Source organism: Notamacropus eugenii, chromosome 6, assembly GCF_028372415.1.
Source record: "Notamacropus eugenii isolate mMacEug1 chromosome 6, mMacEug1.pri_v2, whole genome shotgun sequence".
Taxonomy (NCBI): Eukaryota; Metazoa; Chordata; class Mammalia; order Diprotodontia; family Macropodidae; genus Notamacropus; species Notamacropus eugenii.
Window position 1 is genome coordinate 135,641,669 of NC_092877.1, and position 144,179 is coordinate 135,785,847.

The following is a 144,179-nucleotide window of genomic DNA, read 5'->3' on the forward strand; positions in this document are numbered from 1 at the left end:
TGATGTTTATAGATGATTGGAATACAAATCTCCCTGACTCCAAACCCAAAGTTCTTTGTGCTACCAGGACTCCATGCTGGTGGTTCTCCTTTTCAGTGATGCTCAAAGTGGATGAGACAGTTTTTCAGGCTTTGTCTTTTATTTCCTTAAGACATTTTATAACATTTTTGGTTTTTTTCTTGCTTTCTTAATAGGTAAGAAAGAGAGGGAGAAGATAGAGGGAGAGAATTCAGAACGGGAAATAAAAATGAATTTTTTGAAGTTATTAAAGGCTAAAATTTGCCAAAGATATTCAAAAGAATGTGTCCCAAGCTCTTAAAATTACTCCACATTAGTTGTGCGGTCCACAGCTAATGTAGAACAATTTTCCTAATTATTATTGCAAGCATTTTAGGAGTAATTCTAAGAAATTTAGAAATGTCACTTTTAGAATCTGGACAATTTTAGGAATATTAAGCATAGCTTCCTGTGACTACTTTGGAATGACATTCATATGCCTAAATTCTAGTGTATTGATGGCTTTTTTTTTTAAATCAGTTACTTTATTTTGAATTAGATAGATGTCCCCTATCCTAAATTCTGTGAATCTGCTCTTTGAGGTGTACCTCACAAATGAGCTCCTTATTTTATCACTTTTTTTACCAGCACCTAATAATTCATTGCACATAACAGATGTCTAATAAATGTTTATGGATCCAAATTTTAGAACAGATTTCACACACTTAACGGTTGCCCTAAAAGTGGAAGACCAGGCCCCAAAAGGTCATGATTTCCTCGTAACTGAAGGTCTTCAAACAGACTTGGATAATCGCTTGTCATGGATGTTGTGCAGATACCATGCTTGGAAGTTCCCTTCCAGCTCTGAGATTCTGTGATTCAAATATGTAGATTCTTTCCCTCCAATTCAGTTAAATAAATAACCTTCGCACCTTCCTTAATGTTAAGGGGAATGTGCTAGGTTCTTGGTGTGACTGGCAAAGTATGATCACACAGAAATTCTCAGCCATCTTCTGATGTAAACAGACATAAGACTACCATCTAAGAAAACCTTCTTGAAAATGATTAATTAAAGATGCTGGAATGGATGACAGGAAATGAACTCCAAGCAGAGAGTATGTTAGGTTCTCATCTAAATTTGAATCTAATGGGCTCACTGTTGAGTTATGATTTGAACAGTAGGATTTTGTATTAATGATCTAATACTAATTTTCTGTATATTTTTCCTGGCATTTATCAACGTAGTTCATAGAACAGGGCTCCAGTTTCCGTACAAGTCATGTATTTTGATATAAGCTTTACTTTTAATGTGAATATACTGAAAAGAACACAAAATCCTACATGAAGGAGCAGTGATTTTTTTTTTAGCACGCAGAACTACTCATGTATAAATTGTTTTCCCACCCAGGCAATCAGACATAACTAAAGTCCAAGGGAATTGCTGGGAGACACACAGATCAGGTGACTTTACCCAGGTTCAATAAGTAATAGGTATTAAAAGTAGGATTTTAATTCTGATATTCCTTTTCCCAAGTTCAGCCCTCTCTAAGCTGTGACATCCCAGAACCACAGATCATGAAAAGTGGTTTGAAATGATTTGTATACCTTAACTTCATACATTAGAAATATAAACCCTTAAAAAAAACGAACCCTTGAGGGGCGAGGTGACTTGGTCACAGTCAGTTGGTGGCAGAGACTATCAACTTAGGAGGCCTCTGTAAGTGACTTGTCTGGCCTCAAGGAAAGACACTATTCTCTAAAACATAGGTAACACTAATCAGCATAAACTTAGCTTTAATGTAAAAAGTCTAAGTTCAGATCAAGATATTTTAGCATACAAGCTATACTGTTCGCCACAACTTTTGATCTCTGTGTACTCCTGATCAAGTTACCCATATTTGATAGTTAGGCATTTATTTTAGCTACTGTAACCCACTCACTATATGTAAAATCCCTTGGAATCTGGCTTTCATCCCCTCCACTGAACTAGACCTAGAAAGGCCAAATCCATCTTTATTTTCCTTCATCCTTCTTCTGCACTTGATCACCATGTTGATGAATTCAGTTTAGGGTATTTTGAGCTTGAGATGCCAAAAGGAAATTCAAGTGAAAATGTTTAGCAGATGATTGAAAATATGCTATATAAAAATCTGGGGTGGAGATAACAGACTTGAATCATCTAAATTGGGGTTACAGGAGGGGGAAAACTATGGAAGTGAAAGAAGTTGAAATGAAAAAGCATAAAGGTAACTAAGAGATAGGGTGGAACCTTTGTAAATGGTTATGTAGTGTGGAGAGAAGTCACTAAATACAGGAGGAAAAGTCAAATAGGAGAGCCAGTGGTATTGAGGCTGAAGCCGAGAGAGGAGCTACAAGGTGCTACTCCAAGGTCAACTACAGTTCAAAGAGAGTGGAAACTCAGAAGAGGCCATGGTATTTAACAGACTGAGAGGCATAGTGTCTAGAGCAGGCCTGCACAACCTGCCCCCTCTGAAAAATGTAAAGGATCACTCTACATTTTTCCCCGGCTTCCAGAAATCCTTTGGCGGGCCGCAGGTTGTGGAGGTGGTAATCCTGTTGCCTTGGACAATATATCTAAAGTTGTGTCCTCAGTTCAGGGTGGGTGTCTTTTTGGGGACTCTGGCAAATAGCAGCTTATTTAATTTAAGTGACATTCAAAATGAAGAGGACTGGAAACCATTATCATTTGAAGGAACTGGCTTTTTTTTTCTGGGGAAGACATACCTATTTTAAATGTCAAAAAGACTGTATTATTAAGGGGACTTGTTCTCTTTGAGCCCAGAGAGCAAAACTAGGAGAGGTAGAGGACGTACAAAGAGGAAGATGTCACCTGAGGAAGAACTTCCTAAAAATTGGAACTATCCAAAAGCACAATAGACTGCCTTTCAGAGGTGGTAAGTTTTTCAAGTGGAAGTTTGTTAGAAATGCGGCAGGGACCTCTATTAGGTCCCTCTTCCAGTTCTTAAATCTTGTGATTCTTGGCATACTCCTTTCATGATTTTACCCTTGTTTTCCTACTTCGGATGACATGCTTTCTTCTTCCACCCCAGATTAGAGATACTTAGAGACTCGGTCAGCCTTTAGTTTTCTGTTTTTCTCTCATTCTACAAACTCCCTCAGAGCCGGTTCATTCTTCAGAATCTCTGCAGCTACCCTCTCATCAAAACTATTTGTCCCAAATATCCAACAGCCTATACTTAGCTATCTATTTTGATGCCTCATTTTCATCTCATGCACAAAATGCCTAAAACCAAACTCCTAAAGATCAGTTTCTACTCCCAACTTGCCTATAATTAAAGTTTAAAACCTTGAAAGAAACTGTTCTTATTTCTCCCTCTTCCCTTAACCAGTTACCTTGTCTGGTTGAGTTTAACTTTTTTCCATTCTAAGCCATTATTATTTCCATTCTAAGCTGGATTACCCCCACACTTTGTTACACCTATTCCTCACATGTACCCCATCCATTTGGGTGAGGAGACATCATCAGATTAACCTTCTTAAAACATGTCATGTCAAAGAACTGCTCAGAAAACCTTCAGGTCATTTTTTACCCTGCCTAACCAACTGATTTACCAAATACCTTCTGCAATAAAAATTAAAACTTACACACAGTGCTTTATAGTTACAAAATTCCTTTAATATAGTCATATTTGATCTACAACCACTTTGTGAGAAAACAGATCCAGGAAGGCTAAACTTTGTCTGAAGTCACACAGCTTCTAAGTGATTTTGATTCTAGGCCTCTCTCCAATGTGTTTTGGCACCACCTAACAGCATTTACCCATCTGGGCTCATCTTAACCATCCCAAGTGTATTTCTACTCCCCCACAGTCACTCTCCTGCAGTCAGACTGAGCTTCTCCTAGTGCTTTGAACACATTATGCTAATTCCTGCCTCTGTGATTCCATCTTTTCTGTTAACTGCCTTTTGTGGGGGACTACTTTCCCTTCTTCTGTGCCTTAGCTCATGACTGTCCCAATGCCTAGAGTGCTGCCTCTCCCCACAGTCCTCTGAGGAACCTGCCTTGCGTCATCAGTAATGGCCTTTCCCCCTTTTAACCTAACATCGTATTTTGCTTACTCATTTCTTAGGTCTTATTTTCTATAATGTCACATGTCATCCCATTACTTTACTAGTCCTTGTACCTTGAAGTGTTATCTTACACATTAAGTCTTTAGTTAATGTTTCTTTTTAAATATCACCGATCTCATCTCCCTTCTTATCTAGGTAAATCCTCCCTCAAAGGCTTGAGCCCTATTCTCCTTCCAGCCTTCACAGTATTCCCCATCTCTATATATGTACCATGGTGGGCACCAGAGGCACTGAAATACTGATATGCTGAAAGGATTTTATTCACTTTAGGGTATTTTATTTCTACCATATGCAGATGACCTTATTTCAATTCTATCATTTAATTGGTTCCAGTTGGAACCTAATCTTAACATTTACCCCTCCTAAGTGCTAACAATTCCCATTTGTAAAATGCAGTTTGTATTGAGAGTACAATAGTGACAGTGGTTCTGCTGAACTGTGTTCTAACAAAGTAACCAACATCTCCCCAGAGACTGACGTTGGCCTGGAAGGCCTCTCTTAAGCTTGCCGATCTTTAGGCTTGTTTTATGTCTCACTTATAATAAGTAACCTACTGGAGACAATGTTGAAGATGGGAAAACAGCCAATGGTAGTAACTAACTCTAATGTCTGCTTAGCCTTACCACTTCTTCAGAATTTTACATCTCTGTAATTCTTTTTCTTTAGATAGATACAATTCCTACATAAAATCTGATGAAATCCCATTTTGCAAAGTGATCATCCAAACTTAACCCACAACAAAAAACAGGAAGGCCCACATGAGCTTCCTTGAAGGCTTAGCACTTCATTCTTTATTTTCTATGCCAATGTGGCATTTTCATGCTGAAGCTGCACTCTTCTAATATCATTAGTCTTTTTTGAAAACACTGGAATTGAAATCAGAAGCTTGAATTATGACACTGTGTTAAAGCCTAATTGTAGATAACAATCCCTACCCTGCCTAACTCACTCGTTATCATGAAGGTCAAATGAGATAATGTAGGTAAAAACCATGCCATACACTGGAAAGCACCACACGTGTGTAAGATATTTATACAAAGAAATAGCGCTAGCAACAGCTTATTAAATAAACCTGTGAGTCCTTTCTTCCCTCTTAACTCCCAGAAACGAACCTTGTATCTTTTGATAGTCACATCCCTGCTATCCTTGCTTAAATGACAACGAATTGTAAAGGCAGATAGATTTTTAGTTTAACTCATTCTAACAGTATGAAGCAGTTTTTGAGCAAATGCATAATTAGGAAAAATGCAAAACATTTCTGTATTAGCATATCAGCACATATAACCACTTTTAAATAGATTCGGGACTAGTCACATGTTCTGGTTTGTTGTTTTTTTTTTTTTTAAACTTAATATGATGAGTTGTTTTTAAATCACTGGAATTTAAACTTCATTAACATTAAGATCATAAAGCAATGGAATGGCAAAAGCATAGGTGATACCTGCTGGATTCATAACTAATAGAAATGGAGGCCACATTTCTAGGAAGACCAAGGACTTCTACTGCAGATGGCAAAGAATCAACTTTTTCTTAAACCAGCTTCTATTATCTGCTAATTAAAGTTTTTTTAAACAATGTACATTATAAGGCAGATGCCACAGTCACCATAATTACTTTGTTTCCATTACCCTAAACATCGAAAATATCGCCAGAGACCAAACAAAGCACAAAATAAATTTCATTTCTATATTTCAGTAAAACCTACGTGAATACACTTTGAAACAAGAGTACAACAAAATATAATATACTTCAAATGTTGAATATACAAACTATTATAGTTCAATTTTGAACACTGGTACTTTCCCTCCTTTAAGTTGAACTAAAAAAAAGAAAAGAAAAGAAAAGAAAGAAATACAGGTTTAAAACTACCTGACAAAAATTCATGCTGAGCGTGAACTTTCTAGTGAAAGAGTAGAGCTGAGACTGAAATGTCTGCACAGATGCCAAGGCTGGGTGAGCGGCACAGGCATGGGTCAGCAAGGCCAAAGCCAGCTGCTACTATGTCCACAATTAAGAAAGCGACAGACTTAAAACTACCATACAAAATATGTTACATGGAAAGTCTATAACAATACTGTGCTAGGTACAAGATTTTTAAAATTTTTCTTTTAATAAAAAAAGCTTTACACAAACAAGCCGTTAGCTTATTTCAAGAAAGGAAAAACTGAAAATCAGTCTAAGGCTTTTGTTTTAAATCAGCTTAAGCTATATGATACAAAAATTCCACTAGGTCTCTCTTTCTCCGTTGTTCTCTTTCAGAAGCTTTTGGATCCATTCTCCAATTCACATTCTAAAATACCGATATTAGCAGAGTCTTCACATAGCACCAGTTAAGTGAGTACTGTGTTCACACAGTAATAATTGCTGGTATGCATCAAAAAATGCATCAAAATTTGCAATTTGTAACAATGAGACCATCCTTCCCTCTCCCCCCACCCCTCACCTAAAGGATCACCTCTTACAGAACTGTTTTAGTGTTCCAAGTCTTAGTGTAACTTGATAATGTAGTGAACTGCTTGGTCCCTTTTTCAATCCCTTTTCATATTCATGTCACTGTAAGAGGCAGTTTTCTGTCAGCATCTCAATGTGTAGTACGTGTCCCACTTAAACATGGGATAAAGGTCATTTATTTCCAGTAAGTCTCTGATTGCATTAAAAAAGTTGTAAAGTCTCTGTAAATGTTCTTGATGCTGCCCCATCCCCTGTCCATGTCTCATCAGCCAGGCAGTCAGGAGCTGCCTCACTCCTCACTTCTCACAAGCCACCGTGCCTTCTGGTCTCACGGTGAGTGGAAGAGCAATGGCGGAGGGAGCACTGACCACCACCACGTGGGTCACAGCCTTGCCTCCATCGGCTGGCTTCTCTTCCTGTACCAGCTGCAAAGTCTTCACTTCAGGCTCCTGCTTTACCACCACAGCATCCGACTTAACCTCGGGCCCTTTTATCACCGCACTGATGACTCGGGGCGGTGTGTGACCAGATGCCTGCTGTGCAGGCACTGAGAGTCTCATGACAGGTGTCCCATGGGCTATGGACACTGGGGTGAGTGCTCTTACAGCCAGTGGGGTCCCAACTATGTTAATGCTTCCTGATCCAGTCAGACTTGACTTTGTCTGCAACTGACATTGTGCAAGTTGCGTAGCTGGGATGGTGATGATTTTGGCAGGCTGCATTGTGATTTTGTCTCCATTTTCAGCAGATGCTGGCATCACTGTAGGGATTGTCTGAATTACCACCTTTGGAGTGGTTGCTGTTGTGGGGCTGGTGCTGGTTATTAACGATGAGCCTGCATTGACTGACTGAACTGCCACTGTTGAAATTTTCTGTCCCAAAGAAGTCATGACAACAGGCACTTGCATTGCCACACGAACTGTCCTATTGAACAACCAAAAAACTTGTTAATAAGTCTCAAGACGGGAGAAAAACTGGCAAAAGTAAGTGCACATGTAAAAAAGCTAGTGCCCTCAAATCCCGTAAGTTTATTTTCTAGTCAATCCTACAGTCTGAAATAAAATAACTCTGGTTTCTCTTACTTACCTTGTGAACACTGTAACTATAGAGCACCCACTAAATATCAAACATGAGAAACACAAAGTAGGCTAAAATTATAATAGTTAAGTATATAAATCATGTTAGCTGGGAAATATGTTCAAAGTAAAACCACATTTTTAAAAAGTATTTTTCAAAGTCAAAGCACTGGGAACTTAAGAACACTTAAAAAAATCCTGACATTTTTACCGTTTGAGATGAGAGAAATAAGATGATCACAGCACTTACCTTGGGGCAGTTGTCGCGGAAACAGAAGTGGTGGAAGGAGATCTTGAAGAAGCCTCGTGCCCAGGGGAGGTGATGTTCACAACTCTGGCTCCAGCTTTCTCTGCTCTGGTGCAGTTTAAAGGAGAGGAGTTCTTTCCACGTACAGAAGCTGCTGCTTTCAGGAGGTTTTCAGCAGTTAACGAAACACGTTCCAATGATTTTTCATCAGTAGTTGCTGTTAAGTCTTCATTACAAGCATCACCTTTGTCATCATCTATGACAACTATATTTTTTGGCATCTCTTTGAATTGATACACAAGCCTCTGCCCTTCTACCTTTGCAAGAATCCCCCTTTGGTAGTAGTATCTGTAAGAATAAAATACCAAGAGACAGTTTTGTTACGTATTTTATATATGTATTTCAAAATTGACACTTTAGTGTTAACACATACACAATACAGACATTATAGCCAACTATGTTCACATTTCATGCTCTTAATACCAGTAATTACATTATAACACCAAGCGCTCCTCTATCAGGAAAGTAAGTGCTTTCATTTGGGTCCTTTCAAACTCCCCTTTTTTCAGGCTGAGCACTGTGTCTCTGTGATTTCCCCCTCCCCTCCAACTCTACATATCATCTTGAATATGTAGAAAAGGCCCAGGAAAACAAAGGGGGTGGGGCCAAGGAAGGTATCAATTGGCAGAGAAATGATTTCCTAACTCCTTGGACTCCCCACCCCACAATACCCCCCCATAATTGGGAAAACTAAAAAATGTGTGGTTGTACATTCTTTAACTTATATAAATTACAATTAAAATGTTTCAGATAAGGTGTCCATTTACTGCTGGCCTTTACTTCCCCAAAATTACTTTTAAAATATGCAACTGCATACTTTTGAGGTATTCAAATAGAAGATTTTTATTTAAAAATTATCTACACTATCCGATTGTTACAATTCCTATATAATGAGGAAAAGTACAGTACAGCTCTCAAATGCAAAAACAAGATGAATTTCTGCCTCCAGGGATGCTGCCACTTTCACAAGAGAAAGAAGGATTCAGTGCCTTCTTTGCTTGTGAACTTTGTTGAGTTTTGATCTAGTAGCTGGTAGGTAGGTTCCTGTCCTCCTACCCAGGCCTCAAAGGACTGGGAATGGAGTGGGTACTGGCAGTAGCATTCATTAATTCCTGCAGAGATCAGAAACAAGGAGCTTACTGCCCTGCTTGCTCAAAAGGCTCAGGACAACGAGAGAATAAGAACAAATCTAAAGGTCTTAAGAGTTGGAAAGAATTTGTTACTTGACTCCTTTTAGCCCTGCAGCTGAAATTCACAAAAGATGATGAAAGTGTTTCAAACAAGAGTAAATTCACTACTTGGTTGTAGTGATCATATTTTCACTAACTATGTACATACCTCTTCAATCTCATAACCCCTTAGCAGTGAAATATGAAATACAGGGTTGTTTCAAGTGAACTCAGAAGAGCATTTCTAAGATGCACACACCTCCCTGTTCATAAGCAGTATTTCTGTTCTCCCTGGTGCCCTTCTTATCCCAACTGGACCCCAACAAAACAGTCAGACCAGCTAATAAGCAGATGAAAGGAAACATTTCTATACTTCAAGTTGTTCTCCAAAAAAAAAAAAAATCACCATTGTTTTTGAAAGAAATGGACATTTTCAAATACTACGTTCTGGACAAAATGTCCAGAAAAAATTTAAAAGTAAATTCAGTTAGCAATTCAACACGTCACTGTTTAAAAATGTAATATGGAAAACTTCTGTGGACAACAAATAAAGTTACAGATAATAAATGGTGATCCTAAACCAACAAACGAACCTTCCAAACACACATACAAATAACATTACTGGTATTAACAGGAGACACCTGCATGAAAAGTGAGCATGCTTTCCAAAATGAGTTAACATTTGTTTGATATTGTTGACTTAAACTCACCAAATACTGCGATAATCTTTATTTTAAAAAGGAAAAAGAGAATACTGCTTGTTTTTTCATTTCTGCTTTGTAGTTCAAAGGGTATACTTGTATAGTTTTGTTTAGTTTTTTACCTCAGAGCCCTTCCCATAGTTTCATAGTTCATGTCTGGTTTGTTCTTGTGCTTTCCCCAGAGCTTGGATACAGCCTTGGAATCCACAAGCTTGAATATCCCCTTTTCTCTCTGCGTCCACTTAATATATCGAGGACAGGTGTTTTTGTCCTGAAGGAGATCTAGAAGGAACTCCCACAAGTATGTCGTGTTACCTTTAAAAACAAACATAGAAGCATTTTAGGCATACATACACGTAGTATATCATAATGGTAACTCACTGGGTCAAATAATACGCAACATTATTACTTAATTTAAGCAATGAAAAAGGAACATGTAAAATTCAATTATGAAATATTTGTTTATACTGCCTCATTAGAGCCTATATTACAGATACTGGCAATTTAACTAGTTAAAAGTTTAATTTCTAGAAAACCTTTAGGGAAGCAGATCAGCAATATATGGAAGTTCTCGTTTCAGCAAGTTGCCTGAGACCCTAAAAAGTTAAATCATCACAGAGCTAGTTAGAGTAAGGAACTCAACTCAGGACTTTTTTTACTTCAAGGCTGACCCTACTACAACATACTGCCTCTAGAATTCACAAAACTGTACATAGTCAAGTCCATTAGCTGTACAAAGGTAGTCTTACCACAACTCCCAACACAATGGCGGTGTACCTATAACGGCTCGCTTAAATGTGGGGCTCAAGTAGAAAAAACCCTGCCACACCTGGAGTCAGGTGACCTGCGTTCAAATCTTGGTTCTGCTACTTACTTCCAGGATTACCTTGGGCAAATTACTTAAACTATCAGGGAGATCTAGTTTCCCCATCTGTAGAATGAGATTGGACTGGATTGCTACAGTCTTGTACAACTAAATTTCATGGTCCTATGAAAGCCAAAGTCCAAATTATTCTCATTCAAACTTCCACCCTTCAGTTTGGTAGAAATAAGCAAGCATGTAATGAAATTATAAAAATCTTAGCTCATCAAAAACTGGATATATACTTTCAATGTCCAACACGGATAATAAGAGCAAGCCTACCTCTCATGAAACAAATTTCTCATACATTCCTTTTTAAAATTTTTATCAATTCCTTCTGGACAGTTAACTACCAATCAATTCACAGAAGGCAAACAGGCAAACAGCACCCTATCAAAAAGCTGCTTCAAAGAACACTTTAAATCTGCCAGGAGAGTAGGGTTATATAGTTCCTGAAAGGCTACCAGGTTATGCCAACAATTCAATTACTATGATACTAAAATAAAAAGCAGATGGTACCTACAAATTCTTTCAAAAGACAGAAGACAAATTACAGTATTTCATGGAATTCTAAGAACTTGAAGAAGGCAAAGATTCCTCATCTAAGCCCTGTCACTTTGTGGATGGATAAGCTAAGAGGGGCAGGATCTGCCTCAGGTCACACACTCAGTAAGTAATGGGCTGACTAAAAGCCAGAACTCCTGGCTCTTCCCCTTGTACGTCATGGGGACTAAAAAACATCTGTGGAATTGTATCATTCCACCTCTTCCACCCTTCATTTCCTCTTCTATGAGATGGGGTGGTTTGGAAGGAAGAATCAGAGATACTAAGAAATAATATGAGATACTTAAGATCAACAAATGTTCAGTAAGTGGCTAGTCATTAATTCATACACAAAGTAAGTGATTGGCATATGCAAGGCTGAAGTGCTATAATAAGAAACAGGAGAAACAACTCCCTTACCCCAAGAAAAGTTAGGAACACAAGAGGAGAAAAAACAAACATGTGGAACAGAAATAATGACACAGAAAACTGACAAAGGAGTAAATACAAGACTCCAGCAGCCTGGGGGAGGCTCCATGCAGGAGATTCACCACAAGACTGAAGCTGCCAGCACAAAAGGCAAAAGTACAGAGCAAGGAATGCTTGAAGGACAAGGATTTCCAAGCTGTCAGTCACAGATGTAAAAATAATTAATTTTTGATATGTGTAAAAAAGAAACTATATTTGCTAGTGTTCTCCGATTCCTTTCTATAATTTGACAGCAATTTATAGTCCTTCAGGCTTGCAATGGGCTCAAACAAGGTCCACGTGGGGTCTATGTTCATTGTTTGCCCTAGAATTCTATCATATTGCTTGAAACGGCTTAATGGATGTTTAGTTTAGACACCTTGTTATAATGGCATGTGCTATAACAGGACTGACTTGTATGCACTATAAAAAAGGTTATAATTTCTACAAGTTATTTGTTTTGAGTATAATAGAAATAATTCAAAGATGGGCTGATAATCAACTGACTTTAGAAAGCCAAGTACAATTCTAATCTAGCATTATCCAAATTAAAACATTTGGTTAGGCCTGCTGGGCATTACAAAGGGAGTCACCTTATACATCAAGGCCTATATGCAAACAGGTCCACTCATAAGGTGAAACCGGTCCACCTGAAGTTGGCAGGCAGGAGCTTCCTAGTGTAGAGAAATCTAGTATGGGAGGCTTAGAGACAAATTATGAGGTTAAACTTCAATTCTGAAAACAACTGAGATTTAAAAGTCTATGTAATTTTGTCTTTCAACTAAATGACATTTAAAAATAAATTTTGTTATTAAGTCAACACTAAATTTTAACTCAAGGTTCAGAAAATTAACTTATTTTAAAGCTCTGCAATCAAGACGCACCTGCCAATCTGCAAACAGAACTATATATAATTCTAAAAAGCAAAGTTTCCATTTGAAATTTTCTCCCTGCTGCTGGGGAGGCTGAGGCTGGTAGACTGCTTGAGATCTGGAGTTAAGCTATATTGCAAAAAGCCAAAAGCCAAAGTAGGTGTCCAATCTAAGTCCAGAACCAATATCCTAAACTCTTGAGAACAGGGAGTCACCAGGCTGCACTAAGAAGGGGTGAATGGGACCCTATCAGGAAGGAACCAGGTTCAAGTTCTCATGCCAGACAGCAAGAAGACCAGGGCTGCAAGTGCTCTGGAAGAACCAGTCTCCCCTCCAAAACAATTTTCCCTAACTCTATTTGAATGTCTATCCTTTCAAAAATCTTCCCAATAATAATGTATAAAAGAAATTCACTTCAGTGCTATTCCTTCATGATGCTGATTTTGGTGAAATGGGATGAAATGACTTCAGGCAGGCAGGGAAATAAAAGGAAAGATAAAACTCTTTAGATGAGCCTCAAACTTGATTGTTGGTTTCTAAATAATTGAGTTTGTTGCAACCATTACTGAAGGAAATAACTTATTTAACTAAATGCCCAGATTTCTCAAAATGATTACATATTGTCTCTCATTTCCACTCAAATATTTCCAAATTAAAAATTTTTAAATACAATATTCCTTAACTTAAGTAATCTGCTGATTTCAAGGGTAAATAAAATGAGTTACTTCAGTAAATACTGCCCCCCAAAATGAAAAGAATACAAATTACACCCATTTACTAAATGTTCTGAAAATAGCGATGCTGACAATTTGTAAAATGCACTTTAGTTTTTGTTTAACAATGATTTGTGTATGAGCAATGATGTAAAGGACATCAATCAGTCAAATGTAAAAGGGGAAAAAGCAGTGGGCCAATTACACAAAAAGTGTAAGATGAAGGACAGACAGCCTAAGTAGACTCTAGGAAATGAGGAAAGCCCTGGAGGATGGCGGGTGCATACTATACCGCATATTTATGGAACACTACAAACAAGAATCACGTAAAAGAAGAAGCTGTGGATAGGTTGCAATCTGTACCAGTAGACAGTTACTTACACCAGTAAGATTACAAATCAATAGGAGGAATGAAATCTACTCTGGAAATCTCTAAATCATTCATGTGAGAAAACCAATGTTGCAACAGTGCTTATGATTTAATACTTTACCACATGCTTTCCTCTGACCTTGAAGAGACTATTCCAGGCAAGAGAACAGTCTAAGAATAAGGTCAGTATTATCTCAGGTACCTTTTAATTGAGATGTCTCCTGGAATATTTAAACTGGCCTAAATAATATTCTCTAAGTAAAATTTTACATACTGAGAAAAACAAGCCTTTAATTAACATGCTACTTTAAAAACAGTAGCTGCAATACAGTCTACAAGAAACTGCAAAGAAAAAGATTCCACTGGCATCAATGTATTAATACTTTTATTCAAAAAGATGCAATGTATACGTCTGCAGTCAAAACACACACACACACATACCACACACACACACACACACACACACACACACACACACACATGTACACACGTTACCTTTGCCTTCTCTGGGTTTTTTCTTGATGCCTAACTCAGGTGACCCGTTGGAAATAGCTGGTTGTTGGGTCTTTGGTTTACGGCCAACTGTAAAACCAAAATTTTAAATAAAATTGTATGGTGAAAATAGGGAATACAGCCAGTGGACACATAGCTACTTGACTTCTAACACTTTTATTCATAGAAGAGGGACGTTAATTTGCTGATTATTGTATTAAAGAGTTTTGAGGGCTATAACACTGTATTTTTAAAGCAATTTTAGATTACCACAATTTGGTAATAATCATTATTAGGCAATTATTGCTACAGTGAGTCTCTTTACTAACTTCTATTTGAATAGCAATGAACAAGAACCCAACTGCTACTCAAAAAATACTTAACTGCAAAGTTTTTGACTTTTTTTTGTCATACAGGTTTGTATAAATCAGTTTTTACCTACCCATCTCAGAATATATGATCTAATGAAAGCCTCAAAGTGAGATCAAAGAGATTGTTGTTTTAAAAATTTTTAAATGCTAAACTTCTACATGCATTTCTTTTCTGACCTGAAAAGTAAACTCTATTTTTTGAGCTAACTCTTAATTACGGATATGAATTGTCCCATTACAAATTTCATAAAGCCATAAATTTAAAGTTGAAAGAGACCTTCAAGAACATGTTCTCCTTTAACAGAGAGAACCAGAAAGGTGAAGTGATTTGCCAGGGTTACAAAGGTCTGTAAGGGACAGGGGTAAGACCTGGGTATGGAGTCTAGATGTGGTACTCTTTCCAGCCTCTCCTCCTGATATTCTTAGTCTTCCACTTGGGTAGTGGATCCTTTTGGAAGTTAACACTTGTACAAATGGGCTGGATTCCTTCAGCTCTGATCAGCTATTTACTAAAGATGGTCTGACTGAAACCTCCCTGAATGTATATGTAGTAGAGTCATCACAGGTACACTGAAGTAGCTAAATCCTGTTATAGGCAATACAACTTTTAAAAATACAGTAAGGTTTATGTTTTAACAAACTGTCTAGAGACCTGCAGTTTTGTTTAAAGCAGTTAAAAGGAATTAAAATTCTGGAGAACAACGGAATGGGTAAAGCCATGAGGTGTACAAGCAAAGGCTGCACAACCTCCATCAGGGACAAAAACTCCCACGTACAAAGTGGAGACAGGTATGTTCTACCGGGCGGGATATCTGGAATATCGAGACCCGAATTCAGACCCCAGCTTCTCTGAGCTCCAGGGGGCCGGACTCCCCAGATTTCTAAGGTTCTCTGTTTTCTCCAGAGCCCCATCCTGGTAACTGAAGTGAAATTATGTTGCAATGAACTCACAGAAATGTATCTTTCATTGTAGTGGGACTGTTACAGTTATTATACTGCTCTCTGTAACTGTTTCATGTCTACAAATAAGAAAAGCAATTTTCAAAAATTTTTCATCATTACAACAAAATCCTATCCCAAAAGAACAATGCAGAGCTTCTGTGTAGTCAATTATCGATGGATTTGGCATCTGTTTTAAAAAATATTTTAGTCCAAGTAGAAAAGATCTCAAAGATCCTCATTAAAGCAGCATTACAATAATTAGATAACTCACGGCCAAACTTGTACAACACATAACATATGGATGACAAATCTTCCTCTCAACTCCTGGTTGACATTCTCACCCGCTCTGATTTCCTTAAACCTTTTGTTGACATCGCTGTCTTTTTTTATTCTACCATACAATCTGAAAGGAATTAGTTTAAACTAATCTGCCTGAAGGCATAGACAGTGCAGCCTACCGGATAGAAAGCTGGCCTAAAACCAAGAAGACTTGAATTCAAGTCCTACTTCTTTTATACATCCTGACTGTGTGACCCTGGGCCAAAGTCACCTCAAACCCTCCATTTTCCAAGAAACCAAGCTGTGGAAGTCTGCTGCACTGCATTGGGAGACAGAGCTCCTCATTCAAGAGTTCCCTATACCCATCAAATCACTGGGATTTCCTATCCCAGAAAAGGTTTAAGTCTGAAAGTAAACAAACTGCCTAGTTTATACCTGTCTCAGAAATATTCCCATCTAGCTGCAGCACAGAACAAGGAGCCAGATGAAAACAGATGAGGAAGGTGAAGAGGTCCCTTCTTGAGTCAAGGTCATTGTCACAGTACACTGTTTTTTCTGAAGTACACTCTGACTTCCTAGATCTGACAAATCCATCTTAGCCTAAGTAGCATCATGACCCCTGTTTTACAGCTCACGGGTCAAGTGAACCTTCTTGTAAATTATCCAGCATAATTCGAACCCAGGTCCTCCTGCCTTGGAACCCAGCATCTGGCCTTTCGCCCTGGCCCCCCTGCCAACCTGAAGGCTGCAGCTTGCTCTTACCCTCCCAGCTCTAAAGGGGAAGCTTGCTTCTGAGACCATGAGTTTTGAGGATTTCCTCCTTGTCTGGCCCTTATACCGTCAGCTTCCAGCCTGGTCAGTGCAGCCTCCCTTGGTCCTGGCTCCTTTCCCTCTGCAGCCAGTATGCTTTCCTAGGGTAATCAAGAACACATGGACTCCCCATCCCACCCCCACCACCACACCCTGATGCAGTAAGCCATCTAGGAGAGGCTAACCCTCTCCTTTTAAAAATGAAGAAACTGAGGCCCAGGGATGTTTACTTTCACCCAAACTTCCCTATAGGGAAAAAGCATCAAAAGTGAGACCTGAACCCAGCTCCTGGCTCCAGAATCATGCTAATCTTAATCTCTTCTATTCATGTGTAATTTTTGTTTCCTCAATCCACTTCAATAGCAAGGGGCATATCAAATAATGTGTTTTTATAACCCTATAATGACTAGTGTTTTTTAGATTTCACCTGTACAGTTAAACAATTCTGGTAAATATTCAGTAGGGAACTTGGCATACTTACATACACATACACATACACACACACACACACACACACACACACATACACACACAAGATGTTTCTTCAAATTACTTGGAAAAATTGATTTCTTATTAATTTACACTTGTTTGTGTTATTCTTACACTTAACAAGATTAACTTTTTAAATACAGGAATTTCTAGTCTGTTGGATTCAAGCATAAATCCATTCCCCTAATAGAAAGGTTTGCTCAGAAGCAAAAGAAAAAAATTGCTACATTTATTACTCTTTCACTAACCTTTCCTTCATCTAATCCTCAACCTAGATTCTCTAAAAGCTACAAGTATTTTCACAATAATAAGGGTTCAAGTAATGGGGAAAGTTAGTATAAAACTGGCAATGTCCTATATAATCTATTTGTAAAAATAAGTGTTTCTAAATCAGATGATGCCTAAGTGAATGTATTTTCACTTTTTACATTTATTCATTTTTTTAAAAGAGAAATTAATGTTTTTCTTTATATCACAGTAGTTTCAGAATTTAACAGCCCACTCCCAAAACTGAACAAGGAAAACCAAGTGCACAAACCAAGTGATGTAGCACGACCAAGTCCTGACAGGGTAGACAACATTCTATCCCTGTCCTGGCCAACCTGTGATGAGAAGAGAGATGTATGTTTCATTCACTCTTTACAAGGTACTGAAGGTACTCTCCAATGAATCTGACTAACTTCACTTAAAATGCATAGTGGTCAATATGTCTTTCACAGATTTGTGATTTGGTTACTAGAGGAAGAACTCTTTCCACTAAAACAGATCACAATCCATGCATAACCTGAAGCTCAGGGCTTCAGAAGGGGGATCTGAACCCAGGTACTCCTAGGTCTGTGTCTAGCATTCTGGGTACTGTATATACCACACTACCTTCCTCCTGGCTACCAAAGTAAAAGCCTGTAAACAACACACAGTCAGACCCCTCAAATACCACACGCACAGCTCTGCCCCCACCTGTCTGTTGTTCATGACTGACAAGATTCAGCTCCATAAAACAAAGCATAAGATAAAGAATGACTGAAACGAAACACCTGTCAAATGCACTTATTTTCAAGACTACAGTGTACTCAGTTTTTATTTCAAATTCGGTTTCAAATCCTTCAATCTGAAGAAAAAAATAAACACCTATTCCACAAAAATCTCCGTTACCTTTCTTCTTTTTCATTGGCTCATGGCTATCTGGAGAGGTTGGGACAGGAGAGATATCCATCGGTTCCGACTCCTCCGTGGACACTTCAACTACAGTTTCTGTGATAACATCTGGTCTCATAGCAGCATGGATAAACTCTGGAGTAGATACACAAGGAGGAACAAAGACTTCCACTACAAAAAAAAAGTTGAAAAAATTATATTTTTATCCCCCTCCCAATAAGTTTTATGACATAGAACAATTAAAAATTTGGAAGAGATATTAATTATGATTCAACTTGACTTCAACTTTAATGAGGCTTAAGAAATAAAAGACCAGCTGTCGAGTAAAGTTCTTGCCACTAAGAAATAAGAAATACAGGTAAAGGGGTATAGAAAGTTATCTGGCCCTACAGGACAAAAGAGAAGACGGAGACAAGGGCAGAGAGGGATGATAGAAGAGAGAGCAGATTGGGCATAGGGGCAATTAGAATGCTTGGTGTTTGGGGGGGGAGGGGATAAAAGGGGAGAAAATTTGTAACCCAAAATTTTGTTAAAATGAATGTTAAATGTTAAATAAATAAATTAATAATAATAAAAAAAAAGAAAGAAATGAAAGACCAGGCCATCTTTCATTCCCCTAGAATATCTATGGTTTTAACTCTATAAAAAGTACAAAAGTAAAATAAGATAATTATGAATTGGGAGGCATAATCTTGTATCAGAGAAACTGTCAGTGAGACTTTGTATTGTTTCTCTGATCTAAGAAATATAACTTTTGATCACTTTCAAAAATATATAATGTAAAGTTACATACTTCAAATTTCATACAAACAGTAAACCTACATTTTTGTCTCTAATACAGAGAATATTCTCATGCAAAACGTAAAGAATTATGATCCTTAAAATTACCTTTCATACTTCAATCAAACTATATACCTTTCCCAAATAGGAGCTGTTCTTAGAAATTACTACAAACTTTCATAAATGTCAGCTCTAGGAGACCTGGGCCATATTTGAGAAGATGAAAGACTTAAGTAAAACCATCATATATGTCCCGCTGCAACATTTTTTCTATAGGTGAAATAAAAACAAAAGTAAAGAACAGCAAAAAGTAATCATGCAACCCAGGAGACGTCCAGGCAAAGATAAAGGCAGTCCTAGTTCTACAAAGACTACCTGATAATAGAGGAATTTGCTTATAAGCCTATAAACTCTCTGGACAGCTAGGTGGCACAGTGGATAGAATGCCAAGCCTGCAGTCACTCATCTTTCTGAGTTCAAATCTTGGTTTCAGACACTTACTAGCTGTGTGACCCTGTCACTTTACCCTGAGGCAGTTTCTTCATCTATAAAATGAGCTAGAGAAAATGGCAAACCATTCTAGTTTTTTTTCCAAGAAAACCCTAATTGAGGTCTTGAAGAGTCAGATGTAATTGAAAGACAACTATAAATTCAAATTATGGTGTTTTTGTTTGTTTAAAAAACACTAGTTTGTGAAGCTACCTCCTTCTTATTAATCACCCCTCTGACTCACTGCCTATCCAATGACTCGAGAGAAAGGGAGGGGATTAAGTCCCCAATCACCATATTCTGAAGAGCTCTATGCAGCTCTATGTTCTATCTTCTAAAGAAAAATAAGACCATAATATAAATAGTACCTCTAAAACTTATACATTCGGCATATTTTTTTAAACCTACAATTTTTTTTTTTAAACTTAAAGATCTTCTATATCTCATTGATTAAATAAACATTTAAAGGTTTGGCATAAATGTATGTATAACTATATGTAAGTCAATATTTTTGATCAACTAATCCTACATGTTGATTAGTGACTATAATAATCCATTCATACTTTTTCTTTTTACAACCAATTTTCTTGAAGACTAAAACAACTTCTATAATACAGTTAACACAAGAGTTCATCCCAATGGCAGTTCACATACCAGGACTTGCCGCATCCCTCAAGCAGGTTGGAGACTCCATATGAAGCAAGGCTTCAGCAGCTTCAATTGTCTTGTCCGTGCAGTGTGCATTACTACCGTGAACTGAGGCTTCAACTAGGGAAAAAAGTCAAATGTACACCATTTAAAGTCACTTCAAGTACATATTTATCTCAAAATAAAAGGAACTCACTCCAGATGAACAGTTTTAAACATCATTAAAATGATTAGCATACGTAGATTAATCTTGAGTACAGTCTTTAGAAGTTTCAAAGCAATGAGGAATAGCTAGTATCTAAGCTTCCTTAAATGGATGTTAATTTAAAAAAAAAAAAAAAGATTTTTCTGAGGACTACCCAAAGTTGAAATTGAAATTTGAAATTGAACTCTGAAACTTTGAAATTTGAACTCTTATGTCAATTTTAAGCCAAAACTAACTAAGGAAAAATAAGTATGGTTACAGATTAACAATTCGATGAAGTAAAAAAGCACTCCTATCAATATGCTATCCAATACCATATCTAACAAAACCCTGGATCCCAAGCAGGTCCCTAACTCTAATTCCATTCAAAATAATTCAGCAGTTCTCTTAACCAGTAGAACAAATCCAAATTTCACTGTCTATATGTGATGGTGCCAATGATCCACCCTTGTGGGCCCACGTAAATGACAAGTGATTCTACTCTACAAGAAGGGTTGATTCGCTCATGGTTTGGAGGCATCCTGTCAACAACACTGCACAGATGATAGAAAGAGCAATCCTAGGATCAGAAATGTTCTACCTCATTGCCATTTTCATCTAGAGTGACCATTCCCTTCCTCCCAACAGACTTTTCTGCGCTCCTCAGAGAGCAATTCCCTTTATTCCCCTTAAGACATCCCTTCTACTTTGTGGGAAAATGGGTGAATAAGTTCTTCATAATTTACATTAAGATAAAACTTTTCATAAACTGACAGGTCCTTAATCATAAACATAACACAATTTTCAATTAATACAGTAAAAAGTTTTATAGGCCATGTTTGTTACTAGATACAGGAAAGTCAACTTTTACCAACTCCTATCCCATTTTTACAAAATAATATTGGGGGCGGGGGAACAGGTTCCAAAGTGCTGAAAATATGTGCCTTTGTATTATAAAAACAATTTCTACCCAATCTTTAAGGTAAAACAAAACCACTTTAGTAGAACTACGATTCTAAATGCTCCTAACTAGCCCCTCTACCTTCTTCTCACCAGCCTCCAATTTTTTGGACAACATTTTAAAATTCAGTGACCCCATAACCACCTGTTGCACATCATCTACACTCTTACCAAGGTAGCTGTGCCTCTGCAGTTGCTCTTTCCATTTATGGAAATCTGCTCAAAGCTCAATCGTTCCAGAGAGGCAGCCAACATCTGAGTAAATCTATCTTTAGGTGACCCTGCTTACTCTATCTGCGGCTTCACTAAATTAAAAAGGATTCAATTAGTACTTCTATCTGAAGTTCAAAAAGCCTACTGACAATTAAAATAAAATCTTTAGGCTGGAGATCACCTAAAAGAATATACTCACAGACCTATTCAACATCACATTTCAATGCTATTTAGGAGGGGAAATTCTATACTCTAGATTAATTACAAACATAAATTGAATCACAAAAAACTCGATCTAAGTAATAAAACTAGTAATTTTATCAAAGTATAACTTTCACTTATTCAATATTCTTACTAGCAATTTCACACTTTTTGTTTAAAAAAAAAAAGCCATAACAGTAAATTCCTTATGCAATTGTTTTATTAGGATATATCCTAGAGTGCCCAAAATATACATTTTGAAATGGGAATCTAACACTTTTAATACAAACAATTATCTAGAAACAAAATTCTAGCAATTTTTAAATAATTACACGTGAATCCTATTTTATAAAGTCAAAAAGGGAGAGGATTTTGGTATAAGAACATCTGCCCCCCAAACCACACATTATTATTATGTCCTTGATACTTTTTAACAGGATCAAGGTTAATACGCAAAACCAAAGTTTACTTAAACTCACAAGTTCCTTCAGACCCTGGAATATCCCTTTAAAATTTATTTTCTACTTCTCACTGAGAAACTGCTAAAACCCAGGCAGGCAAAAGTCGGGCTAAACAGAAAACTTTGTTCCAACAACCAAAGTATGTATTATTCCAAATGAAACATTTTGTTCTCAAGATCAAACATTATCCCCTAGTCAAAAATAATGTGAACCTGACTGGCACTTGAATACATATACATTATAAAGACAGGAAATGTTAAACAATGTTTACATATTAACACTCATTTTTCATTCCATTGTGGTGATTCCATCATTAAAATAAGCAAAATATTTACTTTAAGTAAACCAGGTTATGTTCAAAACTTGAAATACTCAAGTAACAATGTGTATAAATGCAAACAATATAAGAAATGCCAGACATATTTAGAAACTCAAGAAATCCCATTCATCCCCATATCAACAGTTTATGTCACTACTGCTGAACATGATCAAACACAGGATGCAAGGTATGTACTCAATCTGTTTCAAAGCAGTTTACAGAAATATGCCTCTTCATAAAATCAGACACTACCCACACTGCCATTTATCAGCACTCCATAACATAACTCAGAATAATCACTATGAAATTACAAATTACAAATATTCCTTCAAGGGCAACAAAAACGTTTCAAAGTCAAAGAATAATTGTGTAAGAGGGCTATACAATAAAGTCCAAATCAACATGCGTGTAAGAAGTAGCCACGATCAAGATGATGCATGAAGGAAAAAGGAGACGGCCAGCATCATATTGAAAATATGAAATTGAAAAGGAGCTGGAAGATTATACTGGCATTCACAAAATATTAAAAGATCCAGAGAACAGCCTCATCCTTTATGGATAATTTATAGAAAGACAAAGCTAAGAACCATACAGGACAAGAAAGGAAAGGTTGACATTTGCAATGGTAGAAACCCGCATCAACAAAAATACTAAGAAATATTTAATAACTACTTCAGATTCTCTCCACCTCAAGTTCTGAATCATAAATTTAGTGTTGGAAGAGAGCTTGAGTTCGTTTAATCTAACTCCCTTCATTTTACAACTAAGAAACCTGAAGCTCAGAGACACTGAGTCATACAGAATATAAGTGGAAGAGCCAGGATCTGAACTCAAGGTCATTTGACTCTCCATCACTTGTATCTACAAAAATATGCTTTGCTTTGAAAACAGTCTGTGATTTCTGAATGGCTTTTTAATCTCTGTTACAAGGGATAGCTCATGCTTAAGGGAAGCAGAGGTACACATACACATATATATGGAAATAAATGTGACGTCTAAGGCAAGGCATCAATAAATGAGATTAAAAAATTTTAAAACCTACCTACTAGTTCAAATTGGACATCTAGATAATTTATTGATCACCAAAGAAACAAAAACTTAATGTTCGCTCTAACAAGATGTATTAATTTCTGATATTTATCAACTATAGCATTTTATCCCTATCAAGAGTTCAATAAAATGTTATTATTGATTACGTTTGAACTTATAACTTTGATTTTAATGGTGTGCTACATTTTTCACAAAATATTAGTTTAAAAAATCACATTTTATCTTGCTCCTTAAAACTTGATTTATTGGTTACTATTTTTAGAGACGTGTCTGAACTATTATAGAAAGGAAAAATAAACACCCCCCCAAAAAAACCTATGATTCCTCTGGCACAGGTAACTTCCAATACAGGAAAATCCCTCTACCAATGTAGACTGGCTTCTGCTCAGAGTTAAAGGGTAAAGGTTAGAATGCAGGCTACACTTTTTTTCAGTCTCCCTGGCTGGTATTGCTACTGCTGATACACCAAAGGACAAAAAACACAAGGGACACAACAGGGAACAGGTTTAAGGAAACATCAGAAATGGGAAAGTTTTGATAACAAAAACATTGCTTGTGTCCCCATGCACTGTCTGGTGCATGCCTCTTCCACTTCTTCCTAGTCCAACAGTGTTATATGGTAGATTATTCTGAGCTCTCTCTCACTCAACAGCTGTCAGAAAACACCAAACTTGGTCATTCAGCCTGACAAGAGGCATACCTCAGCTTTTGGGAAGAGAATCCCAGCAAGGATCTAGTTCATAACAATGTTTGTAGTGCAAAACTAAAAGTTAGTAGCATGTTTAATTAGAGGGCAATGGAAAGAGTGAAAAAAAACCCATTTCATTAATTACTGTGCCTCTCACCAGCAAGAGGATAAACTAACATTACAAGGTCATCCCTCAACTGCAGTCCCTTATTTACAATAGCTTATCCTTTAATGCCCTGGAGCAACTATCTAGCAACTCTAATACTAGAGTGAAAAATAATACCAAATATTAAATGCCATAGTAAATTTTCATTTTCAAAATTAGCTTTTGCTCAGTGTAAAAACTGAGTAATTTTTTCTCTATAATATTTTAAGCCCTTTTCAAGATTATGATTTTACTACGTTTGAAACAGAGTAACTCAACTAAAATTCAGTGTGGAAGAATCTAAATGACAATCATTTGGGAGATGAAACACCAGATCTGAGATCAAAGGACTCTGAATCACAGCTCTGCTTGCTCACCTGCTACCTTGGGCAAGTGTGATTTAAGCAAGTCCTTTAACGTCTAGGTGATGGCTCAGTAAAATGAGAGTTAGATCTGATTATCACTGAGGCACCCCTTTTTTTTTTTTTTTTTTAGTATCAATCCTAGAGGAATTTTTTTGTGCTTTTTCTTAAACCAGACCAGTGCTTTTATCACAGACTTCAGATAGCTCCAGGCAAAGAACTTCCTCAACCAAAGCTTCAACAGTTTATAGTTTTAGAGTTGCCTGGGGGCAATGAGAGGTTAAACTCAGGGTTACACAGCTGATAAGTGTCAGAGATGGAACTTAAACTCTCATCTTCCTGACTGAGGCCAGTTATCTATCCACTTTGACACGCTTGCTGATCTAAGGAATTACAGTATCCAATTTTCAAAAAAAGAAACAAAATTTTGCAACAAGATACAAGTTTTCCATAAATATCCATTTGCAGCTTTCCCAATGTTTGAGCTGAAACACAGGCTAAGTGAAATTTATGTAATTATCCAGATAATTTAGACACTTCTCCCCACCCCAAAAAAACTTGCTATTAAGAAAAAAAAGGACTTTTAATCCAAGCTAGTCTGACTGACTAATCTACCTTAACTTGAGTTACATTACTACTGCTTTCCTCTTTATTTCAGTAGATACATGACTACTGAAAAGCAAATGATTGAATACACTCATAAATTAACGTCAAAAGATCAATGACATATCCTCTCCTGTTTTATGCTAACATTTTTTAACCATATCCTACAAATTTGTCTAATTTTTCAACTTACTCTCTCCACTAGACCACACTGGTAACAGTCTAAACAAGAAAGTAAAGCATCTTTTACAGTACAGAGTAAAAGTCAAGAGTTATGAAAACTAAGATTTGATTCCCACCTAAACCACTTGCTAGCTATATGACCATGGACAACCTGAGCCTCAGTTTCTTCATCTGTAAAATGGAAATAACAAACTATCTGAGACAGGAGTTGTTTTGAGGAATACACTTTGATAAGTTTAAAGTACTAGATATGTGTTAATTACTGAATTAGTAAAACACATTTACTGATTGTTAAATTATTAAAAATAGCAATAAAGTCTAGCTAGATTAAGAGCTCAGTATTATAAGAAAAGGGTTTAGATTTTCCATGTTCTAAACCCAAATGCCCCAAATTAAAATACTTATTACAATAAAAATGATACAGGTGTCTTGGCACACCATGGTAGTTTTGGTCCTCCTCCAGGAAGCTTTTTTAGTAAACACCACTCTGAGCCACACTAATACAATTCCTATTCCATCCAATCCCCTCATCTACTCAGGCCATTACAATATTTGTCTGAACAGCTTTTAAAAATCATGTCTAAGTTCATCTCCCTTTTTGTACTGCCAAAATCCTCAAAGGCATAGATATAAAATGGAATACATGATTACTTTTTTTTCACATTCTGTCCATTTTCTAAGGAATTACAATAGGATCTGGACCTGTGATTTTACTGGTATAGGAATCTTAAGTGAGGAAACTCCCTCTACAAATGCAGGTCAGAACCTTGTTTCTCTATTTGACAAGCAAACAAAATTAAACTGAGTCTCAGGATCATAAGATATATTAATGATTAAAACAAGAATTGAGAATTATGGTCTTGAATCTGAGGTGGGCCACCTTTCCAAATTTTAATTTATTCAATTTATGTAATTAACTTTGAACAAATTAGTAAACCTGTCTCAAGTTTCTTCCTAAAATAGGAAACATAAAGTGACCTAACTCACTCAGATTACAAGAAGCAATCATTATGGAAATAACTGAGAAATTTCATATAATCCTTTTCTTTGCAAAACGTTACAATCTTGAGAAGCAATTATAATTATAATGCTATTTCCTAATACACTGGGTCAAATACAATAGAACTAGAAAACAACTTCACCTCCTTCTTCGTTTTCAAAATTAGACTTAATGCTCAGCATTTCCTACCACCCCTCCTCCGATTCCAAACAAAATAGAGACATGCCAGATTTAACCACCTGTTTCATTTCCCAAAGCTTATGAAACAACTTTTTACTGACTTAAGAAACTCAAACGTTTATGACAACTTTGCCTTCTTACCTTTCCAATCTATACCAGTTTCTCAAGAGTCTACAGTGAAACTTAACTTCAAGAAACTATTACTGGAATTAAAAAGATTTCACATGCAAGAAGAGCGATAACATATCCTCATATTAAAGTTTAAAATAAATATTACACCAGCATCAGGAACATAAAGTTGACACACATACACACCTACCACACTAAAGATTAAAAACCATGTGGTTGGTAGACTAAAGAGAAAAAAACTTAGTTATCAATGTGTCCTGACATTTACTAAGACACTTCCCCTATGAAGTTAGAATTTTTTTCTACGATGATAATTTTACTTAACCTACTTCAAAGGTTATATCATTGCTTATAAACATTACTCACCTGTCCAGATTTGTTTTTAAAAAAAATTTATGCTTCCAAGCCCTTTGAAAAGTGTCATAAATCTTACTAGCATTTTATTTCAGAGGATCAGACTCAATTAAGGAATCTTAGGTTTATTCAGTCCAACTTCCTCGTTTTGCCAAAGAAACTGAGGCAAAGAGAAGTGACATGCCCAAGGTCACACGCGTTGGAGCGTGTGTGAAGGGGGTGAAGGCCTCCAAACCACTACTATTTCGTCAGGCTAAGGTTAAAATCCACAAACTTACACTTACTCAGGAATCTAGAGGAACACAAAGAACTTAGTTATGTGCTTAAATTGAACACTAAACTTTATTTCCTTGAACTATTAACACCAGGAAGAGACCAGGAGCAGGGCATCAGTCCTACCACTGCTGTGTCAATTTCTAATCATCCTCTTATAATCAACCGAGACACTTAATAGGATTGAGAACAGGGACGAGCGCTGTGCTGTCCCGGTGCCGCAGCCCCAGAACACGCAAAGCACACGGGTTCCGCTCACGAACGCGGAGCCCAAAGGCCGGTGTGGGCGTTATTGAAGCTTTCGATGGAACCCCAGTCCGTGCCCTTCCGCTGCAGCAGCGGTGCAGCACATCCCCCACCCTCGCGGCCACTTCCGTGTTTACACTCCTCTTCCCTCCAATTCCATGCGTACATTGTCAGCTTTACTCCCGCCCAACCTCCATTGGCCCAGCGCAGGCCACAAGGCCCGCCCCCAGAAATCAACGTTCTTATTTGGAACATCCCCGAGAAGGGATTGGAACGGAAGCCTTGTCAATCTCGCCGATTCTGTCCTCTCCGCTGCGCTTCCGCTATGGTGGGAGGTTTGGGGGGGAGGGGAAAGGGGGCGACACCGTGCTGAGACTTCCCCAGGGCCGAGCCTGCCTCCTGCCCGCCCGCCAACCCTGCTGGTGCCCGCTACTCATAAAAAACCAGGCAAATCGTGCTTTCTGTGCATCCCCGCCCCACCGCTCAAACCATCCCACCACCTCCCGCCCCACAAACAGCCCCCCGCTCCCGCGAGGGGAGGGGGCTGCGTTAGGCTGCCTCCCGTCCTTCAGCGAGCAGGGCTGGGCTCCGAGGCACGGGCCCGGGCAGGGGCAGCCCCCTCGGCTGACTCCCAGGCGCCGTGACCCTTTGCGGGACCGTTACTCCTCAAAGTGCACCAGGTGCGAGGGGGCGGGGAGCGCTTTTGGCGGGTCCCCGCGGCCGCTCCGCCGCTTCTCTCCGGGAGTCACGGGGAGAGCACGGGGGGGCGAGTCCCGGCGCCCCCTCCCCGGGCGGCCCCGGCCTCTCCGGCCAGACAGCGTGGCAGGGCAGCGGAGACAACAGCCGCGCTCGCTCCCCGCTCCCTCGCCCACTTCCTGGTTCCTCAGCCGCTGGGGCGCAGCGCAAACTCTCCCGCCCGGGAGTCGCCAACTTGAGCGCGGCGCACGTTCTCCGGCCCCGGCTGCCGGCGCCCGGCCCGGGAGGCGGCGCCGCTGCCGTCGGGGGCAGCCCCGGGGCCCCGGCCCCGAGGAGCGGGCAGGTTCTTCCCCAAGGCGATCACTTCCTGATTCGTCGCCTCCATTACTTCATTCAGTGCTCCCTCTCCAGCCCGGCCTCCCAGCGCCTCCCGCCGCTCCCTGCACCGGTCGCCGCCGCCGCTTCGAGCCGCCTCCCGCCCCTTCACACGCCGCCGCCGCCTGCACCCGTGCACAGGAACACGAGTTGCCCGGTCCTTACCGGCCCGGATGAGCAGATCCAGCTGGTTGGTGGGCCCCTCATGCAGAGAAGTCGCCATGTTTATCCCGGGGCTGGAGCTGCTGCTGCTTCACATTGACTTAACGCTGGGAGCAGCGGCGGCGGCGGGGGAGGAGGCGGAACCACAGGCAGAGGCGCACACGCACACACACTTGCAGACACACACACACAGCCACACCGAGGGATCCTTGCGCGTCCTCCCGACAGGAAGCCGCCGAACCGGCCCAGCTCCCAGGCGTCCGCCGGCCGAGAAAGCCCAGCAGCTAACGGTAGGGGCTGCAGCGGCGGCTCGACTGGCAACGCGATCCTTCCGCCCTGCAGCCCAGACAGGAAGTCCCCGACATTCGCGCACGGCCGCTCCGCCACCCGCGGCCGGGGGAGGAGACTCTGACACCTGAGGCTAAGGAATCTCGGCCGGGCCTGCCCCGCTCGGAGCAGGCACCAGAACTGCCTCCAACGGCCCGGGCTCCAGCTCGGGCTCCCTCGGCCGGGCCGTCGCGGCGCCGGCTGGCGGCGTCCGTCCCTCCTTCAGGTGATGGAGGTGCCCGTTTGAAGGAGGGACCCAAGATGGTCACGTACGGAAAATTATGTCCCCGCAACTTTTCGGGGAAGGAAGAAGCGCTTCGACTAGTTTCAAAAAACTCCTTTCCTCTTCCGAAAAACTGTCGAGAACTTCATACCGAGTAAACAACTAAAGTGACCGATCTGTCATACGTGAAGCCGTTCGCAAATCTGTCTAAACATATGACCCTTATCATTAATAACTGGCTAGAAACAATCTGTGAATGGTGTCGCATTTAGCCTCTCTATTCTCTCATTAAGGACAAAAGATCACCAGAAGTACTAACGTAAGCACTAGATAAGCACACAATTCCTTGCTGCTAAATCAGTGTGTAAGATCAGGAAACCAAGACAATTTAGAGCAGAAAAAATATTAACCTCCCAAGTTACAACGTTCTTTCTTTGATACCAGGTTTTGAAAATGTGACAATAGTAGCTGACGTAAAAATTTTTCAAGTTTACAATGCCTTTTCCTTACAAAATCCTATTAAGTAAATGAGAGGGGTAAACTGTCTGAATAGAGAACCTGGCAATTAGCAATTTAACATGATCAATATGTAAAAGAAAATGGGTTGGTTTTTAATAAGTTTGGCCAAACTCTTCATTTAGTTCAATTTTTTTAAAACCTGAATTATCTGACAACACATACAGCCTATAAAAAGTTAAGTTCAGGTGTTTACCTAGTGCAATGCCAATTTATTACAATAGGTTTCATTGCATCATGAAGATCTCAACTGCCTTGAAATACACACTTAGGGTCAACACGGGGTTAGATTGAATTGAGCATTTCTGTTCTTTATTTCTCTTCACACGTACTCATATCTAAATGTACTTGTGTTTGCTATAGATGTCATACCGCTAAATCTGATCCTGCTTGTCCCAAGGTACATCTACCAAATCTAGAACAAAAACTACATTAACAGCACTGTTTTCACTTCTGTTCAATCAGTATTTTAAAAGCACTGATTGATAAAGACAGTGATTGGTAATTTTATCAGTTTAAACTGTTAGGGGAAGAGAGGACAAATACCAACAATATCTTCTGGTTTTAGATAATTTCATATAGTTTGTTTATAAATGAAAATAGTGATACTAGTCAACTCTACATTTGTTCTCAGGTTTAAGCAAGCTCAAATAGAGAGACTTCTAGGAAAGTGTTAGTTTGAGATTGGTCCACAACATATAACTTTTATCAAGTCATTTGTTTCTTGCTATATAAATGAATACGATGTACAAATAGTGGAATGAGTCAGTCCCTGTATCTTATGGTAGCTGGGGGGGCTGAGGCTTAATCACTCTTTCACAGTGCTTAGCACAGACCTGCAGGAAATTATGCCCTTAATAAAGGTTTAAAGATAATCCACTCAATCTTCACTTCTATTAGGATTGTCAGAGAGGGAATATATGATTAACTCTGTGACTGTCAGAGAAAAGTGACCAAAACAATGAATTGGAGATGATCTCTTATTTGTACATTTAAAGTCCATGCAAAAATCCCACATGCTTTCTTGCCATTATATCCTATTCAGTAATTTTTAGAGATTAATGAATATTGAGAAGTGGTTGAAATTATCGGATTATCTTTACAATTCTTCCAGCTCCAAGATTTTACACACAAAAGCAAAAGTTAATTACCTTGGTAATACTTAAGAATTTCCTGTTTTAATTTTCAATCTTAATTACTATATTTACATAAACTTCCATTTGTGCTAATACAATTGCAGTGAAGTTTTCACATCAAAGCTGTTTTCATCTGCCCGAAGATAGTAACAGTGTCTTGTTGATCTGTTACAATGAAGCAGATTATTAAAAATGCTTTCTTCCTTAAGTCTGTCCATGTAACTTGTCAACTTTTCCTAAAGACTTGAATGTTACACGTTGAACAAAGAAAAATTCTTCAGAGATTTTGACACTTGTTTTTCCATCAAACAGAAACTGCCCTTCTGCTTGTTTTATCTTTCAATCTGTGAGCTATGTTGTTTTACTCTGGCATGACATAAGCTCATAAAATGAGTATCCATCAATTGGAGAATGATTGAACAAACTGCTATATAAATATACTGTAATATTACTGTGTTTTAATCAACAAATATGAGGATTTTATGAGTTCTGCGACTAAAGAAAGAAGAACAAAGAAAATACTCATGACTAAAACGCTAAAAGTTAACAATAAAAAGTATCTGAAATCTGAAGAACTGTAATGAACAATCTTTGTCAGGCACAAATGCTATGGAACATTAACAGACTATATTCCTCCTATGAACAGGGAGAAATTAAAGATATGAAAACTGTAGCTGTGAAATGCAATATACTATCAGAAAGGGTTGCTCTGTTCTTTGCCTTCACTTAATGTTTGTTTTTGTTGTTACAGGGAAGAATTTAGAAGACAATGGGAAATGACTATTATAAAAACAGAAAGACAAAAATGAGTTTTTCCTTAAAAAAAAAAAGTTTGTAATGTACTGAAGGCAAGGATTATTTCCTTTCTGACATCTTAAATATAAAGAGGTTCTCAATAAAGGTTTTTTTTGAATGAATGATATCCAGTAGGCTGAACTTGGGACAACCCAAAAAATTTAATCAAGTATCCAAAGGAAATTACAAATAAAGTGATTTCACCTGAAACGTAGTTCCAACGCACTAACTCCCTGTTATGAAAGTCCTGTGAATTTCATCTTAGAAGATTAATTATTTTATTTAGTTTTTTCTGCCTCCTAGGGCAGAAATCTGGAAGATTTCTCCATCCAGGCAGGGATATCTGTTGGCCAACTTGTTCTTGAGCACGTTTCTTTTTTCTGACTTTTGGTAGCACAAAATACTGATGCTGCCATTTTGACAACCATTTATGGATTACTGTATCAATTATTATGATTTTTGTCTGAGATGTTAGTCTTCAGAATTATTTACAAATAGAATTTATTAAGTGCTCGTGTACACAAAACTGGCTAAACTAATCTGTCCACATTGGTTGCTACATGCTATTCAAAAAGCTGTATGTAAACACAAATTCAAAGACCTGAGTTATTTATTCTGTCGGTGTTATTGTCCTAAAATGCTTAGAATATGTCACCCAATTCATATCTTAGATATAGTAAACATTTTCTCCATTTCTTTCAAGTTTTGTATTAAGTAACACATGGCTTAGTGCTTGAGAGGCTCTACCTCTTATGATGAAGGTTTCCAGACTAAGTCAATTTTTAATTAAAATATAATGGGAATTCAAGTCAAATTCAAATCAGTGAACTCCCAGCATATTCTTCCACAGTATCGGAATTTTATTATATTCCAACACACAGACTGTTGTCTAGGCTTAGAAATGTTTATTATAAAAAGTTTTTACCATAAATTAATTTGTCAAATTTAATTGGGGAAAAGGTCTAGCTTGGCCCTCAGCTATTATCAACTTAAAAATCAAATCAATTTAGATATTTTTTTCTAATGGTTAGAAATTTATCACCAATGTTAAATATAAATCACCATCAACTCACTAAAGTTTTTATATATTCAAATTGAAAGATTCTTACCAGCTCACCTTCCAAAAATTCTCAAAAGAATCCTCCTATCTCTAACCTTAGAAAGAACTATGTTCCTAAAAGGAGCTTCAAAAGAATGCCTGGTGGTTGAAGCATATACAGACCACATTTAGGATTAAGATAAATATTTTGAAATGTTCTATAAAGTGTCCCAGATCTGGAAACATAAGGCAGCTTTATCAAACTAAAAGAGGAAAACATCAGAATTGAAGTTTATTTGGGATTTGATTGATACTTAAATTCTGACATTCTAAACATGTCAAGATGTCAAAGTTTTCTTGATATTAGTGACTGACATCACTTAACTCATCTTTCATGGTATTTGGTTCAGAAAGGATGTGAACAAATCCTCCATTATCTCCTTCCTCCTTGCCTCCAAAGGAAAAAAAACATAGGCTGTTACACTGACAGTCACAAAAACTGAATGTACTCTATGATCCAGTGATAATGACCTCTTTACTATTTCTTACATAAGACATTCTACCTTCCAACTCAATGCATTTTCAAAGGCTGTTCTCCACATCTGAAATTCTCTCTCTCTCTCTCCTGGGCTCCACCTCCTGGTTTCCTTAAGTCTCAAGTAAAATTCTACCTTCTACAAAAAGTCTTTTCCATTTTCCAGTCTTCCATAATGTCAGTGTCTTCCCTCTGAAACTATTTCCATTTTATTCTGTATATACAATGCTTGTATACAGTTGTTTGTGTGTTGTTTCCCCATTAGACTGAGAGATCGTTAAGGGCAGGGACTAGTTTGGGGCCATTTTTTGGTAGCCTCAGCACTCAGCACATTGCCAGGAAAACAGTATTTAATAAATGTTTGGTGACTTATTGACTTGGATAAGCCAGAATGGTAAATAATTATTTATATGATTTACACTTAAATTTGTAATGTATTTTAGTATTTAAATATATAAATTTGCATAATTTTCTGAGAATCCACCATACTTCCAAGAAAAATAATGATACTGCAAAAGGAAGTCCTGATCCGGAGGTGAGCTTATGCAACCTTTTCCATCTTGCAAAAATGATGAAGCCCTCTTTACTAACAATGGTTATGGGATAGACAGTATAACTTCCTAAAGATAAGCTGCCCTATTTTTTTAATATTTGTAGTTTGTACTACTCTGGCAGCAAAAGCAACTACACATTTTGTCATTCAAAGCCTTTTTCTTGGTAGCTATCAGAGAGGAAAAGACTTGGAAATGTTCTGATAAACTGAAAGGATGAAAGAATAAACAAGGGTAGTAATGTTAAACAGTGGAAGCAGAAATACCACTGTTACTACTATGTCATCTCTTATCCCACAGGTTATTCTAAGATGAGAATTTTGTTCTCCAATCAAATGCTAGATGTTCAATACCTTTCAGTCTCAACCTGTTGCCTATTCCCTGTCAAGGAAAGTTCACTGCCTAGAAATAAAGACTCTCCCAAATCTGCCCCCACACTATCTTCCCTTCCAGCCTCTCTCCATTCTCAAACCATTTACTACCTTCCATATGCATTGGGGAAGCTGGACAGCTCAGTGGCTAGACCACTGGGCCTTGAATGAGGAAGACCTGAGTTCAGACTTACTAGCTGTGTGACCCGAGGCAAGTCATTTCACCCTGTTTGTCTTAATCCAAACCCCCATGGACAGTAGGGTCATGAAAAGTCAGACACGACTGAACATATACATTCTTCTCACCTTAACCCATCATTCATACTGTTTCCTGTGTTTGAAATGTGTTTCATCTGTTAGATTCCTGCCCATCCTTGAACACCCAGCTCCAATGCCACCATCTCTAGGAAGCTTACTTCATAACCCTAGATTAGAATGATCTTTCCACTCTCAGATATTTACTCATATCTTCTCTCATGCACTTGGCATATAGTATTCTATTACTATTATTTGTGAATGCAGCTTATTTCCCTACTAGGCTTACATGTAAGCTCCATACGGGTAGGTACTATCTTTCTTAAATTTTGAAGGTTACCTACTATTGACCACAATTCTAGACACTCAGTAAGTGCTTTAACAAATGTTTGCTAAATTCAATTCATATAAAATGCTCACATTACTAGTTGGCTCTTTGGAATTGGAGAAAAGGAAAAGACCACAGGCAAAAACAAAAAACAAAACTTATGGAGCAAAGTGAAATCACTACCACCAAAACCAAATGTGTCTTCAACCAATTTCTCTTTCCACACTGACCTAAGTCTTCAGGTTCCAATTTAATAATGCCACAGGTACCATCAATTAATAATTAATAATTAATAATAAATAATCCAAATGGAATATATATATGAATCAAGAAAACAAAACAAACAAACAAAAAGAATTACTTGTACAAAGAAGCAGACTGTGGTACATTAATGAAATTGAGTATTATATCATCATGACAACTACGATTAAATCCATATAAAGTAATCCAAAATTACAATTCGCCATACATTTATTAAGTACTGTATAGGTAGGACCTAAGAGATACAAAGATATAAAAAAAAAAACTCTCTGCCTTCAAGGAGTATACATTATTTCCACAGAAATCTAAGTGCAAACTAACATGAGAAGGGAGAAACACTACAACCATGGAATCAGGAAAAGCTTCCAAAAGGAAGTGACCCTTGAGTTAAGCCTTTAAGTTAAATGAAGGAATCTAAGGGACAGGGAGGGATAAAGGAATGCATTCCATACATAAGGTACAGTCTTTAAATGAGAAAGAAATGGGAAATGGAATGCCAAGTTTGTTAGTTTGACAGAATGCAGAGTATATGAAGAAGAAAGAATTGGAGTGTATGATGTGAAATAATTCCAGAAAGGTAACTGGAATCAGACTGGGCAAAACTTCAAAAGCTAAGACGAAGTGTTAGCTGGAAGGAAGCTCCAGAGACTCACAGTGAGATCTGTGTTTTATAACCATTGTTTTAGAAGAGGGATTGGATAAGAAAGAAGAGAGACCAATTGGAAAGCTAAGGCAATAATTCAGTCATAGTAATAAGGGCCTAAACTAGGGTTGTGGCCACTTAGATGAAGGGGACAGATAAGAAAGATGTAACAGTTAAAACAAGACTTGACAAATAACTGACTATGAGAATGGGAGAGAAGACTGAAGAGTCAAGGATAACTCTAAGGTTGCAAACCTAGGTAAGTGGAAAAACTGTGGGTGCCCTCAACAGAAACAGGGAAGTTTGGAAGAGAGGTGAGTTCAGGGGAAGGATAGTAAGTTCTTATTCCAACACACTGAGATTGACATGCCTACAGGACATTTTAAGAGAAGATTCCAGAATGAAATTTAAGAGAAAGATTAGGTATAGTTATATAGAGCTGTAAGTAATCTGCATGAAAATGATCACTGCACCTATGAGAGCTAATGAGGTTACAAAGAGAGAAAACATATATGCCCATATACATGTGAAACGTGACATACATTATATTGTACACATGTGTGCATCATGTATATAAGGGCTCAACAAAAAAGTAAAATATATGTGCTGGGAATATATACTCTACATACACTGATTACAACTATGTAAAAAAAAATTTAATTATAAGAGCAGAAAGGGTTCAATTCAACAAAAGTGCTGCATTTGATACATAGATTTGCTTCATTTTTGTTATCTTTTTTAAAGTTTTTATAATTTAAAATTTTTAATTTTTTTAATTTTTAAAATTTGTATAATTTGCATAATTGCATAATTTATCATAGGGGCAGCTAGATGGCATAACAGATACAGTCAGGAAGACCCAAGTTCAAATTGGACCTCATACCCTTACAAGCTGGGTAAACCCTGAGCAAATCACTTTGCCTTGTTTGCCTCATCTATAAAAATGAGCTGGAGAAGGAAATGGCAAACAAGTCTTTGCCAAGAAAACCTCAAAACGAGTCACAAAGAGTCAGATGCGACTGAAAATAACAATACCATCACCACTTGACTGCCCAGGTAATCTAGGTAATTCAGGGAAATACACAGCTCTTCATCCCTAATATCTTTTCAATCTAATTTTCTCCATTTCTTTGACACAGCTTTAAATTTTTTTTTTTTTCAAACCAATAACTATTTATTAAAATAGGAACTCAGATTTTCCTCACAATCTGAAATAACCCCTACTTCCATGCATGAGATATCCCTTTCTTCTTTATAGTGCTTGATACTTGGACAGTACAAATAAGGCAAAGTAAAATACAGAGTCTTATTGGTTGATAAACCTATATCTTGACCTTCCAGGAGAACTTTCAGTTCATGTATATGATCAATGACCATTAGAGGATGTCCAGAAAATGGGCAGAGTTGATGGTCATTCATTAGCCCCATGTTGGGCATTTGAGAGCTGTAGGCAGCTCTGACAATTCGCAGACAAGGTCACTCATTAGTCAAGTGCTCGTGGGCCTGTTGGTCAAGTATCCTTAGACCCACTGCCCCACAAAGGGACACAGCTTTAAATTTAAGATAACAAAATAATGCAAAGAATTCAGGTTCAGAAAGTCATCTAAAAATATTTTTCCATAATTGTATTAAAGTCACCGTTTTTCTTATAGATAGTAAATTTCTCAGAGTACTCCTTCATAAACTATGAACGGCACAAATTTTTTGTCCTAAAAATATACCCTATCAATGAAAATTCTGTGGATTATATATTGCACATGCTACCACTAACTACTCAGATAACAATATTAACATTAATACACATAATTATTATGCTAATGCTTTATAAGCACCATGGTTTTGTTTACTTAAGAAATTAAAAGAAAGCACATCCTTATTTTCCACCCAGGGAATATGGGAATTCTACAAAAATAGCAAAGCTAATTGGATCCTAAGACAAAAACCCTACCTTAAAAAAGCCTAGCGAAAGGAAGGAAGGTGTGTTTTCCCCTTCTCTGCAACGTTGCGTCGTTTAATCTTCTGATGCTATGATTTTCATATACAGAGAAAGCACACTAGCTCTGTTCCCTAGCTAAAACAGGTTTGTTCTAAGAGAAAAATGACACCTAATTTCTTTTATCAGCTTGAAAAAAGGAACTCACAAATTCAAAGGCATATCAACTATTATTATATTTCGAGGACGTGTGGTTTCATGCTGTGAGCAGGCTCTGAAGGTCACAACTGATGGTAGAAACACCAGTCTTCATAAGTGCTGATGAACATGTAAAATTTGTGCCTAAGAGTGTATGAACGTGTGTGTGAGTGTGTATGTGCGCACATGTGCACTCGCATGTATTTTGAATTGACACCAAATAGACAAGGAGTTGGGCTCAGAATAAAAGGAAGAGAATAGAATGGACTGGCTCTGAAAACTGCCAATCAGGTCTTCCTCCTCCTCTTCCTCTGGCTCCACCAGCTGTTAGCAGGTAAAATTTCATCTTATCCTGAGAGGTATGGGATGGCCCTCAAATTCCTTGCCATCTTCTAAGCATGCTTTCTTGTCTCAGCCAATCATCATGTTCTCTCTCTCACTTCAGGTCCCCAAGCTCTGAGAGGTGACTTTCACCTGGTCAGGCCCAGGCTTTCACACACTTTGCTGCATTTCCTCACCATGATGGAGATGTATAATACATACATATATATATATACACACACATATATATGTATATATGTATGGGTGTTTGTGTGTTATGTGTATAATTATGTATACATATAGATTTACCCCAGTGTCTTCTTTCAATTATCTCTAATTTATCATACATATTCTCTAATTTATCACATATATACACATGATACATGAGACATGTATATATATATGTGTGTACAGAGAGAAAGATAGCTAGAAGATGAGATAGATAGATATGCATGCTAAATTAAATATAAGAATTTGAAAGAAGGAACTGGTATTAAGGGGAAATCAGGAAAGGTCTCTCATATTAGTTGGGATTTTAACTAGCACTGGAAGGAAGCCAGGAGGCAAAGGTGAGGAGGAAGAGCATTTCAGGCATGAGGAACAGCCAGTGAAAATGGAATGTCTTGCGTGAGGAACAGGAAGCCAGAGTCACGTGATTACAGACTATGTGGTGGGAGGAAAGAATAAGACAACTAGAAAAGGTAGAAGAAGGGAGTCAGGTTGTGAAAGGCTTTGAACATCAAAAAGAAGATTTCACATTTGATCTTGGGGATAACAGGGAAACTACTGGCATTTACTGAATAGAGGGCAGCATGGCCAGATCTGAATTTTAAGGAAATTAATTTAACAGCTGAGTTGAGAATGGGCTGGAGTTAGGAGACCTGAGGCAGAGAGACCAACCAGTAAGTTATTGCAATAGTCCAGGCACCCCCCATTCAACAAAATCCTGTGGCTGTATTTAGTCGAGGATAAATATAAAATTCCCAGGATTTTAAAGGAAGTCCTTTCACCCTCCTACCTTTCCAGTTTTCTTACACCTTACTTCCCTCCAGATTCTCTGCAATCTAGAGGCAGTAGCTTCCTTTGCCTTTCCTTGTACAAAACACTTCATCTCTTGACTCTCAGCATTTTCACTGGCTATCCCCCATACCTGGGATTCTCTCCCTCTACATCTCTGTGTCTTGGCTTCCCTGGCCTTCAGCTAAAGTCCCATCTCTCTCTCTGTCTCTCTCTCTCTGTCTCTCTCTCTCTCTCACACACACACACACACACACACACACACACACACATACACTTTTAGTATTTAAAATATGGTCCTTTCAAAGTTTAATTCATGATTTATCTGCAGAATTCAATGTTAATAAAAAAATATTCACCTAAGTTGTTTTTCCTACATTGTTTCACATTCATAAAGCTATCTCCATTAACAAGAAATGCTCTAATACAGGAAATCACTTATGTCTACCCTAACCAAGCACAGAAGGCCCAGATATCTCAACTGAGTCAAAAGTAAACTGTGTGTGAATAAATGTTTAATCAATTTGAAAGATGATAGGAGCTTTGGAGAGAACCAATCATATTACATGGGGCTATGTATAAAAACTACAAGCTAATTTGGTGGCAATCAGCTAAGTATCCAGCACTAAAGGAATCCTTAAAGGGAAGTGGGAAGTGTGGAGGAAGGAATGGTGTTAGGAAGAAAGAGGGCAGTTTCCTCATCCTTCATTGACCAGAGGACAACCTGGTGAACTTCAAAAAGTCAGAAGATATAGAATTCCCATCCATTGATGGTAGTGTCCCCAAAGAAGCAGTGATTAGAAGCTAAGACAAATCAAGTAAAGACAGCTTCAGGATTCTACAAGACCAAACCTTGAAGCCCAGAAGAGAGCTACACCTAAAGGAAATTTCATGAGGATTCCACAAAGGTACAAAATGACTTCTAGGAGCTAAGAGTTGGCACACAGTTTCCCTACATGTGTGCCCCATTAACCACTGTACCACAGGTTTGAGTTCACTCTGCACAGGAACCCTATATGTGCAAGGAGACAGTATGTCTCAGACTTGGAGTAAATGTCTTTGTTATATCTGCTTTCTAAATAACCTTTTAAAAAATTAATTATCTGGCTCATAATCAGGGGTAGGGGGTTTATGAATAGCACGTGTATGAACTAAAAAGCTTATGGGTAAGTCAGAGAGAAGTGCTCAGCCACTCTCCAGGGACCTAGTCCATTACTGTGAATGGGAACTGGAGAATTCACACTAGAGGAGAAAGATACATGTATACATAAATGCGCATGCATGCATACACACACACACACACACACACACACACACACACACACACACACACACATATTTTTTGGTTGGTTTTTAAAATATTGTGCTTTCAAAGTTTACCTTGTGATTTATCTGTAGGAATTCAATATATATACATATACATCGTACATACATACACACTCACAAATATGCATACACATGCATTGTATACATGAATTATATACATGAGATTTTCTTGGCAGAAAAAATTTGAGGAGTGGAGATTAGGTATAACATTATGTCTACACAATATACCCAGCAGATATACAACATACATGGGTATACACAAAGGTATGTATGTATGTACATATATATGTGTGTTCTGTATCTGCAATATGTGTTACTATCTTGTTATAGCTAATCTCCACCCCCAAAATTTCTGCCACAAATAAAAATTTATTTAAAATACAGTACTCGGCGGAAAATAAGCTCTAAATAAAAGCAGGATTTGATCACACAGCTTCTTTTTTAAAATAAAAACTTAATCATAAAACAAAGTAACTTCTATATCCCTTATTCCATGAGGAAATTACGACTAAAGAACCAACCAGAGTACCAAATTTTGCACCCGTTTTTCTTTCCGTATGCCTTTACGTAGGTATTCTGCATACAGTAGGCACTTAATGTTTGTCAAATGAATGAATATTCCCAATAGTTCATCACTGGTACATACTCAAAGCCTTTCCAGCCTGGTGTAACCTCCCAGTATTTGTACTTAGCATCAAGAGCTTTAAAAAACCTAGAGTCAATTCCAAACCACAATTCTGGAGTAGGTCTTCAGCTGTTAAACATCAAACTAAATAGCTTACGCAAAAAATTTTGTGACCTACTTACCTACAGTAATAAAACTACAAGTTATGAATTCTTTATGAAATATCAAAAAACATGATGGCTGATGGGAAGCTCCTGGCAAGTGTCTATTTTTAGAGTTTAAGTTTACTTGATTAAATACTTCAGATTTGTAACTTCATCAGTAGAGGTGTTGTAGTACCTCCACTGACACAGATCACAATGAGTGGGATAGACTTAGTGAAGACTCCTCAGATTGTAATTTTTCTCCCAGGGGTGAGGTAAGGCCTAAAGGCTCAAGGTTACAATATTTTTAGAATAGAATAGTTCCATATAAGGATATAAAACTGTGTAGTGTATTAGGGTCTCAATGACTGGACAAAACTTACATAATTCCTTGATGTCTTCATTTCAAAAGGGATTGGTTAGATTTCGTGTCTAGAATGTAAGACCATATTCTCAGCTAATGAGGATAATGGTCAGTGGGGGGAGGAGGGACTTGCGTTAGGGTCTATATAAATCACTGCCCTGTTCTTTGTCTTCGGCTTTCCTACTCCTACAGGTGAGCCCCGCTTCTCGAGAATCGAATAAATCACTTGTCTGTCATCACTTTGAGAGGCCTTTGAGTAATTGATTTATGTAGGGACCTGAGCCATCCCACACAACAATCACTATAGTTTTAGTAGAGACTGTCTTCAAAATCTGACAAAGCCAAAAACTCCAATATTCTACAACCAACCCTGATTCTTTCTCTCTCCAAACTTAGCTAAACTAATCTTTAGACAACAGATAATCCATCACCAGACTTGTACTAAGTCTTTCCAGCATGGATGGGTTTGCTCACACTTGTGTTCTATTAGCATTGATTCTTAAAAAAACACAGCTCTCTACACCTTGATAAGCCATCAAAGTAAGCCATGTGGAAGACAGTTCATTACAGATACCAGTAAATTCTTAGAGATGTTCAACTTTGAGCAAATCCCTAGGTCTCAGTTCCTCCCTAAGTGTCAGTTTCCTCATCTATAAAGTGAGGATTTGGTCTAGACAGCCTCTGAGGTACCTTTGTTCTAGTTCTATGATCCTATGAACTATGTAGTAACATACTTTATATAATTATATAACCCTTTTCTAAGTGTTCATTCACAACCAAGAAAGTGTCCATTAGTTCTGACACTGAATGATCATGAAGAATTCTATTTAGAACTATTTAAAGTTCAATGCCAAAAAGAATTTAGAAAATTTACATAAGATAGATCTATGTCTCATTGTGAAGGAACAAATGATGAAGAAAAGGCCAAACAATTCCAAAGCTTCTATGAGGAGTTCTGAAAATATCACGTAGAATTAGGAGGGAAATGTGGCTCATACCCCTTCCATCTGGCTTTAAGTTGCTGATGCACCTTTAGGTCATACATTTTGAGTTGCAAGGAACCTATGAAGCCAAACCCCACCTCTTATTTATAGATAAGATAACTAAGGTCCAAAAGCAGGATTTGAATCCATGGCCCTGATGTCAAGATTAATATTGCTAAACCAATAAAAAGGGGAAAAGAAAAGAATGAATAACTAGCTGCTTAAAAATATATATAGTTAGATGGTATACTCAATAAATGCAAGCCGGTAGATGACATGGAGAAGAAACACAAGAGCGTGCTTCCTCCTTCAAGATCAGAGCTGTCCAAACAGCTCTGGGGCAGCGATAGCATAGGAGGGCAAAATAGTAACACTTCTGTCAGGAAAGAAAAACACAAAATAAAACATTATTTTACCATTGTCTTTTTTGAATTTTTATAGAAATATTCATAACTTATAAGTATCACATACTGCCAAAATTGCTCATGTTATTATTAAATAGCCGCATTCTCCAGAGTCAATTCAGATGTGAAATTACATTGACTACCACAAACAATACACTACTGTTTTCCCCCAAATGTTTTAACTTGGTAACAACAGTTTCAGTTACATAAATGAGATACATTTTAGAGAAGTTTATTTAACAAACAAAAGATTAAATTCTGAAACAAGAAGTGTAAATGTAATCAAGATTCTCATGCAGACACGGGCTTTTTTTAAGCAAATATTTACTTAGATATAAGTTTATCAACACTGGACAGGGGCCACAATACATAGGCAAGAAATAGATGGGTCAATTCCTTGATAAAGCCCCGCTACTAAACCTCTTTGAACAGACAGGAACAAAAAGGACATTACCATATGTAATCTTGGTATTACTTGAGGTGTGGGGTTTTTTTTTTTAAGGAAGGCACTACATAAATTTTTAAATCACCAACTATTCCTATTACTAAAAATTAAGATTTCTAATCACTGTCAAGGAATTGAAATCCAGCTTACAGAACTCAAGAGTTTATTTCCCACACACACACCCCAATCATTTTCTAACAGGAAAATGTCACTTTTTAAAACCCATAACATAGGATTAGAGAATGAAAAGCTAAAGGCTGCAGGATTAAAGTTGAGATAGAGAATGACTAAAAAAAGATTCATACAGTTCACTAAAGGAAAAAATTTATCTCTGAAATATAATATCAAGCTAGTACTAAGAAAATTTTAATTTAAACTTCAATTCATCAAGGATCTGTGATTTCATCAGTATGGTTACTTTCTTCCACTTATGAAGAATGAAACCCCTGTTACTCAGTGAACAATCTTTAAGAGCTATCTTAGGAAAAATCAAGACCGTATCACCAACTTCAGACAGTCTGAAGTTAGTTGGGCTGGTCCTCAGATCTTAAGTACATAGTCCATCACTAGGCATACAAAAAAGGTTTAATATCTGTCTTAGAAGTCAGAGCTCACACTCTTGGCATTGTCTTTGAACATTCAGGGGCACCTCCATATCACAATGAGGCATTGGAATATCACATCAGCAGCTGTTATGTGTCTATTACAAATATCAGTCAAACATAGCTATCACTAAAGTTATTTATAGATTGAGAAACTGCCACATAAAAATGCTAAGTAATTTACCTATTATAAATCATATGAGTCTAAAATAGATAAGTGAAAAGTCTCCCTCCTCTCAGGCCAGGATGCATGACTTACTTAATGATAATACACTGCTGTCCCTTGAAGAAGCTAGTGACCCACCAGCATCTGTCTTCAACCCATTAAAAAATGATGATGATAGATAATGCTGATTCATATATATTCTCTTGTAAGGGCACACATTTGCAAGATAGCTGACTCAAGTGTGTTAAGGGGCCCAGGCCATGTCTATGAAACAAAGCAAAGATGACAGACTGGATCCATAACCCTGACCTCACCAGCACTATGTTCTAAGAAACTGAGCTAAAAGAACATCTTTCTCACATTGATCCTAGGGCAAAGGACTACTATGTATACCACAGACCTAATATGTCAGTAGTTTATTTAAGAAGTTTGTTGGATTCAAGGCAACATGGTGGCATACTGAATAAAATACTGGACTTAGATTCAGATGGACCTTAATTCAAATCTTGCCTCAGACACTTAATAATTCTGTGACCCTGGGGAAGCCACGGTCTCAGTTGTCTCATCTGTAAAATGGGGATTTACTCACTTTACTCACAGAGTTCCATGAGGATCGAATACGATAATATGTAAAGTGCTTTATAACTTTTAAAGTAGAACATATGCTAGCTAGTACTATTATTAGTATTAGTATTCTATTATTAGTATTAGTATTAGTACTATTATTAGCGCACCTGAATTCTTGCAGTAAGTCATGCTGAAAGGAAAAAAACCTTAATTCAAGAAAAACATGCCTGACACATAGTAAGTTTAATAAATGCTTGTTGACTTTGTAAAAGGCACTGGATTGGAGACGCGAAGAAAAACATAGTACCTATTCTTAGGGAGCATGAGTTCAAAGATAAGAAAACACAAGGTAATTAAGGTCATTTGAAGAGGGAAAGAAACTGAGGAGAACAGAAGACTTCTAGGATGTATTAGTACCTTAGCTAAGCCCTTCCTTTTATAATTAATCTACATAACTGACTGGGATTATAAAAATATAGCAAAAATATATTATAAAGTGCTTTTACTAATTGATGAATTTGCCTATGCTACATGTCAAATCAGGTCTCATGCATACAAATTATAACAATGAATTGTACACAATTATACACAAAGAATCCCTTTTATTATAATGTAGAATGCCTAGTGCCAATAATAATAAAGTTCTAATATAATTTGTTAGGCAATGATAGATTTTTCTTTATGTGGTACACAAAACACATAAGCTGAAGTAATCATTGTTTTATCTCAGTTATCTAACTCAGTAATATCATTAAACTAGTGCTTTGTTTACTAAACTGTAATATCATCAAACTATTCCCTACTTTCATTCCATTTTGTCAAAATGATATATCAAAGAGCCATTTCCCTACTACATCAATGCCTGAGAGTACTACAGTAGTAACAGCTGACATTTAAGATTTACCAGACACTTGGTGCAAATTATTTCCCTCAGTCCTCACCATAAGCCACTAAGGTACAAAGAGCAATGACTATTATTCTATAACTTTCTGTCAGCAGCTTTGAAGGGCTTTCACTACATCACGCAAAAAGCACCCCCCTCCAACACCCTGGTGTCTTTTTTGTGATGCAGGAGGGCAGAGACTGCTTCTTTTTCTTACTTGTATCCCAGTACATTGCCGGGCATATTGGAAGTGCTTAACAAATGTTTATTTAACTAAATTGAATTATTATCCCCATTTTATAGGTTAGGAAACTGAAGTCCAGAGTGGTTAAATCTATCATCACAAAGCTAGTAAACAGAACAGGCAGGACTCAAGTCAAAGTCTCTTTTGAATCAAGGAAGGTAAAGAATAGTCTAAGAATGGTGTTTGTTTTTATTCAGTGGTGTGAAGAGAAAATAAATGTAATAAATTTAAATCACCAACATGGAACTATGGGTAGCTGATAATTATATAAAACTTAAAGTCTAGAAAGGATGTGTGTGTGTGTGTGTGTGTGTGTGTGTGTGTGTGTGTGTGTGGTATGTGTGTGTGATCTTAAATCTCACAACTCTGCAGGGTGGATGCTATTATTATCCCCATTTTATAGATAAAGGAAACTGAGGCACAAAGCACTAAGTGACCTGTCCAGGGTCATACATTCAGCAAGCATCTGAAGCAAGATTTGAATTCAAGTCTTCCTAACCCCAAGATCAGCATTATATCCACTATGCCACCTACATGAATAGATCACATCTTTGCAAGAAACTTCCTTCTCCAAGCTTCAAGAGGCATTCAGAAGGTCACTATTCTAAGCTGCTTTAATACCAAAATGAAACGGAGCCATAGAAACCAAAGTGAAGTGCATTTACTTTGAATTCTTCTGGATGTACAAGTATTACCACTACATCTTTACCATTATTGGTAATATTTAGTCCTATTCCCATAGGACTAAATACCACCCCATCACATTTCTTAAGTTAGTTCTAGATCACTACAGGAAACTTCAACAGCTATAGCTGGCAGTTATGTTAATTCTCCACAGAACAGGAAAAATAACAATTAGTATTGGGGGGGAAGGGGATTTTTCCACTCCAGCACAGATTACTTTATTCTCTCCTTCACTTCAGGAGAATTTTAAGTCATTGACTTTCAAAGGAGTCATTATTTTAATAGAAAAACAAATATGGAAAAGTCAAGGATGGTGATATAAAACGTTGACTGATATCAAAACTCTGCAATTCTGGGTTAGTCTATATTAATTCCCAACAAGATGGTACAAGAGGAAAGAAAGGGAAAAAACACTCTGTGCTGTTAGATCTAGGCCCTAGAATAAAGCCAGATTTCTCAAAAAGTTTTTGCTTTCTCTCTTATTCTCTTTAAAACAAGGGGGGGGGGGGGCAGGGAGAGATTATATCGGAGTACACCAATTGACTGGCTGAGTAAATTAATACCATGAAAACACTGAAAGAGGAATTCTTAAGCTAAGAGAACAAACTCTTTAATAGCACTTTAGAATCATTCATACATACAATTGATAAACTAACTATAAAGCATGCAAAAACTACAGTTTGGGCACAGATTCTTAGAATATGGCCTGCTCGGATCGGCATCACAAATACCACAAATTTACTAGAAATCTTGCCCATCCAACCAGTGTCCTAATAAACTTGCTACTTGGACAGAAAACAAAACAAAACACTATAGTTTGTACCTTCTTAAAATATGGTAATATACTAACTTGAAAGCACAGTTCTTTTTACTTAGCCTATAAATTCTGAAATTCAATTTAAAAATGCACAATTAAGAAAAATATATATTTATTAATTTAAATAAATGTGCTGTATTGGAAGAGGTGGTTTTCTCCCAAATTATATACCTCTTTTCAAATCCTACTTTCTTTAATACTATAAACAATTTCTGTAAAATTAAATATTGATAAAAAAAATTCACTTTTCAGAAAACTTATTTTGAAATACTGTCAAGATTTAGACACCATATTCAGCACACAGCTCCTTTCACAACTGGAACACATTATTTTCCCAAACCCTGATCTTAATACTGGGTGGCCAATAATTCAGATTTTTCTAGAGATTAAATCAATTTTACTGATAAGATACAAAATGACAACTTTATTAACAGATTAAGTAAATCTTTCTTCCAAGAATGTTTTCTGACTGATAGATGAAAGGGAACAAAATAATTCTGCTATACAGTTACAATTCTAACACTTCCAAAGTCTGAAGTAAATGAACTTAATGAGCACTTAAAAGTAAAAATTTCAGACATTTCAAATAATTAGAAGGAACTTTACAAGTATGCTCAATTCTGAAAGGTGATACAGTCAAAGGGAAACCATTTCAAATTAATAAATAAGAAGTTTAGAAGCAGAAATAGTGGAGATGAAAAAAAGACGAAGATGCTCAGTAGGAAGTAGCTCCCGTGAAGTACAGGCAAGAAATAACCTGGAGTTTTATCTATAAAAAAAATAAAGGAATGAGGGAGATCATGTAAGACACTCAAATGTTGAAGGGAAAAGATCCGAGGTTTTTTTAAACATTTAATTAATAACACTGCTGTATTACTATTTGCTTTTCCCTACCTCTAAAAGGTATTATCACCATTTAAACAAATGTAGGCATACAGCCAATGTATTTTCAATATTAGATTTGAAAGTTAAGTTTTAAGCAATCTAAATAATTTATAACCAACATACCAGCACTGTCTTCTTTCTGGCTCACTCAAGTTTCACCTTCAGGTTATCCTGGGGTAAGGGGCTCCTTTTCAGATCCCCAGTTTTTCATGAAGATCTTCTACCTCCCTGTGGCAACAATATTTTCTAATTAAAACAGTCCTTTTTGTGCCACAGGGAGGATTTCTGATGATACAAAGACAAAAAAGTTATACCAAAAATAGTTCACCGTGAAGTCAAGTAAGTGTTGAATCTCTACAAGAGATATTTGACTTCTTGGGAAATCTTTATATATTCAGGAGAAAAAAAAAAACCTATTCTAACAAGCTAAATACTCAGTTAACAAAAGAACTGCCCCTCCTGCTAGATCTTTCAAGATGTATTATGTCATTTAACTAATCTTTAAACTTATATAGTGGTACAGTGCGAAGTATACAAGTTTTGAATCCATTGTTTGCCAGTCATTTCCAATTCTTTGTGACCCCACTTGGAGTTTTCTGGCAAAGATTATAGGAGTGGTTTGCCGTCCTTCTCCAGTTCTTTTTACAGAAGAAAAAACTGAGAAAAATATAGTTAAGTGATTTGCCCAGAGTCACACAGCCATTAAGTGTCTGAGGGCAAATTTGAACTCCTCTCTTCCTGACTCCAGGTATGTGGCTCTATCTACTGCGCCACCTAGCTGCCTTCTGAAGTCAGAATAGGTTGTTTCAAATCCTCATCAAGAACTGCTTACTGCTGGCCCCAGGTTCTTCATCTGGAAAATGAGAGTTGGACCATATAACCTACGAAGTTCTTTCCAGCTCTATTCTATAATCTTTTGATCATAATTTAACTGATAGCTAAATTTTTTTTAAAAAATTCTCCTTGACATCTAGAACAATAACACTTTGCTTTTTAAAATACTAATATCCTAGAAAACAACCACCAACATTAATTTAATGTTTCTACCAAGAACTTCCAATATTTTAAAGAGGAAATTTAGCAGCATTTTAAAAGTACAAAATGTAGCATATCAAGATGTTCATGAGAGATTTTTTTAAAAGTCCATTTGATATTTTATATTACATACATACACATACAAATAAAAGATCCCGGTTATATCTGCTTTTATTTTCATTCATCATTCTAGTCTGATCTCTTCACAGTATACTAAAACATTTTTAAAAGAATATATAAAAAAATTAACAGTCTTGAAAGTGTATTTCACACCCACTCCCAAAATCTTCTGTCCAACATCCTTTTAGATCCCATTCCTAGGACCCTGGAATAATTTATTCTATCTCTCACCCTTCACTTTCATACATAACTTACAAAATGGCTGGGATAGGAAAAAATATTCCCAATGAGACAAGAATAAGATATCTCAGGGATGAAAACATAGTAGAATTAAGGAACAGGTACATCTATCTGCAAGCTGTCAACATGATTTTCACTGAACTGTCATCTGAAGCAGGTTTGAAACAATTTCCCAGCTTGTCCAGTCAGCTTCAAGGAGTGCACTCACTCTCACCCATACCTTCACCTCCACCCCTACCTTCATCCTCACCTTGGACCACCAACCCGTAACATGCTATCTTTCATTTAAGTTAATACTTACCATTATCAAGGCAGGAGTTATGAACTATTTCCTAGAAATCATCGAGGATCTGAACTCACCCCTCTACCCTCCGCTGCCTAGTCTCCCTAATGCATCCTGTGGCAACAAAATGTGGTCAAGTCATCTGATTCAAATTAGGAATCAACCAGGAAGCCTAGTCTCTTCAGCACCAAAGTCAAATTGGGACTTCAGTGACACAATGATAAATCAATGATTTTCAACCTTTTTAAACTAGCAGTACATCTGTAATTTTGATGTATGCAATTGTGATATAGCGAAAACTTTTTAAAGAGAAAAGACTTGGAATGAGGATCCTTTATGCCAGTGTTTCCCAACTCAAACTACATTGCAAACTAAGTCATCTACCATAGAGAGCTCTGCCTATAAGCTGCACCCTTCCTTCCTACCCCCAAGCCTCCCACCCCACCCCACATACCCACAAATCACTTTGTTCCTGGGAAAACTGGAAGTGGGAAGAAAAGAGGAAGGAGGAGAGAAAAAAGGGGAAAAAAAATCAATATTTTAAAGTTTGGGGCAAAATAGTTCAAAACCATCAAAAAGCATGAAAATGAAATTTAAAACGTCCAAAGAAAAAAGTTCCTTTTTCTCTATGCTCTGCCTTGAGAACATTTTCTTCATGTTCACCAAACCAGCTAAAAATCACTGCTCTAACCAATGATGAGGGGAGGAACCTCCCAAAACCTACACAACTACCCAAAACAAATTCCTGTTCATCAACATAGCTATAGTGCTGAAGACTTCTGTCACAAGCGAAATATCTACTAATACTTCTAAGGCAGAAATAACATAGACACTTGAAATATAGTATGGTTTTGGTATAAAACAAAAATCTAGATTGCTGAATGGTTGCTTTCATTTTAAAAATTATCATGAAGTATTCAAAATAAAACATGCCCATAAAACTAGAAGATATTTAGGCTTATACATACCTCTTCAAATATCAGTAAAATTTCAATTCAATTCAATATGGAATCTACTTTGTTATCTGGCACTGAGCAAAAGTGTTCATGAAATACAAAAGACAAAAACAATGCACGTCCCCTATACTCACGAATAATATCACTGAAAAAGGCAGATACATATAATATATATGACAACCAGTAAGGTGCCAAAATGTATGATACCAACAGTACATGAAATAGAAGATAAGGTTCTTTCTGCACACCTCTCAGTAATCATTAGCTTCAGTTCTCCATCTCCAAATTACATACTGGACATTTCAAACTGCATGTTCTTGAAATATCTCAAACTTAACATATCCAAATATCAAACAAATTATCTTTTCCAAACATCCCCCTCCTCTCCTCCAGATGTCCCTGATTCTGTCAAAAGTGTCACACATTGCTTCTAGTCTCCCAGATCTGTAATCTCAGAATTATCCTCCCTCCTCATCCTCCTCTGCCTCACATTTACCATCAGTTACCAAAGCTAATTTTTTACCTCCAGGATATCTCTCAAATCCAATTCCTTTTCTCTGTCAACAAAACTATCACCTAAGATCAGGCCCTCATCGACTTTTACCTCAGTATAGTTCAAGAGCCTGATTGGTCTCCTTGCCTAAAGGTTCTCACATTCTAGTCCATCCTACACCTTACTGCTAAAGTGATTTTCTTTAGATGAAGATTGGGCTCTGTCAATCTATTCAATCAATTCCGAGGCTTCCTATCTTCTCCAGGATCAAGTATATAAACTCTCCTGTACCACTCTGAAAGCCTTTTACAGTCCAGCGCCAATCTTTACGGTCTCACTCAACATCGCTCTCCCTCCCACACCCTGAAATCCAGCCAAATTGGCCTCTCTGTTCTTCACATCATGGAATTCTGTTTCCTAGCTCCCCTGCCTTTGCATACACACCCTTCTCCCTTATCTGCAATGCCTCCTCTTCTCACTTCCTCCTTTAAGAAGCAGGTCAAGTACCACCTTCTACAAGAAGCCTTTCCAGATTCCAACGGCTAGCACTTACTCCCAAACTTAGTTATATTTAACTACTCTATATTTATTTGCACACAAACTCTTTATATTTACCATGTCTACTTCTCTATACTTGTCCTATTAGAACCTAACCTACTTTCAAGTAAAAACTGTTTTATTTATTCTGTTTGTATCTGCAATGGCCAACACAGTGCCTGGCACTTATTAAATGACTTTTGTTTGATCATTTTCCATGGGTTTGATCAACACCTCTATGTAGATCACCCCCAGAGCTATGCTATTCAGCCTCTCCTCTCTCTTAAGCTCCAGTCTCTTGTCTATATTTACTGTATTTTTATTTATTCGTCAAACGTTTCCCAATTTCATTTTAATCTGGTTCACACTGCACTCAAGAGTTTTGCTAGCCTTGTGTCCCAGGAAGAAGCCCACATGCTCCCAGATTTCAGAGAAACAAGATATGCTAAAATAAGGTAAAGTTAAGTAAAGTCTTCAAGAATCAGGTCAAGATATAGAGGTCTGACACCTCTATTTGTGCAATTTCATATTAAATTTTGTGGAACCTAGGTGGCACAGTGCTGGGCCTAGAGTTAGGAAGACTCATCTTCCTGAGACACTTACTTAGCTGTGTGACCCTGGGCAAGTCACTGTACTCTGTTTGCCTCAGTTTCCTCATCTATAAAATTAGTGAAGGAAATGGAGAACCACTCTAGTATCTTTGCAAAGTCAGACACAACTGAAAAACAACTACACAAATATTAGATTTTTAAAGATAATGTTCAATAACCTAGCTATGGTCTTTAGATTTTTGTATAACCTTTAAAATAAAAGAGTAAAAATTATACTTTAAGAAGGTAGTAAAACTCCCCAATAAGTAGAAACAAATAGTGCTCAAAAGAAGATTTGCAAACCATAATCAACCACAAGAAAAAATACTCACAATCACTGATGGTAAAAGAAATGCAAATCAGAAGCACTAGGAGATTTCACCTCATGACCAACAAACTGGAAAAAGGGACAGTAGATGTTAGAGGAGCTGGGAGCAGACAAGCACACTCACACAGTATGGACAGAGCTGTGAACTGGTTTAACCCCTGTGGAAAGCAGCTTGAAGTGACTCAAATGTCCACCATTTAACCCAGAGAGCCCAGTGCTAGGCATATACCTAAAAGGGGTCAACAATGAACAGAAAAGGCTAATGTGCATCAGAGTTTATAGCAGTACTTTTTGTAGTAGTAAAGAAAGGGAAATAAAGCGGTGTCCACTGCTTGAAGAGATGGCTACATATGGTATATAAAAGTAATGACTATTACTGCTACAAGAAACAACATGATGCACACAACGTATATCAAGACTTACATAAACTGATGCAAAATGAAGTAAGTAGAACCAGGAAAACACTATTCACAACCACAACAATAATGTAAACAGTAAGAACACCACTCCAAACAGAATGCTGTACAAAAATGACAGAGCATTTTGCGTCTGCACAACACTTCACAAATATTTCTCACATGATCCACAACTACCCTGGAAGGTAGCTGCTGTTATTATTCCCATTTTTACAAAAGAGGAAACTGAGCCAGAGGTTAAATTCCTTGCCCAAGGTTACACAGCTGCTAAGTATCTTCCACAGGATTTGAACTCAGGTGTACCTGACTCCAAGTCCAGTGTTTAATCTACTACCAACTAGCCAGCTTAGTTCCAAAGAAGCTATATCAGAATGTACTTTCTTCCCCTTTTTACAGAGGCAGAAGTACCATGGGTGTGGAAGATTACAAATAATGTTGGACTTTGGTGATATATTGGTTAGTTTTGTGGAACTGTGTTTTTTGGGGTTTTTTTACTCTTTCATATAAGGGATAAATTGGGAAATGTGGGTGATACAAAAACATATTAAAACTAGTGATCATCCTTTATACACATGTAGCATTCATTTGTAATCAGTTGCTCTTCCCCTCATTTGATCCAATGATCAGTCCAATATGATGGAGAGCTTTGTTAATGTGCAGAGCCTTCTGGCTTCTGCTCAGGATATTAAATTGTTGGCTGGACACTCAAATGTGTTTGAACACTGGGTCTTGCTCTAAACTTATTGTATTTGTTACTTTTCTCTACGCTAATTCATAACAATGCCTTTGACCCTATCATATTAGTACAACAACTAAAATAGTTCTTACCATCTTACTGTTTTAAATCAAAACAGAGAACTCCAATATTTTGGACTAATTTGAGTACTATCTTGCTATGCATATTAGCATTATCTCAGAAATGAGATTATGTTTCAAAGAGTTGTACTAAGAACAAAAGGAGGGGAAATGTGGAAGAATGGTACAAAGCTCCTTTTCAGTTCAACTAGAAATAACAAGAAATAAATCTTCCTCAAGTCTAGAATCCTGACAAGACTTTACACTTAAGGAAAATTAGGAAAGTGTGCAGGTCAAGAAAAATAAAAACAAGCCTGGGGGAAATAGATTAAGGACAGTAACCAAACTGAAAACAAAAGATACCTTCAAGATCTCTCCAGTAAACTCAAAGCCTTACTCATTCCAAAAAAAGGATTAACATTATGACCACCAAAGGGCAACACTCTTTTTCCTTTCAAAAAGAATTGGCAGAGTGGTCAAAGATAGAGAAGTTTAAAGAGTAGATTAAGTGACTATTGTTCTATTGGAGAAAATAGAATGTTAATCCCACACTGTATTTTAACATGTCATTCCTAGTTCAGGAATAAATGTAACTCCAAAGTATCTTGCTGCAGAGAGAAATCCTAGAGTAAAAAAAGGTGGGGGGAGAGGGGTAGAACAGAACCACTGCAGGGAGGAAGAGAGAGGAACTGTTAGTTTGGACATTTCCCTAAACTAGAAATGCTTGGATTTAAAGTAAATGTTAAATTAATAAAAATGTTTCTGGCAGACTTGTACCTAAGAAAAAATATACAATAAAATACCCATTATGAGGGAACTCTATACTAAGAAAAATACTTGGTCCATATGTACCTTCTAGCTGAGTTTTAAGTCCAGCTCGGCTTATTCTGTGTTACTCTGAGCAAGTCATGGAACCTCACTGAGCCTGTTTCTTGAACTGCAAAATGAGAAGGTTGGATGAGATCATCTCCAACTGCCCAGCTCACACTCATCCTCTGCTGCAGCTACCAAATGGCCTCCTAACCACCAAGCCTAGAATCACTACCAAAGAACCACCGAGATGGCGACACCTGTTGCTATAGTCCCAAACAAAATACAGTCTATCACTGTAAGACTTAACATTGTTGAGTGGCTTACAGAGCCTAGAAAATGCTGAAACAGAATAACCTGTAATTACAACTACTAATCAAATGTTGAGATTATACTATATTTAGATGAATAAAAATTATCAGATCAGCAATTCTAAAAAGTGACCCTGTTGTAAAGCAGTTCTAAAAAGAACCCTGGTGTTCTATATGATATTAATAGAAGTTGTACAAGAAAATTTCTATTCAAGTGCACCACCTAGAAGAGGCTACCCATCCTCTAACTCGGTGAGGGTCTCCGACCATAATGGGGCTATACCAAAACTTTGACTTCCCTTCTTTCCTGGCCTCAATTCTAACTCCCACCCTAAATTCAAAAGCATGACATAGCCCAGAAGTAGAGACACTGAAAAACTACACCACCACAGAAATCTATAGAGGAAGCCATACTCATCCTCACTCCACACTCCACCACTCTTCATCTGCTCCCTCCAAAAAAAGAGAGGTTAACTGTCTTAACGGTGACCTTGTGATTTACTTTCATTTCTTCCCATTTTCTGCTGAGAAAGCTCTGGCCCTGGCTAATAATGCACCCCTGCCTACCTTGGGTGGACGGCAGTATTAACTATGTAACTATTATTTATGGAATATGTCAGTATATTTCAAAGCCAAAAGTGTTTGACAATCAAATTACTTGGAAAACACTAAATGAGAATTAAATCATTAAAGCATCTTATATCCTGCTTCTCCTAGCAGAGTCATACTAATTGGGGAAAATAACTCCTGTTTGAACAATTCTTATGTAACAAGTCTACATAGCACAAAATTAAATGGAACACTGGAATCTAACTGGAGTATGTAAGCCAGGTAGATAGACAACCTGAATAATTTCTCAACCTCATAACCAAAAATATTTAACCCATCTGAAAATTTTTTCCCTTCCCTCCCTTCCTCATGACTTTGTTTGACAAAAAACCTAATTTTATACCATTAATATCAAATATATTCCCTTCTCTTAAAATTTTCCTGTTAACTTCTTATGTGAACCTAAGTTTTCAGATTTTAAATTACAAATTTAGTTCACAAAAACTCTGATCAGATTTTTCTTACAGAAAAAGCAAGCAGATATAAGAATGAACCTTAATAAAACGAATAACTTTTATTTTCTAAGTGATGAAACGATGAAGTTATATTCAGTCTCCAAATGACTGGAGAGAAACATTTGATTCTTTAAATAGAAATGAATTAAAGCCGAGATTAGATGACCTTGAAACTGATCTATGCAGTTAAATATCCTTATAAAGTTACATTCGAGAACTTGAGGGGAAGCGAAGAGAATAAGAATTTATATAGTACCAAGTATGTGCCAGGTACTATGCTAAGCACTTTTTACAGATATTGGCTCTCATTTGCTTTTGAGCCAGAATCTAAATAAGATTAACTTTTAAAATAATTTTATACACTTGGTTCATTATATGCCAAAAGCATTTTACTTTTTTGTTCAAATAAAATAAATCTAAAGATATTATTCGTTTTTTAAAAAAAATCACCCCTGAAGTGACAATATATTCTTTAAAGCCAACCTTGTCAACTTGCCTGAAAAAAATGCTACACGTTTTGCTGAGCTCTGGCAAGAAAGAAACTGAAAATAAAATAAAAAATATCCCTGATATTCAAATTGATTATATAAATCACTTTTTTTAGTAAGAAATGAATTTTTAGTTACATTAAAATAATCATAATCCTAGGAACAAATTAAGCTTAGCAAGGCAATTCTAGCATCGTTAATATGGTAGTCATTGTGGTTTGCTCACGTGTGAATCTAAGATCAGAATATTCAGGGTGCCCTCAGTTTCATAAATTTCACCAATACATTCAGTTTTCGTTTTTCTTTAAAGTTTCAAACACAATGCTACTGAAATTATCTTCTTTTTCTTTGACCACATTTTCTTCCAAAATAAATTTTTTTGTCTGTTTCATTCAAGTCATAGCTTCTCCTTTTAGTGGTGGAAATACCTCATGCAAAATTTCCCTTTCTTCACCTACCTTTTCTGTACAGATTTCACCTGGGTCCCTTATACCTGCTACCTTACTTCTCTGCTTATCACTACATTTGTTATCTTAAATAATGTTCACACAGTTAAAATTTCCAGGCATACAATGAACACTAAAATAACTTCATATGTTTATTTTTAAAACTTTATACTTAAACTATTCTGCTGATCATTTCACATACAAATAGCAAAGTCCATCTGTCATAATACTTGTAACTTTCTTTATCCTGCCAAAAACAAGATACCCAGCTTTTCATCATTTTCAATAAACTCCTAAAAATGAACAGAAAAGTCATATACTCTTCCATTGTATTTGTACCAGTTCCGTGCTCAAAGTCTCTCTATGAAATATTAAGTTAAGTGTTTGACTATAATCAAAAAAACTAGATAACTATCAATTCTCCATTCTGTGATATTTATGCAAATACCACAATAATAATAGGTATGAACTAAAAATAGCAATTATTTCATCCTCCTGTACAACAATACAAAAAACACTAAATACATAAAAGAAAAACAGCAGAAAAACAACTTGTGCCAGGGCGATTTTGATCTAAACTCTGAAGAAGATGAGAACAAGACAATGACTGATCATGATGATAACAAGACAAACACCATCAGAATCATTTCCTCGACATGGTAAAATAACTTGAGTCCCTCAAAAAACTCCTAGCAAACCAACCCAAAATACCTTTGGGGAGGGACAAGTGCCAGTCAGTGCATTACTGCTATCTGTATTTTCAGATTTACATAATTCAGTTAACTATGATGATCAGACAATGCATGTTGCAGTTTATTTAGAACAAACCTGTGCAAGTTTATGAATTCAATACTGTCGATATCTCAACTCTCATTATTTACTTAATATGTAGAGAAATCCATTTGAAAGCCAATACTCAACCACATTCTCTATAAATAAGATTTAGAAAATGGAAAACACTGCAATAATCTAAAGGGGTGATCGATTATTACCAGAATGAAATGAGTTGTTAGTTATGCAGGAAGGAAATCAAGATAAAGAAACTACCACCTTACAAGTTCTTCTTTACCATATGATCTCATTCCCAGATTATCAGATAAATACCTATGTCAACAAAAAAAAGCATTTCTAAGGAGAAATACAAATTATTTTTGGACTGTAAGTACCTTTGGTCCCCTCCATTAGAAAGAATACAGTAAACCCTACTGTTTTTCCTTTTTTAGTAAATAACTGTCCACTATTAAGCTTATTTATTATACTGAAAATCTTTAAATATTTTGTGGAGTAATAACTGATTATATTATATTAATATATTAATTATAATTGTATTATAATTCATTCCACAATGAGGTTAAATTTAATAAATATCAATAACAAATATCTAAATAAAAGTATATAAAAAATTCTATTTATTATTTATATCATATTTAAAAAACTTTTTTTCAGAAGGTAACTTAGGGGAATAATTTGTTGGCAAAATGGTTCAAACAATTCTGCTCTTATGGACCCCTCTATCCCCCAACAATGAAAAAACTTCAAGTAAAATCCCACAGCAAAAAATAAATGGCATACAATCTTCCACCTATGTGAAATGCTTTTTCCATGTGCATTTCTAGATTACTAACAACTGTTTAATAAACTGTTAATACTAAATAAATGCTAGAGGGTACTTTCCCCAGTCATGAGGGATAGTTTCTAGAGATCCCTGAAAAGACAAATTCATTAGGTTTTTTTTTACCGATATAAAAATGCTCAACGCAGATGTCCATTCTTTTCTCCAAAGCTTTCCCTTTTTCAAAGAATCCTATTTTAATTATAATGACAAATGAGAGAGATAACCTCTATTAGGTACCACTACATACTCTTCCTTTCTGACTCTAAGAGCAGGTTAGCTGAGTGGAATGGACAGAACACTTGTGTGGGTCTTTAGGGAGAGGGGATGAGCGCTGACTTTGCCTCTCCAATTTCCTCTCTGATTCTGGGCAAGTCCCTAACCCTCTCTGTACCCCAGTTTCACCACCTATAAAAGGAGAGGATGGGTTAGATGATCTCTGAGGTCTTTTCCAGCTCTGAATCTATTATTCTGTTACTGCTGTGTGCAGGAAAGAAAAGGGCATCAAGAATGAAAAGCAGGATGGATGAAGCAGCATTTGGAAAGTGAAAGCAGAAAATAATTTTGGTCTTGAGGTCCATAACACAGGACAGTGTCCTAAACAAAGTCGAATTATATAAAGTCTTCATGGTGCTTCTAGAAATAAAACTCCTCTAGCAAATTTTAAGGTAAACCTTTCAGCTAATTTCAAACTAGAAGGAGCCCCAGTATGCAACTTACATAAGAATAATAGTGAATCCCACAAAAAGACTTTATAAAAAAAATTTGTTTAAAGATCTACCTGATTCCACAGTCTCAGTTTCAACTTCTTGCTCTTCTGCCACATCTTGGATCATGTAAGTCTCATCATCATAGACTAGAACCTGGGCTGCATAGCCCTGGTCTAATCTGGCACTTGGAACTGGCTCCACAATCACTGCTGGATATTTGGAAACTTGTTCACCTTCCTAAAAGAGCAAATTTTTTTCTAAATGAAACTTATTGTCCACAAACTCTGAATTCAATTACAAATTCCTATGTACTCGAGATGTACATTTTTGTATATACTACATATTAATTTTTTTAAAAAATAAGCAATTTAACTAGATCATCTGATTTTTATGTCTCACAAGTGGGTGGAAAAGGTTTTATTTAGGATTGAAATTAGAAATCAAAACCAATTCAGAATATGAAGTCCTTAAGAATCTGTATACTAATAATATTGATCAGTGGCAACAACAACAACGAAAAAAACACTTTGTGAGTACCTTCTTGTGGGAAGCAAGAACATAAATCAGTTTTATAAACTTTAAAAGACCTTCCCAAAAGCTGGGTTAGATTCGCAGCTAAATCAGGGCATGGTGTAGTGGGGAAGAACACTGACAGGATTTAGAAACAGCAGAAGACCAGGGATTAAATGAATCCTTGTTTGGACAAGTCATTTCACATCTTTGGACCTTGGTTTCCTTCTCTGTAAAATGAAGAGGCTGGATTGGATGATGGCCAAGATCCCCTTCCAACTCTAAAATTCTATGTTCCTAAGAGGATCTCCCTACCTATCTTACTTCACTGCTTAGGTCAGCTGCTAAAGCAATTGCTGAAAAGCAGTGTGGGAAAAGGGAACTGACCTCTACTCCTTAGCAGCTATAAGAACGATAAAATGTTAACAGCAAGAGAGGGACTGGTGACTGACCTTCCTTCCATCTGTACCCAAAGACCAGTCTCATTGTGTTCAAAAGTTCTATCATATCCACCAAAAGGTGAATTTTTCAGCCACAGCAACTTTTGGAAGACCATTTATTAAATTATAATAGGGCTGTGATCTGTGTCAGTGGAGGAAGTATCCAAACCAAAAAGAATCATGGATTGATCAACTGTGTCAAAATCTAAATTTTTATACAGAAAAACTGACTATATTTTGGAACATAATATATACACTATGGGAGGCTAAGTTGAGTTAACTCAACTAACTCAGACCTAAATCTAATAGTCTCCAATTCAAGGACACATTCAGAAAGTCTGCAGCTAAGCTGTGAGACCTTCACCAAGCCACACCCTAAGAGTCTCGACTCCTCATTGGCAAGTACGTGTATGGAGGGAGGGTGGAGAGGACAGGTTGTCACCGAATGATCTTTAAAGTCCTTTCTACCTCTATAATTTTGCTATGTTGCAGAAGAACAGGAGATAAAGATATGGAAGAAACCAAACTATCAATAACTCAGAATACTACAAGTTTAATTCTTTTAGAGACTACCAACTGACACTTTATTCACTGATTACATTTAAATTTAAACTTTATACACACTGTACTGATGACTACATTGACGATTATTATTGAATTATAAATATTTGAAGAGAAGAAAAAAGTAACAGAAAAATCTAGTTTGTCACCAGTTTACACCAGTATAACTCATGAGGCAGTCAGTGGCGTCATTCCTGAAGTCAGGAAGGCCCGAGCTCAAACTCAGCCTTAGATACATATTAGATGTGTGACCCTCAGTAAATCACTTAACCTCTGTTTGCCTCAGTTTCCCCAACTATCAAATGGGAATAAAAATAGCACCTATCTCACAGGGCAGTTGTGAGGACCTAATGAGATAGTATTTGTAAAAAGTGCTTAGCACAATGCCTGGCACATAGTAGGCACTATAAAAATGCTTATTCCCCCTATGAATTAAAATTTATATAAAATCATACTATTACATACCTAAGTCTCAATGAAAGTTAATTCTAAAATAACATATTTATGATACTTAATGACTCTAATTTTATAATTTTTAAATGTCTTTATAATTGTCCTATGAAAGTCCAAACCAATATCTGTTTAAAATTATTAACTTAACAGTTACCTCCTATTCTCAAAATCACATTTCACTGTTGCTTCTTTCATCTCAATTTTTAATTCCATGTATACTATCCTTCTACAAAAATGTTATGATGCCCCATGACACCATTAAAGAGATACAGTATTAAAAAGAACATAGCCTTAAAATCTTTAGATCTAAGTTCATTTCAAGTTCTGGTTCATCTCCTTATTGGCTGTGTAATAGTGGGTCAGTCACTAACCTCTCTGAACCTCAGGTTCCTCAAATATAAAATAGGGATCATTAACACTTGCCTGGACTGTTAGGAGGATAAAATCAAATGAGATAATATATGAGAAGAGCTTTGCAAACGACAAAGTACCATAAGCTATTATTATACTGTTGCACTGTACTTTTGTTGTCCACAATTTAAAAGGAAATGAGGACATATATTATCATATCTCATGTACAGGACATTCTGCATGAGAAAAATTGTGCAACATGTTCTTATTATTTAAGAATTACCACGAATTTCTACATAATAAAATGTAAATGCAATTTAAATGGAACACAGTGAATTCCAAACCTCTTGATTTTCTATTCCACTGCTGGAAAGCTCCAAAACAGAACCCCCATTGTCAACCACTGCAGATGTCATTATGCGTTCCCTGGGGAAGCTTCGAGGGCTGATATTAATATATACAAAGGTTCATGGATAGTTGCCAATGCTGCTTATCTGTGATATCAAATTTTACTTTCAATGAGAGACATGGAGTTTGGTACATCAGAAATCCACTCTTCTGAAGATGGTTAACCAAGGAGTCTAAAAAAATTGGAAAAATTAAGAAACAGTTATAAACAAAATTTAAAAAAAATTCTAAGTACTTAAATATTTTGAAATGCTGTTTCAGTTTTTACTTTTTTCAACTATGAAAAGGTGCTAAGTTTACTACATCCCTATGTCAAAAGAGGGCACTAATGAGCATATTCATACTTAGAAATCTACCATTTATAAAGGTGATGACATATAAGAAATTAAGAAATAAATAAAACCTTTATCCCTTTATAGAAGTTATATTTTCCTTCAAAAAGTATTCAAGTAGTATATTCAACATATTTTCATATAACGAAAATTGTCTGACAGTCATCCTGGTCTGGGAATGATGTGTCTTTACCATCTTGTATAACAAAACAGTCCATTTTTTAGTTTTCTATACCATTCCTTTTATTCTCTTTAAAGTAGTCAAAAGTAATGTACAAGATGTTACTACAAAATGGTAAGATAAATTTGCATGAGTAGTTTATGATGCAGTCTCATGGTTAAACAAGGCACACCACACACTATATTTTACTACAAAATGAACTGATTTAATTAAGCTGTTTACATACTGGACTTCTATATGGAGTCATTGAAAACAATTATAATTTAAAGTATCTGTGATATCTTCTGAATTATCATACCACTGTCTCCCTCAAATATTTTTGCTCCTCTGTTTCAAAAAGGTTTCAAAATAACTCAAACTTTCTTCTTATTGAATCTATAAAAGCAATTAGAAGGACCTTGATTTATGCAAAAGACTAGCCCTAAAAAATTTTAGGTCAACTGATTTTTAAAATTTAATTTCCCAGAGTCAAAGGATAATGAACAGGAAGTTTTCAAAAGAAGAAATTACAGTTATCAACAATCACACAAAAATAGAAAAACTCAAATTAAAGCAACTTTGAGGTTATGCCCCACCCCATTAGACTGGCAAAGCTGACAAGAGAAAAAAATGATATATGTTGGAAAGGGTTGTGGGGAGAAAGGGTAAACTGTACTGTGCAACTATGAACTCGTCCAGACATTCTGGAAATCAATTTGGAACTATGCCCACAAAACTTATGAAACTGTCATACCCTCTAACCCAACCCAGTTATACTACTATTAAGCCCCACGAGTACCTCTACTAAAAAAAGAAGAAAAAAAAGTGAAAGAGGAAAAGGATCTATTAGTACAAAAATTTTTATTGTACTTCTTTTTATGGTAGCCAAAAATTGGAAACTAAGGGGTGTCCTCTTATTGGAAAATGGATAAACAAATTGTGTAATATGTAGTGTATACATAGTATGAATGTGATGGAATACTACTGTCCCATAAGAAATGGGACAGTTTCATAAGAAACTGGGAAGACCTCTAAGAACTGATGCAGAGTAAAATAAACAGAACTAGGAAATCGATGTATACAATGTTAACATAACAAAAAAATAGCTCTCAAAGACGGATCTTTGATTAACAAAAATAATAAACCATAAATCCAAAAGAATGATTAAGTAATAATATTCAGAGTAAAGAAGAATTCAGAAAAATCATGAACTTAATAATGTAGTAAGAGACATACCTCTCTGGGTGTGGCCAATGCTAGAATATGTCTTATAAGATTATGTTTTCTATCTATTGAGGGCTTTATTTTTTTCCTTAGGAGAATTGGATGGAACAATTAAATAAAAGAAAATAAAAAGTGTCTTTGGAGAGGCATATGAGAGAAACTTGAGGCTGGAAAGACAAATCAATAAAAATTATTTAACAAAAAATGTGATGCAAAAACAAATGGCATAAATAAAGATAAAATTTTAAAAGAAATTTAGTTTCCCACATACATAGTCTCACTTCAGAGCTACATTTCCTAGGGAAAAAAGAGTTGGTACACTAAAAATTATAATCTGTAGCAAACTTTTTAAAACATGATATAAAAAGCCACACTGTACAGCCTCGAGGTGAAGCAACACAGAATCCTATCATTTTCGAGAAAGAAAAAAAGAGAAATCTAAAAGGATACTTTCATTCTACTGCCTAAGTTCATTTAATGCTTCCTTCCAGTCTCTCTGCTTGATCAATGAAAAATGGAAAAAGAAGTCATATGTTCAATGCTAGGGAAAAATTTTAATAAAAACTGGAAGTCTATCAGACTGGCGTTCACTATTATAACAAAGGGTACATCATCACCCATTCTCTCCTCTTTTACACCAGTCTCTGATGGAAAGATGATCCCTCTGCTTGCCAAGACCAACCCCCTTGTTCAGTCATCTATTCTCTTTGATCTCCTCCATTTCCCTATTCCCCAGCACATAACATCCGTCCCACCCTAACTCTTTTCACTCTCTCCCTTTCTACTGATTCCTTCCATGTTGCCTACATATGGATTTAGCACTCTGAGTGAATTTACTGTGAAACACTTCTGGAAAGTCATGGGTTAAAAAAGTGCTTAAGATGAAAAAGCAGGAATGAGTGGTGAGGTATGCCAGTAGAGGGAGTACTCACAATGAAGAAATCACAAATGACTATGAAGAGCTCAGAGAAACTTAGAAAGAATCACTTAAGACTAAAGAATGAAGAAAGCAGAACCAATCAGAACAATATACACAATGACAGCAGTGGAAATGAAGACAAACACTCAGTTACAAAAATAGGATGCAGAACACCGTGCCTAAATCCCTAAAGTAAAAGCACTCATCCTCTCCATTAACAAACGGAACAGAACAGAAGTAGAAAGTAGCACGAACGCAACCATGGTATCAGGGGACTCTAGCTTTTTTCAGGAATATGATTTATAAGAGGTATTTCTTGGAATGTAAATGGTTCAAAACTAAAAATATATGTTATTAAGGGACTAGGGCGCTAATGAAATATGAAATACTTCCACAAACCACTCCTAAAGGCCTCCTCCACCCCTTGAGTTCTGGAACACCTTCACATTCACACTCACACAGGGCTTTGTGTGCTCCTGCTGTACAAGGACCAAACAGCAAAAGTGGGAGAGGCTCATAAGCAGAAGGTACAGTACTATAGGACTTTTTTCTCAAGTAAGGGCAGTTTATAAAACAGTCTAAAAGTTGTGATGTGTCAGTGGAATAAACCACACAAATGAAATCATGAATCCTTCATGAGGCAGTCAGTATCTTCAACAGAAATACTAAGGTTTGCTTTAGAACTCTGAGATGATGTCAAATGAAGACGAAATTTAAGAAAGCAGTTTTGAAGCTTTAGAGAACTGAGGAATAATACCCATCTCCATGGATTTCTAGAAAACGTAGAGGAATCTGTCTGCCTTTGAGCCTGGGAGAGGATGTCAACGCAAACGAGACCTGTGATTTCATGGGCAAAATTCAGCTATTTAAAAACAGGGTGGCACTTTCTCAACACCTGTCTTAGAGAGCTCACTGGAGCACTGAGAGGTTGTAAACTGCCAAAGACATAAAGCCAGTATTTATCAGTGAGCAGGACTAGAACCCAGGTCTTCCTGACTCCAGGTCAGTTTTTGATCTACTACACAAAGCTGCTTCACTTTTGTACAACACTCACAAGTTAACAAAGAATTTTCCTCACAACTCTGAGATAAATTGTGTATTCTTTATCCTTATTCCAAAATTGTAGAAAATGAGGCTTAGAGAGCATTGAGTGATTTGTGTAAGGTCCTAAATTCATCAAATATCAAACCCAGGACCCTAAATCATGTCTCCCCAATTCTAGAGCAGTCTAAGAATGAATACGAGAGGTTATGCCCAAGATGCAGCTCTGAGAGTCATCGGGGGCAGTGAAGGTATGACATCTTTTGGCTTCATTCAAGTCACTGATAAAATTTAGAATGGAATAGATCAAAGGAAAGACCCCTAAAGATTGCCATTAAGATCTTCCCATACTTCCAAGCTGACAATGATTTATTAATCACTACACTTTGGATCTGGTCATTTATTCACTTCCAAGTGCTCTTAGAGGCAACTAGGTGGCACAGTAGATGAAGTGTTGGGCCTGGAATCAAGATCTGAGGTCATATACAGCCTCAAATACTTCTTTCTACAAGTCACTTAACTCCTGTCTGCCTCAGTTTCCTCAGCTGCAAAATGGGGATGATAATAGCACGTATCTCCTGAGGTTGTAAGGATGCAATGAGCTAATTGTAGAGCACTTAGCAGTGCCTAGTACACAGCACATGCCTAATAAATGTTTATTCTTTTTCTTCCCTACACTTTCAAATACACGTTTGAACAAATATAGATGTTTCCTCCCTTGCAAAATCTCCGGGTCTGAAGCTACTGTTCTAGCGTTTTCTCTAATTTATTTATGCTTCTTACCTTACCTTCTACGAGCATGGATTAAACCTCTATCAGGTACAGAGGACAGTACTAGGTATTGGAAGAAACACGAAGCTAAGAGCTCTCAAAAAGTTTATGGTCAAATGTAATGTTAATATAAGGTTAAATGGTGGGAGATGGGGGGGGGGGGAGAGAAGAGTTAAAGATCTTCCCTGCCCATTAATAGGCCTCAGATACTTTTTGGTCATTTCTAATGAGGCACAGGGTAACAAGGGTCATGCCCTCAAGCTCTGAAAAGTGTATATATACTCTGAGGTGAGGTTTTGCTTTGGGGCTTATTTTTTTGGAAAAAGGTTTCTGTTCCAGATGAGACTCTGGGCAGCTGTTTTAAGGAGCCCTCTGGCTTTAAAATCCAGATACTGGTGCTTCTCTCTCCGGCAATGATATATGTACTGTCTATGGTCAGACAGCTGGAAGCCCTGTCTGTTGGTCTTTCTGTTTGTAACTTCTGCTTGTAATTTCTATTTGCATTTTCTCTGAAGTTCAGGGTGCTGACTTCTTCCCCTGAACTAAGTGAATGAAATATGTACTTGATTAAAGTAGATTACTGACCCCTTAAAAGTTGCTTTCCTTTTAGAAAAGCAGATCTAAGAACCTGTACAACAGACCCTCCCCCTGTGTATGTCTGGGTCCTTGCTGCTACACCAAATGGATGAACATTAGGCAAAAATACATTATATAATGCATTTATAAAGTTTTTATAAAGCTGGAAAACAAAAATGATATTCAAATTCTGTGGAAAAAAGAAAAACATCAGATCAAGAAAGCCTTCCTATAAAACTCAGCATTTGAATTATGTTTTAATTAGTGAAAAGAATTCAACAGGCAAAAAGTGAGAGGGAAGACTCTATAGGCATGGCTAAAAGTGAGAGGAAAGGGGTGAAGGCTGAAAAATACCAGGTAATTCAGCATAGTAGAAAGAGCTCTATATGTGGAAGTCAGAAGATCTGGGCTTAATTCCTGATGCAATACTTACTATGTAACTATGAACATAAGTCTATTAAACTTGCTGTTTCTGTATCCTCTTTGTTCAAATGTGGGATAATAATGCTAGATCTACTCACCTCCTTACCATTGTTCAGGAAAGTTTTGTAAACCTTAAAAGTACAATATGAGAGACATCATGGTGTAATAGATACAGTTCTGACTTTTAATCAGGAAGACCTGAGGTAAAATCCTACATGTGGCATTCAATTTCTACGTGAGCCTGGGTGAGTTGTGAGTTGTTTAACTTCTCTGGGACTAAGAAAAGGACAAGACTAAAGAGTATCTACTGTCCATTCCAGCTTCAAATCTATGCACCTATAATCTTACATAGATGGGAATTACTATTACTAATAAACACAGCGTACAGAATACAAAATATATCCAAGAAAGGAAGGGTGCCTCTAGATTGTGCATGTCCTTAAATTTTAGGTAATAATGAGCTACTGAAGATTTTTCAGCAGAGGAGCATGACCAAATGCTGAGGAAAATTATTACATTAGTAGAATGAAACATAGCTGAACTTCTTCCCCCTTGGAGTAGCCTGTACCCTCTGCTTCCACTTCCTTTTCTCTTAATATCAATCAAAGCCTGTTTTCCTCCTACCTTTCTGACCATTCCTTCAAAGCCTTTGCTGACTCCTTTCTCTCCTAAATATGAGCATTACCTAAGACTTGGTTCTCAACTCTCTGTTGTTCTCTCTTTTCCCTGAAGTCTCTTATACTCCTCCAACTTCAACTATCATTTCTAAGCAGATTCCAGTCTCAAATCTTTATCTACAAACTCTGACTCTCTCCTCATCTTGTCTCCCCATCTATAAAACAATTACAGTTAAGGATTCTTGCCATCACCTTAAAATTTGAAAAAAATTCTCCAAATTTCATACCTCTCTACTCAAAACCTCACAGACTTCATTAATTCTCCTCTTACACTCTCTTATCTAATCAAATTTATAGAATATGCATTACATGGAATTTCAGTAATTATCAACTACAGCCCCTTGTGCTATGCAAAAATTCTCTACACAACATCCCTAACAAGTGGCCATCTAGATTCCACCTAAATATTACGAATGACAAGGAACTCACTACCTCAAAAGATAATTCATTCCATTTCAAACAATACTACTGCAAATTTCTTCCTTAGGTTGAACTTAACCTGCCTCCTGAAACCACTAACCCTAGTTCTTGCCTCGAAGTCACGATGAATAAATCTAATCCCTACTCCATATAAGGGCCTCTCAAATATTTGAAAATAGTTATCATGTTTTATGAACAACATAATAAATTTTAAAGCCAAACTTTCTAATTATACAGGTAAAAATGTAATAAACTAAAATAGTCCTCCATCACAAAGACTTATACAAGTCGAAGAGGAAATAAAAATTGCCATGAAGCTTCATAAAGTTGAGCTAAAAGCACCTAAAATTCCTTCCAATTATAAATAAAACTTACAATAAACAATGATATCCACGTTAAGCACAGAACAGTGTTAAATTCAGAATAAAACTGATTTTTAAAAAATTTTTAAAGTCATGTGATATGTATCATTAATACTAAGCTTTTCTTTTAATTTTTAATTTTACTGCAAGGGTTCCAAAAGTAGTTTTGTCTAAAGTGAAGTGTTTTCAAAAAGATAGTTTGGCTTTTAAAAGAGTTAGGCTTTTAAACTTACTGTTTTGTTCATAAATAAAACAAGATAACTATTTTCAAATACTTAAAGGGCACTTACGTGGAATAGGAATTACTTTCCATTAGGGGAAGCATCATGTACTCATCATATAAATGCACTCCTCCTCTTCTGGGCTTCACAGGTACTTACTATGTCACCAGAGGGCAAATGAGTAGTGTCTCCCTTGGTTACATAGGTAGCTCTGAGGGGTTGAGGACTTTCTAGTACTGTCACTCAGAAATCCCCAAATGGTATGCTTCCTACTGACAGCCTGGACAATCATCTTTTAGAAAGGGGTACTTAACTAAGCAGGTTCTGCAGGGGCAGTTGATACAAAAAAAATCCTCCCCAAAAGTCTGAAACACTCTCCCACAATTATATACACAGTCTATAGGGCAAGCTGGCTCCAGTTTAGAGCACATCTAGCCAAAGGGTTCCTCACAGCCCCTAGTTACTCAAGTCCTTTTTTCTCTTCATGGAATATTCATGAAGTTACCCTCAGATGTAGCTCTCAGATGAGTTCTAAGGGTTGGTGCCTTTCCTAAATTGTTTCCAGTATGTCTCAGGCATCTCCCTCAGCTCTTAATACAGACTCTGCTCTCCACCACTGCTATTGCCCCCATAAGAATAAATCTTAAATTCCTAAGGTTAATGGGTCAGTTGGAGGGTAGTAATTCCCCAATCACCATTAGAATGTAGGTCTGTCTAATGCTCTAAGAAATGTTCTAGCTAGAATGCTTGATTCTATGCTTATTTGCTTAACTATGATATTGTAAGTCTAGAGATATATTTGACTCCTGTAACCAACGTATCTCAATAGATTTCCTTTGTCTTCACTACTATGCTTTTGATCAGTAGAATCAATTAAGTGTTTACTTAACTTTGAATTTACTCACACAATTACACTTTTGATTGATTCAATATGTCTAAGCCTTCCAGAATTACAAAAATTGAGAGAGGTATAGAAATACTGCCCCACCCCCACATAAGTATAAAATATATTCAAAAGTCAAGGTAATGGGGAAGGAGAAAACCTAATACCTGGGAAAGGGGAAGATATCAAAATATGCCTCATGTAGGAGAGGGTACTTAAACTGAGCTTGGAAGAAGGCCAGGAATTCTAAGAGACGGAAATGCATTCTAGGCTTGGTGAACAATCTCTACAAAGGCAGGGAAACAAGAAATGAAATGCCCAGCATGGAAAACAAATAGAACAGTTTGATTAGAATATAGGGTTTGGAAAGGGAATATGAAATAACCTGGAATGGTAGGCTGGAGTCAAACTGGAAAGGGCCTTGGGTGCTCAGAGAGCCAATGGAGCTTTTTTGAGCAGGAGACATGGTCAGGCCTGGAAAGAATTTTTTTTAAGGTGGTGCTCTCAATATAAATAGAAAATTTAGGAAGAGGGAATAGGTTGGGGGAGAGGATGAAGTGGGAAGGAATGGCTGAATTCTGTTTAAGATATGTTAACTTTGAGATGTCTATATAGGGCATCCAGATTAAGATGTTAAATAGACATTGGAGATGAGGGACAAGATCTCAGAAGAGAATCAAGGGCTAACTACAAATATTTGGAAATCATTTGCATAAAGATGATAACAGAATGAGATCATCTAGAGAGTTTGACTAGAAAAATAAAGAGGACCCAAGACAAATTCTTGAGATGCATCTACAGGTGGGGTATGGATGATGACCCAGTAAAGGAAAATGTGAAGGAGTAGCCAAAAAGGTAGAAGAAAAACCAGAAGTATCAGTGTCAAATGCTATAGCGAGGTCAAGAATCATAAGGACTGTGAAAAGGACACTGGATTTAGAAATTATGAGATTATAGATAACTTGGGAGACAGCAGTTTCAGTGGAGGGTTGAGGTTGGAAACCACATTATTCACTCATAGCAGAGGTAAAGAGAGCCAACAGAAAAAAGCAAAGGCGGTGATCAGGACAGCTGTCTCTGGGAATAAATCTGCAAAATGGAGGAGAAACAGAGAATGACTTAAAGGGATGGTAGAGTCTAGTTAAGTTTTTTTAAGGATTAGAGAGATTTTGCTGTGTCTATAGACAGTAAGGAGAAAGTCATCAAAAAAGGGAAGACTGAAAATACAAACAAAAAAAAGCCACAATCTCAGCCCCTGAAACCAATTCAGAACAGTAAGTCTGAACTCAAGACTATTCTTCCTTTAAAATATCTCCATAAAGCTCTCCCCTCCTTTCCTATTGCTGCCACTCTATGCACTAGCTTCCTAGGTTACAGGGGCTGACTCTCACCATTTTGTAGGAACAGCATGTTAGAATTAAAGATTGTATACTATGATAGAATATTCCTTAATGTTAGGATTTCAATATATAAATTTTGTTACATGTTGAGGACAAAATATTTCCTTACATCTCTCAAATAAAAATGGAACAATGACCATATACACATACTTGATTTTCACATAAGTTTTCAGGAATTTATATAATGTGTAAAGTGAACTCAGGCTTTAATGTCCTCTTTTCTGTCCAACCCAGCTTTAATGTATGGATTCAACTTCATACTGCATTCATATTTCAGTGGAAATCCAAGAGATGAAGAAGGAAACAGATATGTTAACAAGAATCAAGCTTGAAAAGGATAGAAGTTATCCAAAGAGAAGAAACCAGGAAAAGGCACATCAAATAGCTGGGAAAAGAACAACATCCTAATCTGATATTACTTAAAGTCAGGATTTATGATTCTCAACTTAGCTTTTCTTATTTGAAGAAATAAAGGAACAATCCCTTTGCAGCAGGATATACATTCTCCCCATCTGTTTTTATCCTGAGGTTCTCTCTTCTTCACACAGGAGGAGAGCAGGAAGCCTGATAGTTTGTGTGTGGTATTAAGAAGAATCCTACCACTGAACAATGCAAAAATAAAAAGCAGACTGGAGGCCAGGGGTGTTGGAATCATACCTAGTACACACCACAACCCAGAACTTCAGAACACTGCTTTGATAAGCAGTAAAAACACAATGGAGAGGAAGGGGAACAGAGGAGGTGGGAAGGGCCAGGAAAAAATACAGTAAAGAACTAGGGCTTAGTTGGCTTAAAGAAGTCTCTAGCCCAAGTAAATATTGCGTGTAGAATTTAAGGGGGCAGAGGGAGGGGGTCTAGATCTGTGATTTCACTGGCAAAAAATTTGCTGTAAAATGTCAGCACTGGCAATTTTAACAACACAATTAGTTAACTGTATAAAACTTTGAATTTTGGGGCAGCTAAGTGACACAATGGATAGAGCACAAAGTCTAGAGTCAGGAAGTCCTGAGTTCAAATCTGGCCTCAGACACACTTACTACCTGTGTGACCCAGGCCAAGTCACGTAACCCTATTTGCCTCAGTTTCCTTGTCTGTAAAATGAGCTAGAGAAGGAAATGGCAAACCAGTCCAGTATCTTTGCCAATAAAACCCCAAATGGGTCATAAAAAGTCAAACACAACTGAAAAAACCGAACAACTCTGAATTTGCCACAGTCCTTTCTCTAGTTGTCCTCTTATCCATATCGGGGTCTTTTTTATCTATTGTCTCAATTCCCAAATACTACCTACTAGCATCTACACTTTTGATATTTTAAAACATAATGCCTGAGCTACAGTTATATTAAAAAAAAAAAATGGCCTCAACATGAGAACTTCTTTTGCTTAACATGCACATATTTGTTATAAGGGGTTTTTTCCTCCTCAAAAAAGGGAGAGGGGCTGCCCAGAAATAAAGCAGGAGAAAAAAAAGGCTCACTGAAACATTTTTAATTCAAAGAACAGAAGACCAGAAAGAATCCAAAACTAACAGAGCAGTGTTTAAAGTTACATGCTGACTTTGTTATATGTTTAAAAAAAAAAGTAAAGCTGCATATAGGAGAGTTTTCAGTTTCATGCACAATATTCACATTCACACACACACACACATACACTTCATTTGGTGTTTTTTAGTGTTTAAACTTCATAATTTTTTTAAAAAAATTTTAAAGAAAAATAAATGTATCAAATATTGACCCCTTTTCAGGAAAGGTGCTATATAAATCCAATAAATAATATTCTGAGGTTTAAATTCCTTTTTAAAAAATCTCTTTATTGACTTTACAAATTGTTAGTTCCAACTATTCTGCCTTCTTCGGATTTAGGGATCTTTTAAGAGAAACTAATCCAGTGCCTTCAAAAGGGCACCTAAAGGAACTAATGAAAAGAAATGCTAGGGAAGGTGGCCTAGCCCTACCAGATCTCAAATTGTACTATAAGGCAGTAACCATCAAAACCACTTGGTACTACCTAAGAAACACAGGGGTAGGCCAGTGGAATAGGTTAGGTACTCAAGACACAGTAGTCAATCAGTATAGCAATTTACTGTTTGAGAAACCCAAGGACCCCAGCTTCTGGGATAAGAACTCACCGTTTGACAAAAATTGCTGGTGGAAGCTGGGCATAGACCAACACCTAACAGTATACACAAGAATAAAGTCCAAACAGATACATGTTCTAGGTATAAAGACTGATACTATAAACAAATTAGGGGAGCAAGGATTAGTATATTTGTCTGATTTACAGAGAATGGAGAAATTTTTGACCCAACACGAGAGAGAATATTATGAAGTGCAAAATGGATCATTTTGATTACATTAAATTGGAAAAGTTTTTGCACAAGCAAACCCAATTCAACCAAAATTAGGAGGGAAGCCAAAAACTGGGAAAGAATTTTTGCAACTACTATCTGTGATAAAAGCCTCATTTCTAAAATACATAGAGAACTGAGTTAAATGTACAAGAATACAAGTCATTCCCCAATTGATAAATGGTCAAAAGATATTTAAAGTTATCTACAGTCATATGAAAAAATGCTCTAAATCACTACTGATTAGAGAGATGCAAATCAAAACAACTCTGGGGTACCACATCACACCTATCAGATTGGCTAACATGACAAAACAGGAAGATGATCAATGCTGGACAAGATGTGGGAGAGTCGGAACACTAATTCATTGTTGGTGGAGCTATGAGTTGATCCAATCATTCTGGAGAGCAATTTGGAACTATACCCAAAGGGCTACAAAAATGTGCATACCCTTTGACCCAGCAATATCACTTCTAGGACCGTATCCCAAAGAGATCATAAAAATGGGAAAGGGTCCCACATGAACAAAAATATTTATAGCAGCTCTCTTTGTGGTGGTCAAAAATTGGAAATAAGGGGATGCCCATCAATTGGGGAATGGCTGAACAAGTTGTCGTATATGAATGTAATGGAATACTATTGTGCTATAAGAAATGATGAGCAGGAAGACTTCAGAGAAGTACGGAAGGACTTATATGATCTGATGCTAAGTGAAAAGAGCAGAACCAGAAGAATTTTATACACAGCAACAACCACAGTGTATGAGGAATTTCTGTGGCAGGTTTAGTCTTTCACAGCAATGCAGGGACCTAAAAAATTCCCAATGGATTCTTGAGGCAAAATGCCTTCCACACTCAGAGAAAAGAACTATGGAACTGGATCGCAGACAGAAACAGATCATTTTCTTTTGTATTATGTTTTGTTTTATGGTTTATCCCATTCATGTTAATTCTTCTATGCAATGTAATTACAGTCAAAATGTATTTAATAGGAAAGTATGTGTAGAACCTATATAAGATTGTACGCAGTCTTGGGGAGGGAGTGGGGAGAGAGGAGCGAAAGACAGGAGGGAGGGGAAAAAATCTAAGATACATGGAAGTGATTGTAGAAAACTGAAAACAAAAAAAATAAATTACAACTTCTAAAAAAAAAAAGGGTACCTAAATAATCTATGTTGGAAATACAGTTTATTCTAGTAGCTTGAGTAAAAGCCTGAGTTTTTCCTTCTTGGAGAACTGAAAGGTTGGGCCCCAGTAAATAAATTCATGGGAATGAGAATTAAGTGAAAAACAACTTGCATTTAATGAACACAAAAAATAAAAAGGACTAAAAACAATCAACTAGGAAATTAATGAACAAAAACTAAGCACTGCCTATCAATCGATAGCCCTAGGTTATACTTGGTCTATTGTTGTAGCCCTCCATTTCCTAAGAAGACCATGCCATCAGAGAAAAAATGACATGACTTGCACCAGGCTTTGTTGTGAGAGAGAGAGAGGGCTATACAGGTCATCAGCCTCACTTCTCCTCCAGAGCCATCTGAATCCAGTGACCTGATATTCATCAGGATGACTGGAGATGACCCAGGATGCACTGGGAGACCTTGGCCCCTGGAGGCCAAGGCCTATTCAGGTACTAACTTAGGATGAGGTAATGCCCATTCAGTGAATAGGCCTGTTTAAGAAGTAGTCAGGAGATGGCCCCTTTAATGAGGCAAAGAAAAATAACTAAATCAAGCTGGAAGGGAAATAGCAACAGTTACTATTGATAATCACTCTTAAGCCAGGAGGGTACAGAAAACAGTCCTTAAGTGGAGCTTGGACAGGGGCCTAGTGTTGGCCTAGCCCAATCTATGGGCTTCAAAATGCAGTAAGTTTAAGGTTTTGGGGAAGGGGAGGGGAGGGGAGGGAAGGACCTTGCCAGTCTAAATGGAATAATGAATACTTATTCTTAATTTCTACAAAGAATTCACAACTAGTTAGAACAACAATCAGAATAAGAATATATCAACATGCTCAGGTAAATCCTTAACAATTTTATTTCACCTTTACAATTACAAATTAGAAGTAGAAAACAACTTATTTTAAACTGAGATGCCTCCTGAATTAATTCTAGGAATGTGCCAAGAGGAAGCTACCAAGAACAGCATGGGAACACAAACAGGAGGCAAGAAAACGTGACTTATCACAAAGGAAATGAGCAAACAGTTCACAGGAGTTAGTCATGGCTTCTTGCTATTACCCAAAGCACATACTTGACGTTATAAAAATCCTAGATATACAAAACAGTTAACAACCACTGATCCTTTTTATCCTTCTACTCTACTCTTCTCTCATTTGCTTCCCACCTCCAAAAAAGAGGGGGAGGGGGATACATCAAATTGGCAGAGATGACAAAAAAGGAAAAATAACAATCATTGGAAGGGCTGTCAAAGAACAGGTACACCAATGTATTGCTGGTGGAGCTGTGAAATTGTCCAGCTATTCTAGAAAGCAACTTGTGACTCCCCCAAAATTGATAAACTTTGTGAAAACTTTGTATATCCTTTGACCCAGCATAATATCACTATTAGGTGAATACATCAAAGAGAACAAAACAGAAGAAAAGGATCTCTATGTACAAAAATATTTATAACAGCACTTTTTTATTGTAACAAACTAGAACCAAAGCAGGTATCCATCAAATAGGGAATGGCTAAAAAATTCAACAGAATATTATAGTGTTGTAAGAAATAGGTAGAATGACATTCTCAGAGAAAGCCAAGAAGACTTGTATATAAAAAAATTGATAGAGAAGTGAAGAAGAGTGCACAAAATTAGGCAAACAATCTACATACAAAGACCACAATAATGTAAGAGAAAACAATTACAACTCTGATCAATACTGTAAACTCAGAGGAATGATGATAAAGTATTAAGGATAGCCTCATGTAGAATGAGACTTACATTTTCAAGCAGAGTGTGTGGATTTTTGCTTAAATATACTCATATTTGTTTCAAGGGAGGAGTTGGTGGGTAGCAATACACAGAAAAAGAAAGAAAGGGGAATCAATAAAAGATTTCTAAAATTCCACAGGGCAACAGATGGAAGTTCAGAAGGGAACTGCCAAATATGACATTTTTGCTACTATTTTATTCAATTTAATACGTTGTTTAAAAAAAATGTATATAAAAAAGGGAACTAGAGTCAAAAAATTGCAAAGTAAAAAAACAATTTAAAAATTCATTAGTTAGTGAATGGCTAATGTGTGATATTAGGACAGCTAGGTGGTACACTGGATAGAGCACCAGTACAGGAGTCAGGAGGACCTGAGTTCAAGTCTCACCTCAGACACTTGACACTCATTAGCCGTGTGACCTTGGGCAAGTCACTTAACCCCAATTGCCTCATCCTGGGTCATCTCCAGTCATGCTGATGAATATCTGGTCACTGGATTCAGATGGCTCTGGAGGAAAAGTGAGGCTGGTGACCTACACAGCCCTCCCTCACTCAAAACAAAGTCAAGTGTAAGTCATGTCATTATTTCTCTGATGGCATGGTCTTCATCAGCAATGAAGGACAAACACACACAATGTGTGGTATTATAATGGTATGAGGGAAATAAAGACTACACCTGTGGTTTCACTGGTACAGGGAACTCTCTACCCATGCAGATTTGCACCTTCCCTCCAAGTCTTAGCAAGGTGCCTAAGCCCTGAGACGTTCAGAGGTGGGACTTGAACCCAGATCTTCCTCACTGACTTTGAAACCAACTCTCCACTACACCAAATCACATCTATAATGGTACTAAAAATGAAAACTATGAGGAATTTATATAAACATTTTCAAAAGACACAGTTATGTGAAACCAGACTGTCAAAGTCTAAACCAAAGGATAAGCGTTAGCGGGGGTAGAGAGCTGGGCCTGAAGTAAGGAAGACCTGAGTTCCAATCCTGCCTCAGACACTAACCCTGAACAAGCTGGCATAAAATAGGGATCATAATAACACCTCTCTGGGATAGCTGCTATAAAGATCAAATGAGACAAATGTAAAGCTCTTGCAGGTTTTTCAAGGTTTCTTAAACCACTACATAAATACTAGCTCTCACTAAATGAAAACGTAACAATATCAGACAGCAGGGTACAGGGAAAGGGGCACACTGAGTGGATCTAAACACATATACTGAAGATGACTAGCACCTCTCTGCGTCTCAGCTTCTGTGATGAAGTGGCTAGTCTAGAGAGCCCTTAAAGATCCCTTCCAGCTCTGTGATCCTGTGTTACTAACGGAGCAGCTTGGATACATTGTGGACATGTCATGTACATAAGATTCATCTTCAGTACAAATAACTGTGTGTGCTTGTGTGGTTTTGTTGGTTAAAGTAAGTCTTTTCTAAAAAGAAATAATTAGTCTTTCGATGGGGAAAAAGTTCCCAGTCATAGTCACTGATTGTCACAAGGATTATTTCAATAATAGAACCTACCTCCCAGGATTGTTGTGATAAAATGAGATACAGTTTAAACAATTTGTGAAACACTTTTGCAAATCTTAAAGATAAATACCATAATTATTATTTCTCCTTTCCCAAGATGGACTTTAATATATCTTTATTAAGCACTAAATTCAAATAAAGAGGGAACAGGAAGATGTGAATCAGCAAGAAAAAAAGGGAAGGAAAATCTATTAAGGTAATGTCTGTATAACAGTTCAAATCAAGTGAATTTTTTTTTACTTATTTAATGTTGATACAAAAATAGGATCAGAATCCTTGGGACACAAAAGAGGATTTAAATCCATTACAGACTAGATCTACTTACCTCATACTTAATTATATACCTATTAACACAACCCAATAGTCACTCTTTTCCATTCAACATATTTAAAACTGACCAAAAAAATCATCTCTGACCAATCAATAACTAGACAATTTTACTGAATTTGAAAACCAAAACATAGATAAATCATTTTTGTGAAGTCATGGTCTTTTCATCAACACACACCATGTATTTATTATATTTACAAGAACTCTAATTTTTTTAAACATTTCTGAATCCTGAACACTCTCATTTGGAATTCAGAAAAACATAGGGAAAATAAAGGGAAAACCAAATAAGCAAGTGGTACAAGTTTACATTTCAGGTTCTTAATGAAAACTTTGTTAAGGAGCTCCCTCCCCTGCAAGTCACTGTCCTCAGAAATGTCCTTTCCTATGCAATATCCCCATCCTCAACACTCTAGTTTCACAGGCACTGCATGGTCTGACAGGCAGCAGCTGTTATGCTTAATGTTGGTAAGTTTATAGTTAGCATTAGTTAACAATCAAAAGATCTTCACCTAAATGCTTTTATTAGAATCCACTTATTATCAATAAGCATTTATTAAGTGCCAACTATGTGCCAGTCACTGATCTAAGTATTAGTGATACAAAGACAACAATTTTAGTTTCTGTTATCAAAAGAACTTACATTCTACTAAGGGGATACAATGTTAACCAATAAAATCAAAATATACAAAAGAAATTTATGGGAGTTTCAAGGGGGGCACTAACTAGGAGAATAATAAAATGTATCTTTTCAGAAATAACATAGGATCAGAGGTTTGATGAGGGTTTGGGGTTCCAAGAGAGAAGAATTGAGTACTGGGAGCATTCCAACCACAAAGGTAAACCATGATAAAGAAACAGAAGCAGGGGATAGAATGTCATTTATGGGAAACAGAAAATAGGACAAACTGGTCATAGCCATAGTGCATGAGGGTGAATAAAGTGTAATCATTCTGGAAAGACAGGGTAGAGTCAGATTTTGAAAAGTTTTAAATGCTAATCAAAGATACATGTATTTTATCCTAAAGACAATGAGGAGCCACTAAAGCTTCCTAAGCAGGAATGATATGGTCACATCTGGCTTTAAGGATATCACTAGCAGCTCTGTGGAAGATCATAGGTTCATATCTCCACAGCTAGAAGGGACCTTCAAAATGCTATCATATAGTCCAACTCCTTCATTTTAAAAATGAAGAATCTCAGGACTATGGAAAATAAGTGTCTTACTTGCTCAAGGTCATACAGGTAAGGATCAGTGGAAGCATTTGAACCCAAGTCCTAAGGCTCCTGGGGCAACACAGACAGCAGAATAAAGAGAGTAAATCTGGGAAAGAGGCCATAAGAAGTTGTTATAATAGTCTAAAGCAAGAGAGGAACCAGGAGAAGGGCCTGTACTAAGCCAGTTAGTTACAAGTGTGAGTAAAGAGAAGCAAAGGGATGCAAAATCAGATGCTGAAGAAATGAGATCAATAAGCTGGGCAAGTGGCTGGAACAGTGAGGAAGAAGGAAAAATTTAGCATGATTCTAATGTAACGGGGAAAGTAGCAGAAAAGGTAGGCGTGGGGCAAACACAGTGAGTTTCACTTAGAACATGCTGAGTTTGTGCACATGTCCAGACAGCAGTTGGAACTAAGAAGAAATTAATGTTGGATATACACTCATGAGTTCTGTGCATAAAAATGATGATTTGATTCAGTGGAAGCTGGTGAAATGAGACCAAGTGAAGACACAGACAAACAGATGCATATGAAGTAGGCCACAGGTAATTAAAGTACAAAAGAAATTGAGGACAGCTATGACAGAAGAGAAACTCACCCCCGCTTTAGACAAAAGCAAAAGAAGAGCATATAGAGGTTAACAGGTAGTCAACAATGTCAAATACTACAGAGTGGTCAAGAAGGAGAACTGAGAAGGGGCCGCTGGACTTGGCACTAAAGGGATCACTAAAGATCTTGTCTGGAAAAGAAGTTTTAATAGAGTGATAGGGGATGGATGTCAGACCAGAAAGGGTTGAGAAGTGAGTGGGAAATAAGAAAGGGAAAGCAAGAGTATAGACAGCTTGGCTGTGAAAATAGGATAACAACTTGAGCACATGATAGGATCAAACAAATATTCCTTAAGGATGGGGAGAACTACCACAGGTTTGTAGCCAGGAAGAAAGAGGCTGGTACTAAGAGAAAAGGGTGATCAAAGGTGCAAGCACCTGGAAGAAACAGAAGGGGATGGGATCAAGGACGTAAATGAGGACTGGATGAACAAATTATAGTATACGAGTGTAATGAGATATCACTGCACCCTAAGAAATAACAAAAGGGCTGGCAGGGTGATTTCATACAAAGCTGGAGTCATATGAACTGAAGCAATTTATGCAGTGACAACACTACTGTAAAGATGGAAAAACTTTACAAGACTTAAAAACTCTCAATGCAATGACCAACCACAATTTCAAGACCACTAACAAAATGTGCTACCCATCTTTTGAATGTGAAGTGATGAACTCAAGGTGCAGAATAAGACATTTTCAGATATGGCCAATGTGGAGATCTGTTTTGCTTAACTATCCAAATGTGATACAAGGGCTTAATTTTTCTTTCTTTAAACTGTGAAAGCCTGGAATGGGAAGAGAAGGACAGACAATAAGACTACCAAAAAAGTTCATTAAAGTATTTTTTTCAAATGTACAGAAGAGATCGTAAGAAAGGTCAGTAGGATATGCAGACAAGCAAGACTGCTTTGAAGATAACATGTTGATTTTATATAGTTGGAGGGAGAAGCAAGCTGCATGTGATGCACATTCAAAACTGCATGTGCAATCTTCTTTTTCTGTTCTGCTTTGTTACATTTAGAACTTTTTTTTTAATGAAAAGCAAAGAAGGACGGTAGAAGAGGAAGGAAAAAATGTACATTCTAATTACAATAGGGATGTTCAACTTAAGTTTCCTAAATTCCTACAATCATTGAAAATAACTCGCATCTCTAATCCTTTTAGCTTGACAATATCTTCCCCATAACAACCACTGGGAAGTAGACTGCACAAGTATCATTACCCCATTTATACAGGGGAAAATTCAGGCAGAGAGATTAAGTGACTAGACATCCAAACCCAGGTCTCTTGGCTTCTTTAACAGCATCCACTGTACCACACTGCCTCTTTAATGACTACATGGGTATTAGATAAAAAAAGATTTGTCACTTTTTTAATCTCTTTGAAAAATGTCAAAATTTGTGTACAAAGAACTTCTAAATTTTGATCAGTCTTAAAAAAGTCCTGGTGAAAGATGTTATGTATTTCTTGCTAACAGGGAAAAAAACTGAAGTTTAATTCCAGTTTAACTCCTTCGTCCAAAATCCTAACACAGCAGGCATCCAACAGATATTCCATAAATACTAGTGCATTCGATAATATACAAACTTATGTGTACTTCCTTAATAATAGAGAGGTAAATTTTGGATATGTGCCAGGTATTACACAAATAAAGTCAAATATTTCTTAAGACTACCTTGACTACATGAAGACATGAAATACTTAATTTAACATTTAGATTATTTACAACCAAAAGGATAAATAAATATTTACTAGAGTAGTGAGTTGGAACATAGCAGACTTTCATACTTGTGCAAAGACAAGAATTCCACTTTCAAATTCATCAACAATGAATCACTGAGGCAGTAGGCACAGATTGGAAAATTAATTCCTTTTTTAAATTGGTGATGATTACTCTCAAGATTTATTTTAATTGTATCACAGAACAAGCAGCAATAAAAGGCAAAATATACTTTTTCAAAAACCAAATTTATGTACCATTACTAATTATATCTTAAAAATTAATGCCAGAGGCCCCATTGTGATCACTAGCATAGATTTGTCTTTTTCGAGAAAACCATCCTGATTTTTCCATTTATGTACATATTGCTATGATATTAAATGAAATTTCTTAAACTGGGTATATATCTGAGTGACTAAATTCATCATAAAAAAAGGTCTGAAAATTTTTGAGCTCCAACATCAACTCTGTAGCTAACTCCTTAAGGGTTTTTAATTGTCATTTAGCACAATTTATAGGTGAGATTTTAAGACCAAGGCTTTGGCCCATAAGAGATTAAGCGCAGTAATCACTTTTCACATCCTTCCAAATTTCCTTACTTTTCAGTGACCAGGAATGAATGAATGCACCAGATAAATTACCAAGTAGATTATTAGAGACTTAAAATGAGAATTTTTATTTTTCAAAATGTGAGAATTATAATGTAACAATGCAGATTAACACAACTAGCCCCGTGCCTAAAGGAAATCAAATTGAGCCATTTTAAACAAATCATGTGAAGGCACTAAAAAAAAGATCATACAATGAACCAGAATTACTTTTTTTAAGTTCTGGTTCCATTACTGTTCAGTCACCTCCTGTCCCAAGTTTACTCCCTGTTCTATTTCAGAGCAGGGAAGAAGGGAGAAGGAAAAAGAAGAAGTGTAGTTTAGGGACTTTAAGACAGAAGTACTTTAGAGCTATCTAAAAACAGATAGCAAAGAACGTTTGAGGCACTGCTTTCTCATGTTTGGAAAAACAAAGACGCATGCTTTAGACTGCGAAGGAAAAGTGCCCAAGTGTGTAATTTAAAATACAATTTACACCATTAGAAATTTATGAGAAAATAGAATTGTTTACAGAGAAATTTGTGTCTGTGGATGTACTTTGGGTGTGTGACCCCAATCATAAAGATGGAATCAAAGAGCTGGTGTTAGAAGCAGTACCAGTAAATGTGGGTAAAAATATACTGAAAAATGTTCAGCGTCCAGTTATTTTTTTTAACATATTTAATGGTTGGAACAGCAAATGATTTCCAAATATTCTACTACACGTGAAATATGTGTACCAGTAAAATTAGGCCCTTACAGATTTGCTCAATAAAACCTTACCACAAGTATACCTGAAGAGTATGGTCAACACTACTTTTCCCAAGCACTCTTAAGAAATCTGTAACATATACCTGGGGCATATTAAAAAGAACAACTATCACTATTACTCTGTATGTTTAATTTTTTTAAACTCCAACTAAAATGAAATTCTCTGCAACGTTAAAATATACCATACCTCAAACACAGTCATTGGCACTGGTTGAAATATGTGGATGAATGACTAAAGAGAGGTAGCTATGTGGTACAGCAGATAAGAGCACTGGGCTTGGAATCAGGAAGACATTTTCATGATTTCAAACCTGGTTTCATACCAGCTGTGTAAACCTGGGCATGTCACTTCACTCTGCTTGCCTCAGTTTCCTCATCTGTAAAATTAGCTAGAGAAAAAAATGGCAAACCACTCTAGTATCTTTGCCAAAAAAATCTCAAATGGAGTCATAAAGAATCAGATACTACTAAAATGACTAAACAACAACTAAAGAACAGAAAACTCCAGATATATAAAAATTGGTCTTAGTATTGAAATATCTCAGAATCAGTTATCTATTTTAAGATACTACTGAAAAATCTTAGATATCCAGCTTCCTATAAAATCTCAAAAGATCTCATTTCTTTTAAAATATGCTTCAAATACACAATAAACTTCCATTTAAGGAATATGAGACAATTGTGGAGCAGAGGAAAAAAGCAATGGACTTGGAATCCTAAGACTGAGGTTCACACTCCAGCTCTGAGACTTACTAGTGCTAGGATCTGTCAGTTTCCTCATCTGTAAATTAGTTAATGACAATATATATTTATATACATATATGTATATATATGCCTGTATTACTGACGTCAGTGAGTTATCAAAAAGCATTTTATAAACGTAAAGTGCTATACAATTATAAGCTATTGTATTGTAAATTTATGCACTATAGCACATAATCGTCATTTAAAATATGTTAATTAGGGACAACTGTAAAGTTGTTTTATTTAATTAGCCAACTCTTCTGTGCTTTTAAAATATAATTCATTTTGTTCAGACCTTTACAGAAACCTATTGTGTGAACTAAGATTCAACTTACACCAAAAAATATATAAGTTAATACCAGCTATTTCATACTAAAACATATGGAATATATTTATGGAATGTTTTACCCCAAAGTACACCAGCAAAAGAAAAACATTTTCTTATTCTCTCACCTCAAATCTGTCTGGATAGGACACTTTTAAAACCAAAGTTACACTCTGCTGAAAGATTTTAAATTTTACAACAAATGCTGACTGACATATTTTGGGTAAAAGCATGTTTGAGAGAGAAGATGTTATTCTATCTACTACTCCGACCCTCTCGTACTAGACAGCTAACAATTATGAGACTAGTATTTTAAGGAAGAAACAGAAGGGGGAGAAAAGAGTTGTTATCTCAGTCCTTATAGACCTTAACATACTTATAGGATACTACACATGGATGTTATTTTTCCTCCCCAGAAAATGCTATTCCTGTTGTTCACACTGAGCTGGAAATTAACATTTTGGAAAAAGAACTCTGAAATGTCTGTCCTTAAAACTTAACAAAAGTATATATATTACCATCTTATTTATCTAGCACAGCTTCTAATGCTGATTTTGACCTCATATGAATGCATTAGTGACATACTATTACTGTATTTTCCTATTTTTCTCCCCATTTACAACCTAGTATAAATGCTGGATGGCAGCTAGGAATGATATGAGTATAACCGGGCAATCATTTCAAAGGACTTGGTTGAATGACCTAAGGGGTGGAATTTATAACAGAATCTCAGACTTTGACATCTAATACAACCCAAACTTGAACAAGAACCTTCTATAGCACCCACCTCCAACAAGTGGTCATCTAACAACCTCTACTCATGTGATGGGAAACTCACTACCTCCTACCTCAATTAAACAGAATGCTGCTGAGTATCATTAAATATTAAATGAATGTTAAGTCTGCTAGTTTTCCTACAAAATTAAGTTTGTATTCAACTTATAAAATTTAGTATTCTGCTGTGAACAACGTACATACATAACTGTAGCACAGAATGAAAGTGAAACACTGAATAAACTTTGAACATACAAACTCAAATCCATTTATTTCAAAACAGTTAACTTAAAACTTATCTTTTTAATATAAAATTTACTTCAAATACACAAAGATATTCAATTACATTTTCATTTTTCTATGTAATTATAGCTATTTGAAGCCTAAAAATGACAAATATTGCATGAAAGTCCTGTTTCGATTTTAAACATTTGAGATGATATAACTTATTATATACATGTACGTATATCTCAAATTAATATTATTTTCTAGGTGCAATATTAAGTGGTCGGTCTCATAAAAAAAGGCCCCTGGAGTCAGAGGACCTGGTCAGTTACTTAGCTGTGTGATCAAAAGCAAGTCACTTAATCTTTCTGGGCCTCAGTTTCCTCATTTGCAAAATGAAACAGTTTGATTCAATGATCTCCAATGTCCCTTCCAGTTCCCAATCTTTGGCTATTGCAAAGTAACAAGAGAACAGGGGAAGGACATGAAGTACTCGTGTGCTTGTACAGAAGCAGCAGTTAAACAGCAGAAGGAACTTGAATTGTTTTTCTCAGAAGGAATCTGTGCAGGAACATTAGCTCTGCCCTTCAATCCGGAGTTCCCTGAACCTACAGGGGCAATTAACCACCTAGAGAACTCCCATGGTCTTAGCAGCAGGCAGAAACCTCCAGATCCCATCGCACATAAATCTTTGGGGACAAATCAAAGATTCTTCAGCAAAGAAAGGTTTTTCAGTTTTTTAGCTACCACACCCCTTTTAAAAGCATTAGAAAACTGCCCCTTTATCCCCACCACCCAGAGGAGCCCAAAGGGCCTAACATAGTACAGCAATAAGAATACCTCAGAATCTCCAAACCACCTCAGGGGTCTGAACGGGATGATTCTCTAGCGAATAGAATCAACCCAGAAGGTGGCAAGTGAAAATGATGTTCTAAGTCAAGATGCGGAAGTCCACATATACAGTGTGCAGGTAAACTGATGGCCAAAGGATGAACAGATCCTGCATACTCAAGATGGAAATGTCTGGGGGTCATTTAACAATCTTTCTCACAGCGTTGTCTTCACTGAGCAAGGAGTTAGAAAACCTAGGTTTGATTAGCAGTTCTGACGCTTAACAGCTATACAATAGACAAGGTGCTTAATCTGAACCACAGACAGTATCCCCATTTGTAAAAGAGTTAATATTATATCCTATTATTATATTAAGAATAATATCCTATGAGGCTTTTCGAAGAAAATGCTTCCAAACATTGTATCTATATAAGACGTGCAAACTCATTTCAGAGAAATGGCAAATAATAAATTACTGCCCCAAAAAAGTGCTAGCCCATTTTCGCTACTCGAAATTTTTAGTACTTTGGTAATTTTTATACTCTATGGCCTCGTGGATAGCTCAACCAGTCATTAATTATTCTGACTTCCTTAAAACGTTTGCATTTGGCTGCATTTCAGTGCCAGCTCAGTTTCCATTCCAAAACTCTTTATTTTAAATTAACCTGCTTCCAATGAAACTGAAAGAAACATAACGTGTCCCTGCCTGTTACCGAAACCCTTCCTCAGTGACTCTGGGGACAGTGGACATGAAGCAGGAGATATGAAGAAAAGCCAATCTGATTACAACTCCGATGACTGCCCATCCACGGATTACAATCTAACACCTCGAGCTGATGCGAACAACATTCACTTCACCGACTAAAGTTCCGGAGAGCTCGCCTTCCTCCCCCCGCAGAACGTGCAGCCAGGCTCCCACAAGTTCCTGCCTAGCCCCAGTCCTCAGCCACAGCACAAGCGCCACAAAGATGCTGAAGCCGGCCCGGGGACTCGGCAGAGCCGTGCAGCGCCAGCCCGCTCTCCGAGGTCTGTTCTCTTTTACTACCCATATTTTAAAAAGAGCTTCTCAGAAAGGCAGGAGGGTCCTGGGGCAGCGGGGCTCCAGGAGGGCTCCCCACACCGCCCCCAGCCCTGCCTCCGTCTCCGAAGTTTTCAGGACAATTCCTGGATGTCCGAGGAAGGAGAGGAGCGCCCTGTCACCGGCCTCCGGGGTCCCGGGAAGGGCCCTTTCCGAAGGCGGGCGGGAGGAGCGCGGCCCCCGCGCTACCTGCCGGGCTGCCCGGGGGGCCCGCGGGGGCCTGGGCCGGGGCCGGGGCGCGGGGCCTCGGCCGGCTGTCCCGCCCCGCGCGCGGAGCCGCCCGTCGCCCTCCCCCCGCTCCCCGCACTCCCCCTCGTACACACAACACTCACACTCTCCTCGAGTTGTTTCCTCCGCAGCCTGACCCCCGCCCTGCCCCAGGACCGAGGACTCACGGCGGCGGCGGCAGAAGCGGGACATAAACACCTCGAGACGAGCTCGCCCCCGGCCCATCCCCCTCCCGCCCGGGCGGCCCGGCCCGGGGGACTCGACCCCCGCCCGCCCCAGGCCCCGGCCGGCCGGTGTCAGCGCCTCGGAGCCGACCCCACCGGCGGGCGCGGGGCGGGGGGAGGGTGGAGCGTGAGCCCCCGTTCTCTCCTCGCCCCCCCTCCAGCTCCTCCCTCTTACCTGCGAGTCGAGTCCCCGCCGAGGGCCGCCGCGCCTCGGTCCCTCCCCGCTGGGCCGAGGGGGAGCCGCCGCCGTCGCCGAGGGCCAAGCGTCCGAAGGGAGCCGGCCGGGCCTCCCCGGCGGCAGGAGCAGCTCCACAGGGAGAGGAGGAGACAAAACAGCGCCGCGCCTCCTCCCCGCACGCTCCCTCCCTCCCAACCGCTCCCCCGCCCGCCCGCTCCACAACAGCTCCCCCGCCCCCCCAAACGGCGGCGGCGGCGACGGCGGCGACACGGAGCCCAGCGCACGCAGGAATGGTCCCCCAGCCCGCCGCCGCGGCTCTCCGCGCCCGGCCCCCTCCCTCGGCCCGCCCAGCTCCGCCCCCTCCGCCTCCTGCTGCCGCCACCAGGACACACGAGTCCGCCCGCTCCGCTCCGCGCGCGCCCCCCACACGCAGATGCCGGCGGGAGGGGGAGCGGGAGGCGCTCGGCTCGGACTGGCGGCGGCGGCCTCCCCCCGCCCCGAGCCGCCGCTCGGGCCGTCCGGCACCTGGGTCGGCCGCTGCGCGCAAGCCCCGACTCTTCCTCCCGCCTTCGGAAAGTTCCCGCAGCCCGCTCGGGCGCCCACCTCGCGCCCCCGCACGCGGAAACTTCCCGCCTCCCGCCAGCCCCGGCTCGCTGGACCGCGGGGCTTCGGGTCCGAGTCCCGGCGCGCCGCACCTGGCCGCCCCCCCTCCCTCGCGCGCCCCCAAAGCCCCGCGGGCCACGCGCTGCCCGGGGCCGTGCTCTCCGCGCCTCGGCCTCGGCGGGGCTCGGGCTCTGCGGGGCTGGGGCTGTGCACCTGCCCGGGCGCACCGCAGCGGCCCGGGACCCCGACCCTCCCCCTTCGGGTCGGAATCCCCCACCCCCATTATAATCGTCCCTTCCATCTCTTTCCACGGGAATGGATCCAGATTGGGGCAGTTTGACAGTTATGGGTGGGGGAGGGGTCCAAGCCCCCCGCGCTTCCCTCGCCCTCCCTGACACCGCCCCTCCCGGAGGGGAGTGCGCCGCTCCGCCCCGCCCTGCTGGGCTCCGCCCCCGGCCGGTGACGTACCGAGGCGAGCCCGCCCCCCGGACGCTCCTCACGCCACTCCTCCCTCCCGACGGCGTCACCTCCTCGCCCGCCCCGCGGCTCCTCCCCATTCCCAGAAATTACAACCGACCCAACTGCTCGGCGGTGCTGCCGTTGGAGTTTGCGTCGGCCGGGCTGCTCGGAGCGGGCGGCGTGGGGCGGGACGCCGAGGGCGGGGAGCGGCGGCTCCCGGCCGGGCTCCCCCTCCGGGGCGTGGTCAGACCCCAAAAGGAGGCGCTTCGGGCCCTACCGGAGAATGTCTGAAGATTCCGGGCGGAAGAGGTGGTGGGCCGCCGGGGCGGAATGGGGCGCCGCCGCCCGGCCGTGTGGCGGAATGGGGCGCCGCCGCCCGGCCGTGTGGCGGGGAGAGCGGGGGAGCCCCCCGTGTGGGGCGCGCTTTAAAACAAAAGCGAGAGCAGCCTGGTGCAGCCTGGAGTGGGGAGGACCGGAGTTCACTGGCTGGCTGTGTGACCCTGGAGAAGTCACCTAGCCTCCGTGGGCCTTCGTAGGCTGTTGAAGGAAGTAGCCGGCCGCTCCGGGGCCGGGGCCGCGGGGGCCGGGAGGGTCGGCGCTCCTGGCGGGGACAGCAGCTCGGGGGTGGGCCTGCCGGCCCTCCTAGCTTTCCAGGACGCTTTCCCCCACTTTCTTTAAATCCGGAAGGCCTTTCTTTGTGCCGGGACACCCGAGAGCCGAGCCCATGCTGGCACCGCCTCCCCTGAAGGTGGGGGGGTTCTAGAGGGCCCGGCGTGGGTTCTGAAGTCCGGAGGAGTGACCGGGCTTGGCCGTACCCCCCGGAGGGGGACCAAGGGAAGGGCCTCGCCCCGGACCCCCGGTCAACCTGGGGCTGGGGTCAATACCCAGCCTCGCTTCCTCCGAGTGTGCTATTTAACGTAACAGGCGAGCTGGCGGCCCGGGGCGTCCTGAGTGGGACCCGCGCCCACCGAGCCGGACCGCTCCCTGAAACGCAGCCCGGGAAAAACGGGGTGGGGGGGAGCCCTTCCCTGTTGTGCCAGCGTCTGCGGGGAGATCGGTGGTACCGCGTGTAAACTGCTCTGAGCGACCGGAGAACCAGGCTGGGACAGAAAACGAGTGCAACTGCTCCTGCCAGAGCCCTCTCCTCCCCCACCCCCCGCCCGCCCCCCAGGGGTGCACAGGGGCCCCGGGGCCTCGCACAAGTGCTCCCATCCTTCTGTACCCTTACTGCTGCTACCAGACTGGCTGCGCTAAATCTAGGACCAGACAGGCCCTCCCAGTTCTGACTCAACTTTCTGAATCCCTGAGTTAAAAGAACACTGGAGCCAATCACCAGTCCCAACAGATTCTTTAAGGAAAAAATAATCCTTTATAAGAAGGGAATGTGTAACAATCAGAACTTAAAAAACGCAGACCTTCTGGTGGCAGTGGTGTTTGTTTGCATGTTGTTGTTCAGAGGGAACCCTGAGTTCTTCAAGGTTCTCTGGTGAGTGGAAAAAAGGTTTTCTTAATAGAGGCTTAGGGAGAAACTGTAAGTGTGGAAAGGCTGGTTCATCCTCAGAGAGATGGCCACCAGATCATCATTATGAGACCCAGCAGTTCTACAAAGAAGGATCGGAGAAAATGTACGTCTATGAAATGAATTATTAAAGAAATAAAGGGCTTCATCCTCGTGAAAATCACTGCCAACTTTTACATTTCAAAGGCCATTTGTTGTCTTACGGGTTTTTCTTCGGTGCCATTAAATGGACTTTTTCTCCTTGTATCACCTAGCAAGAGTATGTTTCATATGCTATCCAAACAAAAATGGCAACTTTGGACTGAAAATAAGTCTATAAGGTCTAAAGTCCTATTTTTGTGTGTGTTATCTAACCCAGGAGTGATGTAACTATAGGTAATGATCTTGAAGCCTGAAAATTCGTTGGTGTCTGCTCTTCATTTATCTAATTAGACTTTAACCAAAAAATGTTTGTTGAAAAAGTTTTAGAAAAAGTGAAAACATGCTGGATTTCTCTTTTCCCTATTCTATTTTCATTTTTAAAAATAAAATGTATTTTGTCCTATCATCAAATCATCTGATTATCTTGGTCAGATCATCATGTCTGCCACCAGAAAGCACAGCAGTGCAGTCATTCAGAGCCTGTCACTAACCCTAACCCCACGGGGACTGATTGTAAGCTCTTTAAGGCAAGAATGACCTCTTTTTTTCTTTTTATTTCCACCTAGCATAGTTCGGTACTTAATAAATGCTTGTGGAAACTAATCAAATTGCCTTCTTTAAAAATATCTAGACAACTTAGAAGAACCTAGTATATTGATGATTAAAATGTTGCTCTTGCTGACAGGGAAAAATACACTAAAAATGTTTAGAGCTACTAACTTGGCAGTAATACACTTTGACACCTAATTCCAACACATTGCTACAGATAGGCCCTTTGCTTCTCCCTATCCACTCTCATTTGTAAATACAGTACTTCAGACACAAGAGTCTCTCCAAAAGAAAATTTTAGCTCTAACCTTTCAATCCTCTGCTATAATACCTAAACTACATGGGTGCCTACCCAACAAATATTCCATTCATGATTAATCAGGGCAGCAAGGTAAAGATAAACTAGAAAACATTAAAATAAAATAACACTTTAAGAAAGTTCAAATGTTTTGTGAGTGCCAAAACTTGCTTAGAAATGCAACCAACCAGGGACAAAACTAATATTGGATATTTAAGGGAGAAAAAAATGAAAAAAAAGAACCCATCCATGTTTCTCCAAACCCTTTTGACAGATATCCTCAAGCATAATCCTTCTTGACTGACCAAAGTCCCCCAGAATGGAAACCCATCAGACTTAGTCCTTCCACATCCTGGATCAGGGGTCTCCAGTATGCTGATTATTACTTCCCAGGGGCTCGATTTGGGGAACTCAGAAACACAGACTGTTCTTACCCCAGCACTTAGTTAATCGAAGCTCTCCACCTCTGTAGTCTTCATCAAAAGAGATAATGTATGTAAACCTGAAGGTTTTTGCAAAACTTAAAGGACAGTATAGAAGATAGCTATTATTATTCCATCAACTCCCCCCACCCCGTAGGACAGCTCAATGTGTGGGGGTGGGACAGTTAGCACCTTCTCAGCAAGGAGAGGCCTCTTTTAAATATCCTCCTAACTCCCCTCTTTTCTGTCCCATTTCATCCGGAAGCTGCTTGCTGCTAAGTGATAGTGAGCTGGAAAACCTTTAATCACTTCATTCTCAATAAGATGTTAGTAAATGCTTCAGTTTCAGTACTTTAAAAAACTCATGACTTCATTACTGAGTACTCCATTGAGTACTGTAACCCTTTCTCTATAATGGAAAATCTTCATAAATTGACAGTGGAAAAAAATCATCAGTTGGTGGTCAACCTTCCCAACTTTGTAGAATACAGGATGGCACCTGAAAACACCAGAAATCTTTGAATGTCTCTGGGTGAATGGTTAATGGTGAAAAGGAAGGATACCACAAGGAACCAAAAGGGTAAAAAGTAGGGAAAGACCTAGATTAAGACAAGAGTTTTCCAAACTTGAGGTGAGGGGAGGGAAACAAAGACCAAAATTACTGGATATTTTCAATTACAACTCCCTTATGCATGGTCTACTTTTTACTGTGAAAACAAAGTTCAAATAAAGTCAACCAAAATGAAACTAAAAGGAGACTTTCTCCCCACCTGACAGTCAATGAAGAATAGCTATTATTTTATGTAGTGTGCTGAAACAAGGTCTAATGATTTGTCACTGTGACTATGCTCATGATTGATCTGAGTTGTGGTGTCACTCTGCCTGTTTCATTCAAATAGGAAGTAAGCTCAAAAAGACAGTCTTTAGAAATTGAAAGTACCATAATATCTATTTTCAATATCATTCACTTTGGTAAGTACAGTATAATAAGCCCTTTTAAAAACACACTATCAAAAATTGCAGTATTTTGCAAATGGGTATAAATGACCTTTTTTTATTTTCAACAATTAAATTTAAATTGTCTTTTTTAAGTGAAAAGATCCTTTTATAGTGGATAAATGCATAACTGATTTGAAGGAATAAATTACTGGAGCTAGTACAAGCAAAAATAGAAAAAAAGCAGTTTAAATAGAAATACAAAGTAAAAAGCCCAAATCCAAAATAATGTGATTCACTGTATTTATTATTAGGATTCATAGCTACTATTCTTAATAGAATTGGAAAAGTTATTGTGGTTGTTTTGTCAGTAACCATTTAAGTGCCTATGATATACCAGAAATTATACTAACCAGGGATACAAACAAAAGTCAGTCCCTGCTCACAATCTAGTGGAAGAGACAGCATGCAAATAAATATGCATAAATAAGCTATATCTGGGATAGAGAGGAAATAATAGAGGGTGAACACTAGAATGAAAAGAAATAGGGAAAGGTTTCCTGTAGAAAGTGAAATTTTAGCTAAGGCTTGAAGGAAGTTATCTTTGTAGAAATACTTAAGCTACAAATTATATAAAACCTTAAAAATTGATGTTATATCTTGAAAATATATATTCAGAATACATCAGCAAGATGAAAGAACTTGCCAAAGCAAGTTAGATGCTTTTCATAAGCAAAAACAAACCAAAAATCATATCTGTGACATCAAAAGAATCATTAGCTTACAGGTGGAGGGTAGGATTTAATCTGTGATTTCATTGGTATAGGGGAGACCTTAAACACTGATCTCTCATCCTCAGAACTATGTTTCCTACAGCAAGAACCTCATCTGTATATACTTAGAATAGTCTAACTACTTTTCTCATTTTTAAAATCTTCTTTAACATTTCAACTTCATCTATAATTATATTTAGTACTGTGATGTTAGAATCCAAGTGTGGCAACTTCAGCTGTTCATGATGAGAAGAGTTTGTGAGCTAAATCTTTGCAGATCTTTTCCATCTTTTTTCTGCTTATTGCCTTCTTCCCAGTTTCAGCTTTAAATTTCCTCAGACTTTGTGTAATTGGTGCCTTACCAAGTTTGTGTTGAATTTATTTTCCCCTCCATTGCTTCCCAGGTGATACTTATGAATTGGTACTGTTCATCATTTCCCACTATCCTTTCCAATAAGATTTTACAAACAAGTTTATATTCAAAACCCCTATTGCCTTTGGCTGCCATGTCTTTCCAGTTAGTAAAGAGATTTGTTGAAACAGTTGGTAGGCTCTTTGGGTCTTTTGTTATAGCAAACAATTTACATCAGTTAAAATCCTGTACAAAATTGTTACAATGAGTGTTGTTCTATGTTACGTCTGTTTCCCATTTATAGCAATAATCTGTTTAAATAAGTAAACTTGGAGTTGCTTTAACTGTACATCATTCTTTTTTTCTCTCTCATTCTTTGTGGTTTTGTATTAATTGAGATCATTATCTTTGTTCTAACAAGTTGGTGGTCTGACTGCACTGACAGCTGATTCAGGGAAAAACACCTATATGAGTAATGAATCATTTCCTGTCAAAATAGAATCAAGTTCATTTTTATCATGCTACCTCCGCTGCACGCTATGTCCACTGCCTTCTGATTTCTCAAAGAAAGCATTAATTCTGGGGAGATGTGAGACTCTCCTTCCTAACTCTTGACCTATATTTTCCAACATTTTTTTTACCACCTACCTTTGCGTACCTTGGCACTAAAGTCACTAGCTATCAAAATATATATTCATTTAATTTGCTGGTCTTTATTAAGTGCTTCATAGAATTCCTTTACCTTTGCATCTTCTAAAACAGATACTGGTGCATACGCTGCAATTATTTCATATTTATCACTTTTTTCTACATAGTTGTTTGCATGTTGTCTCTTCCATCTGCAAGCTCTGAGAACACAGACTTTTACCTTTTTTTATATTTCAAGCACTAAACACAGTATCTGGCACATAGTATGAGTTTAATAAATGTTTCTTGACTGAGAGTTATTTTCATAATTTTTTTCAAATATTTACCATGAGCACAAAGATAAGAGAAGACCACACATCTTGTGAAATGGTTTCTTTTTGCCTTTAGATACATGATAACAGCAACTTTACTGAGTTTTGTCTTGCCCATGAGAATCTATGAACCATTCTTCCATTTACTGCAGCTTCCTTTTGTCTTCTGGTTTCATTTATAGTAAGAATTTATTTCCTCTAATAGTACATTAAGTTGTTGGTCATCGGTCAAGAATCCCCCATTACGTTTAGAATACCAACAGTTGAGTTAATATTTCTAGACAGTCTAAAAATTTAGCACCTTCTCCCCACTCTTTCTGCCATTTTGGCAGCACCACAGAAGTAGGAATACCTGAGGATTAAAGACCACTTTGTTTTTCTTTATTTCATGGGTTGCTGTTTGTCTAGGAATTCACCACTAAGGGGCCAGACTATTATTACTTAGTCCTGGTTAGTACTGGTCCTCAGAAAGCAGATGCAGTGTGTTATTGGGACATTTACCTAAAATCTTTCTAGCGTGGCAGAACTGACTGCACTCTGCTGGTATAGCCTCTGAGGTCCCAGAATTACCTCGATGCCATGATGACATGTCAGAATAGGACAAACGCTGGTTAAAATTTATGGGATGTTTAGAATAACAAAGATGAAGTGAAATCTATTTATAATAATAGTTGTAGTATTTAAAAAAACTAATTCAAACTGTTATTAGCAAGTTTAATACACCTTAAATACTTCAAAAGTTAGGAAATAAGGCAAAGAAGCTATCTGAAATTATTTACAGATGGCATTCGTAAGAACCTCTTGTGAAAGAATAATTTTAAAGAAATTTTTAAGTGAAGTATACTATCAGTTGAGGTATATATGGAGAAACATAATACCTAAGCAACTTATTTTCACAGAAAACATTTACCTAGGAAAACTACACATACATGAGAATTTAACTGGGTCTCCATATTTAAATTTGTACTTTCTGTTTCTATTACCTTATTTCACTTAGAGATATGAATTAAGTCCTCAAAAATAAAATTACCAAAATAAGAACCTGACAAAAAAGAAATTTAAATTTTTCATGTTCGTCTTGGCCATCTCTCAGGGTCAGAATTTCATAATTCATAGAATATATGAAGATTAAAAGGTTCTAATTTGTAAAAGGAAAGATAACACCTGAAAATTAAAAGTTTGTATGTTTCTTCCCTTGACAATGGAGGCTGAAAATTGCATCCACTTAATGAATGGCAGCAGAGCTGTGAATAAATGTCTCTGTGTAACCTGGAAATGGTAAGACTGAGGTATGCTAGAACTGTGACTGGTGCCTACACATGCCTGACGGTACTGGCCCATAAATGCAGCTGAACATTTTCCCAGTGGTTTACGGTATGACATGCACTTTTTCCTTTTTTTAAAGGAGGCAGAACAAAAAGTATTTGCCCACTGCCCTAGAAAGGCCTACATTATATCTTGGTACTATGAAAATTAGCCCAGAGAGCTTGGATAAGAGTAGTCCAGGGTAGTTCAACTCTGCACACGCAACCACTACATCAACTTCATCTAATCCATCTTCCTGCTATCAGTTTAATATTCATAACACAATAATATTGGAAAATCTAGATGTATTCAAGGTGTCTCTGGAAGAGAGACTAGATGCAAAAACACCAGTTAATAGGCTATTGCTGTCATCCAGGGGTAAATGAACCAAGTCCTAAATGTGAGTGGATTTGTGTACTTAGCTTTTCCATTAGCTTAACTACAAACACATGCTTGTCATGCACAGATCACCTTGCTAGGCACTAGAGATACAAAGATAAAAACAATGCCTGCCCTCAAAGAGCTTATACCTTATTGGGGGGAAAAGCAAGTGCACAGGTAACTATATACAAAATATGTACGAAGTATTTTCTGGGGAGGGATGGTGATGTATAAATGAAACTGAAAGAGGAGAGATTTGACTTTTGGTTGGATAGTCTCAATTTACTATCAACTACTTTGCATCAACATTCATTTGTGATGGCATCTCCAATTTTCCCATAACTCATGTTTATAGCCCCAAAGTCATACATGACATCCCTATTCTTCAAACCCAAAATCTAAGCATCAGCCAAGTCTTGTTCATTCTACTTCCACAGTAGCTCATCTGTTCCCTAGTTCCATCAGTAAACAAGCATGCTATGGCGGTTTGCTTAGAGAGCCCTAAATAGTCAACTAAAAAACTAATTTAAACAATTCAGCAAAGTTTCAAGTCATAAAATAAATCTGCACAAATCATAAGCATTTCTTTATATTACCAGCAAAACCCAGCAGGAAGAGACAGAGAAATCTCATTTAAAATAACTGCCAGACATACAAAATACTTAGGAGTCTATCTACCAAAACACACACATACATATGCATACCCACACAGAGGAACTTTATGAACACAATTACAAAACAATGTTACACAAAAGCAAATATAAATAATTGGAGAAATACTAATTGCTCATTGGTAGACCAAGCCAATTTAATGCCATACCAATCAGAGTACTAAAGAATGATTTAATAGATCTAGAAAAAAAGTAACAAAATTCATCTGGAGGAACAAAAAGTCAAGAATATCCAGGGAATTTTTTTTAAATGAGAAGAAAGGAGGCCTAGCAGTACCAGATTCCAAACCATACTGTGAAGATGTAATCTTCAAAACAATCTGGGGCTGTGTAAGAAATAAGTGGATTAGTGAAACATGCAATTTATAAGAAACAAATGAGCACAGTGACCTAGTGTTTGATAAATGTAAAGATCCCAGTTATTGGGGCAAGAAGTCACTATTTAACAAAACCTATTGGGAAACTGGAAAATAGTCTGGTAGAAAGTAGACATAGACTAACACCTTACACAATATACTGAGATAAGCTCAAAATGGGAACACGATTTAAAGTTATAGGGCGATGCTATAAGTTAATTAATGGAGCAGGGAAGAAATTTTCTGTCAGCTCTATGGAGAAGGGAAGAATTCATGAGCAAACAAGAGATATGTTCACAGGAAGTAAACTGGATAACTTGAATTACATAAAATTAAAAAGCTTTTGCACAAACAAAAGTAATCCAAAGTTAGAAGAAAAACAAGAAGCTGGGAAAAACCCTTGCAGTAAGTTTTTCTGATAAAGGTTTCATTTCTAAAATAGATAGAGAACTGAATCAAATCTACAAGAATACAAGCCATTCCCCAGTTTACAAATGATGAAAGGATATGACTAGGCCATTTTCAGAAGAAATCAAACAGCCATATGAAAAAAGAATGTTCTCAATCACTAATAATTAGAGAAATGCTCATTAAAACAACTCCAGGGTACCACAGATTGGCTAAGACCATAGAAAAGGAAAATGACAAATGCTGGAGAGGATGTAGGAAAATGGGTACATTAATGCACTGTTGGTAAAACTCTGAATTAGTCCAACTAGTCTGGAAAGCAATTTGGAACTATGCCCAAAAAACTATTAAACTATACATTCTCTTTGACCCAGCAATAGCTCTACTAGATATTCAGAGGAAAAGAACTCATATGTACAAAAACATTTATAGCGGCTTTTTGTCATGGCAAAGAACAAGTTATGGTATATGGTTGTGATAGAATACTATTGTGCTATAAGAAATGATGAACAGGAGGACTTCAGAGAGGCCTGGAAGGACTTATGTGAACTGATGCTGAGTGAAATGAGAAGAACCAGGAGAACATTTACACAGTAAAGCCACAGTGTGTGAGGACGATTTCTGATAGACGTCACAGCAATGCAAGAACCTAAAACATTCCCAAAGGACTCTTGAAGCAAAATGCCATCCACATCCAGAGAAAGAACTATGGAATTGGATCGCAGAATGAAGCAGACTATTGTTTTCTCTTGTATTATGTTTTGTTTTGGTTTGGTTTTTCTAATGGTTTCTCTCATTCCTTTCAATTCTTCTATGCAACATGACTAATATGAAAATATGTTTAATAAGAATGTATGTGTAGAACCGATATAAGATTGCATGCTGTCTCAGGGAGGGAGGAGGGAAAAGAGGGGGAGAAAATTTAAGACTTTTAGAAGTGATTGTTGAAAATTATAAACAAATTAATTTAAAAAAAAAGAAATGATGAAGCAGATGGTTTCAGAAAAACTTGGAAATATTTGTATTAATTGACATAAAGTGGAATAAGCAGAACTAGGAGAATAATTCTTACGGTGACAATAATACTGTAATGATAATGAATTGTGACTTCCTAACTCTGGTCAACACAATGACCAACCACAGTTCAAAAGAACTCATGATGAAATATGCTATCTCCTACTTAAAGTGAGCTAAGAGTGAAGACTGGAGAATTTTTATCTTTTTTGGGGGGGAGAGGGAACTGGCTAAAGCGGGTATTTGTTTTGTTTGACTATGCATATTCTTTGTAATGGGTTTTGTTTTTCTTGCCTTTTTAATGGATGAATTACGGAGGAGGTATAGGGAGAGAATTTGGAAATGGGGAGAGGGCAGTTTGTGTTTTAAAAGAAAATTTTTAAAGATGCATTATTATGTTAAGTGCCTACTATGTTTCAAGCAATGTACTAGATCCTGGGGATACAAAGGAAAAATGGAACTGCTTCTGCCCTCAAGGAGCTTGGATTCTATCTAGTTAAGTCCCAGATTGCCATAGGAGCCTTCTGATTGGTTTTCAGGCTTCCCCCTTTTCCAATCCATCCTTCATTCAGCTGCCAAAGTGTTATTGCTAAAGCATTACTCTCCCTATGTCACTCTTCTGCTCAAAAAAGTGCCAGTTTCCTCATTTTTTTATGATAAAACACATCTTTTCAGCACTTAATGTCTTTCATAATCTGGCTCCTCCTTTCTTGATTTCACATCATTCCCCCTCCTGAACCCTACACTCCAGTCAAAATGTCCTTTTTGTTTTTCCCTGTATACAACATGCCATCTCCTGTCCCTGTCTTTGGACAGGCTGTTCCTTAGGCTTGGAAATGAATTTCCTTCTCTTGTTTCCATTTAGACTCCCTAACTTCCTTTAAGGTTCAGTTCAAGTTCCACTTCCTATTTGAAGCCTTTACAAACCTCCCCAGTTGCTAGTGTCCCCCTGCCAAATTACTTTGTAAGCATGTTAAATTAACTTCTTTGTGTATTTATTGTCTTTTCCCCATCTCCCAGGAGAAATTAATTTCTTGATGTAGGAACTGTTAGCAGAATGTAGTGGAAATTTCAATGGTTTGGGAGTCAGAGGACTTAGCCTTAAATACTAGCTCATCCATTTACTGGTCATGTGACCTTAGGCTTCTGTTTGGTCATGTGTACAATGAAAGAGTTAGACCAGATGGTCTCTAATGTCCTTCCATCTCATCTATAATTCTATAATCCTGTGGCTTTTTTCAGCTTTGTCTTTGTGTCCTCAGTACGTGGCACAAAGTAGAAGCTTAATAAATACTACTTAAATGAATGTTGTTGAATAATTCTCCAGAATCAGAGGAAATTGTTTCCCTCACTTCCCAACTCAGCACAAACTAGAGATGTCACTATCAAGTATGACCAAAGGCAGTCAGACTGCCACTATTCTTTCCTCATCTTATACAAACACCACCTAAACTCAGCAGTGATAGGACCAACGCCCCTACATGGATGAAGCTAGACTTTCCCTAAAAGGCACAAAGCTAAGACGATGCAGGGGAGACCAGGAAGGAGAGGTAGGGCAAGGCTCACATTATGCCTCCCTTGGCCACACTTTGTAATAACCTCTGGATGTAGTAAGGTGGCTTCCTGGTAACTTAAAGGACACAAAAGGGCTCATGCAGGGAGGGTACAGACTTTGTGGATATCCCTAGTCTATACCATGTCCTGCAGACCAGACACATTTCCATGGGTTCTATATCCTTGTTAAATAACCTTGCTATGTTAGAGTTATGTAAACCTTCTTCATTCAAGTACCTCATTTTGTCCCAACATTGAACCTTGAATGCGATAAGTCAGTGAAGACTTCTCAGGGACCTAAGTCTAAAGTAAAGCAGACATAATGCCTGAGTTTCAGTTTATCAAAAATCATATGATATGGGGCAACTTGAAGTTGTGAAACCATCTGTCACCCCTCTCCCCAGTTTTGCTGACTCCCATTTCCCTATATCTGAAATAGAGACTGCTAGCTCAGGCTGCTGAGTTCCCATTTCCTTATTTCTGAAAATAAAGACTGCTCACTTGGGCTCTTGACCAGAAGGGTAAAGAGGGTTTTGTGGTTTTCTGCAATATAACCTTGCATCTGCTTCTGTAAAATGCTTCCCCTCCTCCAATCTGCTTGGAGGAGAGTAAAGTCTGGTTCTTGAAAGAACCAAATTAAGGACTTTTCTGTTTGTACTTTGAGATGCCTCTGAGTAGTCAATTTGAGTAGGGATCTTGCCATCCCACACAACCTGAACTAACAAAGTTCTGAGGTCAAGCCTGTCTCCTATGCCTAGCATGAGGGGAAAATCGACAAATTTTTCTTGAACATCCTTCCCATGAAAGACAATATATTTACCAATTATCTTGAATAATTTTCATATTGCTGAATTTCAGACAATTGAATTCCTAGTTCAGAAATTCTTAACCTTTTTGGTGTCATGCACCCCTTTGGCAGTCAGGGGAAGCCTATGGACACCTTCCTTTTCTGAATAACGTTTTTTTTAAAGACATTAAATACATAGGATTACAATGGAAATCAACTATATTGAAATATAGTTATGAAATACTTTTTTAAAAAAGTTTACAGTTTAAGATTGGAAGAGATGAAAATATTGATAGGTTGATATATACCCATACATTTTGTTATTGTAAAAACATGTAGTCTTGAGTATCCACTTTCTGGGGAGTAGGGTCCAAGGCTGGATCTGCAGTGACTCATCCAAGATCTTGAGATAAGTAAGGGATTGGAGCCAGTAGCTAGAAACAAGAAAAAACTTCTATAGTTGTTTGGCTGTAGGGTGTGCCTCTCCTTCAACTCTGCAATACAATGAGGACCCGGGAGGGGAACCAGAGTGCAGGTTCTAAACTAGAAAAGAAGTTAGTATGGGATGAGAAGTCATGTGGTAAGCAGCACAGAGATATATGCCTGAAGCTTGGAACAGTAGATGAAAGAATCCTTTTGCTCATCAAGGGCTGAAACAGCTGAAACCACCTGACCAGTAGATTGTTAACCATAAATGAATTCTCAGAGAAGAGAGGATGTGTAGGGAGGAGGGAGAGAGGGGAGAGAGGGAGAGAGAGAGAGAGAGACAGAGAGACAGAGAGACAGAGAGGAGAGAGAGACAGAGAGAGAGAGGAGACAGAGAGGAGAGAGAGACAGAGAGAGAGAGGAGAGAGAGAGAAGAGAGAGAGAGAGAGAGACAGAGAGAGAGAGAGAGACAGAGAGAGAGAGAGAGAGACAGAGACAGAGAGAGAGAGACAGAGAGAGACAGAGAGAGGAGGGAAAGAGAAGGGGGAGAGTGTATAATTATCGAAAGGGAGCTCAAAAGGTATTTAGTCCAACCTCTACCTACACAAAATCCTCTCTACAACATGTTCATCTAGTGGTGATTTGGCCTTTGTTTGAAGACCCCTACTAATAAAGGATAACCCACTACTAGCTAGAGCAGACCAATAGTTATTTTGGATAGTTCTGTTAGCCTTAAATGTTAAAAGTTTTTCTTTCTATCAATACTGAATTTGTCTCTGTACTTTCTACCTGAATAAGAAGGCTGGATCTTCACAGGCACCCTCCAGTGCTTTCCAAAACCTCTATAGGGTAGTAAAAGAAAAAAAGCTTGGAAAAAAATAAGGAAGAAGGAAGAGAGAACTTTGAGATAATCCCTAACCACTGAACCTTCTCCCTTAAGAGAAAAACAAAATAAAAATTAAGAAAAAAACATTCAGTGTAGTAACTATGTTAGAAGTGAGCTTGTTTAACAAGCCCCCAACAGTGAGAAACATGCTCACCTTAAATAAAGAACACTGCCTGTTGTGAAATCAGGAAGGCCTTTATTAATCTTTATGTCCATTCCCCCTGAATGGACGGATAGCCTCCTCAGTAAGGTTACAGGAAGACTACAACACATGCAGGAAGGTGGGGTTTCTTATACTGTTTTCTGAACTTTGGGTCTCCCACAACACCATCTCCTGGCCATGTGACTCCATGTTCTCCTTTCTGATAGGCCCTTCCTCACACAGCTCCTTGAACCTGCCCATTAGTTTCTGACCTCTAACCTGTCCATGCTAGGTCACAGCCTTTATCACCTAGGAATGTGGACTTCTCACAACTAGACCTGACAATGTTTTCTCTGAATGGTTTTTCTTTGGGTTAGGGGAGAAGGGAATAGTAACTGACTTTGATGTAAAAATACAAGACATCAATTATATGTATATATGTATAAGTGTGTGTGTATATATGTATATATATATTATATATACACACACACACACACATATAAAACATAATGTTGAGACATATTTGGTCAGCTAAAATCTATAGCAAGACAGCTAGATTTGAGCTAACATCCATCAGTCTAAAGTGCTTTAAAAAGATGCAGAAAACAGTCTCTGCCCTTGAGAAGCTTACATCATCTCAAGGAGTTCAAGGTGTCCATACAGAAGTATACACAAAAGAAACACAAAGTATTTCATAAGGGAGAGTGTAAGTATAGGCAAGCATCAGGAAAGGTTTTGTCTAAAAGTTAGTATTTGAACTATGTGTCTTGAAAAGAGAGGGAGAAGTGCATTCCCGACATGAACTGGGGAGAGACAGAGCCCAAGACAAGGAATAAAGAATGATGTGGAATGCTGAGTGAAAAACAGGGGGAAAAGGACCATTTGGGCTGGACCACAGGCTGTGGAAGGGGGGGTAATGTATAATAGTTCTGATAAGATAATAGAGAGGCAAGGAGGCAAGAGGGTTTAAAAAGCTAAATAGGAGTATATATTTTATCATAAAGTCAATAGTTCCTGGAATCAACTGAATAAGGGATAGAATTGTTGAGATCTGTCCTTAAAATTCCTTCAGCAGCTACATGGAAGATGGATTGCAGTGGGGAGGAACTCGAATCTGGGGAGACCAGCTAAGAGGCTATTGCAATCAGGTCATGGCTGTGTGAGAAATGAGAAGGGGACAAATAGGAGACATCTTGTGAAGATAATTTGGCAACTGACTGAATAAAGAGTGGAAGGTGAAAGTTGAAATTATGAGCCTTGGAGATGGGAAAGGTAGTGGTGCCCTTTAGGGAATTCACGGGAACGATGCATTTTGGACGAGAAAGATGATGAGCTGTGTTTGGGAAATAATTCTGAGAAGTCTATGGGATATTTTGGGACATTTCTAGGGTCTATCCAAGAGGGATTAGAAAGATACTCAGTTTATAGAAGAGATCAAGTTTGGGACAGATATTTATTTCTTCCACAAAAAAGAAGAAATAAAAACATAATACCCATAAGCATATATTTTCAAAAACTAAAACATGAAATAGTAACTCATAACTTCTATCATACTTTTCCAGAAGTTTGCTGCCATAAAAACGTGAAATGTTTTTGTGAGACTCCTAAACAGCTATTTCACTTTTATCTCAGCTCTGCATTTTCCAAGTGGTTTACTCATTAACTAAATCTTCTTCTAAGAGTATACATGACTTGGGCTCATTCTCCTGGCAACATTCATCATCTCTAAGGAAATGTATAGTTACAGAAAACTTTTCCTGCTCCAGCTGTGGGACCCAAGAGGTCTCAACTCCTTAAACTCCTGAGGTTGCCTAAAAGGCTAGAAATGTCCATCTCAAGGTCACTGTTAGATCATCTATGCTCAAGTAAATAAACACCAAGCAGAAGAGGCAGCTGGAGGCCCACAGTAAAGGCTCAGGCTCACCTAGGCTACCTCTGTGTTAGTTTCCTTATTGGAGCCGAAATCATAATGGCTTCAAGTGTTAGGAGGTGGGGGGCAGGGGAGAGAGAGACAGAGACAGAGAGACAGACACAGAGAGACTTGCAGGGTCCTCATGGTCAGCACACCAGGAACCTTGTGTCTGAGGGCCTAGTTACTCCTTTTAAGATCTACTGAGCACCGGCTTCTTCCTGCCTTGGTGTCAAATCCTTTTTAATGCTGTGACCTGTGACCTGTCATAGGGTGGGGAATAAGAGAATAGGGTCATACACATCCTTTAGTATGGAGCCAAAACTGCTTTCCCATCCCTGTGAGGCCAAAGCCCATGTTCCAAACTGCATGTCTTCTGTTATATCTATATAGGATATCAAAATCTAGGCAGCTGGGTGCCACAGGGGATAGAAGTCTGCATCCAGAATCAGGAAGGCCTGAGTTCAAATCCTGTCATAAACAGGAGACTCTCAGCTGACCCTGCCTGACCCTGAGCAAGTCATTCAACCTCTATCAGCTTCACTTTTCTCATCTGTAAAATGAAAATAATAATAGCCCTACCTCCTAGGGTTGTTGTGAGGATAATATTTGTAAAATGTTTTGTAACCTTAAAGCACCAGATAGATGTTAGCTCTGATCTTTGTTTTTATTCTGTTGGTGTGTTGTATGTATGACTATATGAATACACAACACATACACAGAACTACATTGTCTGGCTGGTATGAAAGTGAAGAACTTCCTCAAAGGCGTGGGCATTCAGGGATCTCTCCTCTCCATGAAGAGCCTGTCTTCTCTCTGGAGAGCTGGCAGGGAGATGTACTCACCCAGAAAGAAATATTTAATCTGCATGAGCATTTTTGGAAAGATGCCCCAAAAGATCGTCTGGAGTCCAATATACATCCCAGGGGAGAAAAAAAAAACCTAACATTTTCTGCTTTTTGTGAACTGAGTCTTCCAGACAAAAAATTGCAGGGAGAATTACCCTGAGCTAAGGAGAGTTAAGGCAAAATGTGCATAAAGGAAGAGCCAAGTGGAAGATTAAGAAATTATAAATGTGTTCTGAATTCCTTCGAACTACAAGGGAAGAGCAGGGACTCTGATAAGATAAAGCTTTTAAATCCAACAGAATTTAGGAGGTTAGTCAATGTAAAAGGGTCATTTAGAAAGCCCTGGGTATATATTGTGGGTTACATTGTCGGTGGTAAAACAAACCAGAACCAGAACCAGAAATTTGGGCAGCAAAGAGAGTTAATTGAGTTCACCAGCGAGGTAATCTTCTCCTATCCCTCACTGGCAGATGTTCCCTGAAGGAACAAAGAACAAAGCTCATGTCGGTTTCAATTTAGTCAGAAAGTGAATTGGGAATTGGGTACCTCTGGATTGGAAAGGGACTGTTGCTGGGGGCTTGCAGAATAAGAGGGGATGGGGTATCCAGTGATTAGACAGGACCTGTGGCTGGAGCTAGTTAACAGGAAAGGCTCTTCCTCCAGTTAGCTGTCTCTTGTAACCCCACCCTAATAGATAGGATTGTCCTTGCTGTTTCAGAAGCTGTAAGGAAGGTAGCAAACTGGGGGGTGGGGTGGGGGGGTGGGTGGGGGGTGGAGCCAGACTGTAATGCTAACCAGTTTAGGAACAACATAGAGGAACTACAGACAAAATGGAGTTGCTTTAGTTTTCTCAGCTACTCACAGTAACTAATGCAGATCCATAAGATTTGTTTTTATCGTTGTTAACCTTGATATTAGAGAAACAAGGGGAAAACTTGCTGATTGTTCTCTGTAGCATTCTGTTTATGCTGCATCAGTCTGATTGCCTCTACTCTGGATAGAGTGCTGGACCTTGAGTCAGGAAGATCAGAGTTCAAATTCAGCCTCAGATGCTTACAAGCTATAGGACCCTGGCCGAGACATTTAATCCTGTTGGCTTCAGTTTTCTCATCTGTAAAATGAGCTGGAGAAGGAAATGGCAAAACTGCTCCCCAAAGGGGTGGTGAAGAGTCAGACATAAATGAAAACAACTGAACAACTCTGTAGCATTATTATTTATACTGCATCAGTCTAATTCCTCTACTCTTGTTCTGTTTGTCCTTCGTTGCTGAAGAAGACCACGTCATCAGAGAAATGATGACATGACTTGCCCTTGACTTTGTTTTGAGTGAGGGAGGGCTGTGCAGGTCACCAGCCTCACTTCTCCTCCAGAGCCATCTGAATCCAATGACCAGATATTCATCAGGAGGACTGGAGATGACCCAGGATGCACTGGGAGACCGTGGCTCCTTAACATTATCAATAAATTTTCATTGAAATAGAGACTGAGAGTGGTCTAAGATTGTCCCCCTTTTCTATTCCAGGTCTGGAGGGTTAGAAACTCTCTCTCCTGAGCTAATGGGTAAGCTCTATAGCTCTGCAAATAGCTGACATGCGGTCTTGTGTTTTTAGGCAGTCTCATATTGTAAATAGTCAGAAAGGTATCCATTTATCTATCAGATATTTATTCGGTATCTACTCTGCCAAGTAGATGCCAGGGCATCTACAATGCATACTGTACTAGACTCTGGAGAGAAACAAAATCAATTTCAGGACAAAGTGAAAAAAAAAAGAGCTTCAATACTGAAAGAAAATTATCTAGAACATTCTTAGAAAAAAAGGGGAAGTCATTGATACTCCCAATACAATATATCTGAATCATTAAAAAATATTAAGGGAAAATCATAATATTATTGCCTATAACATTATATTTTTAGATATCTCTGGTCTTTTTTTTTTTTTGGTAGAAGCCATGACTACTTTCTCACCCCACAAGAAAATCTTTCTAAATACAACCTTAATTAGTCATTTGACTGACTGAAGATAATTAATATTAAAAGACAGTCTTCCATATTTTTCTGTGACAGAAAAACAATGCATTCCATACAAGCTTCCTGCAGCATGGAATGCTGAACTCTTCTCTGTACAGTCTTCGGGCAAGGGGCAAGGGAAACTTAATCGATCTATCTCAGGGTTGGCAAACCCATAGCCTCAAGGCCAGTCCTTCGGCTGAATCCAAACTAGTTTTGGATTGAGGACTTAGAAGACCATATATGGCCTTGAGGTCGAGTTCCCCTTCCTCGATCTAAATCTGTTTTCTTTGAACAATCCTTTGAATTAGAGTACTGAAATGATATTGCTTTCAAGCTTTACTTTTAAATACTATCCCAGAAGATTATATCCTCACTCTCTTTCCTCCCTTGGACTGGTCCCTCCAAAATGAATGCGTGTGGAGGAATTTTCCAAGTTCTGTATCATTTGCATGATGATAAAAATGAGAGTTAATTGAGGTTCTATGGAAAGCCTTTTATAAGTGACAAAGATCTTAATCAGCTTCAGATACTAGCTGTATGACCTTGGGCAAGTCACTTAAACTCATCTGTAAAATAGGGATAATAACAGCACCTATCTTCCAGACTTGTTGAGAGGATCAAACAAGATCAAACAAGTGCTTTGTAAACCTTAAAATGCTCTATAAATGTTAGCCATAATTATTACTGGAAATTACTGTTCAGGAGCTCTGGGGTTTCAGTCTGGTATGTTAAGGCTACACACGTAGAATCACTTCCTTATAACTTTATTGGGTCCCATAGTAATTTCATTTCCTTTTTTTTTTAAGGATCACTAGTCTGCTAGATTATAGGAGGATGGAGTAAATTACTTAGAGTTTAGCAGAGCATTTGGCAAAATCAGGCTGTTCTTATAGACAAGATGAAGAGACATGTGATATGACTGAGAGATGTCCAAATGCAGAATAGTCAATAATAGTTTGATAAAAGCTTAGAAGACCTCATGCAGAGTGTGTCAGGAAGTGTCCGTAATCTGGTGACATTTAGCATTTTTATCAATGACTTAGATAAGCCTGTAGCAGGCATACTTATCAAATTTGTCTGTGATGCAAAGTTGTGGGAGAACCAGATAAGAACAAGTATCCAAAAAATTGAAAAGGCTAGAATATTAGATACAATCTAATAAGATAGGATTTAGTAGATGTAATTACAAAGTTTTACTCTGAGGTTCAAAAAGGTCATCTTCAAAATCCAGTCTGGGAGAGGCATGGGTAAGGAGTTCATCTGAAAATGATGGTTTTAATGGACTAAAAAACCATTATGAATTAGCAGTGTGACATGGTAGTCAAAAGGACATATGCAATATTAGACTATATCTAGACAGACATATTAGAAAAAATTAGGGAAATTCTGGTCATAACACATACAGAGTGTTGGGTTCAGTTCTTAGTACCACATTGTAGGTAAGAAGTTAATAAGCCTGAGAGCATCAGGAAAGTGAAGGCCCTTGAGATGTGCCATATGAAGCCAGGTTGAAGGAAGCAATAATGTCTAGTCTACAGAAGAAAAGATTTAGGAATGATGGGATGTCTATTCTCAGATGTCATGTTTAGGGGCATTTGTTAAGTTCATAAGAAAAAAAAGTTTGAAAGATATAAAAAGAAAGAAAGAAAGAAATGCTAGACTTAAAGTAAAAGACCTGGGTTCCAGTGCCAAATGAATGTTACACAAATGTGGATTATTACTATTATATACTTACCAGATGTATATAACCTTGGGCAAATGGTTAAACATATCTTCTCTTCAATTTCTACAGCTGTAAAGTGATAACAATATTTGAGCTACCTGCCTCACCTCTATTTGTTGTGAGGATCAGATAAGATGAGGTATTTGAACATTAAAACAAAACAAAAACAAACATTTGAAGAGCTGTCTACTTACTCCCAGAGGCTAGAACGGTTAGACATGTAAGGCTATAAACCCATGAGAGGCAGTGTGGTGTGAAAAGTAGGGCACTGGACCTGGAGGCAGAAATACCTGGGTTTGAATTCTCCCTCAGACACTTAGTAGCACTGTGACCCTGGGTAAGTCATTTATCCTCTTTTGATTTGTTTCCTTCCTCACCTATAAAACTGGGATTACAGTAATAGGGTCTGCCTCATAAGGTTGTTGTAAAGATCAGATGAAGTAACACAAAGTACTCTGCAAACCTTAAAGGGGAAAATATTAGTGATCATTATTATTGTTTGCTTTGGGGAAATAATCAGGGTTAAGTGACTTGCCTAGGGTCACACAGCTAGTGAGTCTCTGAGGCCTATTTGAACTCAGGTCTTTCTGACTCCAAGGCTGGTGATCTATCCACTCTAATAGCTCAGCTGCTCTGTCTGTTACTATTGAAGCTTGGAGTAGCATTTTAGCTGTCATCTTGTTCGCTGTGTGAATTGGTTTCAATGGGATATCCCTTCTGAACCTGAGTATGTAATTCTGCAGGTCCCCACGGTCACCTCATATCAACAAAAGTAGATTTATCCAGGGATGTGCTGGTGGTAAATGTTTAACAACCGGCTCTCCAGGAACAAAGTGTGCTCATAGCACAGGTTTAAAAGTTTAATTTGTATTATTACCATTTTCTCTATCACTTTCTTAAGTCCTGACAATCAACAAAACATTGCAAAGGCATAAATGCTCACCCTGAAAATGTAACAATAGGCTATAGAGAGTTGGTTCAAGTCAGCCGCAGCACAACCTTGCCTTACTCCTCCGTCCCCCCATTCTTATTATCAATACCATTACTCAGGCTAGACCTTTGGAGGCCTTTTTGATCCTTCTGACCTGGCTTCCATAGACCTTCTGAGCACCCTTCCAATTCTGAGGTTTCAGAATTCCCTGAGTAGTAGATCATGAGAACAAAAGATCAAGATTATTTGAGTCATCATGCATACCGTACTAATTCAGACTTTCCCCTTATATTTAGAAAGTGAACACACAACAGGGACATTTTAAGTACTTGTTTCCTTTGTTTACGTGTAACAGTTTTACAATCCAAGCAGCCAGCAAACTTCCTGTAAAAGCAGCCCAATCTCAGCAGAATTTCTAGAATCCCTAAAACAGATGTTTTGCACTGAAATCCAGTTACTTTTTAACAGGAGAACAAAACATTTGATTATGCATTTCTGACATAATTTTGATTGCTGTTTTGATCAAGGGAAGCTCATAGAAGTGTCAAACACAGCTGGCCCCAGCTACACTGCCAAGTGTGGAGGAACCCGATTAAAATGTAATTGGGAAATATTTAACAAAATAAGTAAAAATACAGTTGGACATAGATAATGTTAATATGGGGTTTTGTTGATATGTGCCTGCAGGGAACCTCATGTACAGTTCAGTGGCCCTCTGTTTCTTTTTTGAGTTTGATACTACTGCTCTATGACACAGGCAAGTGTCATCCAGCCTTTGTTTGAAGACCTTTAGAAAGGACGAATGAAATCCATTATCCCTTAGCCTCAGTTTCCTCATCTGCAAAATGAGAAGGTTGAACTAGATGACTTCTGAAGTCCCATGCATCTCTAAATCTATGCTATTATATGATTTTTCAAGGCAACTCATCCACTTGTGGAGAGCTCTTATGGTTAGGAAGTTCTTCCTTCCTTCAAGAAATGATTTCTAATCCAATCTCTGACATGAACTAGCTGTGTCCCAAGGAACAGGTCACCAAGCTTCTCTGTCTTGGGCTTCTCCTCATCTATAAAATCAAGATCAAACCCATCATTAACTACTTCACAGGATTTTTGTGATGACTAGAAATATCCTAAGTGCTTTGTAAACCTCAAAGAATTGTCTAGGTGGTGTGTACATATTATTAAATCTACTGAATTTGTTTCTAGGTTAGAAGTTGTGAAGTAGATTGGGAAAATGTGAAAAATGGGGGCTTCTATTTTATTAGCTTGGGAATGATACTTACTGTTGAGAATTACATGGGCTTTAAGTTATCTTAGTTCTCTGAAATTCAATTTTTTCATCTGTAAAATTAGGATTCAATGATCTCCAAAGTTTAACATTCACTGATTCTATGTAGTTTCTTCATTAATAAAATGAAGTTGTATGAGATGCTTTCCAGTTCCAACACTATGTTGTATTGATTCTATTTTCTCTTCCAAATGTTCCATTTTCTTCTAATTATGCCCTTTATCTTGTTAACTACCAATCCATAGGACTTTATTCAAACAAAGTCCGTGTTTGTTTTCTTTTTGGTAATATAAGAGCTAATTCCCACCTTTTTACCCTACTGTTGAAGTGGAAAGTTTGGCTCTTGAAAGAGAATATTTGTTGTTAAGTTGTTATGCGGTCATTGATAGCTGTATTGGGTTATCTTCTCTGTTCAGGGGGTCACACACTGACATGTCCTCTGGTATTCGTCTTTTCAGTTAGACTTGTGAATGAAAGTAAGAAAAATGTCATGTCAGTAGCATTCTTGGGGAAGCCACTCAAGCAAATGAAAGAATTGTGGCACTAATGCTGAGTCCTTTCTTGGGGCTTCTCCCCAAAGAACACCCTAACTTCTACTTTTTGTGCCCCACAAAGGCACAACCCTGGAACTATGGCAGAGTGTCCTCAAATGGACCATGTGTGATGCTTGCTATCATTCTGTATTTAACTCATGGCCCAACACCCCAAATTCTATCTCTGGCTCACTTTGCTCTTACTTTCAAGGTAACAAAGTATATTGCAATAGGACAGCTTTTATCTTACTCCATACAAAGGATTTGTTGTTCAGTTGTGTATGATTCCTCGTGACCCCATTGGGGTTTTCTTGGCAAAGATACTGGAATGGCTGGCCATTTCCTTCGCAGCTCATTTTTACAGATGAGGAACTAAAGCAAACAGGGTTAAGTGACTCATCCAGGGTCACACAGCTAGTAAGTGTCTTAGACCAGATTTGAACTCAGGAAGAAGAGTATTTCTGTCTCGAGGCATGGCACTCTATAAAAATGTAAAAACCATTCTCAGCACAAGGAGCAGAACATGGGTAGCAGGTGGGACCCACAGATTAAAACAACAGCAAAAATAAATCATTCTTGGAACTTTTACATTGAACTTATTAGTAGGAATCTTGCTTCTAGAAGGGAAAAGAAGGCTTAAGCACAGAGAGCAAATGGAACAAGGTTTAACCTAATACAGGGGATATTATAGCAAGACTCCTAGAACTGAAGATAAAAGATAGAATAGTGAAAAGGGAGAAGGGGATCCTTATAATACCAGCAATTACTGTCAGAATATCTCAAATGTATCAAGTGTCCCACCCTCTTTCCCTCTTGGCTGTCTCTTTGTGGGTCTACCTCCTCCCAATCTATATCCATATGTTTATAAGTTAGGATTCCCTATAAAGGGTGGCTGTTGCAACTACTCTCAGGATTCTAGGGATAAGTTCTCTTCCTCCTGTAAGCTTCCTGGGTCCCCACTGCAGTGCTTCCCATTAACAAATAAGCTAGCTGATTCAGTTAACTCAATGTTAAGTGTGTTGTGCATGTAATGAAACCTCAGTGTCTCCCTGACATTGGATAGAGTGAGGTATGGAGGCAGAATAAAGGGGCAGAGTGGATAGAGCCTGGAGTCAGGAATACTCATCTTTCTGAGTTCAAATCTGGGCTGAGACACCTACTAGTTGGGTAACCTTGGGCAAATCACTTAACTATTTGCCTCCGTTCCTCATGTATAAAATAAACTAGAGAAGGAAATGGCAAATTACTTCAGTATCTTTGCCAACAAAACCCCAAATGGGGTCCCAAAGAATCAGAAAACCTGAACTACAACAAAGCAGGGGTAGAAGCATTCAAGGCAAAACCACACCATGCAATACCTCTCCCTGGCTTCTCTGTCATTTTCCTTCCTAGGCTTATAAAGTCACATTCACATTGCATGTAGGGAGGTGAATATTGCTTTAAATATAAGACTCTCTCTGGTCTTTATTTATCTCTGGGTTATTACCTTGGTCTGGTTTAAAAGGAAGTGAGTGTTGATGCTACTGCTTGGATGGCTTATTGTCCTCCCAGTCACTCCAGCCCAAGCTGTTCTCAGAATTAAGAACTTTAATGAATCTATTAAGTTTATTCCAGACCAACTCTACCTCCCTCCATCTCTCCTGCTCCCTAGATGGCCATATAACCAAGTTGAACACGCTAAAAAATAATTTAAAACATTTTTTTAAGTTTTTCTGCATCAAGGAGGATGAATTCCAACATAAAAAGTAGAGGCAGGGAGAGGGAAAGGGAACAGAACACTCAATGGAGGTAGGAAATGATCAGCAAGGCAAAAGTCTGATAGCTAGTGATTCATCTTCACAGCAGGAAGAGTTTCCTGCTTGAGATGGGAGAGGGGGCCAATCATAAGTACTGGGCAGGAGCAGAGATGGGAAGAGGCAGTGAAAAGTCTCACACGCTGGATCCAGTCCACAATACCACATTCAGCAGCATGTCTCCGTTCCTGGGTTCTCACAGGCCCTCTGGATACAGACACTGGAGAGGAAACAGGCGCCTGTACACATTTCTCTTTCTCAAGATGGAGACTCTATCCACTGCTCTTAAACTATGCCTCTTCTCTGTGTAATTCTTCCTAGAATTCTTCAGGTATCAATGCTAACCACTTACTGTATGTGAAGCCTCTGGAGTTCCTCCCCACCCCCCACCCCCATATCCCTTGCTGCGCATCCTGTCATTGTTGTACCTCAGAAAGCATGGTTACATCAAAGGATGTATGCTGGAGCCAGCTGAAGCCGGATTGGGAGAGCTGATTGTTAAATTTACACTTCAGAAATTGGAAAATGCTCCAAATCATCACTTGATTTATTGTTTTGTTGATTTCCTAGGCTTAAGAAAGAGATTTAAAAAATGGTAATAATATAGATTAAGCTTAAAAGTACTTTATTTGGGCATTATCTTCTCCCCAGAGAGCCAGTTGTTAAACATTTACCAGCATACACCTTATATCCACAAAGGTACTTACTCAAAAGGGCAAGCATAATTGTACAACATCCACTTAAAAACTTCTTCTCCTATCAATGCACACAGGGTCTGTGGTACATTTCATGGTAACTTAAGTGGGCACATATTTAAGGTACCAAGGCAGTGAGTCACATATGTGACCAGAAAAGTTCCAACTCTGGAGCTACAGTTCTGGATAAGCTTTCTTTCTTAGAGCCAGTCCTCACAATGTCCACTGAGGTGCTGGACAGATGGCTCCTCAACAAGGCTGTGCTGTTGCTAGCTTCCTCGGCTGCCACTCCTGTGCCAGATCAAGCCAATTCTTTGCTGCAGGGCCATTTGCCCGCCACATCTTTGCATAATTTCTGGAGACATGTTTTGCTCTTTCAGAAAGATCCTTAGCCTGGTATTTGTTGATTCTCTAGTTCTACTCTCTTGGTTGGGCTCTGAGAAGTTTCTATTTTCCATACAGCAGAAGATAATGCAAAGAAGTATAGCCTCTCTTCTCTCAGGTTCTGAGGTATTTTCATAAACTAATCTTCCTTCATCAGTGCTGGGTTACCTTAGCGAGAGATCGCACTCTAGATTAACTAGTGTACTTACCAAATCCTTACCTCTGCAGTCTAACATTACCAGGAAATGTACATTTGTCCAACAAAAGAGTTCTGGCAGGTCCCCAGTTATTTCAAGCAAATGGGAAACAAAGCCTTGTTTAAAGGCATTACTTTCACAGTGTTTGGGTATTTTTGTTTCGATTTAAATGCAAGTTTGACATTTATCTTTACTTCTTTCAGGCATCAGAATTGCCAAAGTATGAAAGGGGGTACATATACAGTAAAGCACTTTAGAACTGGAGAGCAAAGATGAAACTCCTAAGAGAAGCCCTAGTGGCTGCAAGAGATAATTAGTGTTAAGAGTATGTTTTATGTCTGTGATTTCTACACACAGTAGGAGTTTTAACTAAGGATATCACAAAGAGACTTGAAATATTTTTTAAAATATATAAAAATATACAGAAAATATAAATTTTTTCAAAAGAGGAGAGAAAAGGAGGAAAAAGTTTATCGGTAAAAGTAAAATTGAAAGACTTTCAGTGTGCCTAAGCACCAGTTTCATTAAATACTTCTTGGTATTCGGGGATCAATTTAATACAACAAGCATTTATTAAGAAGCTACTAAGTGCCAAGAACTGCAGTGGATATATGTGTAAAGAAAATTGGGGGTTGGGGATAAAATTACAAAACCAAAAATGTTCCTGCCCTAGAGAAGCTTCATGAACATTAACGGAATGGCCAGGAATGCCTGGTAGCACAGGCAGCCACCACAGAGGAATGACTGAGTCTACGAACTGTACCTGCCCCAACCAGTCCTGCAAATGGCACAGAAACCTAAGTCACAGAGATACACGTCTCTGAAAGGAGCTGACCCCAGTTTCTGAGAAACATGCACTTTGACAAGAAGCCCAACAAGGAAAGACTGAAGAAAATGCAGGTCATGATGCTGAGTGAAAGGAGCAGAACCAGGAGAACTTTGTGCACAGCAACGACCACAGTGTGCGAGAGTTTTTTCTGGTAGACTTGGAATTTCGTAATAATGCAAGAACTTCTTAAAAAAAAAAAATCCCAATGGTGGTTCTCTAAGGCAAAATGCCTTCCACACTCAGAGAAAGAAATATGGAAGTCATTCGCAGAATGTAGCAGATCATGTTTGTGTATGTGTATGTGTTTGTGTATCATGTTTTGATTTGTTATATGATTTCTTCCATTTATTTTAGTCCGACTACATAGCATGACTATAGTGAAAATGTACTCAATAGGAAAGTATACGTAGAACCTATACAGAATTGTATGCAGTTGTGGGGAGGGAGGGGGGTAGTGGGGGGTAGGTATGGGGGGGATAAAATCTCAGATGTATGGCAGTGATTGTTAAACATTAAAAAATAAAAAAAATAAAAAAATAAAAAAAAAACTGAAAAAAAAAAAAGAAAATGCAGGTCAAAGACATGAGTGCATGAGCAGAGGCCACCAAGGCCCTGAATGCCAATGTCCTTAAACCCTAGCTCCTCAAGCCAGTAGCAGAGGTACAGGCTGCTGCCAAATGGTGCCGGGCTCCAAAGTTCGTACTAAAGCCTAGCTCTAAGGTTACCATAACCATCAGGTTACGAAGCCCCCCAACCCAAAGGGGACTAAGCCTATTGATCCCAAGATCACTGAGCCTGACTCCAAGGTCACCAGGTCGGACACCAAAGTCTCCAAGGGAACAAAGTCTGATCCCAAGGTTATCAACTCTGCTCCCAGATTTGAAGCCAAAGTCACCAACTCTGACTCTAAGGTCACAAAGCCCAGTGATTACACCGAATCAAAGCCTGCTGAACCCATGAACCTTACGCCTACTGAGCCCACTAACCCTAATGCATCCAACTCAAAGATTCTGGGTTAAGGCTAGTAGTCCCAAACCTTCAAAACAGATGCTTCAAGACAGAAGTACTTGTTTAAACCCTAAACCGCAGTTTTTCTCAGCCAAGGCACGATCATTTACTATTTGAACAAATAAAGGAAATGGTGAGTCACAAGGGGGGAAAAAGAAAGAGAACATTCTGGTCAAAGAACATGTGTGAGAAATTCTGTGTCTCCTTTATTGTTGGTGGTTTATGTGTAAGCTTTTGCAAAGGCTTTTTGGTCCTGAAGGTTTTATTGCTGACATCTAGAAAGGGTTTGTAGAGGGCTACGTTTTTTTTTTTGTTTTTGTTTTTTTTTTCAAGAAAGTGAAACTCACTTTTCCTCAGGTCATTTGAATATCATCTAGCTTTTAATAATTTCAGTCAGAAAGTGAAACTCCATCCAAAAGCTTAACCATGTTTATTATTATAAAACTAAATCGCACCCACAAAAACAAAGTATAAAACAAAAGGCAAAATCCTACCTTTAGCTTTTGAACAAACAATAAAGGAGGGAAGAAAATGTTTTCATTATGTATCCTCTTCCAGCTAAGTAGTATCCACCTGAGTCCATGACACACAAAAGTTCAGAACCCAGGAGTACATCATTCTCCTGGTTCTGCTCATTCGTTCAGAATCAGTTCATATGTTCCTTGAATTTTTCATCTTCCATGGCTTTATTGTAAGAATGGTTGAAGAATATTAAAAACTTATCCAGATAGCAGAAGCTTAGGTGATCTAGGGGAAAAAATGCAACAGTAATTAAAGAATTGTGAAAAGAATGGTCACTTTACAAGAAATACAGCAAAAAGGTGGAGGATCCACTTGTTCAGCTACATCTGACTCTTTGTGAGTCCATTTGGGTTTTGGGGGTTTTTTGGCAAAGATACTAAAGTGGCTTGCTATTTCATTATCCAGATGAGGAAATTGAGTTAAATGACATGCCCAGTATCATAGTTAATAAGTGTTTGAGGTTTGATTTGAATTCAGTTCTTCCTGACTTTAGACCTGGCACTCCATCCACTGCATTAGGTAGCTGCCCTCTCTAGGTCTGATTAATTGTAGATCATTTGCCCGGGAAGGGATTTCTAAGGCAAGAGGTATTGTTATTATAATTACTAAAAATCCCAGAACTTGTAACAAATGCTAATGGAAGGTGGATATTTCCTTTAAAAAAAAGTCAATTGTACGATGAAAAACAAACCAACCCCACAATCCTTTGACATTAGGTTCAGTTTATGTTCTCAGTGCTCAATACAGAATATTTACATGAAAAGCCTTTCATAAAATGACAAAAATTTGATACCAAATAATGGATAATTGGTGAAGACTTTAATTTTAGTTATAAATATAAACAGGGATAAGCCAGGGATGTGTGGGTAAATGTTTAATAGCCAGCACACTTTTAAGTTTAATCTTCATTATTTCTCTGTCATTTTCTTAAGTCTAGACAACGAAAAAGACAATAAATCAAGCTCTCATTTTCTATCATCTTGCTTACCATTTGACTCTCCCAGAGCCTTTAGGAGCTGGCTTCAGGATAGCCCTCCTTGAAACCCCTCTTTTAAAGCACATGAATACAGAAAAGATATACTTTGCAGTTACCTTCACATGCAATGTAGTCCTACATGTAGCTAGAGATGATAAAATCCATTCACAAGGGATTATATACTGTGTTTCTCTACACATTATAATCTACTCAAGACCAAATTATACTTGGAATCATTTTTAGTATGTTTTATTATATCTACTGACTCAGAATAATAATAACAAACTCAAAATAAACCTGGCCTCCTACAAGCACTTTCTCAATACAAAAGTATAATAAAGAGCTTGAATGGGAGGCTTGATTTTGTCACAAAATGAATAGGATTTTGTCACAAAATAAAGCAACAGCTAAGCTTTTGCAGTAACAGTTTCTTAGGAGGTCCCTTGGTATATAGTGGGAAAAAGGAAGACATTGAAGTTGCAGGACCCTAATTCAAATCCTGCTTTGTTGCTTATTACTTCTGTAACTTCAGGCAACTCCCTTCCCTTCCTTGTGCCTTAGTTTCTCCCTGTACACAATGAGGGAATTAGACTAAATGACCTCTTAAGTTCCCTTCCAACTTATGCCAATGTTTTTCGTATTGTTTCTACAAAACAGAGTCTGGGAGTACATTGAAAGTAATGGTTATAATTACAGAATATTAAAGTAGAAGGGATCAGAGACACAGGCATATAAGCAGGATGTTTGGTTTTGTATTGGAAGAATATGTGTCATGGTCATAGGTAGAGTCTGACATCGAATGCGTTGCCTCTTGCTGTTGCTGTTTTTTAACTTTCACTTTGCTTTTATTATTTTTTTGAGGAATAATTAACGAGCATTTATTTTCTCTCATACCTACTTTTAATTAAAAAACAAAACAGAAGCACTGGTCATGTCCATAAAATATGTCTCATTCTGTGCCCTGCCTCTGTTTCAGAAGAACCCCTCCTTCATCCTGGGTCTCTGTATTGCAGTTGGTCATCATGTTGATGAGAATTCTCCAGTCTTTCACCACTGGTGATCTTTTCAGTGGCGTTATTGTTATTTTAATTGGTCTCCTGGATCTGCTCATTTCACTCCATATCAGTTGATACAAGTCATCAAAGGCTTCACTGGAATCATCTCATTTCGTCATTTCTTATGGAAACTGTCTTCTATTAGATTTATATATGATAAATTGTTTAGCTATTACCCCCAGTAGGTAGGAACCCCTTTAGTTTCCAGTTGTCACTGCAAAAGAGCTTTTATAATTTTTGTGCATGTAAGTTGCAATAAAACATATTATTACATTACTTAGGTAGTTTGTAGGATCTACCTCCACTTGCTAATCCCCTAAATAGACTTACTTTTAAAAAATTTACTTACCTGAATATATGCTGTTTCCTTTCGCAAAAATGTCATCTTCTTGAGAGCAGAGACTGACTTTCTTTTCATAGGATCATAGCCTTAGAAGCTGTAAAAGACTTCAGAGGTCATAGTCCAACACCGTCATTTTACAGGTGGAGAAACTGAGTGATTTGCCCAAGTTCCCACAGGGAGGAGGTGTCAGAGCTGAGATTTGAACCTAGGGTCCCTGATTTCAGTGCTATCTTGTACAGTGAAATGTCTAGGGCTTAAAAAGTATCTATTGCATGGACGAATCTATCTGGTCCACATGTAAATTAAGGGATTGTTTTACAATAAGGAAACTGAGGCCCACAAACGTCAAGAAATTTCCCTAACTTTACAGTGAGCAGCAGAGCAAGGGCAACCATCCAGGACTTGCAAATCAGTGCCATCTGCACTCCTTTATGCTCTAGCAGTGGTGCCTCCTGTCCTAAAAAAGCAAAGAAGCAAAAAGAAAATGAACTCTGGCAGAGGGGCAGGCTCTGGAGCAACCCAGGGCAAATCCTCTGCAAGAAATCCAAGAGCGGTTTGGCTTTTTAGAAGGAAGGCTGAGTAGACTTGCAACCATTTTTCATGAAAAGGAAATGGCTGAATAAACATTAGCTGCCAGTTTCTCTGCATCTGACACACAAATATAGCTTTACCCACACCTGACAAATGCCCTGAATAAGGTTAAATAAGAGTCTATGAAATATTATGTTCTATACTCTTGGAATCGCCCAAATTCGTTTGAAATTGATAAATTCCTAGACTTTCATCCACTTGAAAAGCATCAGACCATCATAGAAAAGACACTAGGGGAAACTTAAAAAAAAAAATCTCAAGAATGACAAAAGACCAAGGCACAATGGGCTATTCACAGAATCTTATTAAAAATACAATTGTCATAACTGCTATCTAAAATTCCAGTAAATGTTTAACAAACACGTACTGGAATTATTCCATTTCCTGGAGTAGTTAGTGGAGAGTGCCTGCGACCCACCCATCATTATGGAGAGAGAAGGGGGGGTATCCTTGGACAGCTCCAGACTCTTGGAAAGAAGCAAATGCCAGGACTATTCAGGAAATCTCTTCAGTGTCTAGGAAGCTGGGTCAGGTAACTCTATCCTCTCTTGCCATGGCCTCTCAACATACTTCTGTTCCTGCCCCGAGGTTTCCCTTAGCTACTGCGCTAAGGGAGAAGGTCAGAGAGGATATTCTTCAGATGTACAGCCTCTCCCCTGCACCCCACCGCCACCCTGCTGCCAGTTTCACTTGGATTTGACATATTATGTTCCCTTTTATAGGTTCAGTACAGAGATGTGGCTTCAGACTACAATAGCCTTGGCCAGCCAAATCACCTTTCTCAAGTTGATGAGGTACTTCTTATCTGCCCCATATCTAGGAATCCAACATTTCTAAAAATAAGGAGGGCCTCCCTCTTCAGAGCAGGAGAGTGAGGAGCCAGAGGTCTGGGAGATGAGAGTCCAGGCCAGTGTTTTCAGTCCACCAGTATAGCCTGAGACACAACTTAGGAGTGAATTGACCCCTTCAGTGAAGATACTGGTTCCTATAAGCAAGAAGGGAGTGCCCAAGGACTATGTTAAATTCAAAAGAGCTTGGCAGAGCAAATGTTTTGTGGAAACTTCTTTGGGTCTGAGCTCATCTTCCATGGGGACTAAAATGGTGTAGAAGAGAGTGTAAACCTCAGGTATTGGGGAGGAAATTTTTGTACATCCATTCTTGCTGTATCTTCTCGGTAAAAAAAGAAAAGACCTTAGCCTGAAAGGGTTTCCCATCGTATCCTGGGCCATCTCCAGTCATTGTGATGAACATCAGGCCACTGGACCCAGATGATTCTGCAGGAGAAGGTAAGGCTGGTGACCTTGATCAGCCTTCCCTCACTCAGATCCAAGTCAACTAACTGCAAGTCTTGTCATCAGACAAATACAACAATCTCTTTGTAAAAACTAATTGATATTAATTGATTCAATGACACTGGGGCACTATTCACTATCTAGTGTTACTGGAGAGAACAGACTCAAAGAGGAGCTCAAGTTTATAGCACTGGAAAAGAATTTTCTAGAACCCTAGAAACTTGGGGGAGAAAAACCAGCAGTGTTTCAGGGACTCAATCTGCACATGTGCTTTGGGAAAGATCAAAGTCTTACTATATAAGTATAGGGCTTATAAGAAATTCCTTCTCTAATAACATATAGTTTTCACTCTGGTTTTTGGTACAGCAAACTCTCAATTATTTTTTATGTTGAAGAAGCCAAAGTACAGATAATCACAACAGGAAGATCCACAAATAATTTATACTTCATTTTTAGAATGTCCTCTGATATTTATACTTAAATAAGAATGTACCTAATGGTCTGGAAACATCACTTCAAGCAAAATAACAAAGTCAACTGATAAGGAATAATCCAAGACAGAAGAGTGAAGTTTCCCATTTCTTACTCCATGCTCTAGATCAGGGGTGGTGAACCTGCAACTGCGAGGCCACATGTGGCTCTCTACATCCTTGGGTGTAGCCTTTTGACTGAGTCCAAGTTTTACAGATCAAATTCTTTTATCAAGGGGATTTGTTCTGTGAAGTTTGGATTCAGTCAAAGGGCTGTACTTGAGGACCTAGAGGCCACATGCAGCCTTGAAGCTGCTGATTCCCCACCCCTGCTCTAGATAAAGGGCACCACACTGATGCCACACACCTACAGAAAGAAGGCAATCTGCTTAGTAGTGACACATAGTATAGGGAGAAAGTGCAGTTCTTGGGGTTAGGAGAAACCTGGGTTGAAATCCTTCCTTTGAGGCTTACTACTTGTGTGACTCTGGGGAAATCACCTACCTTCTCTAGTCCTGTCTGTCCTCACGTGTACAATGAGGATCTTGAGAACCTGTAGTTGTCAAACGCAATCATCCCCATAAAATTGCTTTTCCTCCTGGGAGATCCAGGGGGGAGGGACTCAAGTTAGGGACTTTCATTCCCCTCCTTGTTGTGACAGCTTTCTGAGTTTCTGGTGTTCAACACCATGCCCCAGCCTTGGGAACCTTCTCTAATACCTTCTTTCCACCGCCATTTTGATTTTGTGTGTTTTCATTCCCCATGAAGTTGTAAGCTCCTTGAAGGAAAAGCTCCTTTTTGCTTTGTATCCCCACACTTAGGACAGTACCTGGCAAACTGTAAGTACTTAATAAATGTTACCTGTTCTTGCCTACCCTTTAAACCTAAAATCCAATGTGAATGATAGTCATTATTATCACAATAGTTGTTTTTCATACTCTGCCTAGGTTAGAGGTTGATACTAATCTACCTGTCCTGCTTCCAGCCTAACTTACAGCCATCATGAGGGGAGCAACTCATGTGAAGAAAAGGCCCGCCATTCCTATAAGTCAGCCTGGCTAAAACAGCGAGGCACCTTGAGGGAGAGATAAGAGGCAGCATGTGCTAGACAAGTCAATCCCTCCCCTCCTCCACCACTTTGACCATGATCTTCCCCTCCATCTCTGACCAAGACAGTCCAAGACAATGAACTCAATAGCTGTGGGAATAGAAATGCATCCTGCCCAGTGCCCTCAGCCACCATCCTCAGAAGCAGACCTTGAACAGATGCAGCCTGGCAACTAACTGCTCCTGAGGACCCAGAATGACCACCAGAGTCCTTGGTCTTGTCCAATGATTCAATAGCAAAAACTGATAGGACTTTAACAGTGGGAGTGACATTAAAGAAGACCTGCCTTGGGCTTCACTCTAAAGACTTTGAGACTTTTCCATAGGATTTTCAGTTGAAACCTTCCATGTGTTTGGTCTCCTTCCTTAGAATGTGAGCCACTTGAGGGCAGAGACTGGCCCGCTTCTCTATTTGTATCCCCAGCACTTGGCACACTGCTTTGCACATTGTAAGTGCTTAATGGATGCTTCTTCATTCATTCGTAATTCAAGATTTAATTTCAAATTTTTTCTTGATAAAATGTATACTCCATGTTGAAGTAAAGCTAACTGTAACTACTGAGTAGTATCAACATATTGCTTTTATTTTCTATTTTATTTGATTATTACAGTAAGAACATGAAAGCAAGAGTTGCCAGGTCCATTTCCATTGAGAGTTTATTAAGGAACTCAAGACTTCAGATTAGAGATGGGATATATAGATGTATGTATGCATATATGTATACATGTATGTGTGTGTATATGCCTATATATGTGTGTGTGTTTACCATAAGCCCTAAATCCTAATGGGAGGAACCTTCAGTACAGAACCACCCAAATACCTAATAACCGTTAAAATAAGAAGCAGTTCCTGCTTCCTGTGGGTGCTCCTAATCTCCTTTGTCTTCCCCGGTACCCTATACTTAACAATCATTGCCCACTACCATTCCATTTTGGAAGGAAGGATACACATGTGTATTGGCTTTTCTCCTATAGACCAGTTGTTTACAACCTCTAGAAACCTGAACTTAACCTTTATTTTATTTTTAAAATGTTTAAGGAACTACGTAATTCATTGAGAATTTTCAGTTTATTGAATAGAAACTAATCATCTAGTGTTAAGCTAGATTTCCTACATTATTAAAATATATGTCCTCACTGCTATTTGCGGTCATCTTCACTACTAATATTTCATTAACATCGTACAGTTGTAATACTTGTGTTTTATTAGTAGTTGTGTAGTGCAGAATTATCATCAATTATTCCCATCGTGACTGTAATAAAAAAATTTCAGATCCAGCAGGGTGCGCCAGACATCAACAATTCATCAATGTCCTGTCTCTCACGTGTGTTAAGAAAAAAAAATCCTCCACAAAGTCCTACTCAGACGACTCGTTGGAGTATGAGGTCAACCTTGGTATTGTGAAGCTAGGCCTCCAAACCTAAAACTCTAGCTGCTTCTACCATGTCGAAGAGGTTTTGAATGTTTTCCCAGCAACAGATTCCTACAAGTCTAAAGACCTACTTAGATGACCACAGAGAAACTCATCACTGATCAGATAACCAGTCAGTGATTAATTCTGATCATATCACTCCCCTATTCAATAAATTCCAGAGGCTCCTCTAGATAAACTACACACTCTTCTGTTCAGCTTTTAAGTCTCTTTGCAACCTAGCTACAAACTATTTCTAAATTCATTGTACATTTCCCCCCTATCCAGCACCCTAATCTAGCAAAACTGACCTGCATTTCTCACACGTCACACCTCATCTCTTGCCTCCTTGCCTTTCATTTGGTTAACTTCTGAGCCTAGAATGCACTTCCTCCTCACCAATATCCCACAGAATCCCTCTTCTTTTAAGAAGCATCTCAAGCACGTGAAGCCTTACCTGATCCTCTCAAATGCTAGTGCCTTCCCTCCCAAACTACCATGTGGTTAACAATTTTGTATTTAGAGCAGAACCAGGAGAACTTTGTACACAGCAACAACCACAGTGTGTGAGGAATTTTTCTGGTAGACTTAGTACTTCCATTGAAATGCATGGACTTAAAAAATTTCCAATGGACTCTTGAGGCAAAACACCTTCCACATCCAGAGAAAGAACTATGGAATTGGATTGCAGACAGAAACAGACCATTTTCTTTTGTATTATGTTATGTTTTGTTTTATGGTTTCCCCCATTCATTTTAGTTATTCTATGTGACATGCATTTAATAGGAATGTACATGTCAAACCTATTTAAGACTGTATGCCATCTCAGGGAGGGAGTGGAGAGGGAGGGGGGAATAAGAGGGAGCGAGTGGAAAAAAAATCTAAGATATATGGAAGTGATTGTTGAACACTGAAAACAAATAAAATAATTCAATTAAAATAATAAATAAAAAAACAATTTTGTATTTATTCTCCTCATTTTTTGTCTCACTGAGATCTCCAGTCTTTCCACCACTCAGTTCTTTCCCAGCCCAACAACCCTGGACTAGCTACTACATTTCCTTCCTCATCTTTACCCCTTGGTGAACCAGTTAAACTCTACACTGTCCTTTTCTCTTGAGTCCCTTTGTCCCTAGACTATTTCTAGTCTTGCTCTGCCGAGCCACAGCTTCTGATCGCTCTAATCATCCACTGCCTTCACTCCTACCTACATAATGCTGAATGAAGCTGAAGGAGAAAAAATAACATGCCAATTGGATCCTTTCCTAATCTCAACTGGGCACTCACTATAGCAAGGCAATCTTTTAAAAACCTCCCTAATCAATTCACTGTCTCATTCACCACAGGGATTTTTTAAACCTTTTCTTCCCTCTTTTTTTTTAGTTATTCTACAGTTTATTGCACAGTTATTATAAAATTACCATATGACTTCTTTCCAATTATTTTATCCTTATTGTAAGTAACTGTTTCTCTATTACACATTTAGTACATAATTATTGTACAATATAGGAGTCTGGGTTATTTGTATGATGGCTGAATTGACTATTTCTATCAGACTGTCCTCCTCAGGTACTGGACATGAGGTAAACCAAATGCATTGTTAAAGATCAAGCTAGCTTATTGGACAAATGTCACAAATCAAATAAATTCTGCTCAAATAATTCCCCTTGGGTCCCAGAAATCCAGGTTCTGAAATATACAGGGGTATGTATGTAGTCAAAATTCTCACCACTCGGTACCTCTTAACAGGCATGGCCCTAGGTAGGGGCACATCTTCCCTCTATAAGCCTCCCATGGTTCCTCTCCTGCCCTGTCTACATTCTCAGCAGAGAACCTTGCCTCATGATTCATTAAAAAAAAATGAGGCTATTCATTGACGGCTCCCTCTTATCCCCTCCTATTTCACACCACCCAGATGCCTTTGACTACTATCTCCTCCTTCACCTCTCTCTCACATGAGGAGGTGTTCTTTCTTCTGGTCAAGACAAACCCCTTCACATGTATATGTGATTGCATTCCACCCTATTTTTTTCAACTGATGGCCCACTAAAAAAACTCCATTTCTCATTAATCTTCAATCTCATTCTGTCTCCTGGCCTCTTTCCTACTGTTTACAACTATGCCCATGTTTCCTCTTTGCAGTCTGGCTTCTGACCTCATTATTTAGCTGAAACTGCTCTCTCTAAAATTATCAATAGTCTCTTAATTGTCAGATGTTATGGCCTTTCCTCATTCCTCCCTCCTGACCACTGCAGTCTTTGACATTGTCTCTTTTCCACAACACTCTTCTGTCTAGGTTTCTGTGATATTATCTTGATTCTCCTCCTTCCTGCCTGACTCTTCCTCAGTATCCTTTGTTAGATCTTCATCTGGATCACACCTGTTAATGGTGAGTGTCCCCCAAGGCTCTGTCCTGGATCCTCTTCTCCCTCTATTAAAGTTAATTTGGTGATCTCATTAGCTCCCATAGATTCAGTTATCTTCTCTATCATCTCTATCACCCAACCTTCAGTGTTTCATCTCTGACTGCTAATTAGCCATCTAGAACTGGATGTCCATGGATATCTAAAATTCAACATATTCAAAAGTGACCTCACTATCTTTCTATCCTCTTCATAAGTCCATATTACTGTGAAGGACATTACTATCCTCTTAACTACTCTATGTAGGTGTCATCCTCAATTCCTCACTCTCTCTCCCCCTACCCCCTCATATCCAATCAGTTACCAAGTCCAGCACATTGCATATGTCCCCCTTCTCTCCCCTCATACTGCCACTCTGATTCAAGCTCTCATCACCTCGTACCTAGACTATTAAAATAGCCAGGGGAGTGGTTTTCCTGCCTCAAGTCTCTCACCACTACACTTCATTCTCTACTCATATCAAAATGATCTCCCTAAAGTGCAAGTCTGACTAAGTCACTCTCTCCCCCCGATTCGGTACACTTTAATAACTCTCTGTCACCTCCAGGATCAAGTGAAAAATCCTGTTTGACTTTTAAAGCCATTTATAACCTGGCCCCTTCTTACCTTTTCAATCTTCTTACATCTTAGTCCTTTCCACATGCTCTACAATCTAGTGACACTGACCTCTTTGTTGTACTTCAGATAAGACCCTCTATCTCCCAGCCCCAATCTTTTTCACTAGTTACCCCCATTCCTAGAATTCTCTCTCCTCACATCCACCTTAGTCAAAACCACTTTCTACAGGAAATCTTTCCTGATCCCCCATTATACTAGTGCCATCTCTCTAAGGTTAGATCCAATGTACCCTGCATATATCATTTTTGTACATAGTTGTATGCAGGTTGTCTCTTCCCACCCCATCACCATTATTAGTCTGTGAGCACCTAGAGAAAAGAGACTAGGTTTTTTTTGTCTTTTTGCTTTCTTTGTATCCCCAAAGATTAGCAGTTTGTGGTCTATAATAAGCACTTACTAAATGCTTGTTAACATGACTTGAATATTCTTAACATATCTATTTATTGCCTTCCTGGTTAGAATATAAAGTTCCTTGCACATAGAGATTGTTTGGTTTTTTGCATCTCCAGCACCTAACATAGGGCCTGCCATTACAGTAGGCACTTAATAATTGCTTATGGATTGATCAGTTGAATTCCTTGGCCATGGTAATCCATAAAACAAAGAAAAATACAAAATGACACTCAATCCTGTGCAACTCCCCTCTACTTCAGCAGTAATAGTCACATATTTGGTGGGGTGCGAGTGGGGGAAGAGGGAAGATGGTGCTTAGCATCATACATTTATAGACCATTCATGAACCTCCATTTGTCTATTGATACACTAAGTATGAGATATTTGTCCATTGACCATCAAAGCCTAGTACTAGAAGAAACGAATTCTGTCAGGTCTTGTCATTCTTATTAGAAACAAAACCAGAAATCAAAATGAAGTTGCCTCTAAATCAAAGCATAATTAATAAGTTCAACTTGGAGATTCTAATAAATGAGATAGTGTAGTTATTTAAATCATGTATCTAAAAGCCATAAGAAACATTATTTTGAGACATTTGGTCATCTTATCTTACAGTCCTTGTGATAAATATTTTTAAAATTATCATAAAAATAATTGCAGCTTTTGAATTCCAACAGTAGTCAGAGAGGTTGAAGGGATAGAAAATTCTTATTCAGTCATGTCCAGTTCTTTGAGACTCTATATGAGGTTTTCTTGGCAAAGACACTGGAGCGGTTTGCCATTTCCTTCTCCAGCTTATTTTACAGGTGAGGAAAGTAAGGCAAACAAGCCTAAGTGACTGGACCAGGGTCACACAGCGACTTAAAGTGTCTGAGGCCAGATTTGAATCGGGAGTTGAATCTCCCAGACTCTACACATTGCGCCACTTAGCTGCCCTTAGAGGAATTCTACAAAGAACTAAATAAGACCCTCAAAATTAAATCAACATGTACTTCGTGATTTCAATATACAGAGGGCTGTGGTGAAAAAGAAGAAGTTGTAAGCTATCATTCTGGAGTAAACAATGAGAAAGACCAAAGAATTGCAGGTGGTAGAAGCCTTGTCCTTAAGCAAGAAGACGACTTCAAAGAAAGAATCAGGAGGCACTGTTCATGTTATCATAAAAGATGAAATTGCTTACATTTTAATGGGAAGAAAATGACTCTACTGATATAGCAGTCGTTCTTGAGCAGATAACTTTTTAGAACAAATGCCTAAAATAATATTAAACCCTAAGAACAAAATTGAGATAAATTAGATTAATTAATTAAAACAGTTCCAGCCTGATCTTTGTAAATAAATTGTTTAGGACAAAAATGGGAATTGAAGAAAGGAAAGGACCTCAACATTGATTATAAAAGTCTCATAAAGAAGTTTAATTGATGTCAGTCAGTTGCCACAATGAGACCACAAATATCTAACAATCACCTTAGCCAGCAAACACTTGAACTCTTTGCTTAGCAAGATCAGGAAATAATGTTCTGCCAACATAAAGGTCAGAGACCTTGGAGAGGCAGATTGTATTACATGAAATGTCATTTCACTGACACTCCTGATATCAGGTGTCCTGGTCTTGGGCAGGCCTTCCTAGCTCAACAGCTTTACTCTGGTATCTGACTTTTCCATCTCTACCTGACCCCCTAGAGTTGAGCATTCCTGAGAAACCCTGATTCCTGACTTGGCCCAGCTTCTGATTTACACTCATATGCATCATAATTAAACCTTTCCCCTTTTTATGACTAGAGAGGGATGGGGTTGGTGGTGGCATTAGAGGGAACTTCATTCAGCCCCTAATTATTGTATCACTGCCATATGCAACCTGACCAGGAGGGGATATGGCAGTCCTTTGAACATCAATATTTTTAAGATTTTATGTCAAACTATAATATTATAAAAACAGGTCATTGCATTAAAAATACAGGGGATCTAACTCATAGGATTGTGTCTTATCTTTAAATACATTATATATTAACATAGTATATAAAACTTTATAATTCATATATCATTATAACTGGTAATATGTTAATATATAAATTATAATATGAAATATATATATTCCATATATATTCCATATATATAATCTAATAAATGAATATTTAGTTAGAATGGCATATAAAGTCTAATAAATAAAATAAAATGACTATATTCTTATTTCTAAAGCAGGTAAATATATTTTTTAAAAGTTTGATACCTTTTTACAAGGGCCTATAATTATATTAGAGGGAAAACTCTTTGAACTAATGCAGATCACAACCCACATATAATTTAGAAAAAAGTTTTTAAAAGTTGCCTGAGGCTCTGGCAGAGCCTGTGGAGAGACTGTGGCTACACTGCTGAAGTTGGCATTAGGAAGACCCAGGCTCAAATTCTTCCTCAGACAATTACTAGCTGTGTGACCCTGAGAAAGTAATTTATCCTTGGTCTTCCTTAGTTTCCTGATCTATAAAACAAAGATAATAATAGCAACTGCCTCCCAAGGTTTTTGTGAAGAGCAAATGAGATGTTATTTTTTCTTTTCTATATGTATATATTTTTAAATTTAAATTTATTTATTTAAGTTTTCAACATTCATATCCACAAAATCTTGCGTCGCAAATTTTCTCCCCATTTCTCCCCTCCCCACACCCCACAGCGCTGAGCATTCTAATTACCCCTATCACCAATCTGTTGTCCCTTCTAACATCCCTCCCTTCCCTTATCCCCATCTTCTCTTTTGTCCTGAAGGGCAAGATAAATTTCTATACCCCATTATCTGTATTTCTTATTTCCTAGTTGCAAGAACGATATTCAACAGTTGTTCCTAAAACTTTGAGTTCTAACTTCTCTTCATCGCCCCCTCCCCACCCATTCCCTTTGGGAAGGCAAGCAATTCAATATAGGCCATATCTGTGTAGTTTTGCAAATGACTTCCATAATAGTCGTGTTGTGTAAGACTAACTATATTTCCCTCCATCCTATCCTGTCCCCCATTTCTTCTATTCTCTTTTTTGATTCTATCCCTCTCCAAGAGTGCTCCCTCCTCCCACTGCCCTCCCTTCCATTATCCCCCCCCACCCTGCTTATCCCCTTCTCCCCCACTATCCTGTATTGTAAGATAGGTTTTCATACCAAAATGAATGTGCATTTTATTCCTTCCTTTAGTCGAATGTGACGAGAGTAAGCTTCATGTTTTTTCTCTCACCTCCCTCCTTTTTCCCTCCACTGAAAAGTCTTTTGCTTGCCTCTTTTATGAGAGATAATTTGCCCCATTCCATTTCTCCCTTTCTCCTCTTTATATATTTCTCTCTCACTGCTTAATTTCATTATTTTAAGATATGATCCCATCCTATTCAATTCACTCTGTTCTCTGTGTGTGTGTGTGTGTGTGTGTGTGTGTGTGTGTGTGTGTGTGTGTAATCCCATCAACTACCCAGTTAATGAAAAAAGTTTCAAGAGTTACAAATATTGTCTTTCCATGTAGGAATGTAAACAGTTCAACTTTAGTAAGTCCCTTATGACTTCTCTATGCTGTTTACCTTTTCATACTTATCTTGATTCTTGTGTTTGAGAGTCAAATTTTCTTTTCAGCTATGGTCTTTTCATCAAGAATGCTTGAAAGTCCCCAATTTCATTGAAAGACCATTTTTTCCCCTGACGTATTATACTCAGTTTTGCTGGGTAGGTGATTCTTGGTTTTAGTCCTAGTTCCTTTGACTTCTGGAATGTCATATTCCATGCCCTTTGATCCTTTAATGTAGAAGCTGCTAGATCTTGTGTTATCCTGATTGTATTTCCACAATACTTGAATTGTTTCTTTCTAGCTGCTTATAATATTTTCTCCTTGACCAGGGAACTCTGGAATTTGGCCACAATGTTCCTAGGAGTTTCTCTTTTTTGGATCTCTTTCAGGCGGTGTTCTGTGGATTCCTTGAATATTTATTTTGCCCTCTGGTTCAAGAATCTCAGGGCAGTTTTCCTTGATAATTCCATGAAAGATGATGTCTAGGCTCTTTTTTTGATCATGGCTTTCAGGTAGTCCCATAATTTTTAAATTGTCTCTCCTGGATCTATTTTCCAGGTCAGTTGTTTTTCCAATGAGATATTTCACATTATCTTCCATTTTTTCATTCTTTTGGTTTTGTTTTGTGATTTCTTGGTTTCTCATAAAGTCATTAGCCTCCATCTGTTCCATTCTAATTTTGAAAGAACTATTTTCTTCAGTGAGATTTTGAACCTCCTTTTCCATTTGGCTAATTCTGCTTTTGAAAGCATTCTTCTCCTCATTGGCTTTTTGAACCTCTTTTGCCAATTGAGTTAGCCTATTTTTCAAGGTGTTATTTTCTTCAACATTTTTTTGGGTCTCCTTTAGCAAGATGTTGACCTGCTTCTCATGCTTTTCTTTCATCTCTCTCATTTCTCTTCCCAATTTTTCCCACCTCTCTTACTTGATTTTCAAAATCCTTTTTGAGCTCTTCCATGGCCTGAGCCCACTGAATATTTATTTTGGATGTTTGGGATATTGAAGCCTTGACTTTTATGTCTTTCCCTGATGGTAAGCATTGTTCTTCCTAATCTGAAAGGATGGGAGAAGATATCTGTTCACCAAGAAAGTAACTTTCTATGGTCTTATTTTTTCCCCCTTTTTTGGGCATTTTCCCCAAGCAGTTACTTGACTTTTGGGTCCTTTGTCAAGAGTAGGGTATACTCTGAGAATCTGTAAGATCTCAGTTCGTCCAAGGTGGCATGATCAAGCGTGTACTGGTCTGGACGCAGAAAGGGATTTTTGTGCCCAAAATCTTAGCAGTTACCTCTCCATAACCACCTGGCCTCCAGTTCCTCCAAGTCAGCACTGGGGGCTGATTTTCAGATAAGCTGGGTGGGCAGGGCCGCCATTCAGTGTGAGACAAAGACCAACTCCCCTAGGGCCTCCACACAGGGCTGAGGCAAGATTCAGCTCTTTGATGCCCCCAGGGGTTTTTATGCTCTAATAATGGTCTGGCTGCTGCACCTGCTGATGTGGCCACCTGCCTATGTGGCCTCTGCGGCAGCTGCCTAAGGCTGAAGCTATGGAAGGCCCTTCTCCCTTCTTGGCCTGCTGAAAAAGCCCTGTCACTGACCTTTGGCGCCTGTGGGTTGAGGGATCTGCGATCTGGCTGCTGCTGGGACTGGGGATTCCTCGCCTGGAGATTCTGCCCCCAAGGGCTGTTTGTGGGCCCAGTGGCCAAGGCTAGGCTGGGCTCCATGCTCTGCTCCTCATCCAGTGCAACTAACGTTTCCTATGGGTCTTTCAGGTCACCCTGGGCTGGAAATCTCCTCCACTCTGTTGTTCTCCACTTCTGCTGCTCCAAAATTTGTTGAGAGTCCCTCTCTACAGGTATTTTACGGGCTGTGGGGGGAGACCTTGCATATCTGTGTCTTTCTACCCTGCCATCTTGGCTCCGCCTCTTGAGATGTTATTTTTAAAGCTCTTTGCAAACCTTAGAGTACCATATAAATACTAGGTGTTCTAGCAGGATAAAAACCAGAGACCAAGGTCCTTTCTCAAACGAAACTGCTAAACATTCAAACTCTACTTAGTGCAGAGAGCGCAACTACAATGGCCTGGCCACATTGTTCAAATGCCCAATGTACACTTGCCAAAAAAGAATATTTTATGAAGAACTCACACAGGACAAGTGATCACATGATGATCAGAGAAAGCAATATAAGGACACTCTCCAGGTCTCTCTTAAGAACTTTAGAATCGATTGTGTGACAATGGGAGATACTGGCACAGGACCACTCAGCATGGCATGCCCACATTGGAGAAGGCGCTGTGCTCTATAAGCAAAACAGAACTGAAGTAGCTCAAAAGAAATGTTGGATGTACACATTGAGAGAATCCACCCCAAATGTTCACATGGACTATTTGTGCTTGACCTGTATTAGAGCATTCTGAGCTTATATTGTTCTGATCAGCCACAGTCAGACCCACTGGAACTTAATTCCAGCACAGTGATGTCACTATATAAATGCTAATTGTCCAGCTATGACTTGCCATAATCTCACATTTTCTAATTGAGAGGCAAGATTTGAACTTAAATCTTCCCAGTTCCAAATCCACCACTCCACTGTGCCATATTGCCTGAAAAGAGGTCTTCCTCTGGGCCATGGGGCTGAAGGAGGGCCAAATTAGAAGGTGTGTGTATCTAGACAAGGACTAGAAAGAGATATAATTATAGATACACATACATGCATAGATATATATACACATACATACATACAATATATGTGTATATACATACCTGATACATGACAAACAATACATCAGGGCATGAATATATATGTGTACCTATTCATCAATTTTATTCGTTGAAAACATGACAATAATATGTTGCTACCTTATTAAGAAGGTAGGAAGAAAGTGCTGTAGATATATTGAATGAAATAAGGAATGAAGGAGTTTATTAAAGCTCCATTTGATCATGTCTTGATTACATATCTATAGGAATAGAAGAGTCTGGATGTCAGCTCAGTAATTAGAGAAATTTAGCAGAGTCTTCGGGGGAAAAGCAAGCAGGTGAACTGCGTTCTGGGCAATTGCTAGTCCTGATCAGCATGCAACGTGGAATTTAAGAAGGAGGAAGGGCATTTAGGGTTCCCAGCAAAGTCAAAGATTGGCCACCACTACTACCATGTTACCCTTGGGCAATATTAGGTTATCAGAATGGAGAGCAATTTTTTTGGGTAGGCCCTCAAATATCAGCAGCTGTGTGAGCATTCTTGGGTGTCTTCTCCTTGTATCTGCTCTCTGTGTCCTCTCTAGTACCCAGACTCATGGGAAGGCAACTATGAAAGGGGATGCATCTTTCCCTTCCCCATTTTGTGTACTGGCTGTGCTTGGTACCCACCTGGGCATATAGGCATGGTAAGAGCATATGTATACATGTCTGAGAAGAGGATTGTCTGAGAATGTCCCATCAGCCAAGGACATATCTATGAGCCCCAGGGCCAGCACTTTGCATATTGAAATCTTAACAAACGTAGAGGCAGAGTAATAATCTCCAAACAATTCCTAACAAAGAAAAAGTTCCCTGTGGCCTTTGCAAGAAGTGAAATTGAGCCACTACTAAATTTTCTATTGAGCTTGAGTCTCCTCAGAAAGGGGCTAATGAGGTCATACACCTCTCTGGTGATGTAGAGAAAACCTGGTTTTATAGTTAATCATTTTCCCAGCTACTACACAGATGAAAAATAGTGATCACAGTAATCACAAACAAGGGCTGTGTGAAAAATTGAGGCTCTTTTTTCCTTCTGAGCCCATGAATTCACATGTCTAGACTCTAGAACAATTAGGGAAATAATGGCCCTACCACCTAGTTGAGATTCTTAAGTAGGGAGGAAGTAGTTATTAATATTGCCCCTTGATTGGGTGACTTCTCCATGATCACTCTGCAAATCTGTAAAACTAGAAACAAGATCAAGATCTTTTGATACCCCCAAAAGTATTGTCCCACAGGCACATGACTACCTACATCTTACTGAAAATATTAGTTCTACTTATTACCTGGCTAACCATATTTTAATACTTCTGAAGTGCCCGTTATCTATTTATTATCTATTTATATTATATTAAATATATCATACATTTATGCTAACCACATTACATATTTATTTTATATTATACTATATATACCCTCTATAATCATATGTCATATACTTGTTTTATGTGTTACATACTTCTTTAATATCATCCAGTTTTTAGTAATGGAAGATGATGGAAACAGTAAAATCATCTACAAACAGGAGTATATGAAGGACATGAACTATATATATAAAAGGGATTCATGAAATCTGAAAAAAATGTTATAATTATTCCAATATAACAGGATTCCTTTGTGATCCTATTTATAAACATTATTCTGAGAAGGAATCCACAGCCTTCATCACATTACCAAAGGAGTCCAGGATCCAAAAAAGGTGGAGAACTCCTGCTCTAGAGAGAATCACTTTGTGAACTTAAATTTGATTGCTGAATCTCCATAACAGTATTGAACACCTTTGGCAAGCACAAATTTTATCACCTGCTTTTTATTAATGATCTGACAACCATTTTGTAATTTTTTTCTTTATGTTTCTTCACTGACACAGTTATCATTCTAGTGGAGGAATTCATTATCTCAGACCTGGGAAGCTGCAATTGTTATATAATGCAATATTATAACATAACATAACGTAACACTCCCTGACTATAGTTTCTCCCTATGTCAGTTCATCCTACATAGGGTTGCCAATGCGATTTTCCTGAAGCATGGGTATAACCATGCCATCTGTCCTACGTAATAAACTTCAATATCTCCCTGTTACTTATAGGATCAGATATAAACTCCTCTCTTTGACATTCACACCTAGCCTTTTCCTATATTTCTAGTTTTTAACTATTATTCCCTTTTAGGAGGAAGGTAAGTGGTACAGTGGACAGAATGCTGGGCCTGGAGTCAAAAGGACTCAAGTTCAGATCTGATCTCAGACATTTACCAACTGGATGACCCTGGGCAAGTCACTTAACCTTTATCTACCTCAGTTTCCTCAGCTGCAAAGTGGAGATTAATAACAGGACCTACCTCCCAAGAGGAAATGAGATCATATTTGTAAAGAGCTTAGCACAATGCCCAGCACATAGTAGGTGCTTCATAAATGCTTGGTTCCTTCTGTCCTTTACATATTCTAACCATCTTGGCTTATTTGCTTTTCTCCATGCACATCACTCCATCTCCCATATTTGTGCGTTTGTACTAGCATCCTCCTTTGCTTAGAATGCCCTGCCTCCTCATCTCCACCTTGTAGAATCCCTGGTTTCTTTTCAAACTCAGTTGAAGCATCACTTCCTAAAAGGGGACTTTCTTTGTCCCAACAGCTGCCAATGCCTTCCCCTCTAAGGCTATCTTCTATCTATTCTGTATTTATCTTGTATGTATGTATCTATTTATGTATATGTTATCTCTCCATTAAAATGTAAGGTCCTCTAGGGCAGGGCTTCTTAAACTTTTTCCACTAACTCCCCCTTGTTGGGATTGCATGGCCTGAAACACCTTGGATCCATTGCACATTTGATTTTTAATTAGTTTTTGATCATTCAGAAACCTTTTACTGTTACCAAATTTTTTGCAACCCCAGTTGATCGACACTTTAAGAAGCGCTGCCCACGGGAGCCAGTTATGTTTTTTCTTTGTATACCTAGTGCTCAATATGGTGCCTGGAATACATCAACTGATTAAGAAATGCTTGATTGACTGATAGAACAAGTTTATCTCCATTGTATCTTTTTTTTTTTTTTTTTTTTAGGCAATTGGAGTTAAGTGACTTGCCCAGGGTCGCATAGTTAGTAAGTGCCTGAGACTGGATTTCAACTGAAGTCATTCTGACTCCTGGCTGGTGCTCTATCCATGGTACCACCCAGCTGCCACCTATTATATCTTTCAAACATTCTTGTTTAATTTTGATAGACTGTTCAAGGGGTTAGAAGAAGGAATATACTGATGCACAGCTGGTATCCTTGTGATAGCAAAAGAAAAAGGGCGGCCTCCCAGCATGTGGGATACATTCTCTGTGGGAACCGGCCCTTATGGGAGGATGCAATCAAGAGGTGACAGGCTAGGTAGGCATAGTCGGGTTGTGAGTGGCAGCATGGGAGAGAACATCAAAATCTACGAGAACATGTCTATCTGAGCCTTTGAAATGAAATTGATGGAACGTATTATGATTGGCCAGGTCCTGATCCCTTTCACGTCTGGATTATCACAATATCCTCTGGGAGATCTGCCTACCAAAGGCAGATCTCTCTTACATTTTCAATCCATCAGATTCAGCCACTAGAGGGATTTTGCTAAAGCACATGTCTGACCATGTCACCACTCTTTACTCAATAAACTCCAGTGGCTCCCTATTGCCTCCTGGAGCAAATATAAAATGTTCTGTTTGTCATTCAAAGCCCTTCACAACCTAGCCCCCTCCTACTTTTTCAGTACTCCCCAACTCACCCTCTTTGATCTGGTGACATTGACCCTCTGGCTCTCCCTTGAATAAGATACTCCTTTTGGTCAGGTAAATGTAAGAGCTCTGGGAATTTTCTTTGGCTCTCCCCCATGCCTGGAACACTCTCCCTCCTCAACTCTGATTACTGACCTTGGCTTCCTTTAAGTCACAACCAAGATCCTTTCTTCCCCATTCCCTCTTAATTCCAGCACCTTCCCTCCATTAATTATTTCCTACTTATCTTACATATAGCTTGTTTTGCATGTATTTGTTTGCACGTTGTCTCCTCCGTTAGATTATAAACTCCTTGAGGGTAGGGACTGCCTATTGCCTCTTTTGTATCCCCAGAACTCAGCACAGTGCCTGGTACATAGCAGGCACTTAAATGTTGATTGATTGGAAAGAAGTCTGGAGTTGGAATCAGAGAATCTGACTGTAAGTCCCTTACCATCTGTGGGACTCAGTTTCCTCATATGTAAAATAAGAGCATCAGACTCCATGACTTTTAAGTCCCTTCCAACTCTAGATCTGATCTTATGTTTGCATTCCTCTGAGTTTCCCTAAGTAATATTTTTGACAGGACCTTACATAAACACCATTTACCCTGAAGCCAGGAATGTCTCTCTCCGTCCCCACCCCATAGTCTGCATTTCTTAAGATGAAACAGGAAATTACTTCAAGAATATGCTTGGAATCATTTATTTTAAAAACTGCTGAGAGGAAGGTAGTTTTTCATTAATATTTGCCAAGGGGGATAAAAGAGCAAATAATGCCTAATTCTAGTAGAACCCAAACAGGAAAGATAGTTTCTCTAACTATATTTAGGGCAATTGTACCTAAATGCTCCTTTAATTGATAATAATAAATAATAGCTAGCATTCACATCATATTTTCAAAGTACTTTCTAAATAGTACATCATTTGATCTTTACAACAACTCTGGGAAATAGATGCAATTTTGGACCTCAATTTACAGATGAGGAAACTGAGGCAAGCAGAAATTAAGTAACTTGCTTAAAATCACATAGTAGTAAATGAAACTGTATTTGAGCTGAGGTCTTCCCAGGTCCAATGCTCTATTCAAAGCTCCTTTGTGTAGGCGAAGGTTCTTGCTCTGCTCTCTCACCTTCAAATCCTTCTTCTGGTCACCTTTCTGGAAAGGAAACTCCTTCCCTCTTTTAACTGCTTTTCCTATACAGGGGCTGTGAAAGCTAGTGATATGCAGCTTTTCTGTTGGTGGAAGATGTCAAGATCCAAACATGCTCCCTAGAGAATGATATTTAAGATTGGGAAGTATGTGAGAAAAGTTACAAAAAACACTTATCCCCATTGACCAGGCAGTACCACTACTGTGCATATTACAGTGAAGTAAAAAGCAGGATCTCTATTTATCAAAATATTCATGGCACCAATCTTGGTCCTGGAGAAAAGAAATGACTAAATGAACTTCCCTCCATCGGGTAGAAAGGTGGGGAACCATTGGTGGGCAATGCTATATACATCGTCAGATATGGACACCATGTCTATTGTTTTTGCTTAACTGCTTTTTTCTTTGTTACAAGTGGGGGCTCAGTGGAGTGGAAGGTTAATATATTTAGAAATAGCTGTGATACTTTGGGGTTTTTTTGTGTGTGTTTTTTCCTTTTGTTCTGTTTCTTTTTTCACAAAAGGACTAATGTTGGAAATATATTTTACATTATTGTAAACGTATAATGTATATCAGATTGCTTGCCGTCTTCTGGGAGTGGGAGGAGGGAAAGAAGGGAGGAAGGAAGAAAAATTTGGAACTAAAAATCTTTCAAAAATGAATGTTGAAAATTGTCATTAGGCTCAGATTGAATCCAGCTCAGACTCTGCCTAGCTGAGATTCTATCTGGCCCACTTGTCAATACAAGCATCACAAATACTTAGTCTCCTTAAGAGTCAATCCAGCATGGCGAACCTTTAATAAATGTTGTTTTACTTTGGCTAGAAAAAAAAATGTCTTTACATGTAATTTGAAAAAATAAAATACTATTAATTTTTTTAAAAGAAAAAGTAAAAATATCTGTGATAAATAAACAAATGATATCAATAATGATCATTGCTAGTTTTCATACAGTGCTTTAAGGGTTACAAAATGCTTTATAAATATCATCTCATTTTATCCTTACCATAATCCTGGGAGGTAGAAACTATTATTACTGCCATTTTATAGATGAGAAAACTGGAACGTGCAGATGTCAAGTGAATTGCCCATGGTCACACATCTAGTACATGTCAGGCAATATTTAAATTCATGTCTTCCTGACTTCAGGGCCAGCAGTATCCGCTGGACCACCTAGCTGTGGTATAGCAGAAAACATGCTGGCACAAACAGCAGAGACTTTAGCTTGACTCCTTCTTTTGACACTTACCACCTTTGAGATGTAGGGTGAGTCACTTAGCATCCTTGACCTCTATTTCCTCATCTGTAGAGTGAAGAGGTTGGATTTTAACGAACTCCAAGTTTTCTTCCATTTCTACATCTATGATCAATGTGACTCTTAAAAATATATAACTTTTCTCAGCACTTTATTTCATTTAAAAAATTGAAAACAAAGTAGGTAAATAAAAACAAAGGGTAGTAACTGAACAAATTGTGCTGTATAGATGTAATGGAATATTTTTGCACCTAAGAAGACTAAATATGAGGTAGAGAAACTTGGGAAGACCTGAACTGACACAGGACAAAGAAAGCAGAACCAAGAAGGCAATGACCTTCTTGGTAATAAAGGAAGGCAACACCAAAAGAAATCAGGATTCAGAGGAATGCCATGATGAATCTGGATTTCAGAGAACTGACGACTAAATTTATTTCCCATCTCTCAGGCTACAAGTGTGAAATGTCTTGTAGGCTTGTATATCAGACATGGCTAAAGTATTTATTTCACTTCACTGTTTTTCTTGGTTCAGAGGGAAAGTTTTCTATGGAGGTGGGAGGGTAGGGAGGTATTGGGAAATGACTGTGATTTTTAAAAAATCCCAAGTACCAAAAAACATTTTAAAAGAAAATGATGCCATGTAAACAGTCAACTAGAAGTAAAGGACCATGGTTAGGACAATCTTTCTAAAGCAGTGGAAAAGTTTCTTTAAGGGTATCTCTCAGCCATTTTCCAGCAATCAGTTCTGCCTCCTGAGGCAGGAGAAGGATTAAAATCCATACCCTTCTTAATGGAATGGATTGCTTTGCTAGCTATGAAATAAGCAAATGTGCATTTTTCTTTAGGCTTCAAGATACACATTTGTCCTTTTAAAAGTGGACAAAATCCATTGTATAAAAATCTTCCAAAAAGCTAAGACCTATGTCCAAAAACCTTATATTCCTTCCCATTTGTGTGCATCACGCTTGCTATGTGCAAGAATTTGTTTGTACAGGTAAGACTGAATAGTGACAGTTAGGTATAAATGACTATTTTCTTTCAAAGGAAAAATACATTGAGGTAATGTCCATATGAGTGTTGGGGATTCAAGTGGAATTGAGATTGGATTCGGGCAAAGTATAGTCCAACAGTTGGCAACAGTTTAAAGAGAGCTGGATTTGAAGTCAAAACACCTGGATTCCAATTCCATCTCTAATGATTTCTAATTGTCTTACCTTAGACAAGTTATTTATCCTTACTGGGACTCATGTGTATAATGAGGAAGTTAGATTAGCTAGGTCTGTTCTACCTCTAAATCTTATATTCAAGCACCAAGTACTAATAGAATTAACAAGTGTCCACCCTGTTTAGACAGTTGTTTCCCATAAGGGGCATTGCTAGGAGATGGTCACATGCGACCAAGTTAGGAGAAGTTGGAAGGCAGGGCCTTCATATACAACCAGGACACTGAATCAAGTAAACTGTGTGAGTTGCTTGTGGAAGTCAGACCCTGCCTGTTATCCTAGTTCTGAACCTAACACACATGGCACATCTCTTGTCCCAGTCCTCAACCTCTGTTTAGACTTCTGCTTTTGGCTACTTCCTATTCAGGAACCTTCCAGTTCTGACTCTTTCTCCCAGACCTTGGAGGTTTCAGAGTTGACTGTGAAAACCTGTCAACCCCTGTCTATGGCAGGTCTGGCTGCTGGCCCCATTCCAAAGTCAGAGCGGGAGGAGCAGTTCAATAATTTATAAACCTGTATCAAAGAGACAGTAATCACAACACAAAATTGAATAACTTTGACTTCTGGGTCATGGCATTGTTCTAGATGCTTGGAGTATTATTAATAAGATATTCTTTGCCCTTGTGGCATTTGTAGACTGAAGAGACAAATACAATGGACCATAATAATCCTGGGAAAATGAAGTCCTTCATATGCTACCGATCTTGAATCTATGAAACAGTGCAATGTGATGAGTGCTAAATATGGAGTCAAGAAGACTTAGGTTCCAAACCCACTTTAGACTTTTACTAGCTGTGTGATAATTGTGGTGTGAACGGAGGATGAGCACCTCTGCTGCAAGAGCTGCACATACACCTTTGGGGCCACTTTTCACTCAACACTCACCTGTGGCTCTAAGAAGTTGTGGCATGAACAGTGGCTACACCCCTGAAAAACCATGTCAGCAGACAGGCTGAACCAGATTGAGGGTAACCAACAGATCTGAAACCCATCAGTGAGTTAGGGGGATGTCTACCCCAAGCATGTAAAGACGTCCCCCAGCAGAATGAGCAGGTGAAAGCAATTTGTTCCAATATCCATGACGGCAGCTGAAGTAGGTGCTATGGAGCACGTAGAGCTCGGTCATTCATCAGAGACACCAAGGTCAGCCACTGCATCCATTACATTGTCACTCAGCTTGATTTTTGTCACTACTGGTCTTTGTTGACTCTGGAAGAGAGAGTGAGGTTGATGACTTTGTGCAACTCTGCTTCACTTGAATCCAATTTGCAGGCAAGTCGTCACCTTGTGATGTCACTCTCCTCTTTGAAAACAAAGGACAAACAACAACACTAGTTAAGTTTCTGAACCTCAATTTCCTCATCTTTAAAATGAGGATAATAGTCTCTTCCCCAGAGGATTATTGTGAGGATAAAATGAGATAATATATTAAGTACTTTTTAAACCACAAAGTGATATGCATATATATTTGTATGTATGTATATGTTAGCTATTATTATTATTATTATTACTATTAGGACATATTTTTTGGAATTGTTTTCCACTAGTAGTGATGGATTTATCTTGCACCATCCACACTCTCAGACAGAACTCCTTGCGCCCAATGTCACACATTTGCTAGACATCTTGCTGGGGCTAGGGAACGATCTTTGGCTATGAAACAAGGCAAAGCTAATTGGATCACACCAGGATTTGATCCGCAACCTTGGCCTCATTGGTATCATATACTAAGTAGCA

The 144,179-nt window shown here is 38.4% G+C and overlaps 1 protein-coding gene across 7 annotated transcripts; it reads right to left on the reverse strand.

Moving 5' to 3' along the window:
• Positions 1-5,782: 5,782 nt before the first annotated feature.
• Positions 5,783-88,596, reverse strand: ELF2 (E74 like ETS transcription factor 2). 7 transcript variants are annotated; one of them, XM_072621057.1, is made up of 9 exons: positions 88,491-88,596; positions 62,362-62,598; positions 59,774-59,939; positions 20,104-20,217; positions 18,178-18,351; positions 14,138-14,224; positions 9,937-10,129; positions 7,888-8,232; positions 5,783-7,485 (listed from the first exon to the last, which is right to left on the reverse strand). In XM_072621057.1, the coding sequence occupies exons 2-9, from the start codon at positions 62,431-62,433 to the stop codon at positions 6,858-6,860; spliced, it is 1,779 nt and encodes a 592-aa protein (XP_072477158.1). In that variant the 5' UTR covers positions 62,434-62,598; positions 88,491-88,596; the 3' UTR covers positions 5,783-6,857. The 7 variants fall into 7 exon arrangements, with proteins under 7 accessions (XP_072477158.1, XP_072477159.1, XP_072477160.1 ...); XM_072621058.1 differs by lacking the exon at positions 88,491-88,596 and adding an exon at positions 88,196-88,279; XM_072621059.1 differs by lacking the exon at positions 14,138-14,224.
• Between the last annotated feature and the right edge of the window lie 55,583 nt (positions 88,597-144,179).

What these genes read in the sequence shown, in the direction of transcription:
- ELF2 (XM_072621057.1), bottom strand. Translation starts at nt 62,433, where the DNA reads ATGACATCTGCAGTGGTTGACAATGGGGGTTCTGTTTTGGAGCTTTCC. An exon ending in ACTATGGGAAGGGCTCTGAG is followed by an intron (nt 8,233 to 9,936) that starts GTAAAAAACTAA and finishes TTATTCTTACAG; the next exon opens with ATACTACTACCAAAGGGGGA. An exon ending in TCCGCGACAACTGCCCCAAG is followed by an intron (nt 7,486 to 7,887) that starts GTAAGTGCTGTG and finishes GTTGTTCAATAG; the next exon opens with GACAGTTCGTGTGGCAATGC.